The sequence below is a fragment of the Larus michahellis genome, chromosome 8 (genome assembly GCF_964199755.1).
Source record: "Larus michahellis chromosome 8, bLarMic1.1, whole genome shotgun sequence".
In the NCBI taxonomy this organism is placed as follows: Eukaryota; Metazoa; Chordata; class Aves; order Charadriiformes; family Laridae; genus Larus; species Larus michahellis.
Window position 1 is genome coordinate 18,136,996 of NC_133903.1, and position 119,630 is coordinate 18,256,625.

A 119,630-nucleotide genomic window follows, 5' to 3' on the forward strand; every position below is an offset into this window, starting at 1 on the left:
TTTCATGTCTGATATGATGACACGCTGGCAGTATTTTCCTCAGTGACGGGTATGGCTCAGAACAGAGTGGGGAAACACTGAAACAACACCCGTTTACATCCCCTTAGCCGGCAAACTGCGGCAAAACCTCTCCAATTAATTTCCTCTACCATTTAAACTCCTAGAATTTAGTAGAAAACCGAAGGGTGCCTGCTTTTACTGTTGCTCTTTGGGTGGTTATGGCTTTCCAAAGCAACTCTTTTCTCTGGTCAGTGCTCGAGCCGAAACCCGGCTGAAAGCGCCCAGAGCTAGCTCCGAGGTCAAGAGGAAGAAACGCAAAACTTCACCAGCACGGCTTGAGGAGGCGACTGGGCTGAGCACCTGAAAAAGATGAAACACAGCGAATAAAGTAGGTGCCCTTACCCCTCTTACCAAAACAGTTCTTTGATTCAAAATAGAACTGTGGAGATGAGGAACATTTTTACTGAAAATGCAGGGTCCGGCATCTGGTTAGAAAAAATAATGACCTCAGAGGCAGATACAGGAGTGGAGGACTTGCCTTTTTTAATCATGTATTTGACTGGGATATTTCTTGAAAGAGAAAATTCCCGGATTTGTAAAGTAAGGCTCTCTGAGCATTTTCGCCCTTACTCTGTCGGCCTGGGTGTACCACAGAACCCAGGCCACTTGACGTGAGTCGGGAAGCCTGGGGCTGACAGAACGTATCGTCATTGCCCCCCAGATTAGTTATTTTTCCCTTCTGGAAAACGGGGGAAATCCTAACACTCTGCATGAGGCTGATGCAGACGTAGCGGCTGTACAGGCCACGTTTACCTCCTTGTCCGAGACACGTGTGAGGCGGCCACGAGAGCACGCCAGGCCCTGACGACGGGAGAGCCCGTCCTCCCTGAGGCCAAAGCTGACCCAGACACGTCGGCGTCGCCCATACACAGCCGGGCCACAGCTCGTTATCGAAACGACACATTTTAAAAGTATTTCTTTCCATCTTTCTAATCATAAACGCCGCCCTAGCTCGCTGGGGCCCTGACGGGAACCGGCCGCGGGGCTGCGCCGCCGCCGGCCGGCAGGGGGCGCTACGGGCGGCCGCCCGCCGAGCGCCCGCCAAGATGGCGGCGTGCGGGGAGGCGGGGGCCGCGAGCCGGGGCCGCGGGCGGTGGCGGCCGGGGCCGGTGGGGCGGGCGGTGGTGGCCGCCGCGCTGGCGGTGCTGGGCTGGCTGCAGGCGGCGCGGGGCGCCGGGTGAGTGTCCGCGCGGGTGACCGGGGCGGTGACAGCCCTGCCGTCCGCGGACGGGCGGGCACCGGGTGGCGGGGGGAAGAGGGGTCCCTTCCCGGCCGGTAGCGCCGATCATCGCCTGGGGCTGTGGTCGGGCGCCGCCGGGCCCCAGTGCCCTGAGGTCGGGCGGGTGGTGCGGGGACTGGGCGGGACGGCCCCCCTTAAGGCGCGGTGGGTCACAGCGGTACCGGGGATGCCCCGGGGGCAGGGGGGACGCGGGGGCCCGGGATGCGGTGGGGCCTCCCGAACCCCGGGCCCGGCTGCTGCCCTCCCACCGCACGGGTGTCGCGATGTGCTTCAGTCGTAGAGAGAAGCAGCGATACTTTTATCAATATAAAACATTGATTTAACAAAGTCTGATGCGCGGCAGTGGTTTAACAGGACTGGATGGCACGGCACACCTGGTTCTCTGCTGCATGGCGGGCAGGGTCAGACAGAGCTGGCAGGGAGACCCTCCCCTTGAGTCGAGGTTCAGAGACCCCCTGGCTTTATAAACTCCTCAGAGAGGAGTCCGGGTGCGGCTGGATCCAGTCCTGGTCCCAGACTCGGTCAAGGGTTTACGTCTAAAGGATGATATACGCACAATCAATTATTTCTGTCACTTAGCTCAGATTTCAAAGTTTAGCATGCTGTTAGTCACTTACCGAGGATCTGTTGTGGCAAGGAATCTCTGAATCTTGAGGAGTAACTGTGAGCGGCATCCCTACTAAAGGGTAGGGATTCTGGGGGTGCAGCCACTGCCGTGCAGGAGAGCTCCAGTGGCTCATGGGCTGTGCACGACTTGTGGGGGTGAGATGATTGACCTATAGTCATATTTGTATATCGGCCACAGTACCAGCATTGCTCAAGTTAGTCCTTGGCTATTGTATTGTTATCTGTCTCCCCAGAACCACACTGAGCTGAATGGAGCCATCACGACCAGATGCAGCCCTTGTGGCTACCATGGGTGTTATTGCTTGGGCAGGGTTGTGGGAGATAGAGGTCAGGATGGGCCCTGAGGGGGGGAGCACACTGTCACAGCAGGGCAGCAGACATGCTCTGCCAGGGCAACCTTGAAGCAACTGGATCATCTCCTTGCAGGAGCCTGCCCAGTGACCCGCTGCTGCAGCCCTATTTCCCGTCCCGGCATGGCCCTCGGCACAACCACAGGCACATCAGAGACTGTCAGCCCCTCAAGTACGGCAATGTAACACATGAAGCTTGGCCCAGTGACAACAGGACAGGCAGCCCAGTGGCTACCACCAGAACGTTTGTTTCTTACATTCCCCCGGATGGCGAGGACCGCAAGGTGGTCTATGGCCACTTCACTTTTGTGAGGAACCCCCTGAGGACCTTCTCTGTGCTAGAGCCGGGCGGCACGGGAGGCTGCCAGGCTCAACGCAGAGCCACCGTGGAAGAGACTGCAAGGCTTGGGAAGTGTCTGGTGGCCCAGAACGGTGGGTACTTCAACATGGAAACCGGAGAGTGCCTTGGGAACGTTGTGAGCAATGGAAAGCTGGTGAGAAACTCTGGAGGCCTGCAAAACGCTCAGTTTGGCATCCGGAAGGATGGCACCATGGTGTTTGGGTAAGAGCTTGGGAGATGTTTGGAGAGCACCCTCTCCTCTCTGAAGAGCGGTAGGAATCACTGAGGCAGGAGGCACTGCCTTCTCTCCCAGTTAGGGTGGAAACATGCTTCGAATGCTGAAGTTAGGGATGTCCTAGCTGTACCCCACTGAGCTATCTCTCTGGGCATTGGCTTTTTTTTCCCTAGGATGAAGAAAAGCTGGGCAACCTCTAGCTGCTTAGGTCCCTGTGTCTTCTCTCCCAACATGCAGCAGGCACGCTTGGTTATAGTAGAAGGTGAAGAGGTCTCTGTCTTCCCCACAGAGGAGAGGCAGCATGAACTACATAACTGCTCTGGCTAGAGGACAGAAATCCTGCGGTTGGAAGGGACCTCTGGAGGTGCCTCATCCAACACTGTGCTCAGCGTGGGGTTAGCTGGAGCAGGTTGCTCAGGGCCACGTCCAGTTGAGTTTTGAACATCTCCAAGGATGGAGACTCCACAACCTCTCTGGATAAACCTGTTCCTGTGATTGACCACCCTTCACGGTAAAAAAAAAATAAAAAAAATTGTCTTATGTTCAGTTACTGTTCAGTAGAAAATCGAGGCATCTGCTGGATTGCCTGTGCTCTGTTGCGTTGCCCTTTCAGTAGATACCAGGATGATTAAAGTCCCCCTTAAGTGCCAGGGCCTGTGACCACGAGGCTTTTTCCAGTTTTCTGAAGAAGGTCCTATCTACCATTTCCCACCCAGGCAACCTATGGCAGACACCCACCATGGTGTCACCCACGTTGATGTGCCTGAGCTCTAACGCTGATCCATAAGCCCTCAGGAGCTTATGGTCCATGCCCAGGCAGAGCTCCAGGCGTTCCTGCTGCTCTCATGTAAAGGGTAACTGCTCCCCACTTCTTCCACCGCATTTCCTGGCTACAGACTCTTCCTAAAGATCTGTATCTATCCTTTGCAGCACTCCAGTCGCACGCACTATCTGCCACATCTGCCTAATCCCAGTGAGGTTGTAGCCCTGCAGCTGCACAGATCTCAGATACCTCCTTTTTGTGCCTACGCTGCTTGCTTGTGTTGCTGTACAACTTCCCGTAGGCACCCACTCTGTTTTTCCAGGGAGAGGGTGAGAGCTTCCCTGCAAGTCCTCTCACCACTTCCTTATTTGTGTGCTCTCCTTTTGTTTGTATTTTGTTGCTGTTTCAGGTTCTCTTGTCCAGGTCACCCTGCAACCTTCGCTTGCCAGCCTGGTCTGCCACTTCCTCACTTGCCTGTGGGTGATTATTTCCCTGCTGTGTCATCCCTGGTTTAAAGCTCTCCTCACCACATTGCCTCTTGGCACAAGTTACTTTTGCTTCCCTTGGTCGTGTGGAAGCCACCTCTGCCACGCAGTCCTCAGGGAGGGTTCTAGCCCTGTAAAACCATATTCCTGTGGTCAACATGAGTGGTGCTACTGCATATTGACCCACGGAATCCATCCACTGCCTCTCAAACCCTTTCTCCTCACCAGCAGGATTGAGGGGAGGACCACCTGGGCGGCAGGGGATAGTAGCCTGAGGGCTGGAGAAGCCTCAGCAGTCACCCCACATCCCAGATCCCAGCAGACCTCCCTAGACAGGTTAGCAGGGGGGCCTCTGTCCCCCACAGCAGGGAGCTTCCCCCATCACTCACCCACCCCCTCTGGGGCTGCTGTGGGGTTCAGGCTCCACTGGCACAGAGCTCCCAGCCCCTTACCTGCTGCCAGGGCACCGAACCCGGGTGGAGGAAGAGCTCCCTTCTGGTGCCAGAGCTCAAACTTCCAGCCTTCACCATCACAGGATTTGCCACCCCAGGGAGCAGACCCTGGGTGCTCCTTCTGGGCTTCGCAGGGTTCAGGGTTTTGTTTCTGCAGGCTGTTAGGGAAGATCTCTCCATCTCTTTCTCATCCTCCCTGCAGAGCTGCTGTAGCTCCTTGTCTTGGCAGCGCATCTCTTCAGCCAGCACACACTAGGACGCTGTTTCCTTTGGCCCCAGCTTCAGCAAGAGGCACCGGGTATCACGGCAGCCTGAGTGCAGGAGTGCTACCTTCTTCCTCCACAGCTCAGGCTGCACGGGGGTGTCTGCCATGCTGGGTGTAGTTGAGGAAGGTGCTGGAGGCTGTGTCCTGTGGTGTGTCACCACAGCTGACCACAGACACTGCCCTCTGCAGAATTTCCAGCTCTCCACTGCACAAGTCGTGGCGTCTCAGCTGCTGGGAGCTGTGGTCTCAGCCTGGCGGTTATATGGGTCTCTTCCTGGCAAGCGGGTGAAAGGGGGTGTGACGTTCCCTAATGAGCTGGAGACAAAGGCTCAAAGCACCCTTTGATGAGGAACAGCTGACTGAGGGAGTGTTAGTGCTTGCTGGAAGTAAAGGCCCCTGGTAGCTGCCCTTCCCCTGCAGCCACGGGCACCCTAAAGGTCCTAGAAGGGTTCCCAGGGGTCCTTCTGGTGGTTGCAGAAAACAGAAGCAGTTTGGAAACCACTGAATCAGTTGGCTGACAGTCTCCACCCTTCTGTTAGCCCACTCCCATGTGCACTCCGACCTCAGCAAGGGTCCCTGCAAAGCCAAACTGGCTGTACCAAGCTGGGGCTTTAGCGTGCAGCCGTTCGCAGCAGCCCTGAGAATCACGGCCTTAATTTATGTGCCGGAGGGGCTGGCGGAGTTGGTGACGTGTCCACTTCAGTAAGGAGGCTTCTGTCGGGGGGACCAGCAGCAACTGCAAGGTCACTATTGAGTCCTCAGTCTCAGCTCTGCCCCGCTGCTCTCCTGCCCTGCCAGGATTACCCGTGTTACGTGGAGTTGTGTGACACACTGCGCCAGTTGTTGTCTGCTCAGTGTCTTTGTGGCCTCCAAAACATGACGCTAGAAATAGTTTTGGTGTAAATAATATGGACTGTCAGGGCAGCGGGAAAGCAGTTTGTGCTAGACCCTGTCTCGCTGTCATAACCAGCAGGATGGCGCACCAGGGCATGGTGTTGCCCCAAACGTGCTGCCTCTGCCACCTGGACTGGCGATGGATAATTGCAGGCTTTCAAAGCTGGCCGTTGATGAGTCCGTGCTCAAGCTGTTGTCCAATTTGATCCACTTTCAGAAAAGCTGCGTTCAGTTTGTCTGTCTTTGTGTTCCCCTTCTCACAAGTAAAGGGATTTCTTTTTGCATGTTTTCAGGTATTTTCAATTACACTTTTCTCCAAAGCGTGAAGCTTTGTTTGGCTGCAATCATGGATACAAAAAACCTCAAAGCTGAGCACCCAGCTCCCACAAGCCATGACTGGAGCACGTAGAGCAATCGGTTTTAAACCAAAAACCACAAGCAGAGCTTAGAGCGAAAGCGCAGCTGCTGAGCCCTGACCTTTTGCTGCTTTGTCTTCTCCTGTCAGCTGCAAACGTCACCAAGCATCAGGTTCTGATGTTACCCAGCACCCTAATTCTTGAGAGAAGAATATCCCTTGGGAAGCACCCCTCAGTGACACACAACACCCCATCACGGAAGTGGTTGCTGAAGAGTCCATTTACTGTCTGTTCAGTGAAAGGTTTTGCTGTCTGGAAGAGCAGGGGACGCTCTTTCCCAGGCGGCGGGGAGCAGGTAGCATCCAGCAGTGCCTTCCCCTCCGTGCAGCCGTAGGCAGACTGCGTCCTGTTGCTCAAAACCCTCTCAAAAGCTGTTTGGTGTCACCATTTGCAGAATGGAAGCTGACGGACAGCGAGATGTTACAGCTGCTTCCACAGATCCCTGAGCATTTGGCAATGGCTCTGCCCTCATGTTCCGCCAGATGCTTTCTGCCCTTCTTGTCCTGGCCCAGGTCCACCGGCCACGTTGTTGGCAGGAGCTGTTTGATGCACAGTGGCCTGGGACCGTCATTAATGGTGGCTTTGTGCAGAATGACAGAGAACAGGGCCCACTCTGGCTGCTGAATCGGTGTTTTGCACTGGTTGGCCTCTACTTTTGGCTGTAGCTAGCTTTCATCCAGCCACCTTCTCCCCGCCTCCCTGCTTCTGGAGCCTGCTGGCAGCAGGAGAAGCTTTTCCACGACACTGCTGTGGCCGTGGGTAACCCCTCCCGCTCTCTCTTTCCTAGTTACCTGTCTGAGGAAGATGTCTTGGATCAAGCAAACCCTTTTGTGCAGCTTGTGAGTGGGGTAGTTTGGCTCCTAAGAGATGGAGAAGTTTACATCAGTCAGAGTCAAGTGGCTGAGTGTGGTGACATTCAAACCACAGGTAAATATTGTAAAGCCTGCGTTCAGCCTGGGTACAGGTTGTCCTTCTGATGGGGCTATTGGAAGGAGGGGGTAGCAATGAGAAGTATGTTGCCTAGTTGCGGTTTGCTACTTACTTAAGAGGTCCGAATTTCTTCTGTGCTGCTTTACCCCAAGTCCGCGGCAGGTCCAGTACAAGAAATGGGCCGCCTGCAAGATGAGGCTGCGCTCGCCTCTTCAGGGCCCTTCAAGAGAATTTCCTGAGGACTGTAAATAGCGGTGGCATGGTTGGTATTAATACTTGTCCAGAGGAACTCCAAGCAGATGCCTCTTACGGGAGCTTAAAACTAAGGGCTTGTGACTCCCCTTCTTTGTCCCTGTGCCAGTCAACAACTTAACAAGAGCGCTTCTGGGAACGTTGTTCCTGGATGGGCTTGGACGAACAAGAGGAGCCTGGGCTCCGTTCTCATTGTGTTTCAGTTTAGAGGAGCTCCTTGCTGGGAGCTGTTTTGCAGGCAGTTGGGTCTAAATGGCCAGTTCTGTCACCCAGCTGGTGCGTGAATTATTCCCTCTCCTGCGCAGGAACTTTCGACAAGTTCATCAATGTGATATCAGCCAGGACTGCGGTTGGACACGACAGCCAGGGGCAGCTGGTCTTGGTTCATGTGGACGGACAGACAGAATCCAGAGGGTAAGGCCAGGGCTCTGGCGAGGTCTTGGGGCAGTACAAGATCGGTCCCTGGGACTTGAGGGACTCTGCGGCTGCCTGTGATATGTTTTAAGGCAGAGACTTGCAGAGCTCAGGAGGTCAGTTGAAGACACTGCTGTTCGATGGCTTTGTGATGCTAATGCAGCCTCCCGGCAGCGAGTTGGCTGCCTGATGGATGAGGGGATGGGAGAGGGATGGGAGAGCTTCCCCGCTCCCGCTGAGGAGAGGGACCAAGCTTCCAGGATACCGGTTTCATTGAAATCAAATAGCACGAAGGAGCAACGAAGTGTTTGCTTTTGCAGGGTCAACCTCTGGGAAATGGCTGAGTTTCTGAAGAAGCAGGGAATCATCAATGCTATCAACCTGGATGGTGGAGGGTCTGCGACGCTGGTCTTAAATGGGACCCTGGCAAGTTACCCGTCCGAGCACTGGTAGGTGCTGGCTGCACAAGTAACCGTGCAGCTCCCAACAGCGTGCAGGGCTCAGTCCTACCCCTCTGCTCTGCAGGGCGGTCACTCGCCAGCGCTGGGGGTTCACAACGTAAAGGCAAGTGACGAGTTTTGAGGGAGAGAGCGGCTCTAAAATTTAAAGTGGTTTAGTAACTACATATTTTTTCCATCCGGGATTAAAGTTTAGCTGCTTGCAGGCATGCCGTAAAGCTGTTTGACATGACCGAGTGGCCTGATGTGGGAATCAGATATGGAAGCAGCTCTTAGACAAGGAGATTCCGAGCTGCACGTTCACGGGAGTTAGCAGAGATCTGTCAACAGCATAGTGTTGGGGAAGAGAAACGCTGACGTAGAGACCCTGCCCTGCCTCACACGAGGGTACCTAAAGAATATTTTACTTAAAATTCAGCTTTTTAGTCATTTCTGACTGTAAACATGAAGGGATTTAAAACGCAGTTTGCAGTCTGATGGCTGAAAGCCAAGCGTTGCTATAACTGCAGTGATGTCCCTTATAGCAAAGCAAATAGTGTTCAAGAAAAGGCGTGTTGAACGCCAAAGTTAGGGAGGCCAGGACTGCTTCAAGGGAGCAGCTTTCTGTGATTCCCTGTTTGAAACGACTCCAACAGGAGTTACCACTTTGTTAAAACATTGACTCAAATCTAGTTTTAGTCTGTGTTTTCCCATTATTAATGTACTCCTTGGCCACTGTGAATCAGGATGAAAATTTGTGGGTTGTATCAACCGGTTTCATGTGGGCCTGGGAGCAGCACGGTGCTTGCACGCCTTACGGGACCTGTCTTCTGTCCCCAGCTCCTTTGACAGCATGTGGCGTTGCCCTCGGAGCATCTCGACCATCATGTGCATCCACGAGCCTGCCTGCGAGCCCGCGGACTGCAGCGGCCACGGGGACTGCGTGGAAGGGGAGTGCCGCTGCGCTGGGGGCTTCTGGAGAGGCCCAGCCTGCGACATCTTGGACTGCGGCCCTTCCAACTGCAGCCTGCGCGGCGTCTGCACCGACTGTGAGTCCCTGTGGTGGGCAAAGGCTTCTAACACACGGGTGGGGGCCCATGGGTGGCTCCAGGGGAAGCACGGACCGGGGCAGTACATACGTGGAGAGTGTCGCTTACCTGCCTGCCAGGCACCGCGGCAGGGCCTCGGCGCACCACTGTGTGCAGTCCCGGCTGGTTCTCGGAGTCCTTTCCCACCCTGGTGTGACGGAGCGTAGCTCACATGAACTGGCACCAGCAGTAGCTGCTTCCTTTGCTGACTTCGGCGAGGCCTCCCAGCCCCGGGGCCCAGCCCTTTCGGGCCGGAGGTGCTGATTGTCTGGCCAGCCCATGCCCTGGCTCTGGGAGCCAGATGGTGCTGGGCGCCTCAGCCCGTCTCTTACCTGCTGGCTGTACAGAGCTGCTCCCCACCTTTCCCCCAACGTCTGAAGCAGCAGTGGAGGTGGGCAGAACACGCCGACTTTAGCAGGCAGCAGGGCTAGGCTGGGTCTTATGTCTGGAAACTTGGACCTGTAATTGGATGTCACTCATCATAGAATCCCAGAACGGTTTGGGTTGGAAGGGACCTTAAAGATCACCCACCAGGCTACCCCCTGCCCTGGGCAGGGACACCTCCCACCACACCACGTTGCTCCAAGCCCCGTCCAACCTGCCCTTGAACACCTCCAGGGATGGGGCAGCCACAGCTTCTCTGGGCAACCTGGGCCAGGGGCTCACCACCCTCACAGCCAAGAATTTCTGCCTGAGATCTCATCTCAGTCTCCCCTCTTTCAATTTAAAACCGCTCCCCCTCGTCCCATGGCTCCACTTTATACTCCGCATCTAAGTTTCCCTTTCTGCCCCCTGGGGTGGTGCTCCGGGTTTGTTTGTAAACCCGCTGACGGGAAGGGCAGTGGATTACGCTGTGTGACAAAGCAGCCGAGTTCTGTCCCCGCTCCACATTGCTCCTTCTTGGTGCTCCTGCTTCATGATTTTTACAAACGAGCGACTGCTACTCTTGTGTAAACTTGTTCTGACTCTAGGGACTGCCATAATGTAGCACACCCCCCCAGCTTCTGCTCTTCTCTGCCTGCTCAGTCCTGTTTTCCTGGGCCTGTGCTACCTCCCTGATGGACCTCGCAGCCCAGTTTGCACCAGTGAAGTGGCTGGGCAGAGCTCAGAGGGTACAGGTGTCGCTAACAGCTGACCCAGGGCTAATGTCTCAAAATCCACTCAGCAGAAGGTTCCCCCATGTTTGGCCGCTGCCGTGGGTGGGTGGTTGATTCCAACCTGCGTGTGAGTTCAGGATTTCCCTTCTGCGGGTTCCCTGGCAGAGGCAGGGGTAGTTAAGAGGGCACCCCAAGAGGCAGAGGCTCCTAATTTTAAGTTCCTGCTATTTCTAAGTCTTTCTCTGCTGTTGTTAATGCCCGTTTGTGTGTGTTTGCGCAGCTGGATGCCTGTGTGATGCCGGCTGGACTGGCAGCAACTGCAGCGAAGGTAATGCTGACTCCCACTCCCCTTCCTCGTAGCCAGCAACGGGATCGTGCGAACCACTGCCTGCAGTGGTGGCGGCTCCCCGGGAGGGAGCAGCGAAGGGAAAGGCTACACAACGCGCTGCTCTTTTTTGTCAGCCTGAGGTTAATTGCAGCCTGAGCATCTTAAGATTGGCTTGGTGCGAAGCACTCGAAGCCGTTGCTCCTTGTTCAGGGACTCAGCTTCTGTTCCCAGAGCACACCCCGTGCCAGTGACTGCTCCGTGGGGCCACGCGTGGGGTGGGATTGCTGCTTCTGTAACCAGGAGCCTGACGGGATCTCTGCTTGTCTCCTGTAGCTTGTGCTAGCGGTTTCTATGGGGACGCTTGCACCCAGAAATGCCTGTGCCAGAACGGCGGCTCGTGCGACCCCGTGCACGGAGCCTGCTCCTGCCCAGCTGGGTACTACGGCACCAGCTGCGAGCAAGGTAAGGGCTGCACTGGATAACAGCCTGGGCTGGGGAGGGGATTTTGTGTCACCTTGGAGCCACCTCTTGTAGGCAGAGCGAGCCTGAGTTCTGCCAGGCAGGCTCAGACCTGATTCACAGCTGGAGCACAACCTGCCCGCTCTTGAGGGCCTGCTGCCCAACCCAAATTGGCTAAAAAGAAATGGGAGCAGAGAAGAAAGAGCGGTTTTCTTCATCTTTAAGAAAATTGTGGATCCCTGTGTAGTCTCTGCCCCAAAGAACTGTGTTGTATGCGCATGAGCGTAGAACACGAATACTCCAACGTCCTTCACGTGAGGGTGCTGCCCCAGGCGCTGCCTGTAGCCCAGGCTTCGGGTGACCCAAGTCAGCGACTGTGAAATGCTCCAAAGGGCCGTTCTGGCTGACAGCCTTCAAACTCCGGCTGTGCCTGTGCTGGTGCCACCAGAGCTAGCGCTGGTCTCGGTTGTGGAACCCCTCTGGCTTTTCTGAAGGACCCGAGCCCCCATGTATCTGACTGAAGGGCCTGCGCTGCTGATAGGAAAGTTAATTACAGCGTGGGTGTAAACTTCGCGTGTGCACGGGTAGTGATGCTTTGTTCTCAGCCTCCCAACTCTCCGCCAGCCCCAAACCGTTTTACAAAATCTTCTCTGCGAAGTAAAGGAAATCACAGCAGTTAACTCACAGTTTGGTGCGTTCGGGCAGGAGGAGGCAGGGTGGGCAGGCAGGACGGCTTTCTCAGGCTGCAGGAAACCCGGGGCCTCGGCTGCCCAGCACAGACAGAGCCCGCTGTGTGCTGGTGCTCGAACACGAGTACTCACTTCTCTTTAGGAATCGGCTGCCGATTCCACCCCCCCTCCATCTTTGCTTCTGAGCCAAACTGCAGGGCCGTAGCTCAGGTGTGGCAGGGAGAAAAAAAAAACGCCTGGGAAGCAAGAAGGGCAGAGGCTGCTGTGCGACACCAACACCCCAGTGAGACGTAGGTGAGGCCTGAGCCTCTCCTGCAGCTCTGAGTGTGCCCACCCTTCCCGGCACTGAGCCGGTCACTGTTGAGCTGGGGGCAGGGGAGCTGCAGTGATAGACTGGGGGTGGGGTGGGGTGGGTTTCAAAGCAAGTGGAGCTTTAACAGTGACAGATTCTCTGTAATGGATTCCCCAGAGTGTCCCGTGGGCTGGTATGGGCCGAACTGCCAGGAGGAGTGCGCGTGTGAACACACGTGTCCCTGCGACCGGGAGACGGGCAGCTGCAACATCACCTACCACCGGGCAGTGCAGGAGCAGTTAAACAAAGGTACCTCTGAACACAAGGCTTGTGCTTTTAAACAAACGTTGGAAGAGCAGCTTTGGCGCATAATGTTCTGTTTGCTCGGTTACCACCTTACCCCAGCTCGCTCTTTTTCAGTGCGGTTTTACACCTTCCTCCCCACCGCTGCCTTTCTTCCCTCTATTCTTTTGTTTTCCAGCCGGGCGGTGTTTGGCTTCCCAGAATAAGGGAAAGAGCAAAGGAAAGTTCTCTCTGTCAGAGTAAGTGCGAAACACTCGTCATACACGCGCGTATACGCCCACACAGCGAGCCCCTGCCCTCCTCGCTCACCGATGGAGTTGTTCGCGCCGCCTCCTGCCTGCCAGGGCCGCGGCTCAGGGAAGGTTGGGGACCCGCTGCTTGTCCAAAGCATCTGTGGTCTGACTCGCTCACACCACCGGCAGCTCGTGAGGCGGGAAGGACGAGGACAGGCTGAGCCCCCCGGCAGCGAGAGCTCGTGCTCTGAGCCTGGCGCTCTGCAGCTTAAACAGGAGCCGCTCTTACTCTCCCACTGATGCACTGTATGAGCAAGAGAGGGACGAGGGCAGTTCTAACGCCAGAGCGCGGCTTCTGCGGTGTTGGGGAAGCTGCAGCCCCCCAGCAGGCCCCGCTGGCCGCTTGTTCACCGAGCAGAAACCTAAAAAAAAAATAATCCCTGTGCTCTACTGCCGGAGCAGCCCTTCAAAGGCTTTCACAGAGCACGGTCTCACCTGCCTGCCAGCAGAACCGCAAGCTTGTGGTGGCGGAAGGGAGTACGAACCCGGAGAAGTCGTTAGCGCGTTGGGGACGCATGAAAGCAGGTCGAGAGATGTTGCTTATGTGGATTTTTCTCGTCTGACAGAAAAACCTGGATCTCCACGACCTCTGTCTTGGTTCTGCTTCTGGTGTTCAGCGCCATGGGAAACGTGGGCCTTTTTCTCAAGGCCAGGTCAGAGAGGCACCAGGAGGGGGGTGACTACCTCTACCACCCACTGAGGGAGATGAACGGGGAAGCCAGTCACGCCTCCACCTCTGCCGCCTGCGAGATAGAAGACACTCAGGACCAGAGCCAGGCGCTTCTTCAGAGCCCCAGCTGAGGAGAGAGGAGGTATTTCACCCCGCACCTCATGCTGCCCCTCAGCACCGACCGGGGCAGGGGTTCCTCAGACCCGGAGCGTGACACTGCTGACACAGGTGCAGCAGCAAGATTCCGCAGCCCCAGAAACCCCCTCATTTCTGGCCCAGCCCGGCTGAGGACACGGCCAGCTTCCCTCCCTTCTGCCGCTCCAGCCGGAGCAAACAAGGCTGGGTGATTAGTTGCCATGAGAGGACGCAGGGCACAAGCCATGGGCCAGCTGCCACAGCCCCAGCTGGATAAGGGAATTCCACAGCAGGAAGGGAAATGGACTGGTTCCCTCCAATGCTTGAGGGGAACAGGTGAGGAACGGAAGCCAGAGGCACTTCAGAAAGGTCCTTTCTCACCTGAGCGGTGAATATTTTTAAGATGCAAGATAAATTGCCCGTAGCATAAAGCTCGGCTTAAGGATGGTGTGAGCCTATAACTGTCTGTCCTTCCCTGGTAAGCTCAAATTTTTATCATAAACCTGAAGAAAGTTGTTTGAAAGTGTTGAAACAGGTGACAGCACACAATGAAACCCCAGCCCTGCTCCTCCTGGCCACAGTGGTGGGCTCAGACTGGGACTTTTCCTCACCTAGCCTGCGCTGACTGCAGGGCCAGAGTCACTCAGTCCTGGGAGTGCATTTGTGATACAGTACAGCACTGTAAAAAGCTTTTTCAGTTTAAAAAAAAGTAATAATTAAATAAATTAATTCTTGCATTCTTTTGTACCTGGCAGAAACTGGCGTGCTGTGCCCAGCTGCGTGGGCTGCCACAGAGGTACCACAGCCTGGAGCAGGGCAGCCTGATGGTGGGACTAGGCTCGTCCTGCCCCAGCCCCGGGACATCCCGTGCAGCCGCCCCTGCCCTTCCTCCTCCTCCTCCTCGGGAGCCACTGCCGGCAGCGAGCCGGGCCGCCCTCAGTACTTCAAACAACCCAAGATCCCAAACATCTCAGCTGGAAAGCGGGCGTTTGACTAGAACACATCCTCACACAACACGTTTTAAAAACAAACAAAAACATATTTGAGTTTGCTTCCACGGGAGGGAAAATGAGCCTTTAATGTGCTGCTTTGATGCTGCAAAGGGGGGGTTAGAACCTGTCTGAGCCTGAACGTTAACATTTTTATGCACTCCGTTTTTATCTCTCCAAGTAAAGGGCGTGTAATTTTTGTGCTGCTGTTGGCATCAAATCAACCTGTAAATGGAAGATTCTATTTTTCTATTATTTACAGAACACTGAATAAAGTCTGTTACTAATAACTGCCTGAAACTCAGATTCTTGACAGCCAGTTGCAGAAGGAAGCCGCGATCCTTTCCCAGGTAATCCCAGTTGGCCATTCGAACCCTTTTATTTGAAATAAGGATGTTGCAGGGTGATGCGTTGTAGCCGCCTACTCTGGCATGAAAATAAACAACAAATGCTGGTTCTACACGGAAAAATTAAAGAACATTTTAGTTAAAAAACAGAAATAACTGAATCCAAGCCAGGCTTACCTCTAGTTCTATGGGCAAAGAGCATCACACACGCTTAAATTTTCAGCGTTTACCACAATTTGCACAGTTGGATGAAACAATCAGACACATTCTTTAAAACTGCTTTTTTTTTTTTCTTTATTTCCAAGATACAGAAATGTACAGCTCCTCCCAGAACCTCCCAGTCCCGTAACGAAGTACATCGGTTCTCACGTAAGACGTTACAAAAGCACTCTGCATCTCGCCCGTGCGCTCTTCAAGAATGGTTGGGGTTTTTTTTTTGGCTGAGAAAAATCAAGCCTTCAATAAATAAAAATGAAGACAGCCGCAAGGGAGAGAAAGTAAGACAGTGCTTGCTAAAATAAAAAGTAATGCCCATTTAACTTATACGTAACTAATAGCTTGGAAGTGGAAGTTGGTATCATTAAAAGCCAATGCGTTTCACATTCCAATTTAGCCTCCCAAAAGATAAGTAATTCAACGTAAGAATCATCACAAACGTGTTAGAAGAAGATTAAAGCTAACAGCATGCAGGAATGTTTGACAAATTTTGTCAATTTTAGTCCTTAAGACTCTTAAGAGCTCTGTTCCTTGCATTGTTTGGTTCACAGTATCAACATTTCAGGTATTAAATAAAGAAGCCTGAGCCAGTAAAATGCGTTTCGAAACGCGGGACTGGCTGTAGCGTGTCCGGCCGCAGCGACTGCATACCTGAGCTGACGGCGGGGCTCACCGCTTCCAGCGGGAGTGCTGAGTTGCAGTAAGTGTTAGGTGTTTCAGATGCCTGCGTTATGGCATTTGCAAAATCTTTTGATGAATACATCAATCGGTATTTTAAATTCTTATTAAAAGCCGGGTTTTGTCCTGGTACTGAATGGATACAAGCGACCCAGCCAGCCCTAGGGCTGAAGGGAACAAGGCTGTGTCTGCAACTGCAGCAAACACATCAGGGCAGCCACAGTGGCCGCGTCGCTCCCAATTCCCCCCGCGCAACAGCGGCTCTTCCCGCAGCACCAAGTACACGGGAAGCCGAGGAGCGTCGAGGAGACGCTGTTGGTGCTGACAGCGTGAGTACGTCAGGGTGCTGGTCTACAGCCCACCCCTGGGAGCAGCCCCTTCCTGGGCTACAGCCGCCCCCCGTCCCTCTGCAAAGCTACGCTCCTCTGTCTGCCGCAGTTAAAAAAAAAAAGCCCTTTTCAAACCTGAAAGACAGCAGAATGAGCCGTTTTGGCAAAACATTGCTGCATTGCAGCTTTGCCAAGTCTCGTCTGACATCCATCCCAGTGGTGATGTGCTCCATGTCTGCCTTTCCCAGTCCTACCGGGACAGGAGCCAGTACATGGGCAGGATGGGGCAAACCCGTAGAAATCGCTCCGAATAAAGGTTTCACACATTTAACTGTAAACGATGGCACAACATTTTGTACCCACAGCGTCCTTTCTCTTGAGATCTCATATCACGTGTTAAACATGGCAACAGCTCTTTGAGGTAGCTACTGTGTTTTGCATATGGAATCTCTGAAACGGGGGAGAGCCCCAATTTGCCGAGGGGCTGTTTGCCAAGTCCCCAGGCAGTGACTCGAGCACAGCCCAAGCTCAGCGACTCTGCCGCATGCCGGGATCCTGCTGGGGAGCAAGGCGGGGGGCCTTGCTGCGTCTCTAGCTCAGCCCCCCAGAACTGGAGTCCCAGTTTTCAAGGTTCCGGCTTCGAGATTTATGAGAGAATCCCAAACTCCTCCCAAGTCTCAACTCACGAGAGGTTTGCCGTGAAGAAAACAGCGTGGTTTATTTTCTAAAGCACACTGATAGCATTTTAGGTAGCCGGGGTGGGGGTGGGGTGGAAGGTGTTTTAAAAGGATTCTGCTTCTCTTGTATCTGCAGTTCTCATAGTTAGGTTTAAAAAGCACAGCATCAGCCACATCATCCCGGCTGCTGCCCCATTTCTCCTGTTACATTAATATTCAGGGGAAAAAAAGGGGGGGGGCGGGGGGAAATCCCTATTGGATTATTTAAATTGGTAGCGAAATAAATTGGTAGGTGGAATAACCCAGGCAAATTTGCCTTAAAATGGACCAGGGAGAGATGACGAGCTGCCTCCCAAACAGAGGGGTGCAGCAGGCTCTTGTGGGGCAGAGGAGCGGCACCCGGGAGGAACGAGGGGAAAAACGAGGGCCGTGATTTCCCCGGAGCTGGCGGCGGGGGAGGCAAAACACTCCTCTGGCCCAGCCCTTCATCTCCTCCTGGGCCGTTCAGAGACCTCCAGGGAGGCCAAGTTCCAGATGCCTCACCGACAAGAGTTAAAACACCCAACACTTTTACTGGTGGGAGGAGAACAGCTCATTTTAAAAATAAACTAAAGAAAATAAAAATGCAGTGCAGTGGAAGAGATTCTTAACCAGAGCAGACCAAGGGAAACGCAGGAAACGGGAATGTTACCACCACGGGACGTGACCAACCACGTAAGAATCGAGCCACAGGAAGCTGAAATCCCAAAACAGCATGGGGAGGATGGGGCTGGGTTTGCTCTCGATGCTTTGGGAGGCAGTTTGAAACTCTCTTGGCTAAGAGATTGAGAGATCTAAGGATCTTACATGAGGGATACACACATGCTCCAATTCCAGAACTCCTGATTTTCCAGAGCAAAGGTAGTACTTTTCCCTGCTCTATCAGACTCCAATTATGCTGAAATGCCAGAGACAGAAGTTCCATTTGTCTGTGAGAAATGGTAAATTCCACACAACAAGTGGGGAACCCCGAAATCAGAACTGTCCCAGAGCCCCGTCTAACTGCAGTTACCTGCTCTGCTCTCGCAGCGAGGGGGGCAAGGTGGCAGAGTCATTTCCTTCACTCCAATCCTTTAAAAAAACAAAACCAAAAACAAAACCCCAAGCAACTTACATAAACACCTCAAGTTCTTCACCTCCCATTGCTCCAAATACTGGGGGCTCTTTTCTCCCGTGTCAATACCTGGTGTTTCAAAACCACTAATTAAAGCAGCGGGGTTAGAAGGAACTACTTTACGTGTATGATGTTAGCCACACAGATCCCATCAACCTTAATAAAGACATGGTGAGAGGGGAAGAAAATAAATCCAAGTCTTTACCGAGAAACATGGCCGTGGACCCGTGGATTGCTGTGCTGGCAGGAGAAACCGCCCTTCCACCGCCTTTCGGCTCACCCCCGCCCCAAGCCCAGAGCCGTTCGCGCCGCTCCCGGCCGGGGAACTAGGAACTCACTCGCTTCAGACCACACTTCCCCGCATTGGGTGACGTGGCCACTCGGCTGGGATCACCCGAAGCATCGCAGGGCAGAACCCTCGTGGTCCTCTGCGAGGAGCCTTCACGCAGCACAGCTGCATCCCAAAAGCAGACATCCGTCCGCACCAAGCCCTGCACGCCTGCCAGTGGCAAATACCACCCAGCAGCAGCTGAGGGTTTGATGCCTCTTCTCACTTGGTTCCCACCTAGACACGAACACGGGTAACTTTGCTCCCCAACCTGATCAATGGGCCACCAGCGCCTTTGCTACACAGCTACTTTTGGGAATAATCATCAGGAATTATGGACACACAGAGTATTTTTGGTGCGTTGCAAAGATACGTTATCTACTTACAACTCCTGAAACTCAATATTGCTTCTTAATCCTAAGAAACATCCCTCTAGAGTCCAAAAAAAGCATTGGACTAACCTTTCCCTGCAGGAAAAGATGAGCCAGAGCCCTTACCCCAAGCGCTATCGACAATACAGCCCTTTAACGCAAGAACATCCAGCGACCACAAAGATCAGAACAAGTAGAAAGATTTCTTGGGGTTGAAGACAATCAGTTATTCCTTTCTAAAACAAAGTTCGTCCCATTAAAAAAAAGGTGACTGGATTTAATAAATAGTCATTTTTGAAATGATAAATAAGTTAAAAATTAACTTAAAATAAGCTAGTATTTGAATAAATACATCTCAGTGAGTGCTTAAATACATACATGGTTTTTTTTTTTTTTTTTAAAAAGTTTTCTCTTCAAGTTAGCTCACGTTTTAAAGAAGCAAGTTGTATAATACTGCCATAAAATGTTGTGCCTTCAGGAAATAAACATATTGCTTTTCGTAGCCCTTTATAATTTGATTCAGTTCCCCATCCACTTTGATGAGATGGGTCAGATCTGCTCCTTATTGCTTGTAAACCTGAGGAAAAAGGAAAAATAGTCTATCTTTAAGAAAGATACTGCTTACTGGAGGCAGGTTCTCCACCTGCACTTCCTAAAAAAACATTTTGATTTTTGTGTATCTCGGTGGGTTTAAAAAAAAAAAAAAACAACACATTTCCTAATAGCATCCTGTCAGATCGGAAGAGGTTTTAAGTTTGACCTGGAACTGATTTCTGAAACATCCTGTCTGTATTAAGGTATTTACAGTTTGCTTCAAGTCCCTGGCGCCTGAAATGCCCAACTTTTACCCTGGGCACCCAGCAAACTAGGCGAGTTTTGCTACACAGGAATAATCTAGTCCTACAGATCAAACAGATAAGGCAACATCAGTCTCCTCTACCACGCGTAGGAAAAGGACTGATTGGAAAGAGCCCTTTAAAAGTCGAGTAATAACACGGATTCATGCAAACTGACATTCATCCAAACCCACAACTCATGGAAAGAAAAGCTACTGAGAAGTAGGCATCTGATATAAAACTTCTAAATCTGCCATTCGAATTCTAAAGTGGTTTGTTGTTTTTTTTTTTTGTTTGGGTTTTTTTTTTTTGTTTAAAATAGCTCCCAGAAGCCTCTCTGTGTCCAAATGGCTGCTACCTGCGACCACGCGAACGACTGCCTCAAGGCTCAGCCCCTGTAGGCTCTTTGGTTTGGGGCACAGAGCAGCTCCAGGGCGGCCAGGAAGCCCCGAGCCATTTTTCCTTGCCGGCGTCGCCTCGGCCCTGCTATCTGGAAAGATGGGAGCTGCTCTGGGACTGGCTGGAAGATGTCGTGGCTCCACTCAGCTGGGAAAAGCCGCTGTTGCAAGATTCCAGGCTCGACATGGATCCCCTGGGTTGGGACAAAACAGAGAGGTGGTTTTTGGTTTTTTTTTTTTTTTTTTTTTTAAGAAGGCAGCTCTATACGGGTAACTCCATACATCTGACAGGAGATCAGCTTACACTCTGTAACGCTTGAAAAAATATTTTATTTTTTGTCCCATCATTTTTAACTTTGTCTTTGAGAATCTCAGGGTTCCTTTGTGTCGGGATGAAACATTAATTTGTCATAGACATCTTTTTTTTTCCTTAGCTACAGATAATATCTCTTGTCTTTCCAGATAATATACCTTGTCTCCTGCAGTGATTCTGGGAGCCTCTGAGGGGCTGCATTCACAGCCCCCGAGCAGCAAAGGAAACCAAAGAGCACTCCAAATGCAGCAGAGCTCTGTGAATGCAGCTGCCACCGCTGACCCAAGAGCTCCAGCAGGTCCAGCCATGGCCTTCAGCTCCTTCCGCCAAAAGCAGGCTGGGTTCACCGTAGCTACAGCTGCTAATTTAGTAATTTAGTACAGGAGAACGAAATTACTGGGTGATTTGAAAAGTACTTTTAGCATCAAAGGAGGCCAGACAAATCCTGCCGAGGTTGATGTATTCACCTATTCAGAAAGCCCTCTGCAAGTCACGACTGAGACCTTTCTCAAGTGCCAAACGAAATACGGATGAAACGTCCCAGCTGACATTTAAGTTACTCCAAAAGTAACTTCTCAAAATGTTCCCAACTAAGATAAAAAGAAACTCCTCAGTTGGAAACCTCCCCCGCTTCAGGTGGCTGTAGGCAAGAACTGAAGCACAAATGCCACTGCGGGACATACAGCCAAGGGGGTCCTTTGTGACCTACAGCACTGAAGGAGATTCTTCGCACAAAATGCCATCAAGATTGCGTCCACCTTACTCATCATCAGTGCAAAACACGCTGTGGAGCGTATCTGGATGTTTAATTCACGCACAGCCCTCTTATTTTGCTTCTCTATCGCGAGTTATACAGTAACCCTCCTCCAGCCAATCTCCTACCTGAAGTCCTTGGACGCAAGGACCTCGTAGTAGTAGATAAGCTTGCACTTGTGACTGGAAACTTGCAGAGAGGCAAGAACATCATCCACCCGGGGCAGGCTGGTGCCAGAACAGGGCAGAGGGCCGTGCATTTTCCACTGCAGAATGTAGAAGCCGGGCCAGCGGGTCACATGAGATCCCTGGAACAGAAAGCGAGTGCCATCAAGTGACTACCAGGTGTCTTAAGAAACAGATGGAACACTTGGCAAAGTCAAAAGAAACTATTGAACCGACTATTTTGGGGGGCAAACATCATTCACTTATTTTACGTTCCTGAGCCACACACCCCTGTAATGCTATTAAAAAAAATATGGTTATTTTCAATTAGTTTATCATTATGGCTTATGGAATCTCTTTCCAATGGCTCAGTCTAAATTTGGACTGCACTAGCAGCCGCTTTCACAGGCAATGCGGAGAACGACGACCACAGCAACTATTTCCAAGCAATATGTAATTTCCCATGCCATCAATTCCTTTCCTTCCCCACCACCAGACCACTCCAGAGTTTGCTTGGACTCTAAGATCCCTGTCAGGACCCAAACACCTCTGACCTGGATGCTCTCTCCTTCCCGGCAAACCAGTGGAGATTCCACCCGGCTGTAGTCCACCCCAAGGACCCATGTCTTGTCAATCAGCTGCGTGTTGTCCCCAGCGGCAGAGGTACTCGGTAACGCGGCTTCTTTATGACTTGTTTCAGGAGCTCGTTTGGAGTGAAAGAGGCTGAACACCACATCTCCCTTCAGGATGTCAAAGTCCCAGGTGATGACGGATTCCCCTTCCAAAATCTCCACAACTATCTAAGAAAGGAAGAGAACAAGCACATTATAAACAGTCAGGTCTTCCAATGGCAGCCAGCATCTTCCTCCCCACTCTGCAAACGCGCTTTTCTCTATAATCCTTCAGTTAAACTATTGGTCTTGATTCCTAAGGAGGAGATAGTTTTGACATTCAAGTGCTCCTTGTTCAGACAGTCCCTTTTCTGATGACCCCTGTCAGGACATTCCCAGTACACACCTTCTGACATCACCACCATTACTGCCCTGGCTATGCCATTGAAAATGGCAACTATACTATCAGAAGGGAAACCGAGGGAGCTTTACTTCCCCAAGAACGCGGTCCAGAAGATCAGCCTGCAGTAGAGAAAAGAGACACTGTTTCTCAAACTGCAGTTCTTTATTTCCACACTTCTAGCTCACATTGGCCTTCCCAAAAAAAGCCACGCTGCTGCTGAACCATCCGGTGCTCACGCTTTAGGAGCTCTTTGCTGTTCTAGTCAGCCTTAACAAAAGGAACACATCCCCGACACCAGTTCCGTGCCTCCTTCAGCCTTATGAAGTTCTGGTTTGTACCTCATGTGGAGCTCCTCTGAGGACACTCGCAGAATGATAGATAGTTTCTGTCCATAACCGAATGTGATCCGAGTTCTCCGACTCTTCTTCTGTTTGATAAAGTGACTTGGGAACAAGTCCACCTTCTGGGACAGTACACTGGAAGAGTCAGACAAGCAAATGTGAGGGTTCATACTCATCTAGTTGTAAAAGTATCAAGTCACCTCAACCATGAATGCTTGCCCGCTGTGAGACACGGAGGACAACACCCTCAGCTGCCACAAGATTTCACAGTGGGACTAAGTGTACTTGAACTGTGACAATTTATTTAAGATCTATTTAGAAAGCTGACTTCTAACCCCCTTCCCAGGGCAGCATCACCGCTCCAGGGTGAAGTCTCCTGTGCAGGAATTAACTGCGCTGTGCTCAGAGCAGTGGTATCCCAGCCAGAACAGAGGTTTCACAGAATCACAGAATGGCCGGGGTTGGAAGGGACCTCTGGAGACCGTCCAGTCCAACCCCCTGCCAGAGCAGGGTCACCCAGAGCAGGTGGCACAGGAACACGTCCAGGCGGGTTTGGAATGTCTCCAGAGACGGAGACTCCACCACCTCTCTGGGCAGCCTGTGCCAGGGCTCTGCCACCCTCACAGGAAAGAAGTTCCTCCTCATGGTTAGGTGGAACTTCCTATGCTCAAGTTTGTGCCCGTTACCCCTTGTCCTGTCCCCGGGCACCACTGAAAAGAGCCTGGCCCCATCCTCCTGACACCCACCCTTTCAGTATTTATAAGTGTTGATAAGGTCCCCCCTCAGCTGTCTTTTTTCCAGACTGAAGAGACCCAAATCCCTCAGCCTTTCTTCATAAGAGAGGTGTTCCAGTCCCCTCAGCATCTTGGTAGCCCTTTGCTGTCCCCTCTCCAGCAGTTCCCTGTCCTTCTTGAACCGGGGAGCCCAGAACTGGACCCAAAACTCCAGGTGTGGCCTCCCCAGGGCAGAGCAGAGGGGGAGGATGGCCTCCCTCCACCTGCTGGCCACACTCTTCTTGGTGCCCCCCAGGATGCCATTGGCCTTCTTGGCCACCAGGGCCCATTGCTGGCTCATGGGCATCCTGTTGTCCCCCAGGACTCCCAGGCCTCTTTCCACAGAGCTGCTCTCCAGCAGGTCACCCCCAACCTGTCCTGGTGCGGGGGGTTATTCCTCCCCAGGTGCAGCACCCTACACTTGCTCTTCTTGAATTTCATAAGGTTCCTCTTTGCCCAGATCTCCAACCTGTCCAGGTCTCTCTGTATGGTGGCACAGCTGTCTGCTGTGTCAGCCACCCCCCCGCAGCTTTGTGTCATCAGCAAACATGCCGAGGGTGCCCTCTGTCCCTTCATCCAGGTCATTGATGAATGCATTGAAGAGGACCGGTCCCAGTACTGACCCCTGGGGAACACCACTCATCACTGACCTCCAACTAGACTCTGTGCCCCTAATCACGGCCCTCTGAGCTCTGCCTAGATTTAACCACCTTCCAACTTGTCTAGTTTAACCACCTTTCAGAAGGGGGTGGAAGGCCAGGGTGTTGAGGGGGAGGGAATTGAGGGAGCGTGCATATTGGGGATTCCACCTGCCCAATGGGAAGGAAAACTCACCATGCAGTCTCCACCCAGGAAATCTGGGATCACGTCTTTGTCCACGTAGTCTATCAGCCCCCCTGGACCCTGGTAGTTATTCCCACTGTAAATGAGGAACTTCTGCCTTGTGTTCTCATTGATAAAGGGACTGACCTGAAATAAGAAGTGGACAGATGACATCAGCATCACTGAGTGAAGTTAGAGACAATGTTTATACCATCTTACACAGATGCTTCAGGTGCTAGACGGGAAGGCCTCACAGCAGCAGGAATGCAGACCAGCAGTAGTGCAGAGCTTCACAACTCTGAAGCACTCGCCCAAAGAAAGGGGCAACAAATGAAAAATGTACTATATTGTCGTCTCACAACATTTTCTATTCCATGTAAAATAAGTTTGCACTCACTGCACCACATATAAACCTCACAAGAAGTTTAACAAGCATGTTCTTACATTGCCAGAACAGTCAGCAGGCACCAGCCAGAACCATGTCTATCCTTCTTCTCTTCAGCGTCCTCCAGCATGAGGTTTAAAAAAAAAAAAAGTATGTCTTTTCCCATCAATATGAAAACCCACCAAGTTTGGGCTACCACTGGCTGCATGAGGACTCACAGTTTAGGTCTGACACCCTGTCCTGCCCTGGTGGACGACAGTCACTAGAATCAAGGGAGCTTCAGGCATGCTACAGCTCGCTCTACAGCAAAGCTGTGGCCCCTTCAGGAGTTCAGCCACAGCTTGCCTGGAAGCTTTTCCCTCCCTGACTCTTCAAATAAGCAGAACTTACACTAACTGGATGATTTAGCTATTTGTACACACACAAGTGCTTACGATCCTGCAGTCCAGATTTCACCCACCAGAGTCCAGAGCACAGGAAAAACCCTGGGTGCTCGCACTATCAGTAGTCTCCCCAGAGTCTCAGGGTAGTTGTCCTCTACAACCTCAATTATCCGAAGCAGGGCCTTAACCCCAGGCCGCCAGAGATGCCGCATATTTAGTCCTTCCAAGTCCACCAGACATGTCCAGGACCTAAAACAAAAATGCAGAAAAAGACCTGTCAGAACTTCATTGCGCGGTGGCTGCTCAGTTTACAATCCACAAAGTGTTTCCGTAACACCACTGCCTGTACAAGGTCTAGTGAAGCCAACAGGGGAGACCGGCAGTTCCAATAAAAAGTAGATCTCCTTACAACAAAAGGTAGATCTCAACAATAAAAAGTAGATTCAGCAGATACCTGAAAGCTCATCTGGATTCAGGCTAAAACAGACACCCAGCCCTGAAGACAAGAACATACACTGTCAGGGTGGGAGAGGGTGAAGGCAGGCAGGCCTATTGAGAAAAATAATTCAAAAACGCATTTTAAATGAAAGTGGAAACTGATAGGCAGTCTCCTGTATTTAAAAAAAAAAAAAGAAGAGAATTTAAAGAATTTGGATTAAAATCACCAAGATTAAACTCATCTGAAAAGGGACATAAAAAGATGTAAGGAAGAACAAATACTTTTCTTCATATGAAGCTGTAGAATTTATCTGCATTAAAGTCCACTCTATGTGGAACCCCAAGCCCAGAAACAGCCTGTAACAGAGACACGCTGCTGTCTGCAGTTTAACCCTAAGGACATCATCTAAAACCCTCACAGAAGCATTCTCCTCCCCATGTCAGTTCAAACTCTGTGAGGATACAAGAAAACTAACTATACTAACGTGATGGGGCGGCCAAAGATGTTGGTGTTTTCCTCGCATCTCTTCTGCCCTTCCTCGTTAATTGACAGGACCTGAAATCAAAGACAGTACGGACTAGGATTAGCCTGAGTAAGACCGAGAAACTAGGGTATAGCCCAGAGATCTTATTTCAAAAAATACAGAACCCAGAAGTATACCAGTTTGAGAACTTGCAGTATGCCAAACAGAGCAGAAAGAAGAAATATGAAATGATGAAATAGAAGAGTCTAAAAATCAAACATTATTAGCTGAGCTGCATGAAAAGGCCATGGAAACCTTACAGCTGAACTACAAGCAATCAGAAAACATCTTTCTGGCCCGTTCATACCATTACAAAAGCTTTACTTCTGTCTCTGCAGGAAGACAGAGAAACTGTGTCATGCCAAAGTCACTTAGGCATCTTTGAGTCGCCAGCCACGAAACGCAGGAATTATTTGTGCCAGGCAGGTGGATTCCTGCTGCACTACAACAAGGCTTCTAAACACCCCAAGGGAAATAGAGTTCCTCAAGTGAGAAACGAAAGCACAACTTACATGTCGCAGCAGTGATTCCTCTCCCAGAGCTTTCACCAAACCTTTTGTGTCCATCTGGCCAAGGCGAAGGATGTAGAGCGGTCGGCCATCTTCAAAACAAACAAGGGTTTAAAGAGCGAAGTACTCTAGTCTCCCAGGCTATCACTCCAGTACCTTTTATGAAAGCCACATTAAATACTGGAAAAGGATAAAAATCACATCCGAAGGCCATCCTATCAAAGAGACAGTGCTTCGCTCTAGTCTGCCTGATCCATGCAGAGAAAATAACCAAACTACAGCAAAACAGAGTGGCTATTTACAGATGTTGATCTACTTTGTTAACTTTTAAAGTGTCAATACCACTTTCTCCAAAAAACCCCATACTTACGGGGTCCTATAATGCAAACTGTGCTGTGGCATCAATGTAAGGGGCAGCTTCTAACCTTTGTCTTGGTAATGCCATCCTCCAGTGTAGTATTCGTCTAGGAGGGCTGGGGGCCTCCATGACTGCAGGATGTAATCCACCTGGTACTGCTTTCGCCAAGACAGTGACTGACAGAGCATTTCTCGAGCTTTGTCAATGTTGAAGTCACGAGCCCGCAGAAATCGAAGGATATGTTCATCTTTGGGGATCTAAAAGAAGAGAAAGTCCGAGGATCACGACTGGTATGTGACCTGTAGGTAACATAACAACATTCCACAAAGCCTGCAGAGCACGCACCAGCTTTTAATCTCTTAAAACGAAGATAACAAATGTTAAACCTACATTCCTTCTCCCTCCTTCCTTAACTAATCCAGCCGAATGCAGCAGATGGTGCTAGAAGCACAAAAGAAGTGACCAATTCACGCCCCTTGGAGAGACAGGGGCTTGATATACATCCGAGTATTGCACAGGCACAGCCGTGAGAAGCCTTTCACTGATCCAGTTGCCAGAAGCCCCAGCAAACTCTGGGCTGGCTGAAGTTTCCCCTCAGCTAGCTGTCCGCAGGGACAAACAAAATACCGAACGAAAGCAAGAGAGCTGCAGGCTTACCCCACGTAGGGCTAATTAGCAAAATATGGAAAGCATCCATAGGTAACACATGAACCAGGTTCACCACTCACAATTTGGAGGGGAATCACGACTGTACAGTTTTTGAATGATTACCCACTAGCACCAACTCCAGCTCAGTGCAGGCCCTTCCGCTTTGCTGTTGACCACGTTTCCCTGGTGGTGTTGGAACAGGAAAGCTTTTGAGTTCTTCCACAAGCTTCCCTGCCCCATCGCATCGTGCTAGCTCTTGCCAAAACAAATGAATCAACCAAAACTTGAACATACCCTCTCTCTATCACCCATCCCAACACTTGCTATCAGTAATTCTAATGCCACGGGCACAAAAGCCCTCCCAAAGCAAGCCTGTAGAATAGCTTATTCCAACTTCCTTCCAAATCTCCTATGTTCCCTTTAGTTGAAAATCAAAGAAAAACTGCCACAGCGGGAACCAACAATAACCCTGAGAGATTCTGCAGAAGTGCCAAATTTGACTCAAAGCCTGTCAGTTGCCAGAACAAGTGGATTACAGCTGCGCGAGCTGTTGATTTCTCAGTCCCTTCACCCCAGCTCCCCAAAACTGTTCGACCTCATTCGCTACACCAAGTTCCCATTAAAAATTCAAGGTCTGTCAAACAGGGATAGCCTCCTCTAGAGTATCTGTACCGTGCTTAGCACAACGCAAGCAATCTGAGCCCTGCTGTAAGACAAAAAAAAAAAAGTACACGTTCAGGAGTCAAAGCTCTTTTGTTTGTTCACTGACATGCCCGTGAAAACAGAAAGCGGGGAAGAAAGCAAAGCCGGCAGCAGTGTCAGGCTGGGAGCAATCTCGGTTTCACAAGCTGGTATGAAGCCGCAAGAGATCCTAAGAATTGATTCCACATAAAGAAAGAGTTCAGGCAGCCTAAAGCCAGGCCTAGAAGCACCTGAAGAGGAGACGGGAGATTAAATGCTGTTCAGCATATTCTAACATTTTGCAAATACTGTATTTGTACATCGTAGAAAATCCCAAATAGGATCTCAGGTGTGTTTAGAAGAATGCCACCAAGATTGTCTGCATCGTAGCAAGATTAGAGACAGCAGAACTTCCATCAGATGATTTACGTTTGCATTTCTGCTGCTCAGAGGAAGCTGTCCTTCACAAGACAACAGACAAAACACACAAACATTTACAGCAGCCCCTGGATCTCCTGCAAGGCCCGGGAGAGGGAATGGCTGTTAGAAGGTTTTGTTACTTTTCATGTTTCAAATCTGTTCTGTACAGAGCTTCGGATAAGAGGCAAAGGCAGCGCTTCTGTTTGGAACAAAGGCAGGAAGCTCTGAGGGGACTCATTCCATAGTGGAAGGAGTCTCTAATCTTTGTCCAACAAAAGCAGTAACTGCCATACGTAAGAAAATAAAATTTCAATTTCAGCCTGTTTTTCTATTTATTAGTGAAACTATATGTACCGTTCTACACAGTGCAAAGCTGTTGATTACTAGCTTTAAGAATCTGCAATTTTAACACCATTTGAAGGCGTTAACACCTTTTTTTTTTAAAGCAATGATAAATCTGAGTAGAAAGAATAATGTCTGTTTTGGAAGGAACAGGGGATGGAGAGTGAAGTAGGATGAAGAGGACAAAGATAAGAAGGGACAGTCTCCAAGAAGCAGGAGATCTACAAATATTTTTTGACAGAGGAATAAGGACATCCCTGCTCCGGATTAAAAGAACAGATTGTCACAGCAAGGTGACAGAGAAAACCCTGTCATGTAGGACAGGTTCCTGAATTTGTATTATTCTGGCGGGCAATGAAGAGAAGCAAAGAGGTGAGTAGTCAGGGGATTGCGGATGAAGTTTCAACAGCCAGCACCATCCTTCCTACTTGCTCAAGACCGGGCAGGGAACAGAGCTCACAAAGCCTACCCAAAGGGTCCAAGGCAGCTCCCAGATGACTAGAAGGGAGGAAAAAAAACCAACCCAACCCATGGAACAAAACAGGCAAACGTTTAGAATGTGCTTCTTCCACCTGAAATCGAGACCCTTGCAGATCACACATGGATAAAGCCTCACTGTCTTACTCTCAATCTAGGGCTCGTTTTCAGCTGGATACCCAATAGCTGAGATATCTCCTACCACCGAAGTTCACACCGTTTTACTGGACACGTCACTATAGACCTGAAAAGCTTCACATCCTATATTTCTGAGCATAACTATACCTGTGTCTGTTTCTTGTCAACTCCCTTTTATCCACAGGAGGTTGAATCAGAGGAGACACGGATCACAAGTGATGTTTAGTAGAGCAAGTTTTATCAGTTAAGCTGTTATTACTAGCAGGTAACCACTCACACAGTTCACACACACGTACCCGCAGTTGCCTGGTTAGTTGGGCGGCCAGCCCCAGCTGTTGACTCGGAGGCAGAGCATCACAGTGACATGACAGCAGCTTGCAGGTAGGTGTTCAGACAGTCCTTCAAGGGGTCCTTTGTTCCATCGGGTGTATCTACATTCCTGTAGCCTCTACCTGCATCTATCAGCCACCACACTCTGGGACACAGCCCAAGTTATACAACCTGTTGATGTCACCATATACCAGCGGCCTTGGACAGATTTGGTGTTCTGAATTTATCAGCTCTTGCATATTGAACTGCATTGTTAGCCTCTGGAGCTCATCAGCTGCTGGGAGACTTTCACACACCACCTCAACACATACTGTTCTTCTCTTCAGCCTGCGGTTTTCTGGTAACTGTTTCTCCATCCACATTCATAGGTACCAACAGAACCCACATGCACGCTCACACAGAAGGGGGACACTTCTTCACCAGTTCAGTAACAACAGAACCGTAGCACTAAATCTTTGTTACATTTTATTTCTATGTGGGTGATACACATCAGTTTTTCCAAGAAAAAACAGGGTTTTAAAAATCCTTAGAACTTAAACCCTTTAAAACCGGGTTTTAAAAATCCAGTTTCAACTCCTTAGATGAGATGTGCTCTCCCTCAGCTCTGAGAGATACAGCAAGGCGTGCAGAAAGTACTGGCAAAACTCCGGGCAAATAGTAGCCTCTTTTGGAAAGGCTAGTCAAAAAAAAAATAATTAAAATCTTCTGAAGCCCAAGAATGCAGAGTACCTCCTAACCCATTCTCTATGACTGACTGAGCAGTCAGCTGCTAAGCCAGGAAGCTATTACTATTGAAACCTTATCTAGTCCTGCTCCGCTTTGAAGGGAGATCACTTGCCCCAACCGTTTTTCTCCTGTTTTCCCCTCTTCCTAAGCATTCTTTACCTATCCAGCCCACCCAATTACTCTGTTGCTACCCTTGGTCCTTCCATCCCATCCAATCTCTCTCCATCAGGAAAGCTGGAGTTACATCCCTTTAGAAGCATTCAAGCTGCCCTGGGTCTTCTATTTTCTCAGCCACACACCACTTACCCTCTTGGCCTGATATAAAGACTCACCTTCCACCAGGAGGAGCCCAAGCAGCTGCTGAACACTACAGCAAAGCAGAGATACATCTAGCCCACAGCACCCATGGGGGTTTTTAGGGAAAAATGATTCTACCTACGCTAGCTGGCAAACTCCAGCTGTACTTGCCCCAGTCTAGAGCCCTCCTCTCCTCTATTTTGGAGGCTTACACAGTACAGTTTAGTGATGGCTTTTGTCAGCGTTAGGTTGATGGTTGGACTAGATGATCTGAAAGCTTCCTTCCAACTTGGTGTCCTGGTTTGAGGTAAAACAGAACCAATTTTCTGTTTTGTAATTTTACTTTTTAGCTGGGCCTCTTCTAACTGACTAAACTCTGAAATTAACGGCATATTGTTCAGAAACTGTTCACTCTCAGAGTGGTAAGACCTGATTATAGCAAGGAATGGTGTGCACAGAGGCTCTTGCTTATACTTATTATTTGCCCCATTAGAGGGTCGGAAGTGGAGAAGCGTAGAGGGGTCAAAGCTGCAGGGAGGAGCGGAGAGGACAGGTGACCCAAAACTGGCCAACGGGGTATTCTATCCCATATGCACCACACTCAGTATAAAAGCTGAGGGATCAGAAAGTTAAGTCTCTTTCTTCAGTGGCCGACATCCGAGGAGGACCCCGTCTGTTCGTCTGCCTTTGATCCCGATCCGAGCATTCTTGACTCCAGATCCGGAATTCAGCTCCTGTCCGTCACTGACTCCAGTCTGGGACTTTCCCTGTGCTTGCTGGTGATGCGATCTCATTCTGGGAGCTGGATACAGCTTTATATATATAGTATACTTCTTTAAAAAAATTTTTATTATTCTATTATTTGCTATTTCCTTATTTATTTTTATTTTCATTAAAGTAGTTTAATTCTTTTTCTAAACTCGTAAATCTCCTTATCTCTTCCTCTTCTCTCTTTGGAAAGAGGGAGGGGAGGGCCATCTGTCATTCTGATTGGCCAATCCAGCCAAAATCACGACACTCTGGCAATCCTATGATTCTATGTACCTCACGCCATCAGGTGAGAGTGTCTCTACTTCCCAAATCCTGCGTGGTTTTGGAAGAGTACATTTTGCTAAAGGAGATTAAAACAAGAACGGAATGAATTCCCCTCAAGAGAATTCATCCCTTGCCTGAACACGCTTACGCAGCCCGTCTGACGTAATGCACACAGCACACCACTGACGCGCAGCAGCTGAGAGCTCGGTGCTACCAACCACCCCTCTGCTGAGCAGCACCTGCCCAGGGACAGGGGACACGCCATGAGTGCAGCTAACCACTTCTACCACCCCATCGTGCAGCTCCTGGGAAACACAACCTGTCCAGACAGGCCAGTCTGGGCCACCAAAGCCCCACTCCATGCCTACTCTTAAGTTCACAGCCAACGCACGATGCTCGGGGACCACGGAGTGGCCTTTTCTGACATGAGCAAGCAAGGCGCCTTTGTTGCCAAGAAGGCCAACGGAATTCTGGGCTGCACAGGGAAGAGTGTGGCCAGCAGGTCAAGGGAGGTCATCCTCCCCCTCTACTCTGCCCTGGTGAGGCCACAACTGGAATACTGTGTCCAGTTCTGGGCTGCCCAGTTCAAGAGAGACAGGGAACTACTGGAGAGAGTCCAGCGGAGGGCAATAAAGATGAGTGAGGGACTGGAGCATCTCCCGTATGAGGAAAGGCTGAGAGAGCTGGGACTCTTTAGCCTGGAGAAGGCTGAGGGGAGACCTTATTAATGTTGACAAGTATCTAAAGGGTGGGTTTAAGGAGGATGGAGCCAGACTCTTTTCAGGGGTTCCCAGTAACAGGACAAGGGGTAACAGGCACAAGCTGGAACATAGGAAGTTCCTATCAAATATGAGAAAAAACTTCTTTACGGTGAGGGTGACAGAGCACTGGAACAGGCTGCCCAGGGAGGTTGTGGAGTCCCTGTCTCTGGAGACTTTCAAGACCCACCTGGATGCAGTCCTGAGTGATGTGCTCTGGGCAACCCTGCTTTAGCAGGGGAGTTGGACCAGATGATCTTTAGAGGTCCCTTCCAACTCTGAAATTCCGTGATTCCGTGACCAAACTGGGCAATGCTGGTGCAGTCTGTGACACTGCTGGATCCTACTGCGAGGTCACACAGACTGTTCTCCTTGCCTGGCCTTTTACCTTACCTTGCCAAAACAATCTGAACACACAAATTGCCCATGACCCTGAGTTTTACCAGCGGATTGAAGGCACACAAGCTACAAGAACAACTGCATTCAGGCTTGCAAAGGGGAGCACTCTGCCTCACCGACCCACCTTGCCTTTGTGCGTTTCTTGAAGCCACTGGCGAAGGCGGATCAAGCAACTCTCTTGCATTGGAGTCAGCTGCCCCAGATATCGCTCAATGTAATCAGCATCCAATTTGTCAGCTGGAGATAAAAAAAAAAAAAAAAGAATTCAGAGCAGACTTGGCATAGCCAGAAAGGAGATGTGCAGTTACCTCTTCACATCAGGTTACTTATGATTTACACTGGAGGAGTGCACAAGCTCTCGTTTTAGCCTGAGGGAAGTGAGCGATATTCTCATGGCGATTAGGCATGAGGACACAGACAGCACGGAAGGTATCAAAGCTAGATCACTCTGCCTGTCTCTTAAAACACTAATATTTCATTCAACCCTGAACTACTCCAGCAGGAGCTTTAAAAAAAAAAAAACAACGAAAAAACCAAACAAAAACCAAAAAAAGAACCACAAACAAAAAAAAAAACACCGCAGGAGCTCTGGCACTCATCTCATTAACCACTCCAAGACCTGGGCACTTAAATCCCCTGGTGTCCTAAAGATCTTATGCACAATTCCAATGACAACAGGCAGCAGACAGCTGAAAACTGAAATGTTATTCTGCTTACAGACACCAGAGGGAAAGGGAGAATAACACTACTATTTCTGACAGCACCGGAGATTTTTGGCAGGAGAAGTCCCGTGCATACCAGCAGCTCAAGGTCCCTCCAGATCAGAGACAAAGGACAAGGGGTTTGAGCCTGCCAGCATTCAGAGACAGAAGCAGACGTGCCATCTGAGGTTTGGATGTGCAGATGCCAGCAAGGAGAACGCGGTACTCAAAGGGGAGCAGCACAGGAGGCATGCAGGCACATGAGGAGGGGGACCTCTTGAGTTAGCTCTTCATCAGGCAGGATTTTTTTTTTTTTTTTTTTTTTCAGCAGATACCATGAACTACAGAATAAGGCCTGGACACCCACAGGATATGCTGTTGCCAACTGATAATACAGAAGTTATATTTGATAAGTGCTACGCCCCCACTAAATCCACAGAGCTAGCAAGCTGGGGAGCAGTCCCAGGGAAGCTAATCACTTCCTAAACATGAATATAAGCAGAAAAATAAGAGCTACTCTCCTCTTCTGCTAGATGGGATGTGCCACTCCTGGATTAACTTTAATCTCAAAGCACATGAACATTTCTTAGTCAGCTCCTCTGTGGATTTTGATCCTTTTTCCAGATGGATTCCAATACAGAGAAGCTACCAGACAAGGTCTGGCGAGACTAGAACCATTGACAGTTCCAAATTCCAAGCTTCTTCCCTCGTTACGCTCAGCAAAACAAGTGCTCTCCTACCTTCTGAGGAACAACAACTCCTATTTCTAATACCACAGGTCTAAATGAAAAGGCCCCTCCTATTTTTGTCATACGAGAATTTTATTTAGTCTAGAAGATAAAGTCCAATTCAGGCCTTTTGTGTGAGAAACGCATTAGGCAATATTCTGCAAGGTTGTCTTGGCTTGATATAGGGGCAAAAAAAATCCAAACCAATCCCCAAGAACATTAATTTTTAACCAAAAGTATTTAATTTAGCTATAGCATACTCAAGATACCCATAAGTTTCTCCAATTTAAAGTATAAAATACCTTAAAGGTCAGATCAAACCCAAGTGGTTTTTCTGAGCTCAAACAAAAACATACTGCCTGCACAGTTTTTCTTGGCTTTTCAGTGCTGGGGGAAAAAGAGTTCCATTGTTTGTGTTTTTATTGAAGAAAGAAAATAACTTTCCCTCCTCCCCACCCACAATCCAGAAGAAAAGCCTCATGCCAAAAAAATAAAAATAAACTCTTTAGTCAGTGCTACTCAAGGCATTTAGATCGCCAGCAGCTGCTGCTGCCCGGACATTGCATACCATCAGGGCTGACAGCCTCTGCTGCAGGGCAGGAGCTGCCACTTTGCTCTTTGGTCGTTGCACGAGCCCCAGACTCAAGTGGTTCGTCATAAGCATCGTGTCCAACAGCCGGGGTTCGCTCATCCTTCTGTCCACACACTGGGGGAGGCGTCCAGCGGGGGATGAAAGTGATCCCTTGGGAGATCAATTCCTTCAGGTAGTGTTCAATCACTTCCTTGCCCTGAAGGGGAAAACTTTCATTAGGAAAAAACAATCCCATCTCCCCAGAACCAGCAAGGTGCAAAAGAGTTTTCCTCAGGACAGATGACTAATGCTGTTAGAGAGAGGGGGGGACGAGGGGGGAAGGGAAATAATTGTCTGCTTCCATCTGCATGACCCTGTTGGTAAAATTTCAGTATAAAAGCACCATACAAATAGTGAATTATAACACTGGCCAGGCAAATTCCAACGCTATGGAGGCAAGTACCTTTATACCACTTTCATCCTATTCTCCTGGTCCCACACCATCAATTAGCTGCCCTGTTCCTCTGCAGCCCAGCAGAAAAGGCCACCGAAAAGGAAGCACCTCTGCCCAAGCTACTGGAGAGACAGGGTGCTGATATTTACCCAGAACTTTCTCTTCCTGCATGAGAACAGAGTCCTCAGTGTCTGAGGAGCCTGGCACCCACAGCATCCACTGCGATCCTCCTCTGGCACTGCCTGCTCCCTCCCCTGCGCAGACACATTCCAGCGAGCACATTGTTTTTGCTCATTGCACACTGGCTTTTTCTTCATTTGCTCTACTGAGGGATTTCAGAGACACCAGTAAGGACATAAAACTACAGTGGGTCTATTTTACAGAAAACAAAATAGAGGCACACTGAGATCAGGGTTTGATTTTGCTTTTACAGTACAAAGGGAAGCCCAACTTACCCGCTTGATGTTCGAAGTGTACTGCTTCATTGCAATTTTTTCCACTGTGCTTTCAAAGCCAAAAAATGACTTGATGTCGAGAGATGCAGACTGTTCAAAGCAAGTCCACTCTTCATTCTCAGGGTGAACCTAAGCCCAAAGATACACATAGGGTTGGATGGTAGCAGATAAGTCACATTACAGCAGGGCCCTTGCCCCTGGTACCAAACTGGCAGTTTAATCTCCAGAGCTACAGAGTGAGGGGACAGAAGAGGCTTCCTATGAGACACCCACATTTAAAAGTCAGATTAATTCTCCCAGAGTAATAGAAGCACATCATGACCTGGACATGAGGACATTTGTGGTTAACCTGGTATTCTTCACACACACAAGGAAATCAAGATTAAAACCCATCTCTGCCCCAGCCTAACTGAATGGTGATATTCAGAGCAGAAGTAGCACTAAAATAGTAGTGAGCCTGCCCACTTGAAACCGTCATGTCAAGATCTCCTTTCAGAAAGACAGGGATGGCCTCTCAGAACCTGCAATTAAACGCCCTACATCTGCAGCAAAAGCAGAAAAGATGACAGTTATGGTTTTTTTTCCTAGTTTTGGATAGTAAACTCAGCCACTGAATGTCTTCCCCCTGAAAATACAGGAGACACAGCAGAGCAGGGAGTTTTTCCCACTGTCGGTTTGATATCCACCTTTCCTTTTAGCCATTTCCCCTCGGTTACTCTATATATGGTAAAATCCTACATAATCTTAAACTTAACCCTCTTCTGAGAAGGCTCTGCCTTTTCTCTGTAGGTGCTGCTCTTCACAAACTGACATGAAAGAAAAAAAAATTCCAGCCCCCACACGAAGATATGAGCTCTATAAAGGACACAAATTCCCCCAGGGGAGATATTAAGTAACTGCAAGAGCAGGATTATATTTCTCCAAGTTGCTTCAGAGAACACTGCAGAAAAGGAAAGATGAGAATAAACCTGTTTCCGGCGCGCTCTGGCAGGGAAAAGGGAACTGGTAAAAATAGAGCAGGGAACCATCTTGAGGATGCAGCCAGCCAGCTCCCGCCCTGTTCCAGGAAGAGCGCTCCCCTCAAAGCCCAGCTCCTGACGTTTCCTTCCGAAGGACACGAGCCGGAGGCAACACGGCCAAAAATCAGCAAGTGCAACAATGTCTGAGCGATTCCAGAGTTGACCTGGGAGCATTTCAAACTTCCATCGTTGTGAAAGGCGCTGACAGATCTGATTTACTGTAGTTTTCAGGAAGCCCCATGTAGCCACCAAGCGATATCTGGCTCAGGAAACCCCCTCACCATCCAAAATGTTAATAGCGTTTCAACTCTTTGTCTTGCTTGAAACAGAAGCCGCTAACAATTTGCTTACTCCCAAGAAGCTGAGCTGTTGTCCAGTTGCCAAAAGGGCAGGTAAGTAACAGGATCTGGACTTTTGTTTAGGGAACAAAAAGCAGTATCTGACTGCTTCCAGAAACAGATGAAGCTATTTAATGGTGACTGAGCCCTAATAGCACAACTACTGTGAAATGGGACACTGCTGCTGAAGATATAGCCACAAAGTGAGACGTCCAAGGCCACAAATAAGGCTCAAGACCTTTCTCCAAATATTTAGAGCATGAAGATCATGATAATGTGCTAAAACTTTCACTTATTTGTGGGCAAAATTAATTGCCAGGCTGCCCTCTGGCCCTCATCTTAATAAATATTAAGGCTTTCCTTCTAAATATCCACATCTAAATACATGCCCAAGCTCCAGACGCTTTTATTAACTTGAATTTCAACCAAAAAGAAACTCACAGGAAACACCAGCAGCTCTGGAGCACCATCCGTGTTTTCAACTCTTACCCTGGGGCCTAGCACTCCAGTCAGAGAATCACCATCAACTCAAAAAAAGTTTCTCAAGCGCTACAAAAGCACTGGAAAAAAGCCCACACCCTAAGACCCAACGGCCTTTCCAGTCCAAGAGTATCTAATCATAGTACGCTACGGTCCAGTGTTCAAATTCATTCAAACAACTTCAGCCTGTATGTTAACACTTGGCTTTCAACACTTCCTCCACAGACAAGTGGAAACAAGGCACTTACCGAGTAGCTGCATGTCTCGAGGACGACAACTCGGTTGGCAAAAGTCTCATTGTGGGCTTCAATGCGGAGAGTTCGCTCTTTCCAGTTCACTGTGTTTTTCTGGATGAAGAAAACATACTCTACCCCTGCAATCTGAGGAGGACAAAGAAATGAAAAGGCGGGGGGAGAAAGAGAGTAACTTTAGGAGACCTTATTAATCTTAGCCAGCCAAAAAAAATCCAGGACTCTGCCTTCCACTTGCCTTCTTCAGCAGCCTAGGAGCATCCACATTCAGTTTGCAGCTCCGTTCAATGATATGTACAGCTCCATCGTCACTCCTGGATTCATGCAGGATTTCACTCCCTAGGAAGACTGGGATCTCTGGACACGTAGGAAAGCGCTTCTCATAGGCCTGGAAGTGAAAACAAAGCAAGTTTCAGCTTCTGGCTAGGATTAAATTGAACTCCTTCTGAGTTAATTACTTCCCTTACAGCAAGAGTCCAACAAAACAGACGTCCTTCACCTCTGAGAACAGGGGAGCCCACGCAGAGGTTGAAGTTAAAGCAAAATAGTTAAGAACAAAGCTGGCATCCACTCATGTCAGTCATCAACCTAAGCATGTCTTAATATAACTTTTCTTCCACACACAAATTAAAAAAAAAAAAAAGCTTGCTGTTAAAAAGTTCTGGGAAGCGACTCCTAAAAACTTGAACATCAGGAACCTAATCTTTAGCCAGCAAAAGCAAGCACAGCTCTGCTGATTTCTGGTAGCTAAAGACTTGACCCGGAGATAATAAAACTCAAGTCAGACATATTGCCTGTATGAAGAAGCTATTTAAAAATATTTAATACTCCTGCACCTTAAAAATGTGATGTGTAAAACAGTTCTCTAGTTGCCCCAGGCTATCAAGGGTAAGGCCACCAATTACGGCTACTCACTGTGCCTTGATTTATCCGTTTCTTAAACAATTCTGTACTGGTTCTGAAATCTTCTTTGTTTTAGTTAACCCACATCCCTCTGAAAAGCCTTTTATCCAAAGCTTCTCTATCAGCTCTAGCAAAAATTCATCTTCCCACGGTACTCGCAGCAAACAAAGTTAACTTGCATAAATGAGCAACCTGCTGTTGCTCCTCTTTCCCTAACTTCTCTATCTCTCATTACATTGCAAGAGCTTTGCAGAACAGAATGTTTTCCTCGGATTTCCGAAAAATGCCTTGCATGTTGGGAGGCTATAGTAAATATCTAATTGAAGCAACAGTAGTGCAAGCTGCACAAGAAGCCCAGGATTCAACTACAGCTGGGACAGGAGGAGAACCCGTGCTCTCTGAGAGTGCAGTGGAAAGAGAACTACACCACTTGGGTCAGAAGAATTTTTTGCTGTCATTCCACAGACGAGCCTACCCTCTATGAACTGCTGCTATCTTCCCATCTTCTGTAGAGACACAACCATTTTATAGAGCACATAAAAATATAAACACTTGTGAAAGAATTATCTACCACAAATGAAGATGTTTATGTGATAATGATCTAGATCAGCTCAGTCGGCAGCACACGCACGGTGCCACGGGCACGCACAGGGGTGGCTGCATTCTCTGCTACCACAGCGGTTCCAAGGCTGGTTGCCCCTGTACTTATTCATGTACCCTGGTGCTGTGAATAATACTTGCTCTTAAAATAACTCAGGCACTTAAGGACACATTCCATATCTCCTGCTCCTAGACCTCTGAACAAACAGAAGTTATTTCAGATTATCGTATAGCTCTAGTATCAGGAGGAAAGTGCAAGCAGACTACCAGCTGGAGTTCTGGCCTTAATAAAGTGCACAGGTCTCAAAAACATCCTCTCTGAGTTGCTGAGTAATGATCTCGCTTTGCTCCATTTCTTGGAGAACTTCCCATATCTGTGAGGCCTCCACCTGAGCTTTTTTCTCCCAATCACAAGAAAAACTAAAACGTTTTAGATAACTATAAAACTTCCCATGGCAAGTGACCGTTTCCAACAGGAGTCCCCCCACCCGGCTTCATACAAAGCAATCTTTAAGCTTTTAGAAGCTTTATTTGTTGTGACAGGAATCCACAGATGGCTGTCAGGCACTGCCGCAGGATGCTTCCAGCTATTCCCCCCGCTTTCCCCAAGGGTCACAGAGCATAAGGAGGGAGGTGTCCCTTATTACCTGCTCTCCGGTATCTGCAGTTGCCAGCGCATTCGTCTTCTCAGGCAAAGTTAAGACTTCCTACTTGTGCCTCCACCCGCCCTCTCCCAATCCTCCAGACTCCAACCTACCACCTTGTGCTCTCTTGAGGTCAAAGCCTTTATCCTCTTCTCCCTTGCTATTCTTTTCTATTCTAGCATGGACAAGGAAGACTCGGAATCATAGAATGGGTTGGGATGGAAGGGACCTTACAGATCACCTAGTTCCAACACCCCTGCCATGGGCAGGGACACCTCCCATTGGATCAGGTGTCTCCAGGCCACCCATTCTTAGTTACCACACTCTCAGCATTCAGGCAGCAAAAGCTGTGGACACCTTGTAGGCCACTGGAATACCAGAACATTTAGCAACTATTTATCAACTGTTTGTCCCATGCCACTCCTTACACGTGCCCTTATCACGCTTGCAAGCGGTGTAACCGAAAACCCTCCCCTAAGAGAAGTCTGCCCCAGTTAATCCCGTGACTTTGGAAAACAGCAGCTATCGAAGCTGCTAGATACCTTGAGTGCTAGAAGATCACATGAGGATGGTATTAGGATTGTCCATAGGCTTGACAGCAAATCACAAGTCCCCCTAAATACCCCTAAAATCCCACACCTCTGTTCCTGCAAGAAGTGCCAGGTCCTCCTTGCCCTCAGCTACGCGGCACTGTTCCCCTTGCTGCTCTGGGCAGGCAGGTAGCCCCGCGTGCTCCAGGGCTCCATCTCCAACAAGCAAGGACTAACTGTAGGAAGCAAAGGCTGAGCCAACACCATCCACTTCCCTGGGTCAGGATTAGGGCTGGCCAAGGTTTTCCTGGTTTCCCACAAATTTAAGAGGTGCAAAGCAGCTGGACTGGAAGAAAGTCCCAAGTGTGGCTGTCTCAGCTTCTTGTCCTCCACTCTTTCAGGGGTGCAGCTGTTCCAGGAATATTTGACAGAGAGTTTGCAGAGCACCAAGAGCTGTTCTTCCCCTAAGACAGCAAATGATCAAAGCACAGATACCCTCCCAAAGGCCTCACTTCAACATCCTCACCAGGAGCAGCACGAAGCTGGAAATGCCTCCTCACCACTGAGGGACCACAACAACCAGTGTGGAGCCCCACACACTACCACTGAATCCAGACACCTCTGCCTCCCATTTGAAGATAAAGCCACTGGATCTCAGCACACAGCTGTTTCTTTATGCACTCGACCCAGCTGGACATGGGCTTCCTAATAAACTGCCATTAAATCTAGTAAAACCAAGACCAGGACAACTACTAACAGTGCAGTCACTATTTCGGACAGCTAAACAGCATCTGGAGAATGAAGAAAGGTCAGGGCAGAGAGGCCCATGCCTACACACAGCCCTGGTGATATAACTAAGATGACGGGCCAAGCCCATCACCTAAAAAGGTGGAACATTTCCATATTTGAGAAAGAATCCCTTTCACACATTGATATTAAGCCCTTTGCTAATCATCTTTGCACAACAACTCTAAAAATACAGCAGCCGAAGATGCCCGAGATCATCTGAAGGGCAGCTGAAGCACCAGGCTGCAGTCACAATAAAGTTGTACTGTTAACACGCCTGACCCTTCATCACTGTGGGGACCCATCAGAAGAAAAATCCATCTTTTGAACCCAGCACCCTCTTATCAAAATCAGTATCTATACACAGCAGTACCTTTTTGCTCCAATAGAGAAACTGAGGGAAATCAAAGACAGAAATAATTTTTTTTTTCCAAAACATTGCCAGAATTAGTTGTTATTTTTCCCTCCTCTCTGATTCTGCAGAGCGCAAGGTGAACAACAGAATATCCCAGCCAAATGAAAGGCACAGAGTACTTTAATATTAGCTCGTTTTAATACTTGGGCTGTTAATCTGCCTGCATTCGCTCTTCCATCACCTCACTGCAGGAGCTCTGCGCTGACTAGCATATAGGAACTACAGTTTGTCTCTCCCTTCTCTGTCCCTCCTTCTCCAGAAGGAATTACAACAGTATTGTGCTACTGCTTTCTCTTAAGTGCATACCCACAATATTGTTTTTAAGGCAAACATTTCGATGACCTAAGTCTTGAAAAGGATCAAATACATATATATAAGAAATGAATGGCTCCATGAAGCCTCTCCCTCCCTTCTAAACCCCACTGGGATTAACATGGACAGGCAGAACCAGCGAACACTGCGTACCTCCTGCTGATCCTGCAGCCCATGCCAGTCAGCACATCACCCCGAGCCCCGGCGTGGGCTTCTTTTCTAGCATGATCAGTCTCAAGGATCGACTTCACACCAGATCAGACTGAATAAAACCCCCAAGGAGTTGTTGCACTGCAGCAGGCGCTGTCTAGGCAAGCCAGAGGACTGCATACGCCTGATTTAGCAAGCAAATTATCTCAACAACCCAGTTTACATTAGTTATTTTCTTAAAGGTTCAGATTAACATGCTCTCTTTGTACCCAAAACAACCATTTCACAAGAGCTGGTGGTTCAGGCCCACCGGTGTCCTCCCCTAAATCAAGCTGTTTTTTCGCAGATTTCTTCCAAAAGGATTGTTGCAAAAAGCCATGCAGTGTCGTAGGGTTTTTTTGTAGTGGACTGTACACATAACGTGACCAACATACAAGTGTCATTTAAGTCTTCGCAGTTATCTCCCTCAGACTGAAATTACACACTACATTTCACAAGAGAGCTGGGTGAAGACAGAGGCATTTGGGATCTGTTTGAACTCTCTGAGATATTTTGCTTGGAAATACAAAAAAATTGGGTATTGGGTGCATTTAAAGTGTAAAAATAAATAAATTAATAGATCATTTAGACACAGATGACACAGCCTGTTGGAATTAAAGCATTTAAAGAAGTAGAAATTAGATGAAAAAATCTCCAAGTGAAACAATTTATAGCTAAAATAAAGATTTAAAACATGCAAGGAAGACATAACAGGTACTCAAGGTTTCAGAAGTGTCAGATCTTCCTTTCACACTGAAGGGAAGACGAGGGAAATTTGTGCAAGGCTGCAGTGCCCGTGTTCAGGTGACTATGCTACTGGCACAGCCTGCCCCCCTGTCCCAAAGCACCTCAGCACACGTGCTGGGGTGACATGGGTGGCCAAGTAGCCACAGGGACTGCCACACAGGGGGGTCCCCAGCCCTACTGCACAAACCCAGATCAGCCCTAGCAGAAACAAGACTCTGCATCCCAGCCCAAGACCCCTCAGTGCCACAGGAGCTGACAAATGATTAATCAAACCCCACAATGATTAATCAGCAGGTGATACGGCTGACTATGAAATCAGTAGAGTGCTTTGACCAAGGTTTTGCCCTGTAGTCTCCTGGGAGATGTCTGAAAGGTTTTACCTATGCTGGCCAAAGGCCAAACAGTTTACGGGCCCACCACTGTGACAGATGAAAACACCTTGTGAGAACAGAGTCTTCAAGGACAATGCAAAGAAGCCACACTTAAGTGTCCTAAACTGTTGGTCAAATACATAATAACCAGTACAAAGAAATGCATCTGTGAGAAGAGACCGCCCTGAAGGTCAGCCAGATGCCAAACAAGAACAAGTTATACAAGCATCAAAACCGAAAAAAAAAAAAAATGACATTCTAAAGCTTCACAACCACAGAGAAAAGGGAGAAATTACCCTCCTCTAATTTCACCTGCTTAGCCCCTTCCCCTCCAGAGCACAGAGGTGCTCTCCAAGTCCTTCACCTTCCTAGTACCAAGGTGTTAGACGTATTGAGAGTGCAAGTGTGGTCCGGCTCCCCCTCCACTTTAATCTCCTGTAGACTGGCAGTAGCTGTTCCGCTGCTGTTCCCTATAGCATCCAGGGAACACAGCCGGAGGGCAGGATCTTTTATAACAGTTACTCCTGTTTCTCCTCTGCAGGTTTCAACAGCCTTTTCTAGCAAGTAACCTTGAAATCAATTACACAACAGAGGCCTTAGGAATCCAAAACAACAGGGACATCCAAGCACCAAATTACTGCATGAAAGAAAACACCTCAAAAACCAAACTCTCCTGCAGTTTCCTCCAGTCTAGTGCCTGCTGGGTCCTGAGTAGTTCCAACATTCTCCAACAAGAGGCAGCTTTTGTTAGATGATCTAGTTTCATGCCTTAATACCCTAGAGGGAATGTTATCCTTCCAGTCTTGGGGCTGCAAACCGACTCCCAGGGCAGCAGTTCTGGCTTTCTCCCCACACCAGTCAACTAAGACAGATGACTTCAAGCTTCTCACTAATACACAGCAAATTGGGAGAATCCAAACCACTTTGCCCATCAGCATGCAGACGGTTTGCAGGGTAAACACACAGAGCTTGCGTGCTAAATGCTGCTGTCCATGAAATCATGCAGAAATACACTGAGCTATTTTGGAACAGCAGTTGGCAGGAAAACATTCATCTTCTACTTGATAAGTGATGCTCTGAAGTGGCTGCACGGCCATCACGTCTTTAGGGTTTGGTTGTTTGGGGTTTTTTTTTTATACTGGTAGGGCTTCCTTAGTGACAGCATCCCAGGATCCGCTGTTTCAGATTTGAGCAAGAGCACAGGAACGGAAAAACTGTGGTCTGACTCCTGTATGATGCCAAGATGAACTTGAGAGGGATCTTCAAGAGTGTAAAAGCTCAGCTACTGGGGAAAATTGTATTGTGTAGGACACATGAAGGACCTAAACTGTTATTCACCTGATGTAGACAAACTGTTGCAGTCCATATTATACGAATACATTACAAGGACAAGACTTCATCCTTGTGCTAAGAGCTAAAACACTTCAAACTTCCATGATCAAACACAGTTTAAGTCTGCATTAATGAACGAGATTCCTCAGGGTCATGTTACAGCCATGTGCAGTTTGCCAGGATAAAGGAAGAAAATGTACACCTATGTTCAGATGAATGGGAAATGAGGAGGAGATACGATATCAAGTTTTGAGCCAGAGATGTCCAGATCATCATCCCTTTGAAAAAGAGATGATGAGAAGCAAAATAAACCCCTCACCACTTTTAAGTAGGAAAAGTGGATACATTTGGACTAGCTTTTGAGCAGCTCTAATGATACATAAATATCTCTCTCCAGATTAAGGTGTTTTCTGATTTTGTCCTTTTAGGAAAAAGTCATTTCATCTTGCAGTCCCTCCTACTACTTAGTCTAACTGCTGAAGGGAACCACAGGGTGTGCACACATATTCACCAGACACGATAATCCATTGGCTTTGTAATCATTAGAACAGATACCATGCTTCTCGCTAGTAGTGCAAAATAAAATATGCGTGGAATAACTGGGAGCAGGGAGGGATCAAATGGATATTTGGGGTACAGAAATGCTCCAAAGTCAAGGAAAAGGGAACCTCATTTTCAGGAGGTGCAGAGCATCTGCAGAGTAGCAGAAGTAGTCTTTGGGGCCTGAGAAATAACACTTTTGCTGGAACAAAGAAAAGGATTTGCCAGTGAGAAGTCCACTGGACCACAGCAGCCAGGCTGCAAACATTGACCCAGTGTTATCTCTCCCTGGCCCACAGCCACTAATTTGCCTCATTTCTTCAGATTTTGGTGAAAGAAACAATTCAGGGAGCAGCAGCTGTCTATTACAATACAGGCACAACTGAGTGACCCAGCAAACCTACTAAAACCAGGCCACGCACTGCAGCTGCACCAAGCTAACTCAGGAAACTACCAACGTGCCTGACCTCCTGTCTGAGAAGAAACAACACCCCATTCAAGCTCTTCTGCTACAGCTTTCTCCTCTGCTTACCAGAGAGAAGAACTTGGTTGTGGAGCAGTTCAGGTCACAAGAAGTATGATGCATCAGTTTTACAAATAGCCGTGAAGCGACGCCTTATCCGTAAACTATGGCTAGCTGGTCAGACACATTTGCCATAGCCCATTGCAGAAAAACCACATACACTGAAATAGGACGGCAAGGAAGCAGATATCTCAGGTGACTAACACCTTAAAGAGCAAAACACAGCAATCAAGTATCATCCCATCACACACACACTGCTCAGTGAATCACCCCAAAATCAAAAAGGCTGGCTTACAAATTAATGCCTAGTTGGAAGTGCAACCCGTCCTTGCCAGAAGCTGTTGTGAGAACTTATACAAATTGACCATAATTCAGGGTCAAACTTAGGCAGGTCACTGTGCTTAGCAGTTTAAAAAAAAAAAATCCATGCTGGTTAAGACGTAACAACTGATGATTGTTCTAAATTTTCTCACCTCTTTAAGTCCCTGCACAAGAGCTTATTATTTATCTTCTGTACTTACGCATTCAGTAGAAGAGAGAAGCGTCTTTGAGTTACTACTGGAATCTTAGATAATGGTGATACCTCCAGCTACGTTGTGTCCCCTTGTGCTATGCTGCAGTGCCATTGAACTACAGCTTACCTTACAGCTCATCCTTTCCAGCATTAGCCTGCACTGATCAGATTAAGCTGGAGACACGAATCATCCTTCAAGGAAATAAGCCTCCATGCTGCAGCTGGAGAAGGAGATTAAAGAAAACAAGGACAATCCTGTACAGACTCTTTGAATTACTGTAAATCTTCTCTCCAATCCACATGTAGTGCCAGCGCCATCCCCTCCTAAACCATTCTTGCCCAGCAAATGGAGTCTTAGCAGTGACGATGCAAAGCTATCAGAGACTAGTAGGAACCCCACAAGACACACTGAGCAGGACAGATGTGTAGATGTTGCCAGCAGTTCTCCAGAACTCTGAATAAGCAATTCTTCCATCCACTTCCAGCAGCTGTGGTCATCAAACATTTTCTACTCACTTGAGGGGAAACATCCCCCACCATAATCTCAACAGAATCATCAGCTTTTTGCTCAGCCTGACTGTTGCTCACTCTCAACCTGCTTAATACCAGGAGGAGGTGGTGGCAGGGCACAGATGAATACAGCTGTGAAGAGTCATCCCAGCTGACACAGAGATCATTACTTTCAGACTTCTGTTGCCAAATGCTTCTCATCAGTAAGATGATGGGATATTTATAGTGTATCTTGACAGCATGGTTTCAAACCATCAAGTAACACTGAAGCATCATGTCTTGAGTCAACACTAGATCCTCTATAAGTACATAAAATGTTAACCCAGTAGGTTCTGACAGTCACAACAAATTTGCCTTCAAAACATGGCAAGAAGGGACAAGGGATGTTGCCGCCTTTAAAATACCTGGCACAGACCGTGGCTGCAGACAGACCATCCACACCCAAGTATTATTTGTCTGCACTCAAGTTCTATATACAAACAATCCCACCAGAGAGAGTAGATTGTGTTTTGCAGGTGAGTATCCACTTCGTAACTACCGCTCAGATTACTATTGGGGCATTTCATGTCACTTGTGACATGGACTGAACAGAAAAGAAGAACTTTTCCCCCCTTGCACATGGATTCTCTCTCAATCTCCAGGGTACTGCCAACCAGAAATACCATTTTAGACAGTATCTGAGAACTGTGTCGTTATCTACATCACAGCAGCAACAAAGGAGCTTTTGGCCACAGGGCATGCAGGCTACACCCTGCAAAGCTCTACCCTGCGTTATCTGCGGATATCCAAGGACACTGCTATCCTGGGTAGCAGGCCGCTGCAGGAACCTCTTCTCTGGCACTCCTGCACATGCTGCACTTAGAGCTCCACTCCAGTCTCTTTGGCAACTCTGCACAGCCCTCCGATCAGCTGCACCATCACCGCTGCTTCAGAGAGATTCCAGCTGCCAGAAACCGCTCCGCTCTCCCCGCAGCAACTGCGCTTCTGCTTCCAGTGTTCAGACTTCAAAGCAGAAGCTATGAACTGGCATCAAAAATTTTAGTTAAGATTCTATTTTTCTTTAAACTCAGACTGTGATGTTACCAGAATAATGACAACAACTTGGAGCTCCAGATGGGGATATTCCAGTCTGTAGTTACAATGAATTATATAGGAACCCCCAAAAGTGTATTCTGTGGTGCATCTGTGCTGTAGGCAGTATAAGATATTGCACGGTAGCTGACCCAGACAGCCCATCTGCGCATCTTACGTAGCGAGACAGCAGCAACCCTTTGGAGACCTGGATGGGTTGTGAACACACACATTGAACTTGTCGCTTCAAACAAACCCACAGAACTAACGTGATCCTTGCTAGACACCAGTCTACTTGTATATTATACTGCTTTCACACGTCATTTTATCTGTTACCACCCCCCAGCCCCCATTTTATCTGTTACCAATGTGTACTGCAAGCTGTTTGGGCCGCCCTATGGTGCCTACCCAGGAAAAGAGGGCTCAGAGGTTCTGTTGCAAAAAGCATCACCGCATCAGTCAGTCAGTGAAATACTGAATCCTTTAAGACACCACAGCATTAGAGAGAGCATGCATGACATATCAGGATTTAAGCAGTCTCTTTACACACTCAATATGCTGAACGCAACAGGAAGAAGTCATTAAATAAAGCTACTTAAAGATCTAACATCTTTAACACAATGCATGTTGATGCTGAAAAGGCACAAATAAAAATAATTTTGAAAAGGTGTATGGAAAGCAATTCTAGCTGTCAGGACCTGGACCCCAGTATTCACTTTCTTCTGCAGCAAAACCTGACAGCTAAAATAGCAAGGAGCCACTTCCAATTAGACTGCATATAGAAAGCCTCCAACACTGTTGGCACAAAAGGATGTCAGGATGATTGCAAAATAAGTGATGCATTTTGATTTTAGTTGTACTGGATGTTTGACTCTTGCATGTAACTATGGGCCAGGTCCTCAGCTGCTGTAAACAAGCAAAACTTCAGTGACTGCACAACTGCTTTGCCAGCGTGCAAATAGCCAGTGTAGTCAAGGCTGATGTGCTGGGGGATTATTCAAGGGCAAGAGTGAGGACCCCTGCCAAATCCAGCAACTATCAGCAAGATTGCTTCAGTAGCCTCAAGCATGCAAGAAACACACCTCACGCAGGGTCCTGGATGATTGCTTTTGATGCACTATGACCCGGTGTCACAGGATTAGAGTAAAGATGATGGAGAAGAAATACTTTCTGCCGTTTACTTCATGTGAAGTAATTTCGGACTCTACATAAACCTGCCACATTTGTAGCCTGAACTAAAGTTGCCACCCAGCTTTGCACCCATACTGAGAATCATGGAATCACGGAATTTTCAGAGTTGGAAGGGACCTCTAAAGATCATCTGGTCCAACTCCCCTGCTAAAGCAGGATTGCCCAGAGCACATCACTCAGGACTGCATCCAGGTGGGTCTTGATGCAACCAGAGACAGGGACTCCACAACCTCCCTGGGCAGCCTGTTCCAGTGCTCTGTCACCCTCACCGTAAAGAAGTTTTTTCTCATATTTGATAGGAACTTCCTATGTTCCAGCTTGTGCCCGTTACCCCTCGTCCTGTTACTGGGAACCCCTGAAAAGAGTCTGGCTCCATCCTCCTTAAACCCACCCTTTAGATACTTGTCAACATTAATAAGGTCTCCCCTCAGCCTTCTCTTCTCCAGGCTAAAGAGTCCCAGCTCTCTCAGCCTTTCGAAGAAACAGAAGTATATACCACCCCAGTTCCATTCATTTCCTATTTTATCTTACCTGAAAAATAAAGAACTCCAGACCAACTAAATGCAAAGAACACTGAAGTGCCAGTAAAACCAGAAAAGAGAGTCACGGAGCTGCTTGGAAGTACGGGTGGCAGGCCAGGACCTCAGATGGCCAAGCTTTCACTTGCTGACACAAGCAGGGGAATAATGAGCTGCCACCTAACAGATCTAGTAGAGAGCCTGAGTGATGCTCGAGATAAGAAATGCCTGTATACCACACGTGCCCCCACAGGACAACCTCCCTCCACCCCAAACTCACGTTGCACATAGCAGAAGCATCCTAGACTGAAGAGTACAACTCAATCAGGGCAGCAAGAAACATATCCCATTGCTGTCCATGCATGCATTTTCAAGAGATCAGGCTCTCAGCTGCTCATATATGTGTCAACACATGCCGTGGGCAACACCAAGAAATGAGGTCAAGCAGAAAGAAGCACTGACTCATATCGTGCACATGTGGGGCTCAAGAGCAGTTTCATCCCAAGCACGGAGTACAGCCGGCACACGCAATGAGAACTGATGCTGCTGCAAGCTTCCAAATGCCTGAGCTTTGTTCCGTCTTTTGAAAGCCGTGACATATTTTTAGATAACAGTAGTAAACCTCACAAAGGCTGCAAACATAAAGCTGGTATCCTGTATGCAGTAAGCTTAAACGTCAAGTCACATATATATTTTTTTCAGATATAGATAGCCTTTTAGCTTTTAACTAAACCCAGCCTTTAACCCACTAGTGTTGTGCTTTGCAGAGCTTTCGTTTCATAGAAAAGATAGAATCTCAGATAGTAAAGGGATAAAGGTTTGATTTGGTTCCAAGTGTAAAACCTGCAAGCAGAACTTTCCCCTTTTTCAGGATCTGCGTCCTTTACCATTCCCTTGGCACGAGGCTGTGCAGAAAGACCCCTCGCTTGCAGCAGAAGCCATAAATTGCTATTAGTAGCAATAAGAGCCGGACGTGAAGCGCATAGTAAATGCATCAAGACAACAAAACAACTGATAGAAGTGCTGTCATGAAGTTGCTCATTTACACCACTATTGCAGCAACTCAAACTATACATCGAGTACAGAAGACCATGTAAGAGTCCCTGGGGGTTTATTTCAGATCTGTAGCTTCAGGAACCATCCTAAGCAAATTTAGTGTAAAGTCTCTGAAAATGGCAGATGTCAATTGCAAGTGTGAAGGGCTGAGCGCACTACTAAAATTAACAGCAACAAAAAACTCCCTACTACTTTCAAAGCTAAAGCTATCTCATCCAACCTAATTATGCATTGGCAACAAATAATATTTAATATGCAATCTCTCTTAGCTTAACTCCTGTCCAACTACGCATTTTGGACTTGCTCACCCAAGTCAAGTTCTCATCTCCATACATCAGAGAAGGCTCACAATAATTTACAAAGTTAGCTATCACTCATGAGCTATGTGGCAGAATTACCTCTCCATCTAGACTTTTTCCTCATTATAACATTTTATTAAAAAAAAAAACCTTTTAGCTTTAAAACTACAACTACTACACAAAGAAAATAAAAAGTGTGTTTAATACTTGGTGATTTTCTTGTCTGTATAAATAAAGTCAGGAGACATATGCAATCTCAAACCTGCTGATCTAATTGAAGAGAAGACAAGATCAGGCCCAGAGAGGCATAGACAACCCATGTGAGGGAACAGCTCAATTTAAAAGGAAACACACACAAAGAAGAGATAAAATGGAAAGGAAAAACATGACAAGATAACAAAGCATTAGAAACGTCAAGGTTCTTTTCAAGTAGAAGGGATAAAGATGTCAGGCAGTGGTTATAATCTGAAGAGCATGACATTTTTGATCTGTTAATGCGAGTGCAGATTAGGAACAAAGCAGATGAAAATGACTACTGTGGATTTGGACAGGTGTGGAAAGATCGTCCTTTATTTAAACCTTTTCAGAAGAGAGGACTCTTCTAACAAAAAAAAAAATAAAATTCAGAAGTCCTGAATGACCAAAAGCGACTCACTAAGCTGATTCCTTTTTGCTTCCTCAGATGCACAGGACTGGCAAAGAGAGCAAGAAGGGGAATGTGGTCCTCCTTCCAAGGACTGGAAGATGTGTCAAACCTACTGCCTGCAAATGCCAGAACGCAAGCTGCAGAAGCGTTAGTAAGCAGCCGAGTGTAAATCCATAGACAATTATCCAGAGACACACAATAACAAAGGTATTAACAGTAAAAGCACAGGCTCATCTGTCGAGCAGAGCCCCGTGCTGTCTAGAGGATGAGCTCTACACACACACACTCTGTACAAGCCCAAGGAAGATAAATTGTGTTCCTGATAGCAGGGCTCAACAAAAGGCATGGGAAACACTCTGTGCTTGAACAAGGCCAGGAAGCAACACATCGTTTGCCTCATTTGGCTACAACAACCCTGTTTCTCAGACCCTCATACCCGAACGAAGCACACACGCTGTTTTCTATAGTGGGGTCCAAACATCGGAGGTTATGGAAGAAAAATACTTTTCCTAATGAACACTACTTACCTCATGACATGGCCTGAACAGACCACAGGAAGTATGACCCTCCCCATTATACAGACAAGCAATCAAGCACAAGCGTTTCAGGCTGAAGGGTGCAGAGAGACCCACAAAATAAGGAGGTGTCTTGAGGTCACCCACATAACCTCTGCTTTCCTACCATTAACCACAGCGCGAGACCTCGGCACTCCAAAGGTTCACACAAAGCATTGGAGGGGAAAAGATGAAAGCAGCTGAATATCAGGTTCCCAGTGCTGAGGAAGCTGCTGTCAGATTTATGCTGAAGCAGATTAACAGCAATGCCACGTGCTGAGGAGCAAAACAGCTTCACTGTACGCCCACTCTCCCTGCAAAACTTCCAGCAACTGACAGCTACCACCTGACAGCTCTGTGAAATCTGCGCTGCCTCCACACAAATGGAAGGCTCCATCTGAACACATCAAATGCGGTAACAAAACCTACATCCAGCTCAGCCTGCATGGGCTGCCACTAGATCGAAACACTACTTTATAATGCCAGTCTTTGTAATAAAGCAGTTTCTGCTGTGAACACGTGAATTTCACAGGACATTAGACTGGGACTAAGGGGTCTATATTCAGCTCCCTACTCGACTGCACAGTCCTTTGGGTGACCCTGGATAAGTAACTCGATCTTCATAAGAAAGAGAACTAATAACTTTGCTAAGGTAATGGGAATTTGAGTTTGCTGAACGCCTAAAGGATGACATTTACAATCCCAGCCCTGAAATCCCAGGGAATGTTAAATTCTGTCCTGTTGAAAAACTGAAAGCAAATAAAACTAAACCACTTGAAAAATAAACCCATCAAACCCTGGCCTTTGGGCATTCTGCTAACAAGCTTACAAAGGATTTGTGTAGAGGCAGCCCTCCTATATTAGCAGCCAATCTAGTGACAGGCATCTGGTGTTAGGTTTATCCTGCTAATATAGACAACAGGAATGAGGAGAGGTATGCATAGAGCAAAGACTACCAGTATCTCCATAACAAGTACTGGTGTCTTATTCTGATACAGGATGCACTGAGAGAACAAAGAACACAGCCAGAAAAGTGTCATTACCACAAACATCAGCCCCAGACTGGTTGGGCCACTTCTACAGCATGTTACTGGCTTAGCTGTTAACAGACATGGCAAACGCGGATAAGACTGGAAAGAGGAAAGGGGGGGAGGGGCAGGAAACTGGCAGGGGGGAGAGCCCAACTGTCAAAAAGAAAGTGTTAATTTTGATAATTAGAGAGCATCAAAGTGAATGGCACCTGCTGTCAGCTGAGGAATTGCTGCTACTTTCGGGCTCCGTCATTCCTACTTAGGACCATAAAATAATCTCTCTCCTAGTTTTAACAATAGAAATAAAAGACTGGAGGCTGTTTTGGATAAAACAAATCTTCTGGGTTCCTGGGAAGTAAGCGCCAAAAGAGGCAACATTGTCAAGACGAACACAGTGTACTGCATCAGGCTCTCCCTTCCATTCATGGGAATGATTTCAGCTACCTGAAAGGGCTATAGCTTTCCCTTTTCATTCTCGATCCTAACAGACCAAAAAAACCTGGTGTCCTTGCTCAGCAGGGAAGAGAGATAATGAAGAAAGCACCAGACTAAAAGTGGTAAATGCTATGTCTCGGGGATCCCTAGTGTAGACTGAAATGCCCAACAGACTACAAACAAAGCCTTGCAAGAGTCTATAAGCAAGCATCTCGGCTAAATGCCCAAATGCTCAGTGCTGACCTTGAAATGCAAACAGCAAATCTTTCAGAAGGATATTTGACTCACACCTTGAAGAGCACTGACAAAGTCCAGAATATCACAAATTGTCTTCAAACTCTACCTAGGCAAGCCGCCATGGTCACATTAGCTTTCTGCATCACCAGCAAAAGAACTTCAATTACAGCACTCAAACCCCTTGTGGCAATCACCAAATTTGGAGAGAGATCTCCAAACATTTCAATCACAAGGTGAATAGGGAAGAACATACAGAAGAATTTTTCCAAAGACTTCTAGTTTTTAAGCAAATCAAAAAGCACAGTATAATTTAGAATCAAGTTCTAGATACATGCATCCTACAATCCTGATTGGGATCAGACCTAGAGAGATTCTAAACTGAACCGCATTTGGTGATATGGCAAAGACAGTGTCTGGCCACAAACTGACCCTGCCTACCTGAATATCACAGTTTTTTCCTTCCTTGTGAAAGAGTAATTACAGAAGGTTGGGTTTTGTTGGGTTTTTTCCTCCAATGACTAAACTGCCTTTCTTAAAATACCGAGATGTCGATTCTTACTTTTCATGGAAAATTGAAGGAGGACAAAAAGATAACAAGAGCTAAATCTCTGTTCCCGCAATGTACCCATAAAGTTGCCACAAAGGCACGCTAGCCAAAACCGCAGTCCCCCACCTCCCACTGGCCTGAAGTTGCAGCCTCAGCCTTAGCAGCTGGAGAAATAAGAGTGCTGAGTATTACTCACCGCCATGACGAGCTCAAAAGGATATTTGTAGACTCGAACTGGGGACTGGTATTTCTGCACCATTTTTACTACACACCTGTAATAGAAAGAAATCAGAAAATTTGAGATCCCTCATACCAAACACCACAATACATTCTAGCAATTTTCACAAATTGCTTACTAGAAGCCTTAACTCTTTCTCACAAACAGAGAGGAGGAGACAGGTAGAATATCTTGCCCAGCATCGCTTAGCAAGTCAGTGTCAGAGACAGAACAAAAGGCAGATCTCTGCAGTCCCAGACCAGTGCCGTGTCCAGCATGTGGTAGCGTCCTTTGCCGCTTCCCAACACCACTGCAGTAAATTCAACTCAGAGCTCCAACAAAACTCACAATAATTAAAGCACAAAACAGATGTAAAGCCAGAATCAATTGTACTCAGGAGAAGGAGCCTGTCTTAGGAGCCTTGCAAAGCTTAAATAGCGATTCTTCCCCCCATCCCCCTTTTCTGCATTACATTAGTAATCATTACGCAAAATCCCCCTTGTTGAAAGCTTCCAATGGCTTCCCATATCTTGGTGCTTTAAATGCTTTTGTGCACAAAGTAGCATTCAGTTGTTTTAACCCCCTAAAACAAAAAGGAAACAGCATGCTTAAAGCACATGCCTGATGCTAAGCTAGCAATCACATCCCACTGCCTGGATGCCCACTGCTTCCAGCTGAACTAAGGAAATAACTGCATGCAATGGAAACAATTCAGTTCTCAGCATTTCATTTCTCCTCGCCACCTCTCACTCTTCTCATCAGGATTCCTCCCGCAGACTCTTTTGCTGGGGTTTTAACCCTCAAATACGCATCAATAACCCGCATCTCAAGGAAGTGCGTAAACCATTAAAAAAAAGGTTATTAGGCTGCTTTCTGCAATTCCTTTAAGTTCCTTTATATCGCTCCCATTAATACCATCCACGAACATCAGAAACACAAAAGGCTGGACGGCTGGTTTGAGACACTATGCTGATTCCACCCCACTCAAATTCCACTGCTGAGCAGACACAGCCCTCGGCAACATGACGCAGCGTAGCACTGAACTCAACAGTCAGAGCATTAAGACAACTTATTCCTGACATTTTAAGCCCAAAACCCGAGGTGAAACATGAATTAAAAGGCAAATGGCAATCAATTCTCCCTCAGAAAGACTGCTGCAAAATGCCACTACAGAGTAAAATCTAAGCAAGGGTGAGGGGGGAAAAAATTTTAAAAGTTTGAGTACCTGAGAACGGGGAATGTTTGTAGAAGGGTCTCACAATCGGACAGTTACTCTGCAGAGGATCCCGTTACCCAAGGAGCAACATTCAGGACTTGCTGGGTCCCTAGGAGTCTTACTGGTACTAAAAGCCAGTCCAGGCAGAACAAGTAAACGCAGAGAAAATGCATCAGCAGAGCATCCAACTCAAACTGAAGCAAGCAGAGCAGGGGCAAGCAAACACCCAGGAAGCTGGGGCTGCTATCACGTATCAGATACCCGAGCCAAGAGGCACAGGGCACCTTGTAACGCAACGCTGTAATATGATTATGCAAGCGCGATACCTAGGCCGTGCGGGAACCTTCCGAGTAAGTGCAAATATAGCAAGAGAAGCCTCGTCAAACATATTTAGCTGTGATCTTGCTCCCAGTTCTGACCTTGCCTGCTAAACCGGGAATTCCTGCACTTCTGTAGGAGGGGGTCAGGGACCTCCACAGGAGGAAGTCTCAGGACAGACCAGTCAGTCCAGGATCACCCACAGCCCAGAAATGAAGTCAACAGCGACAGAAGAACAGGGTGGCACAAGCGGTAGTTCAACAGCCTTAACCATGCTGCTCGGACAGATCTGTTGCTCCCGAGAGGCTGCAATATCTGATTGCCACGGGTTTACTGCCCCGTGCTTCTCTAGTTGAGGGAAGTTTGAGAAAAAGAGCCAGTGACTATTACACCCATGGGAAGCTGTGGAAGAAAGACAGCTGATAACTCACACCTGCCCTAAAAACCTTTTATACCTTGGGGAAGGTGCAGCGGCAGACCTTCTACGCCTTCTCCTCAAAACAGTGCTGCGAGACAGTCATTCTGCTTCTCAAAGCAAGAGGGACTCCAGCTATCACTCCTGGGAGAAAAAAATAAAAGAATCAGAAAAGGCAGCGAAAAGTAGCTTATGCAGTGCACACAGATACAGATGGATAATTAGCACCAATAATGATTTTCAGGTGTTAGTTAATATGGCCCACCTGCCCAGCGCTAAAGACATGCATCCTCATAGGGCTTTAGAACCAAAGTGACAGACATGTTTTTAAAGTCGTCTCATGTATTCCACTCAAATTATAAACAGGTTATGTTCAACCACCTTGTAAAGAAAACCAGAAAGAAACTCCACAACTACAGGATACATCTGCTCCTTAAAAATCCATCACACCACTTCAGCCTCTACAGTGGCCCAGGCTACTTTGTATTTGCATCTGGCTAAAAGCACATATTAGGAACTACAGCTCAGCTGAAGAGCAGTGACTCACTCAACCGCAGCTTGATCACTTAGAAACCCAGACGTGCAGCTAGGGGCAGACCTGTAGCCATTCACTGGGCAACACCACGGAAGAGCATGATTTCAGCTGGCCGAGCCCAGCGCAGTTTGTAAAAACTCATGAGAGGCTGGAGCTGTCAACAACACATTGAAGGAACATATCTAGCTAATAATCACTTTAAGCATTCTGATTAGATACTAAAAGTGTTTCAATTATTGCACACCTGAACACAGAAAACAGCGGCAGCTACCACAACTCACAGAGCATCCTGTGACAGGCTGACAGCAGTGCCAACAGCACGGAGACTCAGCAGCCCGCAGCTCCCTGCAGAGTCCAGCTGGCCTGCGTACCCCCTTTTGCTACAACCTACACAGAAAGTCACAGATGAACCAAACCCTAGAAGGCAGAGAGTTAATTATAAGCTTGAGATACACCAGCTGGCATTGTACCAGGGGAAGGAGGGCATGGAAGGGGACATGGAATGGAAGGATATCAGCCCCTGATGGCACATGCATTTCCTTGCCGTAACTTTGGTAGCATTTGAGAGAAAGGCTAGTTCTTAACAAGAAGTGGTGTATGCACAGCACGCAAAGCTACCGTTACATTTTAGCAAGCTTGAAGGGTGTGAGGGCTCCCATGAGCAATACACATCACTACGCACACAGCTAAGGGAAGAGAGGCAGTGAGATTAACTACGGGTTTCTACTTTATTTAGAATCATCCACTACATACCTGAGGGATTTTCCATATGCTTAACTTTTGTTTTGTTATTTGTAGGAGAGGTTTACTTAACAGAATACAGCCAGATGGCTGGAAATCAGAAACTGAGTTTCTGTATTAAATGTACATAAAGCCCCAAATCAAAGCCCCCAGCCTCTGCTTCTCATCCAGGCTAGTATGAACTCATTCAGCTCTTGCCACATTAGAGCTGCCTGTTGGATGGTGAAACTCGGCAGCCAGCGACTTTATTAACTTCTCCCACCTGTGGTGGCTTCTTGTCAGCTGGAAGAGAACCACCAAGCAGTTTTTTTTGTTTTGTTTCTGAAGAAGAACTGCTGAAAATAGCAGAATTCCAGACTTCCTCAAATGCTATTACAACATGTGAAAGCCAGCTGCGGCACCCAGCTAAGTTGATATTTCCAGAGAGAAAAAGGGGGACTCTGCAGGACTGTAGCCTTTCCTCCCCCCTTCTAGAGTAAGGTGGGGGGAAAGGTGTGTGACATTTCCTCTGCCTGAAATGCCTTTCACTTAGGTAGATGTTGACACAGTAGCTGATGCTTTACACGTATAATAATAAGATGGTACCAAGCTGTAGGATATTTATTAGAGCTCTTTCACATAAGAACTTGAGAACAAGTCTTTTGTAGCTTGATATAAGGAAGCCTCAAGGCAGAAGGGTGCCAGCATAAGCCTTTACTATCTTTTAGAAGAAGACATCTTCTCAGGCAGGACTTCATCTTGCCCCCTGAGAAACACCTTTGGTGCAGGGGTGAAGCAGCATGAGGGCTGCAAGCCAGCACGCTGCTGTGGAGCCCGGCCACCGCTCTGTGCACCTTGCGGAGATGCCTGGGGTCCTGTCCTGTTGCAGATTACAAAGACAAGCAACACAAACATCCAAACAACAACATTCACACGTTCTTTACAACACAATAAGGAACAGTCTCTTTGGCAGAGAGGGGAAGAAGAAAAAGGAACAGCGTGCAGCATTCTGCTTTCAAAGCCTTGTAAAGCTAGCAGTTCCTTCCATGTAGGTATCAAAATAAGTTTCATGCCTAATACTTCTATACCTTGATCTCATAAGTTAATTTTCTCAAAGAAAGAACCATCACTGACCTTTTACGCACAGCCACATACTAAATCCCTGGTATTTGCCAACCTGCAGCAGTAGATAAGCTTTCTTGAAGGAAAGCCCCTCATTCCTCGCCTTGCTACTCCATAGGGAGTATACTCCCTATACCACACACATACACTACATATACTCCCTATACTACACACACCATTTTATCCATCAACACTACTATCAATAATTCAATACTCAAGTTTAATTAACAAATGGAGACATGCTTCAGCTTAACACATAAAACACGAGTAGGTCCAATCACCAGGACCCTCGATGGCGCAACCAGCACAAAACTGCTTCATTGAAGTTCACAGTGTTGTTCTCCCTGAACACAGGCACGTTGGACGGACACACTCATTAGCCCAATTAGACAAGCAGTACCACCAGCAAAATCCCCTTCTCACTGCCCACAAGGCGATTTTAGTACTCGGAGGAGTTAAACCAAGTGACCCAGACAACAGCACACGCTTCGTTTAACCCTGCCCCAAAGCCAGTGGGGTTTTATATAGAAGCTGACCCAAATACATCAATACATTTAGTAGCAGCTCACCAGGGTCAGCCTTAGACTTTACAAAGACTTCAGGGTCAGTTTTTTCGGTTGTTTTTTTTAACTTTAAGACCCCAAGCGAGCTCAGCAGATGGTGGGGAGTGAAAACGGCCCCAAGACTGATGCTCACACACAGAACAGGGTCCCACCCGCTGCTCCCTCCACAGCAACCCCACCCTGAAGCGGCCCACCTGGGCGACAGGAGATCCAACTTCTTCCAAGTAGGGCACAAACCGGCAAACTTTAAAACCGTTATTTTTTAAGTAAACCTGAAGGGATCCTCAGCCAGCCAGCTCGCCTCCCCTCGGGTCCTCACCTGCTCCCTCCCTAATCCCCGCAGGATTATGACTAAAATTCCTCTCTCCGCTCCCCCTAGCTGTGCAGATAACGGGTGCCGGCACCCCCCCCCATACACACACCGGCCCCGCCACACAGCCGGGCGCGGCGGCCGCCCCTCAGCCCCCCGCGTCCGCTCCCTCCCTCCCACGGCCGCCCCGGGGGACCCCCAGAGAAAGGAAGGGGAGGGGGGTGTCCCAGAGCGGCGATCGCCGCCTCCCTCCTGCCCCCCCCCGTCGCCGCCCCCCCGTCTCCTCACCGCGGCCACGGCGGGGCACGGCCGGGCCCATACCGAGCGCGGCGGCTCCAGATCCGCCGCTGCCGCCGGCTCCACGCGCCGCTTCAACCGCCCCGCGCGCCGGTCCCGCCCCGCCGCTGGCCCCACCCCGCCCGGCGCCGCAGAGCGCTGTCCATTGTGCTGCGGGGCGCGGGAGGCAGGGGGGGACGGGAAGGGACGGGACACACACGGCGGGGAGGCGGCCCCGCCCCCGCGCACGTGCACCGCCCGCCGCCATGGCGCCGCGCGGCGTTGAGGCGCGGGCGGGGGCGTGGTGGCCTCGGGAAAGCGGGACGGGGCACTCCGGGGGGGCGGGGGTTCAGCGCAGGGTTTACCCCGGGATTTACCACAGAATTTACCCCAGATTTAGGCCGGGGGTTTACCCCAGGTTTTATCCCAGGTTTTACCACAGGGGTTACCACAGAATTTACCCCAGGTTTTATCCCAGGTTTTACCACAGGGTTTACCACAGAATTTACCCCAGGATTTGGGCCGGGGGTTTACCCCAGGTTTTACCCCAGAATTTACTCCAGGATTTATCCCAGGTTTTACCACAGGGATTATCCTGGGATTTACCACAGGATTTATCCCAGGTTTTACCACAGGGTTTACCCCAGAATTTACCCTAGGATTTACCACAGGATTTATCCCAGGTTTTACCACAGTGATGTTGAAACCTCCATGGCTGCAACGCATAAAATGCGCCGTTAATACCAGAGAGCTCACGTAGAAGAGGTTTAGCTGCAAAGTAAAATTACTGAACAGAAAATTGGTTCTGTTGTACCTCACACTAGGACCAGGAGGCAGAGCCACAGCTCCCAAACAAGACCCAACCCGGCTCGTCACGGCATGGGTCAGGCCTTCATGAACCAAGACGCCTACTTGCCTCAGTCCTTAAACCCTTACCACTGTGCCGTGTGGAAGTTTGATTTATTGTGTGACTTATTGCGCAGCTCACACTTGGAGCAAGCATTCCCATAGCTGAATTCTCCCCACGAGGTAAGAGGCGATCATCCAGCTAAGAGGGGTTGAGGGGAACGCTGGGGTACATCCTTGTCTCTCGTCCTTTTTTTCTCCCATTGTCTTTGAAACTCTACGTTGGTTCATGAACGCTGGGGAGAGTGCGCTTGCCCTGTGCTTTGGGGCGTGTGAGAGTGGACCCTGTTTGTCAAACCACGAGGCTGGAGGGGACAGTTGTCACCACCTGGTAGGGTCCTTGAGGACATGGAGGACAAGACGCCGCAGCCGCTGTGGGGTGGCAGAGAGAGCTGCCAAGCAGGCGCCTGGTCCTGGGGCAGGAGGAGCGTGTGGCACCAAGAAGTGATGGTGGAGGAGAGGGATGCAGGAGATGCCTAGAAATGTTTCACACTTTCAAAACCTTCTTTCGAGGTCTCCCTCGGGACTAGCTGCCACTTTGCATGATGCTATTGAAAAATGTCACGCTTACATTTACTGCTTTGTCTTTTCCTGCTTCCTTATCACTTCTAGCTGTAGAGCGTCCCCTTATCTGGGCAGGCATTTCAGGAAGCTGCGGTCCTATTTCCGATCAGCAATATTTCCTGAAATGTTCTGCTATTACAGACCAACGAGACCAGCCTGTCACTGCTCTGCAAACAACAAACCCACAGAGCCGTCAAATATCAAAGCTGTCCCATCCTTTCCTCTGCTGGGCAGTCCTTAATATATGTTTTTCAACGTATATTTTCTCCTGCTGCCAAAAGGTCACCTTGATGTTTTCCAGTGTCGGTAGGCTACCTTTTCCCCTGATACAGAGCCAGCCCTCCCCTGGCATTTCCAAGGGCCATGAAGTCTCTTGCCCTCCTTCCACTTACAAGGCCTGAGTGCTTGCCTCAAGGGCTGGCATTCCACCCTCAGTGCTTCTCGTGGGAGCTGCTCAGAAAGAAGTTCTCACTCCAGGAATGCCTGCCAGTCTCTGCAGTTAGAAAGAAGAACGTCTGCCAGGAAGGACGTCTGGTCTGGAGATACCGTTCAGCCTCCACTTCCCCCATTACTGAGGGCTTTTCACTGCAAACTCTCTCTTCCTCTCAACTTTCGTGCCTCAGCTGTGGGCGTAAATTTGAAAAACTCAACAGAAATTCAAGTGAGCTTGTGCATCACGTGCAGAAAAAAAAACCTTGTAGGGATTGTTGATGGTACTCTTATTGCTATTTCCCTTATTATGAAAGCAGCTGACCTCTGAAGAAACTGCAAAGGAGGTTTGTGGAAACACTGTAGTCACCAGCACCAGAAAATTCTCTGGTCTGTCTTGGAGGTGCTGGGGTAGACTCAACCCTGTGCAGGAGAAAGATCACGGTGCAGGAGAAGGAAGCATCACACAGCCAGCTGAGTCCGCTCTGCATCATCACACTGACGTGCTCTCCAGCCCTCTTTCACACATGTTCAACAACCCTTAGAAAATCAGCATTGTTTAAACATTAAAGAGCCTCTTTAAAAATTCAGCAGCAAAGTTCACCTGCTTTTTTGAGCCATATTTAAAGCGGCGTGGAAGTGTATTTCCACTCTCTAGAACTGGGCTTCAGTCCAGCCCGTGTCACTGAGTGGAGTGGGGGAAAGAGGAGTCTCTGCAGCCTCCAGTGCTGGAACAGACAAGCCAGTCTCCTCCCCAGCAGCGTTCAGGCCTAGCTTTCACCTCTGCTACCGCTACATTTCTGTAGAGAAACCTTTTAGCACTTAATCCAGCTCCGTTTCATGAAAGCTAAACAAAAGTTGGGTCTGTTGGTTTTGAGAGTCAGCAAAAGTTAAAATATTGAGGCCTTTTTCACAGAAAATGCAGACCAGCGGTACATCATACCACACCATTCGCCAGACCCTTTCTGCCCAAAGGCTACATACGGCCCCATCTCTGATGGGTCCCGAGGACTTTGCCTTCCCCATCCCGCTCAGAGAAGCTGATACTGTCAGTCCCATTTTTTTCTGGTGCAAAACCGAGATGAAACGTGCTGGCCAAGGTCACGCAGTGAGATGGCAGAGATCACTGGCAGAGACGAAACTGGAGATCTAATGAGCTCTGGTCCAGCACATTTACAGCAGATTCCGTTACCTTACCCATCGGACTGCAGATAAACACTGTGCTAATGGCTCTCTGCTACATTCACCTTTCAAGATAATGCCTAGGCAGCTACCTGCCCAACCTTCCCTTTCTCTGCAGCTGTTTAAAAATAGAGTCATATCTTGGTTTGTTTTATTTCCTTAGGGAAAGAGGTGTCCCAGCCTCTGATCCACCAACAGTTAAGAACTGAATTTCTGCTTTGCATAAGAAAAATACAAAATAAAACCATCGCATCAGTGATATTTAACACCCAAATCTCCCAGGTCAGCAGCTGACCACAGTGATGCAACGCAATGCATTGAACGTGGTCTATTATGCCCATTTGCGCGGACTGTTTTAATTTTCCCCAGTGGCTCATAAAATGCTTGCCATTTTCCATCTTATACCAGCCGGGACTCATTTTTATCAGAAATACTCCTCCACCTCCTCCTTGTTTCTTATACAGCCCGTTGTGACAGCAGCATATCTCCACAACCTTACAAGCAAGCTACAATATTGCAAATTAAGACAGCTTTTTGCACAAGTGCTAGACAGGCCCTGCATAAATAAAATGCATCCTGTTCAAATGATATGTTCTGTGACTTCTCTTTCCGTGCTGTTTGTTCCTTTATGCATTTCCCTTTTTGCCTCTTGATAGGTCTGTGAGGAGACGTCACCCCGTGACTTGCTGAGTTCTGCCGAATTCCACTTGCCTGGGAGTAAAGCACGGCACAGGTTTGTTATTCTGGGTCACTGAAATCCTCATCTCCTCCAGCACAACTCTCATCATATCCTAGCTTTCAACATTGCTCTGGAAAGGTAGCACTTGGTAACAATGCTATTAATAGGGAACAGAAAGTTTTCGGTGCTTGAAACAAAGGCAAAAGGAACACGATAAATTCAAAGAAAATAATGGAAACCAGTTAAATTAAATATGACTCCTTTGGAAAGCACACAATGCCTGATCCTTGCTCAATGCAAGGATCTCCAGTGGCTGCTAGGAACCTGGAGGATTTCTTTTCCAAAAAGGTTGCCAGTAAACTGAGAGCACAGAACTGTGGGCTTTTTAAAAGGTTAATACCTTCACAGCGCTTTTGCTAGCAGACGGCTCAGGATACACAAAATACAGCAGCCCTGGGCCAGCATCTCATTGTTTCCACACTTTGACATGTGTTAGCATCAAAGGTTTGTGCTTGTCTCATCCAAGCCCTCACCCACTGTCATACTTCTATATATTGAGTGTATTCTCTTTCAGACCACGTAACCAATCCCTGCTGGGATGGGACTGGGCTGTGCCCTTCCAGCACTCAGGGAGGGGGAGGTCAATACTCCTATTCTGAGAAAATTCCATGATTCTCGGTGTTGGTAGCAAAACTCCTTGTTGACTTCCACAAGTTTAAAGTTTGGCCTAAGTAGTTCTGTTTTCACCATAACTTGTCCCTTTTCTGCGAGGTGTCTCAGGTGCCGTTGGGTATATGTGAAGGTGCTGTTGGGTATATGTGATGACACGGTAGAGCTGAAGACCTGCTACTTCCCAAAATCTTGTTTCTACTGGTCTCTGGCAAGTGTGGCGAGCAGTGGCTGGAGCCATCTCCCGAGGGTGCAACCTTCGGCCAAACACTTTGGAAGACACACGGCTAGGAGCAGGTTGGTATCTGCCACACTAACCCCAGGGGAACGGGAGAGGTTTTTCCAGAGACAGGGTAGACCAAACTGGTGAGACTGGATTTAGCTCTGTGCACCTCTTACCTGTCTTCTTGCAGCTTTGTCCTGTCTGTAGAACCCACAAGATGAGGACAAAGCCATAGGGCTAAACCCACAAGTAACACCAGTATTTACTGTCATTCCATGGAAACAGAGAGCACTGGGGAACAAGCTATTAACCACAGAGTATCCCAATATTAATATTTTTTGAAAGTATCTCCTTCCTGGGAGTATTCCTTGTGGGTGGTCCAAAGAATAATGTTTCCTTTTAAAAGAAGTCCTTTAATTTATTTTAAAAGTCATCCCTGATTTATTTTAATGCATGCCTTATTCTGAGGCGTGCATTGAAAAGATTTAATTTACCCCGAGCTATGAAATGAAGTTTAACCAAAATTTCAGACTGGTTATTTATGTGAAGTTCCACCACACAGTTCCTGTTTTCGCAGTGCAGTGATATCTTTGAGTACAGTAGAGGGTGAGGGGTCATGATTTTTCCTAAGCCTTTATTTTAGGCTATAAAGGATCCACATGCTTTGAGCCCCCACAAAGGCGATTTGAAGTAACTGTAACAATTCTGTGTAAAAGCCAGAACGCACCCCATTTTCCTGCAACTTCTCAATGCATCTTGCTACTAGCTGCCAAAATAAGAGGGAGGAAAAACCAGACCCAGGCAGGCAGGGTATTTGTCTCAGAGACGCTGAGCTCAGCAACCGCGATCATAACCCAGAAAGCAAATGCCTTGTGAGCAGTGATTCCATTTTATTTTCCAGACCTTGTGTTCATCTCGGATCTCTACCCCCTTCACTGCTAACCACACACACTCTTGCATCATGCGTATCTAATTTCCAAGTGACACTGCGGGGCTTTATTGAAATATGTTCACTATGTCCTCTCTCGCGTTCCAGGGAGTGCTCGGTGTCCAGCAATACATCCTCACCGGTAGCATACGGCTGGCCCTTTCTCCAAGAGACAGTGCTTTCCATTTCAAGCATTGCAGCTGGGATAAGCTATTCAAAAAGAATAAAAAGAGAAGTACCTATCCCAAGACAGCTAGGATGCTACGGAGTAGGCTGCTTTGATTACAGTCGCTAAATGTACTTTGGTTTTTCATATGGAATACCAGAAGGAATCTGTTGGAGACCCCTGAGTCTCTTGGGTAAGTTCATGCTCCTCCTACTACCCAGAAATACAAGCTCTAAAAGGCTGCCAGTGAAATCCAGGCCCTTGTAGCCTCTTGAGAAGATTTTTCCTATAAAGCTGCAAAACTGTGAGCAAATAGCCTACTCAGAGGTAGACGCGCAGGGGAGGTCGCTGAAAAAGTCTTGGGTAGTTAGGAAGAATTAGTCTCATGGTAGAAAGCTCGTTTCTTAGTCTGGTTTGCCTGGAAGCTGAAGCACCCATGGCGTGTCCTTCCCGTCGCCCAGCGCAGCAGAAGCTGCATTATGGACAGTCCCAGTTTGGAGCACGAGCAAGCCATGAGGGATTTATGTTGGCTTCTTAGGCAGTTCGTTGGTTGGACTTGGTGGCTGGGGTTGTTCACTCTTGCTCTGGCTTGGAGGAGGGGGCCACGTGGTCTTCTGATGAAGATGGCTGAAAACAAGAGATATGTTTTACGTAGTTTGGGAGAAGGACATGGGTGGTAACATGAAGACAACAGTGGTTATTTACAAAAGAAAAAAGGAGGCCATGGCTCTTGCATGGCTAGTGGATTGTACCATCCATCTGTTTTTTCTGAAAATGCTTTTCATAACCTTGAAGTCATGGTTTGCAAATCTCTACTTTGTACCCAACTAAAAAACTGTGCTGGCAGATCTACAGGTTGAGTTAAGGTGATCAGCTAAGACAGTGGTCGTAGACTTTTAAGTCTCAAAGTGCCCTTTCAGCAGATATCTTTAGGACAAGGCTCTGTCAAATATAAGCCATTTAAGAGGTTTTAGGGAAATTCTTAAGATACTGAAGATCCAAAGCCATGATGTCCTGCTCTCCTTGGCTGGGACTTCACACCATTTTGATATCACAACATAAAAGATTAACACATTAGTGATGCTTTTTCCCTTACTCAGAGCTCACAGTGGTCTATAAAAATGCCAGCTAGACAAGCCATAGAACTGTAAATTCCCAGCTGGCCTGAGGGAAAATGAGCATTTTAGAAATCAAGAGAGATCCAGGAATTCACACCGTGCTTCACTGTGCGGGGCGGGAAGTCTCTTGCTGTCTAGGAAGGGACGTATTTCTCTGACATGGCCATCTGGAGACCTCTACTAGGTTTTCTGGTTAAAAGTCGTCAAGAAAAAATTTTGATTAAAAATACCCCAACAAAACAAACAGGAATTTTTAGTATGTGTATTGTCAAAATTACAGACCACGGCAGTTTTGACACCTACTCCTTGTAATTTGGGATTCCTTCAGCAGGCAGGCACTGGTCCCTGTCACACGGTAAAGCTGCAAATGTAAGCACACAACCAAGCATAAGTGGAAGGTTAGAAAACATGCCCAATGCAAGTAGCACTGCTACATTATGATAATGCACATTTAAATGATGCAGGAGCTCTGAAAATGCTGACAAGCTCATATATCAGATGTGCTCCTTAAAGGCTGCAATTATTTCCCTTGTGTCTTGGGCTTTGAGACAAAGACAATGCTGGACCATGGCCACGTTTGGTTGGTGAATAGCGTCAAAGAGCAAAGGCTGGGCACCTATTTGGGGCTGTATGCTCACCTAATCGTGACATGGAGGAGATCTGAAACTCTCCTTTTGCATGGAAAGAGACAAGCTTGGTCAAATATCTGCTACCAACAAATGTTTATGGCTCATGGACTAAGAGAGTCCCAGGCTGGGAAAGTTCATTCAGACTCCCATGGAGCTAGGTGTCTCTTCTCTGATTTTCTCCCATCCACAGACGTGTGAGTGGAAGGAAGACTAGGCTGATTTGTACCCCGAGGAAACAAGGAGATTACTGTTCGCCTCTGCTCAGCATTGCTGTCGTCATACCTGGATGGCGTAAGGAAGGTTTGGATCCCTGGTTCAAAGCTATTAAGAAACTGGATGGGGTCCAGCAAAGGCAGCCCTAGGGCTCATAACCCGCAAGGAGAGGCTGGGGAAGGCTGAGGGAGCTGGGCTTGTTTAGCCTGGCAAAGAGGAGGCTGAGAGGCAATCTTGCAGCACCCACTCCTACTTCAAGGGCAATTACAAAGATGTTGGAGCCAAGCTGTTCTTGGCAGTGGCAGACAATATAACTGGGGGCAGTGGCCACAGATTGCACCTGGGGGAGTTCAGACTAGATGCTGGGAAAATCTTTTTTCACAGAGCATAATGCAGCTCAGGAGCACATTATCCAGAGAGGCTGCGGATTTCTGTCCTTGGAGGCTGAAAGCACAGCTGGCTAAACCCACTGCGGGTCTCATCTGGCGTGATGGTCCCACCTGGAGCAGAAGATTTGACTCCGCATCTCCAGCAGTCCCTTTCAGGCAGCATTTCTACAATTCTGTGAAAACATCCTCCTGCCTGTTGGGTTTTCTTTCCCCTGGATAAATGCCTTTCCTCTGGCCCTGGGCACGAGTCACACCCTTTGATTCCTTACACTGCGAGTCTGCATTTCAGATTCAGAGATGGTTCACATGGATACACGGAGGGCAATTACATCTCAGTTAGCATGAGGGAATCAGGTACATGTATGGGAGGCTTAACAGGTATGGCAAAAAATACATAAGGTGGTGGAAACCGTAAATAACACTAACAGACATCCTTGAGACTTGTTTGGATTCAGGTTTCTCCAGTTAATTTAGTTCTTACCGTCCTTGTTGGAGAGGATTGGCGCTAACAGTTCTTTAGCTTCTGATAGCAAAAGGTCAACAAGATCTGAAGATGGAAGAGATGTATCTGAGACTGCGTCTGTTTTATCCTCTTCTGTTTCACTGTTGACTCTTATAAATATGGAAAGTGCCATCAATACTTCTATCATAGAATGGTCATTGAAAATCCTGGCCAGCCTCTCATGAAGGGTGTTCTATATAAATTATGGGTATTCAGGGGAAATTGCATCTCGGTCACTCAGCAGCCCAGGAGACTCGCTTTTAGACACACTTACATCATTGTGTTATAGACAGATAGCAATGCATTTCTTAGAATTTCTCAAAAATAGTTTTTCCTTCGTTATATGAAAGTAACCATCTTGGAAACTTAAAAATTGTTTTCAATCATTCTTGAAAACCATCTTTTTTAAAGGGGATAATCATTATCAATGGGACAATGATTTTATCAATTAAAACACACATGACATTTTTTTTCCAAGTGATAGAAGACAGGTTCAGGTTGAAGGGGAGTCCAGAAGCCTGAACTCCATTTCTGCAACCATTCATGCAGTTGAGAGTCATGCTAGCTCTTTGCTTACACTTTACCAGTTTCTGTAACTGCTAATAAAGAAAGGACACAGTCCTAAAGTCAAAAACTGACGTACATTGGGAAAAACAGGTGGGTCAAAACTCTGCTTCTTTGAAACAACCTGCTTAGGCTCTCTGCTAACAAGAGCAACTTAACCAGAGGACTGTTTCACCTCCCCACCTCCCCAAAAAAGCCTGGATGGAGGCCAACCCCCTCGAGTACAAATCCACCAGCAGCCTCCAGATCGTCTTTCCACAAAGGTCTCCCTTCCAAAGCGACAGGATGTTTAGAAACTCTGGGTAAGTAAGTTATGTGTGAATCACCTTCCCCTGAGAAAGGTTAGAAAAGGACGTTTCACGTTCCTGTTCAAGATTCCCAGAAGCCATCTCCTACCTTTTCTCATCTGGAAAATGACTGGGTGCACTCAGGACCTTGTGGACGTTCTGCCATGCAGTCAAAAAAAAAAAAAAAAGAAAAAAAAGAAAAAAAAAAAGGGTTTAAACTTGTAGGAATGAATAATTCCTGTGAACAAACCCCATGGGTTTTTCCTGCTGATCAGATTTAATATGACAGTAATCAGCTTCTGCTTATTCATTGCCCTTGAAGCGAATATCTCAAGGCCTTTTGCAACTCAAGCAACATTCACAGCCTATGCAAATATACAAACACATCTAAATTATGCCTTTTAATACCAACATTAAACTATATGAAATGCAACATAAAAATACTCTTCCAAAGAGCAATTTTGCAGGCTACGTTTCAGCGGCGAGCCTTGATCGTCGCTACTAGCAGTCCCTGGTCTCTGGATTGTACCTGCACGCGTAAGCTCTCATTACCACACACGCTTAGTGAATTCTCAAGCACTACTGAGGGATGTATAAAAAAAGGAAGATATTTTGCTCCAGTGGTCAAAATCCTGTGATGTTTGACCCTGGGGCCAAGTCAAATCCATTTTCAAAGTCCAACCCCAAACCGCACAGGCAGCAGCACGTAGTGCTGCAGGTCAAGAGGCATTTTAATTCTTCCTTCTCTGAAGCAGAGGACACGGCATCGACGCTTCCTTTCGCTTCACTGTTTCCTACTGATTTCAAGAGCTCTTGGGATGGGCTACTAGTAGCTGTAGCAGGTATATTGAACACTAGTAATCCCATGCTGATCAGTTTACTAATTATACAAGCTTGTATACTTGTAGTGAAGTGTATAGCTTGATACTAGTAGTGAAGTAGAAGAACAGTCAATTAAAAGACTAAAGCAATTATGCGTCTGATTTTGCAGGAAATCTTGGTGGGGGGAAAAAGCCCTGGAAGAGCAAAACCGCTCTTCGAGTTCACATTTTTTGTGCAGAGAAGCAACCGCCAGTTATACAAAGGGAAGGTTAAAAGACACGATTTCGACAGCGGAGTTCCTGGAGCAGCCTCAACCAGCGGGGACCGGTGACTCGGGAACAGCAGAGCCACCAGGCAAAACCTGCCCCACGGTGTTTACATAGCAGACAGGTATGTGAGTATATATGAGTTCATTCCCTAGTTTCGTAACCAACAGACAGTGCCTTTTTAGGATGAGATAGAATAATAAAAAAATAAATCTCTTGCTTATGGAGCAGGAAGTTATTTGGACTTGCAAAATCACCCTTAAGGGAAGAGGCCACAGTGATGCCACCACCAGCAGCGGGAGCGGTTCAGCACTTCACCTGCACAAACAGGAGCAGTTTCCTATTGCAGATCTCCAGGCGCTTCCGTGAGACTTCTGATTTTCGTAGCTGGCCGTCAGCCAGGGACAACTGTCTTTTCAGTTCCAGGATGTCCTCCTGAGACGGGAACAGGGCAAAAAGAGAAAGGTGATGATGACTCGCCAACTTTGGTTTTTGGAAACACCAACTTATAACATTGGCTACAAACAGAAAACCACCGTCCTTTTGGAATGGACAGTGGAAATTATACAGAGACCTGGCCTTGTGGTCATGTACAACAAATGATGTATGTGCTACGTTCATTGTCTCCTTTATAAACAGAAGGAGGGGAACCAACAGAAAAAGAGTCAGGAGGGTTGTGGTTTTTTTCCCAGGCTGAGGGCTTGCATTACCTCTATGTCAGAGACGTGTTTTGCTTTCTTCCCCGCCAACTGCATCTTCAGTTCTGCAATTTCAGCTTCCAGCAAGTGGATCACTTCCTCGTAGTCCTGCTCTGCGCTGTGAGCCTGTCTCTGCACGACCTCCGCCATCTGCAGCTTGCTGTGCAGCGTCCGGTTCTCAGAGAGGAAGCCCAGGGCTTTCTGGAAACAGCGAGAAGTTCTGGTCAATCCCCCTCAGCCACCAACCACCAAAACCACCCCAAGGCCCCCAGCAATCTTTGCTCTAACCTGGTTCAGTCTCTGAAGCTCATCTTCCATTGACTTCTTGCTGTTCTCCACCTCTTTCAGGAGAGACTAGGGAAAATATTGTCACTGGATTAGAAACAAAAAACAATACAACATTCTCTAGAAGATACCCAGGTCTTGTAGCCCCTACCCACAGGAATAATACTTTACAGAAGCAGTTGTGCACACTCTCCCCCACCACAGTGCTTTTTGGGCTGCGACCTGCATGCCTGCAGTAATCCACCTGGACACTGCCATGGTGCTAACAGCCACGCTCGAGATCTGCAGTACGGTCAGGATGGGAGGAGAGGCGATGCTCCTGTTATTCATAGACTTGACTTATGTGTGAGACCGTTTTTGTATTTTTAACTATATTTAGGCACTGCTAAAAAGGGACTGCATACTTTCATCACAAATAAGTTTTCATTTGAGGTTGAGAGTGAGGAGGAGGCAATTGTGGAGAGCAGAGGGTGAGAGTTGCCTTTATAACAAGGAATCATAGAATGGTTTACGTTGGAAGGGACCTTAAAGAACATCCAGTGCCACCCCCTGCCCTGGGCAGGGACACCTCCCACCACACCACGTTGCTCCAAGCCCCCTCCAACCTGCCCTTGAACACCTCCAGGGATGGGGCAGCCACAGCTTCTCTAGGCAACCTGGGCCAGGGGCTCACCCACCCACACAGCAAAGAATTTCTTCTCGATATCTCATCTCAATCTCCCCTCTTTCAGTTTAGAGCCATTACCCCTTGTCTTATCACAACAGATCCTACTACAAAGTTTGTCCCCATCTTTCTTATAAGCCCCCTTTAAGTACTGAAAGGCTGCTATAAGGTCTCCCCGGAGCCTTCTCTTCTCCAGGCTGAACCCCCCCAGCTCTCTCAGCCTGTCCTCACAGCAGAGGGGCTCCAGCCCTCCCAGCATCTCCGGGGCCTCCTCTGGCCCCGCTCCAACAGCTCCGTGTCCTTCTGCTGTTGGTGCCCCAGAGCTGGAGGCAGCACTGCAGGGGGGTCTCCCAGAGCAGAGCAGAGGGGCAGAATCCCCCCCCTCACCCTGCTGCCCACGCTGCTGGGGATGCAGCCCAGGCTGCGGGGGGGTTCTGGGCTGCCAGCGCACATCGCCAGCTCGTGTTGAGCTTCTCATCCACCAGCACCCCCAAGTCCTTCTCCTCAGGGCTGCCTTCCATCCATTAATTGGAACACGCAGAATCCAAACTGTTGACTTCTTCAGAGGGACTGGCTACACCATTACCCTCGCCTATGACTACAGTGAGCTACAGCAGAAGGCACCAGCCAAGAAATCTGCCCAGACAAGATGCTCCACCTTTAGCCGTCGGACTTCTTGCCGCAGAACCACCATTTCCAGCTGCAGCTGCTCCAGCTCCTCATTGCCATTACAGCTGAGAGAGTCGAAGGTCTGCAAGGCAGAGGGACAGACAGCATCACGCACCGCTCATGCTTTACCAAAAGCATGGGGCTATAACGGCAGGGATATTATTTTCCAAAACCAGAATAACGATGAATCAAAATCACTTTGAAAAGGAGTCTGCATTTTTATGCGACAGATCAAAAGGCACGTTAAATAATTCAACTGCAGGTTTTTTTTATTTCCATCCCACAGGATTGGGATCTGTGGGATCTCTGCTCCCTGACATAGCTGGCATAGCTGTGCTACAGTGATTTTTCATTTTTGAAGCAGGTAAAATTAGTTTGAATATATTAATTATGGTCAATTTTCCTTCTGCATCACTGTCAGGCCACTTCCTTCTTATCATCCCATAGATACTGTTATTTCCTTATTGAAAATGAGAAGTCTGAGGTCTTTTATATAATTTCCTATAATCGAAATGATTAATGCATAGTTCTGACTTTTCTTTATAATTGTAGAACAACCAGAAAATGGTAATTGAGCTTTTCCCATCTCAGAATTTCACAGATTTCACGTAGAAAATCCATGGATTCAATGTAAAAGAGCATTGGACTGACCGGCGAGTGAAAAGCCGACGTATCCAGCAAACTGGCCACTTCGTGCTGCGTGAAGAGCATGGAGCTGGAATCCAGACCAGCCTCCTGCAGCTCCTCCTGCATCACATCCCTGAGCGCTTGGAGAAGATCTGTGAGAAAGAATTAGTTTTTACCGGGCTAAAAGAGGAAACTGCCGTGCATAAGGAGAAAGTGCCACCGACTTTGGCGACATCCACTGACTGCCAAGCAGAGCGGGTTTAGAAATGCCAGACAGCCTTCTCTAACACTCCTGGGTTTTTCAGCAATCCCATCAAGCTTAAATAAGTCATTGACAACCTTTCCCAGACTCTAGTTTCTTATCCAATTGAAAAAAATTAAACTTTTAGAAAACAAAAAAACCCGAGATATTTTCACAGCAGAGTTTTCCCAGTTGTGGTTCTCAGAGTTTTAAAATTTTAAGCCAAACCCACATTTCTCTGACAAAAGGCACCTGCCTGTCTGCTGGCATTTCTCATGTGGCTGATTTAAACAAGGAACAACTCAATGACATCAGCACTTAGAAAAGGAGTTAAATTAACAAACCTGAAAAATCCAGGTTTGTTTTGCTTTCGGATATTGGGGAAAGCACAGTGTGAGGGGCCACGTGGGACAGACAGGAGCCGGTGCAGGGGAGGGGAGGCAGCACCGGGTCCCACCCCCCCAGTCCTCACCTGGGGCTGCAGCAGGAACTGGAGCCTTTACCACAAGAACAGCATCTTTGGTGCCAGCACATTCGCCAAATACCCCTAATCATCCTTATTTCTGTTGCCACAAACTACAAAGCCGGTCACCCTTAGGAGAGGCGCATGGTTCTGTATCCCATCGCTCACTCTGCACAAAAACATCCCTCCAAGAGGTGTCGTGCTTTGCAAGCCTGTTCTGTCTGGTGGGGACATTGCTGCTGGTGGGGACATTGCCGATGGCTTTGAATTTGGGGGAAAAAAATCTCTGGAGAGCAGACCCTGTGGGCCAGATATACCCTGTCAGGTCGCAGAAAGCAGAGCAGGCTTTTATTTTCTGTGTGTCCTCTGGCCAGCTCTTTCTTGGCAAGCTGGGGGTGAAGGAAAGTTAGCCCTCGCAGCAACTTTCTTGTATTTTCATTTTACGTATGCTTCTACCATACATAATTGTATTTGTGACTTTTCTTAGCTGTTTTGAGGCTACATCAATACCCAGGCAGATGTCTTACCTGCCACCTTTCAGTAGATGCCTCCCTCCTTTCCTAGCCTTCAGCAAAGCTATGCAAAAATGAAAGAGCCTATCATGTGCAGAGATGCCTGCTCACCTCCGTAGGCCACCGTCCCCTGCGAGTCTGTGGTCAAGCTTTGCCGTAACTGCCTCTTCTTCTCATCAGTCACATCCAGACCAAGATACTGCAGAACCTTGAGCAGAAACAATGAGCCTTTAAAAAGAAAAATACTGGAAAAGCAACTCTTTGAAGTAGGTGCTGGGAAGACAGTTGGTGCTGGGTTTCTCCTGGAAGGGGCTCTCCAGGCAGCATCTCCCACAGGAGCAGGCTTGGGCTGGATTTCTAGTCTTTCCTTTCCTACACGCGTACAGAAATGCCTGTTCCTGAAGTCAGGGACATGTTCACATCCTGCCGAGAACATTTTATACAGACTGCAAACAGATTTGCAGCTATGACAAACTGTCAGGAGCTTTATGAAAAGCCGGTGTAGCTGAAGCAAGGCCCAGCTGCCAAGAGCTCAGCATCTCCTCTTTCTTTTACTGCCCAGGAATTGTGTTTGGAACCGAGATGTTAAAAGCTGTTCACGGAGTATTTCCCATGGCAACAGGAGACATTCAAACATTTTGCTTCTTCATTGCACCTTTTGCTCTCTCATTATGCCTGGTGCCCTGTCTTCTACTGATATTTATCAATTCAACCCCAGGGCACCACGCAAAAGCAGATAAACCTGTGCAAACCCCACTCTGCTGCTGGCGGCAGCAAGTAAGAGCTTTTAAAAGACAAAGTCAAACTCAGCAGACTCTGGGAAAGAGCCTGAGTTAACCACTTGCCTGTCCCAGGCTGCACCCGTGGCTCCTGCTCATGCATCTACAGCACCTCCCGCATGGTCCTCTGGAAAAAGAGCTGGAGATGAGTCCTTGCTCACATTTCCATCACCTGCAAGCACCCATGGGACCTTGTCCGCTCTCTTGTCCTGCCTAGGAGGCCCGTTTGGGTCCCACCTCCTGCTCCTCTGCCCACCACCCCTGCGCAAGGCGGTGCTTCAGGCTCCTGGGCTTTGGGGTGCTGATGGTGGCACCTGGTGTGGGCCACCCCAAAACCTTATCAGGTTGTGCCGGTTGGTCTGCATGTCCTGCCCCTGGCACCATGGCAGCCACCTGCTCATAATGCTGGTTTTTAAAAGGGGAAACCAAGCGTCCCTGCTCCTCCCACCAAAGAGGAGCTGCTTTTATAGCCATGACGAGCAGAGGTCGCTGCGAAAAAGCAATCCTAAATCCCGCTTTAGGAGAATTATGCAGGCTTAGAAGAAAAGTTCCTGCTTGCGTGCTGCCCTCCTGGGAGGCGAGAGCAGCCAAAGGGCGAGCGCTGGATCTGCCGTCGGGTGGCAGCAGATGCTCATTGCATCAGGTTTTCCTTGGAGTCCCCTGGCCCTGCAGAAGCGGCTGCCTTCCCACGCTCTTCTCCCCAAATCCAACAGTACCCAAGAGTGTAAAATACACGCCAAAACCATGTATGGCCCCTCAAGGGCACTCTGCCCTTCACCGGGGTCTCGGTGAGCAAATGGGCAGCTCCACTCCCTGCCCTTTGATGGTGCCCATGGAATATAGTTTCCATAAAATGATGAAAAGTGCAGCAGTTCTGGCTGGATCCTCAGTGACGTATCTCAAATTTCAGCCTTCCCTCACCCACACCAGGCTGCCCCAGGTCACCCCAGCAGCGACAGCAGCACCAGAAGGTTTGGAGGGCAACTGCCTGCACCTACAGCCCTGAGTCAAAGGCATTACGTCCGAGGGAGACATAACTGCCAGGAGGAGACTTCTGGAGCTCCCTGAAGCATTGAGAACTAGCCAAGATGAGCCAAGGTGTGTTTCAATGCCCCTTCGGACACAATTGGGATGTTTCACTACATCTCCTCTCCCTTTTTAACTTCAGAGGCTGGACCCAACCTCCATCAAACTCGAATGAAGAGTTGAGACCCATTTTTTATTCCAGACTCCTGGTAATAAATAAAGTTTGGTGGCTGTCTCTTGTGCCTCTGTCTCAAAAATCAGATTAATTCATTGTAGCAGGTGAGCAGTGTGAGGCTAATCAGGAAAGCGATGTTCTGAGCACCGCGGCTGGCTCTGCACTCCACATCCCCTGTGCTATTGCTGTTCCCAGCACAGCCCAGTCAGCCTCCTGGAGAGGTGAAGGGGAGTTAGGCTGGCTGTTCGGCAGAGGATGGTGTCTGTGTCGATCAGAGCATTTATTCTCTGCAAATGCTTAATTCTGTGCGAACAGGAAAGCTGATTCTCTTAGACTATATCTATTCAGGTGTGCATTTTTTAGTCTCTCCAAAAAACAAGTGACACAGTGACCAGCGTGCTAGTACCTGGCCCAAGTACTCTATGCCCAAGTGCAGGAATCAGAGCTGAAAGGTCTTCACCAGTTTTTTCACAGAAAAGCAGTACAAGGAGACCATTCACGTAAGCTTATTTTGTTTGCCAATAATGTGGCAGCTGAAAGAAAGAAGATATCACGCCAGCGGAATATTTTCTGCATAGTGCACCTTGGGAGAGGATCGAGAGGAGACCGGCTCTGGGGAGAGGGACCCGTTCCACTTACCAGTTCCAGTTTCCCATCCTTGAGCCGGACATGGGGATCCAGCGCTACTTTTGGTTTGGTGCCTGAAGCTGCTTTGTGATTAGACGCCGAAGCAGGTGCTGAAAAGCCAAAAGTAAATGTTAATGGAAGAGCACTTGGGTAGGGGAAAGAGGTGCCCGCAAAGCAAAATTCAGAACTCTCGTTGCATGAAATGCCAAAAATCAAACACCTGGATTTACTAAATCCAGTTCTGGAAGTCTGAACTAGGCCACCATTGAAAAGATTGGATACTGGGGCAAACCCTTACTGAAACTGGGCTTCTGCGTGACTTAAAATGGGATGTTTCATCCAAGGACCTAGGGCTGCAAAAACAGCACTTTGGAAATTTCCAATCACAAATTTTTGTGGAGTCTTGGGGTCTGTAGTTATGGTGATCTGTGAAAAAAATAAAAGTCTGCCTGGGTCTTGTCTTCTCTAATTAAGCAAAACAATGCACCGTTGGCTTTCACAACACCCCCGGAAAAAGGAATCAACGGATTAAAAACGATGTGGAAAAACACTGGTGCAAGGCTTTTTCCCCCCCCAAGGCTGCAAAACCTTGAACCCTTTTCCCTCAGTTGGGCAGGCAGGTTTTCTGGGTGGAAGGAACCCCATGCATTGCGAGGCGGACACAGAGGGAGACAGAAGCAGAAACGGCAGCTGCTTTGCTGGTGCAAAGCTGTCATGGGATCAGAAGAACCAGCTGCTGACAGCTGGCTCCTCATTACAGACACTGCCTTCGCAGCTGAAACAGGACGGAGTGGAGCACGAGCCCTGCTGCCATGTCCTGCCCCTTGTGCCTCTCCAACCTGGAGGGAACCCCACCTTTTCCATTACAATTAACCCTTGTCCATAAGAATCATGGAATCATGGAATGGCTTGGGTTGGAAGGGACCTTAAAGACCACCCAGTGCCACCCCTTCCCCTGGGCAGGGACACCTCCCACCACACCAGGTTGCTCCAAGCCCCCTCCAACCTGGCCTTGAACGCCTCCAGGGATGGGGCAGCCACAGCTTCTCTGGGCAACCTGGGCCAGGGGCTCACCACCCTCAACAGCAAAGAATTTCTTCCCAATATCTCACCTAAATCTCCCCTCTTCCAGTTTTAAGCCATTCCCCCTCATCCCATGGCTCTCCCTCCCTGATCCGGAGTCCCTCCCCAGCTTTCCTGGAGCCCCTTTAGGGACTGGAAGGGGCTGGAAGGTCTCCCTGGAGCCTTCTCTTCTTCAGGCTGAACCCCCCCAGCTCTCTCAGCCTGTCATGAAACCGTGACATTCCCTGGGCAAAAGGCTGCAGAAGGTGTTACCCACTCAGGAGCTCCCCTGCCAGACCCCAGAGAGGTGCCGGGCTGCTGCCTGCCTGCCCAGCTGCCTGCCCCTGCCCACTCTCAAGCCATCAGTCCGGCTCAGTGACAAAGTTCTCCCTCGCACCAGTGGCACAGGGTTTGCCCCAGGAGTAATTTCTTTTGGCAGCCTGGGATCTGATTAACATCCCGGGAAGCTCCGTCTTGCCGAGTAACACCTCCTCCTGAACCTCTCCAGCACTTCTCTCTGCATCCTCCTCAACTGTCGGGGCAGAGACCAGGCGCAAGGAGAAGGCAGCGAGAAGCAGCGGAGGTGCTGCACAAGCATAATCCTCCTAATCCACGCATTCATCCGCTCTGCTAACACCAGCAGCTGGGGAGCAGCAAGAGGCAATAAATGGGTTTGCTGGATCGGCCACCAACACTTTACTCTCCAAGTTCAAGGGCAGAGCTGTTACCCTTTGACGCATGGCTAATCAGGATTAGCTCCCCGTGGCTTTGCTGTCGGCTCCGGACACGGAGATATCCGGGGCATCCATCAGGCACCCGCAGAGAGGCAGTCACCAGCCCAGGCTCCAAGTCTGGCCGCTGCTCTTTCAAAGTCAAAGTCAGTTGTCTGTTTTCATGGATAACAACACTGACACAAAACCCTCCTCAGCATTTCACACAGAGAAACCCCACGTGTAATGAGATCCCCTGGCTAAGTCAGGAAGTGATTAGGTCATTGCTATTTGCCGGATTGCCAACGCGACCCAGGGCTTTGCTCCCCATCACCAGGAGCTCTGGCTGTCACTGGTGGACACCTAAGAGCCTACCTGAAATCAAGGCTGCAGGAACTGTGGCCAGCAGATCGAGAGAGGTGATTGTCCCCCTCTGCTCTGCTCTGATGAGACCCCACCTGGAGAACTGTGTCCAGCTCTGGAGCCCTCAGCACAAGAAGGACATGGACCTGTTGGAGCGGGGCCAGAGGAGGCCACGAGGATGATCAAAGGGCTGGAGCCCCTCTGCTGTGAGGACAGGCTGAGAGAGCTGGGGTTGTTCAGCCTGGAGAAGAGAAGGCTCCGGGGAGACCTTCGAGCCCCTTCCAGTCCCTAAAGGGGGCCTACAGGAAAGCTGGGGAGGGGCTGTTGGCAAGGGCATGTAGTGATAGGATGAGGGGCAATGGTTTTAAACTAGAGCAGGGCAGGTTCAGATGAGACATTAGGAAGAAATTATTTACAACGAGGGTGGTGAGACACTGGAACAGGTTGCCCAGAGAGGTGGTGGAGGCCCCATCCCTGGAGACATTCAAGGCCAGCTTGATGAGCCTCTGAGCGACCTGATCTCGTTAAAGATGTCCCTGCTGACTGCAGGGGGGTTGGACTGGATGGCCTTTAGAGGTCCCTTCCAACCCAACACATTCTATGATTCTATGATGCTGGGGGCAGGGAGGACAGCCCAAGGGCTGTCCCTGTCCCAGGGTCTCTGCAGAGCATGGAAGGTGAAGGCTGAAGCCTGCTGAGCTTCCCAAGGTGAGACAGAGCATCCCTGGGAGCAGAGCGCTGGCGCATACCCAGCCCAGCACTGTTTGCTTTCTGTCTCTCCCACTAATCTCAGGTATAGACTAAACACAATTTACCCTGCAATGCTCACTCTCAGCTTTCCAGATGGAAATTACAGCACAGGGATTCAGAAGCCGGGCCAGCGCCTCGGCAGTGCATGGGGAAGGAAAGGACGTCTGACTTGTGGCCGCGAGAATGACGGGCTTGCTAGGGACTCGCTAGGGAAAGCCCAGCTTTTCCTCTGGGCAGAAGTAACCTTCATATCATAGGGATCTTGCTGGAGGTCATCTCCCTGGATGCTGGATCATGGGAGTTATTCAGGATTCCTGCGATTCTTAAGGGACCTGTGAAGCTGCAGGGTGATTTGAGTACACCCCCTGTTGCTGCCATCCCATTGGATGAACAGAGTAGGTCTCTCCCCCAAAATTAATAGCTCAGTATGGGACTCAGAGCATGGAGAGAAAACACAGCGTGGAAAAGTAAGCCAAAAGTGAAGCTTGGCTTATACAGACACCCTTAATGTCTGTATAATGCCCACGGTTGCCATGTACATTACAACTACCATTAATTGACTTTCTTATACCGTGTCTCCAAGGACCACCCATCCCTATCAGAAGGGAACGTTGCTTGCAATGGCACCTGCTGGATGCAAGTCTGACAGGTTCTTTGCGTGTGGCAAAGACACTGCTGCAAGTGAAACACAGGCTGAGAGTGGAAGAAGTCGCCTCCTGTGAATACTTTAGTCCTCCGAACGCCTTAGTGAAGAATTTTGCTACTATGGACAAACATGGACATAATTACTACCAGTTGAGTAAGCCAAGCTGCTACCTTCTCTCTCTCCTAGTGGGCTGAGTCTCGTTATCATACCGTGAGATTCCACTACAGCAATATAAACACTGATCAAGATGAATTTCACCTTCCTCAGCACCGAGGAGCCAAGGCTGTGCTTGTCACCCACACAAAGAAAACAGTTTAGCAGGTCTCTTACCTGAGATGGTAAGCTCTGGTGGGCAAATGTCCGGTGACAAAGAAGGCACAGGAAAATTATTTTCATGTCTATTCTAGAAAAAGAAGACAAAACAGCACAGATAATCGCTAAGCAGCATCTGCTAGTGTAAATAAAGAGCAGAAGAGAGAGGAGTTCAAGAGAGAGCAACCCATCTGGCCCATAAAGAGCAAAGGCACCACATCCATCTCCTGTGCAGATGGGCCAAAAGAGACTCCAGGGGTTTCTCTGGCAGCACTTGGCACAGGCACGTGCCAGAGCCATATCAAAATCTCTGGGCACACACAGAAAAATGAGTTTGTCATTACCATAATTGAGAGCTGGGGATGAATTTAGCCTTGTACAGTTTCTCCATAGAGGTTCACCCTAAAGCACTGCATCCAGCCCAGCAGTGAGGTCCTGATCCTGCAGCCAGTTGTGTTACTTACCCCAAACACATGATTATCACAACAAGCATGACGGGAAGCTGAGACCAGCGCCCAGGTCTTTCTTAAGTGCCCGGTCACAGATGAAAGCACAAGTAGGAGGGAGAAATAGAGTCACAGGGTAGATATGCTGAGCACCACCGAGACAGTGATTCCACAGCGGGGAGCTTAGATGCAGAGGACCGATGCTGAGGACATGTGGGCAGGTAGAAAGCCTGAGCATGCTTTCCCTAACGTGGAAGCCCAGACCTCATTAAAGGTTCCATCTTTTAGCAGCAAAGTGAGGAAAGGAGCAATTTAATTCCAGCCAGCAGTGTAATTTCACATAGGTGCACAACGTGACACAAGAACACCTTCTGCTGGATGGTGAAAGATCTAACTATACTACTCAGCTCTATGTATATGGGCTGAGGCTGACTTTTATAAGCCCGTCTCCAGCCTGGTACACCCAAAGGCAACCTGTATGTGGCATTCTTGCAAGTCCACACCTCCACAGGGTCTGGAAAGAAAGATCTTTTGTGAATGATGCTTGTATGGAAGGAACCTCCAGCCAGCCTTTTCTAAAAGAAGTTTTCATGGAAGAGGGCAGAAGATACCCCCGGCATTGCACCAGCCTAGGAGAGGAGTGACAAACGCACAGAATCCAGCCATGGGCCAAAATTCTCATGAGGGTGGTGTGGTTAAAGTCTGTCTCACCATGTGCAGCTCGAGCGCTCGTCTCTGCAAACACAACATGGAGTTGGCTTCACAGGAAGAAGGAGCCTGGCTTATCATTAGGTTGGTGAAGAACAGAAACGGACTGCTTAGGAACGCTGTGGGTTCATCCTCATCAGAGGTCTTTAAGAACAAAGAGTTGTTCCTGCCTTTGGGTAGGAGACTAGATCAAACTGACTCCTGAGATCCCTTCCAGCCCTATGACTGGTACTGAATGAGATGCAGGTTGCTATCCGCAGAAGGGGTTTGTTTTTTTTTTTAAACCTGAGACTTCTGAAACAGGTCTGAATGTAGTCCCTGGAGATGAAGTTCCTCTCATTACCTCCACAGATCCTTCGCTGTCTCAAACCCAAGGCAGAAGAAACAATATTTCAGATTTAAAATACCTGGCTATAAAGCAGGGCTACATACATCATCATTACAGACTTTCCATCTTCCAGAAGGACTACCCATGGAGTCCCTGAAGAAGAGTTTTCTGATCAAAGAAAGATCACAGGGCTGATGTCTGTGCTCTTAGATATGAACTTCAACCTACCTCTGGGGACCTCACATGCACCTTCAGTCTGCAGGAACTCAGACCGTTTCCCACAGCCTTCGGAGGTGGCGATGGGATGTTGTTATGAACTGACAGTCCAGGATGTAACCGTCCCCTTCCAGGAATAAAGGCCACTTCTGTGTTTTCCTCATGTCTTCAACAAACAACAAATACAGAACATTTTATTAACAAATAATAAAAAAAAAAGCACAACTTAAATTTGCAGAACTTCCATGACCGTGGTTCTTTCTCTGGGATAATGTCCCTTAAGCCCATGTAGCCTGCACCAGTGCAGCTGGATCTCCACCAGCTGGGTTGCTTGTTTGACCTTCAGTTCTGTTGCAGAACTCTGCTGGGCGGTGATAGGGGATGTTCTTGAAGGACCAGAACATTGGGAAGGTCTGCATTACACTTCAGGATGATCCACATGCACTCAAGACAACCTTATATGGTCACCTCTCAAGACCATCTTGAAGCATCATTTAAGACTAATAATCCTTATGCTTCTTGAAGCCAAACATTGGTACGACACGAAGGGTTTTTTGCCTAAAACTCAGCGGCACCGTGATGGTGACGGGAAATATGTTACATGCCTACCTGAATTTGGCTTTTGCAATTATTTTTCTGGCCTCTTCATGTGTGCTGCCCACCAAAGAATCTTTATTGATAGCAATTAGTTGGTCACCAGGTCGGAGCCGACCATCCTAAACAAAGAATGAGAAAGTCAGGGCATTGGGAAGGAATGTCCCTCTGCCCAAAGCCTTCTCCTGCAACACAAATCCTCATTAGTTCATGCAGTGCATTATTCATCTGTTCTTAGAAAAGCTGCTCTGCTTCAGAACAGCTACAGCTTCTAGGAGAGGTCCCCATTGCAAAGTCACTGAGGGTCTCCACACTGACTTACCTTGTAACAGTCACCATCTGGCAAAAGCTCTTGAACATAAATCATGGGGCCATCAGGCCTGTTAGATCCACCACTGATTGTCAGCCCTAAGCCGGAGGATTTTGCTATAGAAATGCTCTGGATTCCTGATTCAGTGGAGTAGCTGCAAGGGAGAGATGTTAGCAGGTGACTCAAGGTGATCTGGTTTATTTTCCCACGTTGCTGAACAAACTCTGCCTGGCTTTCCTTCCGTGCATGATCCTTCTAACTTCTCCCAACCTTTCCTGCCTCTGCATCTTTTCTTCCACCCAACCTTGGAAAGAAGAGGTGAGGACTCCAGTTTCTCAGCAGGCATTGTTCAGCATTGTTCAGATGACCGGTTTATATAATCCCAAATGCTGGGGCATGCTCATTTGCATTTAGAAAATAAAAAGAAAAGAAACTAAAGGTTTAACCAGAATATATTTGGCACTCTTGGTTTTTGTAGCCAAAAGCATACAAAGGATCGACGCGGTTATTGTTCGAATCCAGCAACTCTGGCCTAAATCACCAGACAGCAATTTGCAGATTGGTCAACTATTAAGCAGCCGTTAGCAAACATCCAAGTGAAGCTCAGGATACACAGCTGACTGCGTCTTAACCAAGGTTTGGACTCAAAACCTTGCAAGATGCCCTAAGAAATGAGCCCTTAAGCACCTTGATAGCAATACCCACCACACTGTGATTTGCTTCTGTGGCAGCGGTAGAGATGACTCGCCCAGTCACGGATGTACTGCAAATGGAGCCGTAACAAGGTTAGACCTTGTTAGAGGTCTACCCTCAACGAGCTGCCTGCTAGACAGGACCCAACAGGCCACCAAGACCAGGCCATGGCCGGTGGCTCCATGCAGGGAGGGAGAGACAGCAATTGCCGTAAGTGCTTGTGGGAGAAGAGATTTCGCTGGGCAGCATTGCGACAGGGAGGTTTTCGGGGAAGGATTTGGTGGGATGAAAGGGTCAGCAAGCCTTTTCCTCCTAGTGGGCTGGGCGCAGCTGGCTTTTCGCCTTTTCAGTTTATTTCCACAGCAGCCGCTTGCCAAATGGTCTGCAGTTTCTGGTCCTCCTTGTGTTATCTGATAACTTAAGACGCAATGACAGCGGTGCATCCTGTGCCTCACAGTGTCACCAGTGCATAACCGATGCCGTCGCAGCGATGCCATCCCCGGTGCTCAGACACCCTAGCGACAGAGCAGCGTGTGGCCAGCACCCCTCCAAACTGGCAGCAGACTCCCAGGAGGGCCAGCTGGCTACATGGTGGGGGAAGAGGGACTGCATTCATGCAGCATCTGTCTTAATCTTCTGAAAAAAAGATTGCTCTAAGGAATATTTTAGGAAAACTTGTTCAGAAAAGGTAGCATTAAAACCCTCTGTTCGAATCAAAATAACAGACACTCTCTGTGGCGAGACTGAATCGCATCTGGGTCCTGTTGCTCAATGGGGCGGCAGGACCTCAGATGACACAGCAACAAGAGGTCACAGCCTGGGGACAACCTGCGGTGAGAGGAAAGGATGGGTGAGGGATGGCAGCCGTGTGCATGAAAAGACCCTGCTGCCCAAATTACATCTCTGCAGCCGACCACCAAGGCTCTGCACAGTCCGGGATTTCAAATGAACTCTGCTCTCCCAGGAGGAGACCACTGGAGCCTGGCACCAGCATGGAGACAAGCAGAACATGGCACAACATAGCAGCGCTGAGCAAGGTGGCCACCAAACCAGGTTCCCTCTAGCCTATATCGCAGCCTGGAGCGGGTTAACAGCAGAGCAAGGATGTCCAAATCAGCTGCCAAGTAGATGAGCTGGCCTCTCCTCTGTAAGGGTCTCTCACTCCGTGCAAGCAGCTTAAACCTCTGGTGCCAAATATTTGTCCTCTGCAAATCCCTAATAAAGAGCTGGTATTTAGCAAGAGGATTTACTTGTTCTGCAGTGAGGTCTGATTCTCTTTACCAGTGACTTGGCTTGTTTACGCTGGCAAAGAGAGGGAAGCTGCAAGCCCTGGGGACGAATGGTCCCAATTCCACGACTGTTAACACCCTTCGAACTGTCCCTCTTGAGAAGGGCAACCCCGAGCACCCTGGAGATGAGACTCTGCAGAAAAACAAGCTCTGCCTGTCCAAACCTCTGACCCTGCGAAATATGAAAGGGACAGATGACCACATGAAAACACATGCTCCAGGAGATGCTCTGGAGTCAAAAGGATGCGGTGTCTGTAGGCAACCGCTGTTGACACCAAAGCAAAGGGCGTCGGGAGTGTTTGTGTTGAGAGGGCAGTGCTTGTGCTCTCATTGCACGATGTCAACGTGCCAGAAGCAGGGCAATGGAAAACATGCTCCTGAAACACCTTCTGAAAGCACCACTGGCCTCACAGAAACACTCCACTTGTGACGTGGTTTATAAAGGTGATGTGGAGGGTCCTCTCAGCCGGCTGTAAGCCACAGCTTCTCCCCGGGTTTCAAAGGGGAGGAAGAGGAGCAGTTGCATGGTTAACCATTGACTGCCTCAATGGGGAAGCTTTTCAGCTCTTAGGCACCAGTCAAGCTGTCCCCAGGACAAGGACTTCTAGAAGACACCATGGTCTCCTAGTCCTTGTGGTGATACAATGGTATAGAAGATAAAGGATGAACAAGGCAGTTCTTCACACATTGGAAGTATTTACTGGATCTACCCCTAAGACAGCGTTAGACATTCAGTGATATCTTCATGACTGACCAAGGGACAGGTTTTGGGGGCCGGCCCCACGCGACCCGTACGTACTGTGTGTGAGAGGGGTGCGCCGGGTTCCCGATGCAGGGGCTGTGGGAGTTGGCGGGGCTCAGCAGCAGCGGGCTCTGAGAGCGCGAGGAGGAGCCCGAGGATGTACTTTCCAGGTATCGACCTGAACAGCAAAGTCAGAGTCAGTCCAGGGAACGCAAATACTCCAGCATCACCCTCTTCCCTTGCTCTGACACTAAGAGCTGACACTGTTTTCCTAGCTTTTTGGGGAAAACCACATGGGAGTTAAAGACATGGAGAGGAAACATTTAGCCTGCTTGGCACAATTCCAGCGTGGGACTGTCACCCCTCTGCCAGTGCTACGTACCTCTGCCATAGGGGAAGGGTTGACAGCCTTCTGGTGGGATGCCAAGCCAGAGAGACACCTTTCATAGAATCACAGAATACCAGGTTGGAAGGGACCTCAAGGATCATCTGGTCCAACCTTTCTCAGCAACCTTTCTTTCCCCATGCACACATGATTTGATGTGCTGGCACCTGGCTTAGGTTGACCTTGTTGCATCTCACTAAACGTTTCCCACTTGCAAATGAGAAACAATGATTGTTGAATGAACGACTGCTGAAATGCTTTGAAATCCACAGATTTCAAAAGATTTCAAGAGGCTAGCTTGCTGCCTCGCTTCATGCTTGCTCTGCGCAGGCAGGACTGGCCGTGCCTGCTGCTCTGCACCTGGGGACGCACTGAGTGCTTGCAATAAGGACGAGCAAGACTTCTCTTCCTTCAAACCTCCACCCAAACACCTACAACAATGCAAATCACAACTCCTTCAAAATAACATGGGGATAAAGAAAACTTTCTCAGCAGAGAGAGGGCCGTTTTGTTCCGCCCCCCCGGCAAAGCACACTGAGCTACTCACTGCCGCCGTGCAGGATGGGCGAGCTCCGCGCTGAGCCCGTATTGCTCTGGGAGCCGAACTTCTCCATCAGCTCAGAGAACTCTCTCCTGCAAAGAAAAAACCCAGTGTAGGCTGCTGCTGCTCAAAACTATTCCCCACCTGATTATATGACAATAGTGTCCCCGGTGGCAGTGTCTTACTACCAAATCTATAGGGCTGATTCCTTCCAGCAATGGGGAGCAGACAGAGCTTTCTCATGCATAAGGCTATAACCCCCATGGTCTCAAGAGGTTGTGCAAGGCTTAAGGTGGATAATCAATCCCATGGCAGTGCAGTTTTCCTGCGATGGGATGGGGTTTCGGTGTGCTCCTTCCCTGCCCTGGAAAGTGTTCAAGGTGAACATAGGCAAGAGAAGCTGGGAAGGGCTGTATGGATAGGCACTGGTGCTGGGAGAGCGTGAGAGAGCGTGAATGAACACAGGAGCCCTGCCGTGCACCCTGCCTTGCACCCCTGCCCTGACCCCGCCGCTTGGACCCCCCCGGGAATCAGCTGGAATAATTTCACCCCCAACTATAAGGCTCAGAAGTTTTGCTATCACGCCATGCAAATTAAACAGACCGTCAGAAGGAGCTGTAACTATGCAAACATAAATCAAAAATGTTTGGCCTATTTGTGACTCCTTCCAGAAGAGTTAAATGGAGATTATTCTCTGTTTTTTCCTCTTACTTTCCTAGGCAGAAAGCAGATCCTACTAGGTCTTGCTGGGGTAAAGATGGGAGATGGCTTCTGGAGCACACACAAAAGAAAGCAGCCCACTCTCTGAATCTATCCACGGTGATGTCCTCCATGAACATCACAGGATAAATTCTTGGAGCACAAGACCTTAACAAAGACCTGCACACATAAAGCCTGCTGGGGCGACATAGACTTCTGTACTCTTCCCAGCAGCTCATGGCTGAAGATGCTGAACCAGCAGGCACATGCTAAATTTACAGGTATCAAGACCACAAGGGCTTGTCAGTTCAAGAACAAGGAGGAATGGCAGCCCACAAACGTTTAGCGTGATCCCTCTGTCTTGAGGTAAAACCCCCTGCTTCCTCTATTACCTCTCTGCAAAACCACCTCACCCATGACATCCCCTGGAAAGCTGGCTCAGTGCCCACGTGCCTTCATTAACGCTTTCCTTCCAGGCTGAGTTTGACCACCATCTAACTACCCAAGTGTGTCGAGTCCTTGATGAGCCCTACCTACCTATACACAACAGGTGAATTGCTTCATGATCTTCCTTTTCCCAAGCGTGACATCTTGAGCTCTTAAACCATTAAGAACCACCATTAACCATGTTTACCAGCTCCTGCACCATTTCTGTAACCCTGCTTTGAGCTGCCGGGAGCCTCTCACATCGTTTGGGCTGAGGAGGCACGGAAAAGGCGTGCCACGTTCAAGCATCAGCCTCCTGTGCCCATCCCTGCCACGTTGTCTCTTTGGCCAACGTGTCTCCCAGGAGCGTGCTGTCCCTTCTGCAACCGTGCAGTCTTCTGGCTTCATAACCCAACACTTCTGGCTCAATCCAACCTTTTGGCAGAGAGAAGAGCCTCAAGGATGACTAATTTCTTACAGGTGTCATTAAAGAAGCAGCCAAGCCATGGGGAGAGACCCTGAAAGCGTCGTTTCTGTGGCCACAGTAACAACATGAGATGTCCACTTTGAAGGCATGAAGGAATCCCCGTGGGAAGGTGCCTTCTTGCTGCTATAGCCACAGGAAAAGCCTGGCTATGAGTGGCTAGCTCTCACACTTGACAGTCAGACAAGCTCAAGTCATAAATCTGTAGGAAACCAGCCACAGCAAAGCTTCCTCAGTGAGGAGACTCCTCTTACACACCAGCAGACGTTGTGTCATCTGCGTACTTTACCGGGACAGATGTTGTATATTATTGGCTAGATTAGAGTCAACAATATTAAATGATGAATGAATCATCAGCTCCTTAGGTTCCTGCTGGAAATGCTCTCAGTCATTTACATCTTCCCATTAACAACCAGCTCATTAACTAACTTCAAAGACCTGTGCCTGCCTTATCTAATATTGTCATCAAATGTATGCCTTATTCATTCCATTTCATGCTAATTTTAAATCCGTGTCACACAATACTTAGTAGAATGCCTTGGAGAATCCCAATACTTGCACCGACACCATCGTCTTTATCAGCTAAACCCCTGACTTTAAAAAAGACAACTGCTTTGTGCAAAAATCCCACCTTCCACAAAACTGCTCTAACAAGCAGTTTCCTAGCGTTAGGCGCTGAAATGGGTGTGAAAGCATTGAGAACGCCGAAGGACGATTTAGACCCTGTAGCAGTGGGACAGCGGTTTGCTGTTCTGTGGTTCCCTGGGTTAAGCCTCGGGTGGATCTTACCTTAGCAGAATTTTTGCAACTTTCCAGTAAAGCCTCTGTATTTCTCTAGATGATTCAGACTCTCATTTTGCCGGTAACTCCTGGGTGATGGCCTTACCGCTCCATGACCCATTGCAATGGCAGGTCTAACGTGCTGGAAGCTAACGTGTTATTTCCAGTGGTTACCAAGCCATCAGCAGCTGGGGTTTTGTTTTGGGCTGGGTGTTTCTGTGGTCATCTATTGTCACATTTTCCTCAGATAATAATCCATCAGAGCACAGAACAGGTTATGAACTTAAAACAATGGCTAGAAAACTCTTAGTCAATGCAAATGCAACGAGTCTGGCAGCTCTTGTGCTCTTTAAACCCTGCTGAACAATGCAAACCCAATCACCCGTCCGTGCTTTCAAACGCTGTTATAAGCAAGGGCACCTCTGACTGGTGCATTCTTTGTTGTTGTTTATTTCAATGTCGTTAAGTTCCCCCACAAAGGAGTATTTATCATGACGTGCTCGACAGCCCAGCCAGCGAGCTCCCAGCCCAGGGTTGCTCTGCGAGCCCGGGGCCAGCCCAGCCGTTCGCCGTAGGGATGACGTGACTAAATGCTACGTCACGGGCGACTGTCCCAGTGCCTGCTTTCTTGGGCAACACTGCCAGCCCCGGTTCCACCAAAGGTCATAAACACATGACTAACTGGAAGCACACACTTATCCCAGCAGCGCGCAGTGCACTTTCGGGTGTCAGCCTCCCGAGAATTAATTTTGTGCTCAGCGCTGTATTTGAAGGAATTTGCGAGCAGGCAGACGATGCCCAAACATTACTGATTAATGAACAAGTACGCCAAAGGAATGCCAGCAGATCTTGCTTTGCGCTTTCAGACACCAAGAGACTTCAGAAGATGTCTTTAATATTTAAAATTTGACCCTGACTAAAACATTTTGAACTGCCGGATGCCTGCAGGACTAAAATGCCCAGCTTTACTTAAAAAAAAAATTAAAATAATGAAGTCATGGGGTTGTATTAGGTGGAAAGTTCATTTTAACAATCCCTTCTCCGGCTCTTTTTCATTAAGATACAGACATTTGAGATCCGGAGGATCCCTGTAACAGGGCTCGGACCCGCACAGCCAGCCCCACGGCATGGGGTGGGATGACAGGGTTTGCCAGCAGCAGCCAGCTGTAGGCCGACTTTGCTGCAGATTAAGCAGTGGGGGGTCAATCTTCCTGCAGAATATTGTTGTTTTATCTCATAATACCTTTTCGCCCTGCCCTTTTGTTCTTGGGAGAACAAAGGGTGAATCCTACATCAAAGGTTACGTGAAAGCACAGCGTCTGGAAACCGCAGCTGGGGGAGAAAGAGGAGCCTGTGACACCAGATAAATCAATAGCTTGTCTCAAAAAACACCCCAAAGCCTGCGGGTCAGGGGGAACCGTGAATCCGAAGCACTGCCAAAACACCACAAAAGCAGATTTTCTCGCGCCCGGCTTGCCACAGCTCCAGCATTTCACGCTGCTGCTGGGCTTGGCTTTTCCATAAATGATGGGAAAAGCAGGACGCGCGCAGGTGGATGGGCTTCTCTGCAAAAGGATGCGCATTTTATCCCCAGTGACCCTGGGATGCCCCAGGCTTTGCAGGACCCCACCCCACCGCTGCCTTCCGGTGTAGCACCGAGTGAGCCATGGGCTGAGCCGCTGCACGCGGGGCTCGCAGGGAAAAGAAAGGGGATTACCTTCCGTTCCCAGCTGGCCGGGCATGAACTCCAGCTGATGCCTGGGTATTGTATGAAATTGGTTAACATGGAATTGGTTAGGCATTTGCAGAAAAGCAGGCTGCTTTCCTTACTGCTCCGCGGGCAAGCCCTGTTAATACCATACCCCATTTTCACCCAGCTGACTGCGCACACCGTGCAGGGCTGCCACGTATTCAAGCATTTTACCCTGCGAGTACCAGGAGGTGCAGCGCAAAGAGGCTTTCTCACAGTGACAAACCTGAAAGACCAGGATGATATCTGCGCCACGCAGAGAAACAAGGAACTATTGTAACTTTCAGGCTGAGAATGAATAAACAATAATTATGCGTATGCAATAAAATTATCCTCATTAGCTAAAGATGAGCACAGATGAAAATCAGACCCAACCGCCATCCAAACCCAGCGTGTCCAGCTCTAAATCTGAATTTTCTGCTCTAAGCTCTAGCATTACTGCCACTCTCTGCAGCATGTCTGATGCGACAGGCTGAAAACATGCATCTTATACACGCCAGGGCCGAGTTCCATAAAGAGCACAGGTAATTTGGGCCTATAATTAACTCCAGGGACAAATAATAGCGTTTATGAGTCAAATTCACCCGAGGGCAACCACAACAAAATGCTACTCAGCTGAGTCATTGGGAAAATTGGCAGGCGGGTTGGATCGTCTTCCAAACCCCGAGCCATTACGCTTCCTCCTCCGGCGTTCCTTGCGCGCTCCGGGTTTCTGAAGGCACCCTGCATGCGAGTATCTGCAAATACACCGAATCACCCTCCTCCCCGTGCCTTCCTTCAGCTTTCACGTCTTGTGAAACGCTTTGCTGGGCAGCGGGGAGGCGCGGGGCTGCCCTCGACTCAGGGCGCAGCGTCTCCGTGGGTACCAGCTCCAGAGCTGACAGTTGCCGGGGAAGCCAGGGAGCTGGTTTCAACCCAGACAAGAGGGCTGTCTGCTCGCCCGCGCGCAAGGATTGACTTAAGAGATAATGGGACATCAATCAAATAAAGACAAAACTAAGGAAAGGGAAGAGAAAAAAAAAAAGAAAAAAAAAAAAGGAGGAAGGAAGAAAAAAAAGGAAGCAGAAAAATCCTTCCCCCGTTTCCACAGCTCTTAATCCTGGAGATATGTATTCGCGTATTAAACAGTTTGCGAGATGATTATGTAAGTGAAATCTCTGCAAATCTTTTAAAAAATAAAACATAAATAAACTGATTACTTTCCCACTCTCCTGATGGCTAACCTTTTGCAGATTTAACAGCTAGCCGGTGGCAAACAGAGGCCAAATAAATAAGTCTCGTTGCCCTTCCAGTCCCCCTGGGTCGGTTCTCCAGCGGCTCCTTCGCAGGGCGACCGGGACTGCCGACAGATGCATGAAGGAGCTGGAGCCGCCGACAAAGCCGTGCGTGCGTACATTTCAAGAAACATCTGCTGCAATTTAAGATATTAGGAGATGCCTGAACAGCTTGGAACAGATCAGCATGGGTGAAAGCAGAAAACCTGCTCTGGGGGCTCTGGCTGAGAAATAAAGCATTTCCCCGAGCAAACCTGGGCGCAGGGAGCCGCTCAGCCTCCTGCATCCATCCGTCCTGCTGGGGACCAGCCCCAGCAACAGCAACCTGGAGAGGGGACATCACGAGACGCCCACTGCCACCCCTGAGGCAAGCGCAGGGACTGCTGCAGCACAGAAGCGCATCCTGCCCATCCTTACTCGGGCCAAAAGAGGGTCAGACTCCCGAGTCCAGCTCTGGTGACCAGCTCGCTTCACCCACGCCTTCCCCAGCAGTTAATATAATAATTTGAGACATTATTTTCACTGGAAGAGCGTGGGTAAAAAGCCGTCCGTCATTAATAGCAAATAATTCCTCCACCAGAATATTATTGGGTCAAAATTAGTCTCACCCCTGTCATTACGGCACTCTCACTGTTCTTCTAAGGCAGTGACACTCCATAGCTGCTGATGGATAAGGAACAAAACCATCATCTCCGACGCTAACGGAATGTCGGTACGTTGAGCAAACGGCTCTGTGATCTCCAGCCACCCACGCGCAGTGCAATGCCACCAGCCTGCCTGCCCACGACCGCGCTCTGCCTAAAGCCACTCGCATTTCGGTGGTTCCTGGTGCGCCTCAAGTTTCCAGACCTGTGTTTCTATTTGACAAGGAGAGGATGCTCCAGTACGTTGTGCCAGGTCTCCCAGGAGATGCGAGCAAAGACCTCGCTAATCCCATAGCTTGGTTTCCACAACCCTGCCCTCTCTCGTGACACCATCACTGTCCCACACAGGCTAAATCCAGCCAAGACAAAACAGAACCCACTCCTTCTCATTGTGAATCCTCCAAGCACCTCTAGAGAAAGCAAAGTTTTCCCCGGAGTGGCAAGGGGAGAGGTTTCAGGGAAAAACTGCTCATCCTCCCTGGGAAGGAGGAATCCTCTAGTGAAGGAAGACCTTAACTCAACGTGTCTAACTGGAAAGGAAATGGAAGACCCTGCTGTCCCTCTGTGTCTTCATCCAAATCTCTGTGCAGGGCGAGATAAGCCACAGGCAGCTCAGCACCATGCAGCAGAGCTGAAGGAGCTCGTGCCACTCTACAACCAAGGCTGGAGCTGCTGTGGTCCTTGCTGGGAAAACACCTGTGTAAACCTGCTGGATGCTGGGACACCCCACAGATCCAGCACAGGCTGGGCTGGAGCCAGGTCTGCAGCTGGGAGCCACCAGCTTTGCTTCCCTTCCCGTTACAGTTCCGGAGCGTTCCCACCGGTGTAGTTATCAAAGACCCTTGGCCACCTCCATCTTCACTGTGGTCTTTGAGCCCTGTTAGCTTAAAGGCAGTCCAGCTATAGTGGCAACCAGTGCCACGATCCCCCTTCCCAGCATGAGATGACAGCCCTTACCTGGCGTCGTCATCGCGGGCTATAAGAAGGCGCATGTGGCTGGTGGCTGACGCTGTCCTCAGGATGTCCACGGCCCTGTGAGACAAGGACCATAAAATGTCAACGCCGGCTCGCAGCGGTGTTCCACCTAGCTTGTCTGGCCCCATGCCAAAGCTCGTGGCACACTGGGCAGAGACCCATGGCCTGGGCAAACCCTGTCAGCAGCCAAGTGACCTTTTTCGGGTGGACATCTGTGGAACACCCCCGTTCCCTGCCCTGGCAGTGGGGCCAGGGGGCAGCCAAGTCACAGCCTGATTTTCCCACTTCTGCAATAAATTAGAAGCCAACCCAGAAGATTTGTGTGGCCATGAGCAAATACCTCCAAGCACATCTCCTCCCTTGGGAGGTTTCCATCTCAGGGACGGCCACTTTCTGGTTCAAAATACATGTGTCCCTGTGGGAGTCAGGGCAGTGGGCGGGGGACCAGACACAGCCTCCCTGCAGCTGCAGAGATGTCCTTGGGGACCTCCTTCATCAAACCCAGCCACTCGAGGGGTTTGGGAGAGGAAGAAGCTCCTTGAAGCATCCATCTAGTCTAAGCACATCATAGAATCACAGAATGGTCTGGGTTGGAAGGGACCTTAAAGATCATCTCATTCGATCCCCCTGCCCTGGACAGGGACACCTCCCACCACACCACGTTGCTCCAAGCCCCCTCCAACCTGCCCTTGAACACCTCCAGGGATGGGGCAGCCACAGCTTCTCTGGGCAACCTGGGACAGGGGCTCACCACCCTCACAGCAAACAATTTCTTCCTCAGATCTCATCTCAGTCTCCCCTCTTGCAGTGTAAAACCATTCCCCCTCGTCCCATGGCTGCCCTCCCTGATCCAGAGTCCCTCCCCAGCTTTCCTGGAGCCCCTTTAGGGACTGGAAGGGGCTCCAAGGTCTCCCCGGAGCCTTCTCTTCTCCAGGCTGAACCCCCCCAGCTCTCTCAACCTGTCCTCACAGCAGAGGGGCTCCAGCCCTCAGGTCACCTTCATGTCAGAAGTGCAAGGCAGCAGTGGACTAGCACCACTTTTAATGGGAAAGAGGTGCCCCAAAAGCGCTGTGCTCCTCTGTGTCAGTTAATCATTTTCTTGGCAGGGAGCTGGGGGGCTGGATTGCAGCTCTGGAGGGAATTCCCTGCGTGGAGCAGCACTGTTGGGTTTAGGCACTGGGAGCTGCAGGGCTTGCTGGGAAGCTGTAGCAGATGGAGTGGGAGTGCCAGGAGCTGCTAAGAAAACCAGCATTTTGGGGCAACGTCTGACTATCTCACAACTACAGCTTGGGCTCACTGGTCTGTTTTTATATGGCAACATTTCGTTTGATAATTTCCAAGCTGGGTCTGGGGAACAGCGCTGGCTGCGTCAGAGCGCAGACAAAGCGATGCCCTGGCATCGTCTGTGCAACCTGCAGCCTAAACCGCTTCACAGAATTATACAAAAACAACAGGAATGCAAAATTTCTGTTTGGATATGGTACCTCTCGCTTGTAACCCCAATTAAGGAATCTCCATTGACCTCCAGGATCTGGTCTCCTGGCTGCAGGCGCCCTAGAAAAGAAAACTAATGGATAGAAACTGCAGAAAATACAGCTTGAAGGGACTGGGAGAGGTTGGGCAGTTCCTCCCTTTGCCCAGAGACAGGATGAAATATGCATAGGTCGTTCCGGAGATGCTCATCCAACCTGTTTTTCAAGACGTCCAGAGATGAAGTTTCTGCAACCTCCCTGAACAACCCGTGCCAATGTCGTAGCACTTCCTCTGCTGTTGGAAGTTACGAAAGTAAAACACCAAAAAATGCAATAAAGCTTTTACTTAATTCAGTTTGAGGGCAGGTAGAAAACCACAAGTGGCACCTCCACCTGTTCTGGGTTTATTTTTTTTCATTAGATGGAAAAATGGTGTTGTAACATTTGGGAAAAAAAAAAAAGAACATATTTCTAGCTTAAGTTATAAAAGGTAAACTCTGCAGAGCCCTGCCCAATACCTCCTTGTTTGAAGATGCTCAGAATGAAATCAGTGGCCTAGAGCAGAGATGAATTTGCAAAAGAATCTCCGGTCATTTTGGGGCTACAGGCAGTCATCGTCACGTGGGAAAGGACAGGCAGCAAAGTGAAGTTCTATGTGTGGCAGGGATGGATCCTGCCTTAAAGACATGAAGCAATGGTACGTTTGCCGAAAGCCAAGGCAAGGCTGCCGTCAGATATTACAATAATTGCCACAGTAAAAAAATACCCCCATCGCTGGAAAATCTGGGAGGAAGGACCTCAAATGTCTGATAAGGCAACATATAAAATAAATACATAGTCTTTTGGCTTGTCTCAGACTTTGTGGTACTCAGCACCATGTTTAACTCACCATCTGCATAAGCAACACCCCCTGGAAGGATCCTCTTGACATAAACTCCATATTCTTCTCCGGTGAGTTCCTTGATGCCACCGATTACCTTAATACCTGGAGGAAGAGACGTGCCCATCACACAAAGAAGCACAGTTTCCATGGGCTGTCTCGGAGGGATGCAGCCTCTGGCACAGCTCCCAGGTGCACCACCACCACCTGAAACCCCTTTTAAAAATCATTTCTGGAAAGCCCCGTGTATGCCCTGCACTACACAAGCATCAGCAGAAGCAACAGGATGCGACTGCAGACACAAGACAAATCATGGAATGGTTTAGGTTGGAAGGGACCTTAAAGCCCACCCAGTGCCACCCCCTGCCCTGGGCAGGGACACCTCCCACCACACCAGGTTGCTCCAAGCCCCGTCCAACCTGCCCTTGAACACCTCCAGGGATGGGGCAGCCACAGCTTCTCTGGGCAACCTGGGACAGGGGCTCACCACCCTCACAGCAAACAATTTCTTCCTCAGATCTCATCTCAGTCTCCCCTCTTGCAGTGTAAAACCATTCCCCCTCATCCCATGGCTCCCCTCCCTGCTCCAGAGTCCCTCCCCAGCTTTCCTGGAGCCCCTTTAGGGACTGGAAGGGGCTCCGAGGTCTCCCTGGAGCCTTCTCTTCTCCAGGCTGAACCCCCCCAGCTCTCTCAGCCTGTCCTCACAGCAAAGGGGCTCCAGCCCTCCCAGCATCTCCGGGGCCTCCTCTGGCCCCGCTCCAACAGCTCCGTGTCCTTCTGCTGTTGGTGCCCCAGAGCTGGAGGCAGCACTGCAGGCGGGGTCAAAGGCTTAAGGCATCTGATAGCACCCACTCGGAGCAACAGCAGTGGAGATAAAGCTTCCAAGAAAGGCACAGGCAAGGAGGGATCACCTTCCCCAACCCAAGTTCATCACTTGCAGTCGAATCAGTCACTGATGGGTGACTGTGCTTGTGTGTGTGGTAAGACTTGTCATAGGAAATATTACTGGGGATAAGCGTTGCCCTCAGGAGACCCCCTTTGAGATGCAACATCTGGACAAGCCCCAGGTTCAATGTAGTGGTGAGAAGATCCCCCATGCCAGGCTCCAGCAGCATCTCCACCGCAGCCTTTGGAGCTGCCAGCCATGGCAGAGCAGCTGCTTTTTATCAGTGCTTGAAGCCGGGAGGAGCAGCCTGCAGGTTTGAACCCAGAGGCAGGACCCAGGGTGCAGAGATGACCTTTGGTGCAGCTCTGAAACCCCCTCATAGCAGTGCCTTGGCAAAGGGCTCTCACGCTGCATGGACACCTCTCCAGCCACGGGACATGTCCCTGCTGGCATGCGTAAGCTGGCTGGCAGGAAAAGGCCCAAGAGACTTATTTGTCCAGGGCTCATTAAGTCCTTCGTCAAATATCCAGGCTGTGGACAGAAGGATTAAAAAGCCTGGCTTTAATTAACAAATCTCCCCCGAGAGCCGCCGGTCCGGCATTTTGCTACTCCAGACAGGAGGGCACGCTGAGGACAGGCGGCAACGCAGAGAGGAACATGGCCAGTGTGAAGCCAGCTTCGTCTTCTGGCTGCTGTCCTGGGGTGACGAGCTGCTCCAAGCATTGGTGGGATCCTGGGAGGCATGAAATGGCTCCCTCCAGGGCCGCAGAGCGCAGATTCCTCCCCAAAACACAAGTCCCCTTTCTGAAACGAGCAGGAGGGAAGAGGAGTGGACCTTGGATTGGGATTACTTGGGACAACGACTCTATTTCCATCTCTAGTTCCCTTCCCTGTATAACCCAAGCTCTGCGCTAAGGACCCTCGCAGGGGAAGACCTTGTCTCTCAAGTCACCTCACATGAAAATTGTGATGAAAAACCAATTTATCACAATTTTTCACTTCATTCCCCTATGCGCCAATTGCTGCTTCTCCCAAGCACAAAGCCCCAGCCCTATCCAAGTGCCAGAGTTTATTCCCTGGGCTCGATGCACTAAACCATACATCCCCCAGGTGTCTGGGAGGAGCTGCTTAACCCATGGCAGTGGGAACTCATGGGAAAACACCAATGATGTTCTCCATTGCATTTTTGAAGAAATTCAATAAAATCAGAAATATTGCACATAAGAGATATCTCCAAGCGGTGTGAGCTTCTCCAAGGCACGGGGACAGGTCAGGCGGCTCCGGACCAAAGCGGGGAAGAGATGCTGCAGCCCTAAAGCCTGAGAGAAGATAAAATCTGCTCATCACTGAGGATGCTGGAAAGCTTCTTGGCTCCTGATTGGGCTGGGGGTGGCTGCTGGTGGGCTTTGCCACCAGCTGGCAGAGAGACCCTGGAGAGCAGGCTCACACCTGGGGTGGGTTTGGGAAACCCCTTGTGTGGCAGAGGTGGGGGGGGGGCTGCAGAAGGAAAGCACCATTGGTTCCCCTGGACGAGGAGGACACTGGAAGTCTGGCTTGAGCCAAGGTGCTGACCCAAGGAGCCATCCTGCATCTTTCTTTATGCCGATACATGATGTAATTGGGAATGATAAAACGCATTAGACAAATCACGTACAAATCTGCATCTCAGAAGAGGCGCAGCTGCAGCATCACCCAGCAGTGCGATGGGACCTGTTTGTGACGGGCTCCTCCACCGAGGTATCAAACCAATAATGACTCATTTCCCTTTTGTGTCCGCAAATCAATTGTAATAATGGCTTAATATAGCTGAAGTATCTACAAATCCTCCTTTATCCCCAACAATGTCAGGAGAAAATCCGATCTTGTTATTAAAATCAGCGATTACTCACAGTATTGGTCCCAGACACGCTCAAACTTTGACGGGGGAGGGAGGAAAAACACCCTGACTTTTAACTCCCTTGTTGGCAAACCAGCCGGGTGCTGCCAGGCTCTGCCCTCCCACCCATCACCTTGCCGTGGAGGCACTGGGATGCTGGTCCTGGTCCCCCAAGAGATGCACCGGGGAGCCCCCACCCAGGCAAGGAGGAAGAGGAGGAGGAGGAGGAAGGGTTCGCCCCTGCCAGGGCTCGGACCAAGCCATGGGACAGCCCGGGACTGGTTGCAACGAACTCAAGTCATCAAAGATTGTGGTGGTGGCATTCCTGGGAGTCTTCATATTTTATAAACTCTTACATCAATCGAATTTATATTTGGGACCCAGTGTAGGTAAATAACGGATCTTTAATTATCACAGCATCAAAGTCCCAGTATAATGCTTATTAAGTCATACTTAGGGCCAGATAATCTAGCCTATTTTGGATCCCTCTGTTTAATCTTTCCTTTCTGGCAAAGATCCTGGACCTGATGCCCGTGCCCCCAGTATTTTCTCTTTTGCGGAATAAACATTTAGGGGGAAGCTCCAGGTGGGCATGCAGGTTAGACTGACCAAGACGATGTTTTCCTTAGATTCTTAGCGATTCTATAAATTTATTCCAAACCCTCGAGCTTCTCTGGTGCACCTAATCCCACTCCCACTAATGCCAATGTTGTGGTTCTCAACTTCTCAGGCTATAATCTTACCTGCTCCCGGCTCCCTATACTATGGGTCAAGGGGTGTCCTGGCTAATCTGGTTGTTTAGCCCAACTCTAATCATCTCTGGCGTATCCTGACCCCACTGGCCGCCGTGCCATGCTCACAGCAGTCCGCACAGAGAGAGGTTGCCCGCTGTGTGCCTAAGCTAGCAATGTTCAATTACATTTCCCTTAATCCCTCTGCTGATCTTGCAGCCCCGGCCAGCTTTTTCTGTCTAGAGGAAGGGACAGATTGGAGGTAAATCACTCCCTGCCCTGTCCTAAGAAGATGAAGGTCAAGATAATGGGATCTCGGTGTTTCTGAGAAATCATAGAACCATAGGGTTGGAAGGGACCTCTGGAGATCGTCCAGTCCAACCCCCTGCCAGAGCAGGGTCACCCAGAGCAGGTGGCACAGGAACGCATCCAGGTGGGTTTGGAATGTCTCCAGAGACGGAGACTCCACCACTTCTCTGGGCAGCCTGTGCCAGGACTCTGCCACCCTCACAGGAAAGAAGTTCCTCCTCATGGTTAGGTGGAACTTCCTATGCTCAAGTTTGTGCCCGTTACCTCTTGTCCTGTCCCCAGGCACCACTGAAAAGAGCCTGGCCCCATCCTCCTGACACCCTTTCAGTATTTATAAGTGTTGATAAGGTCCCCCCTCAGCTGTCTTTTTTCCAGACTGAAGAGACCCAAATCCCTCAGCCTTTCTTCATAAGAGAGATGTTCCAGTCCCCTAATCATCTTGGTAGCCCTTTGCTGTCCCCTCTCCAGCAGTTCCCTGTCCTTCTTGAACCGGGGAGCCCGGAACTGGACCCAGAACTCCAGGTGCAGCCTCCCCAGGGCAGAGTAGAGGGGGAGGATGGCCTCCCTCCACCTGCTGGCCACGCTCTTCTTGGTGCCCCCCAGGATGCCATTGGCCTTCTTGGCCACCAGGGCCCATTGCTGGCTCATGGGCATCCTGTTGTCCCCCAGGACTCCCAGGCCTCTTTCCACAGAGCTGCTCTCCAGCAGGTCACCCCCAACCTGTCCTGGTGCAGGGGGTTATTCCTCCCCAGGTGCAGCACCCTACACTTGCTCTTCTTGAATTTCATAAGGTTCCTCTTTGCCCAGATCTCCAACCTGTCCAGGTCTCTCTGTATGGTGGCACAGCCTTCTGCTGTGTCAACCAGCCCCCCGCAGCTTTGTGTCATCAGCAAACTTGCTGAGGGTGCACTCTGTTCCTTTGTCCATGTCATTGATGAATACATTGAAGAGGACTGGACCCAGTACTGACCCCTGGGGAACACCACTCATCACTGACCTCCAACTAGACTCTGTGCCCCTAATCACCACCCTCTGAGCTCTGTCTTTCAACCAGTTATCTATCCACCTTACTGTCCATTCATCAAGCCCACTCTTCCTAAGTTTCCCTATGAGGATGCTGTGGGAGACCATGTCGAATGCCCTGCTTAAGTCAAGGTAGACCACATCTACCGCCCTCCCCTCATCTATCCATCCAGTCGTGCCATCATAGAAGGCTATCAGATTAGTCAAACATGATTTCCCCTTGGTGAATCCATGTTGAGTACTTCAGATAGCTTTCTTTTCCTCCACATGCCTTGAGATGACGCCCAGAATGAGCTGTTCCATCATCTTTCCAGGGATGGAGGTGAAGCTGACTGGCCTGTAGTTCCCCGGCTCCTCCTTCTTGCCCTTTTTGAAGACTGGAGTGAATGCTTCTTAATCAGCACTTCCCTTTGATGGCTATTCTTTAATTCAAAGCTCAGGTTTTAGGAGCCGCCAGGTAACCCCTTTGAACTTCTGCTGAGGTTCACATGTTGGTTTCCACCTAAAGCCACAGAGCAACAGACCTGGGGCCAAACGCTGACCTGCCACACCGGCACCGAGTGGGCTGATGCTGCTCTAGGGAAACTCTGCTGGAATAACACCTGCATCCGAACATAAGAAACTCATGGAGACACACTTTTTCCGCTAAAAAACATATTCTGAGCAGTTACACCGATGGCAGACGCAGGGCTCCTGCAAGGGCCACTTGGTCCTCGGCAGAGAGGGCTGATTTCTGAAGGACGAGCACTTGTCTTTGGTGTTTCAAGCTTCATGAGGGAGGATGAAGAAAGCTTATGATGGCATTAGGAAATCCACGCCGTTATCCCTTCCTGCAGCACATCGCAAGACCCTGCAGAATCTGGCCACAGGCCAGGGGAAAGGAGGAGTTCTGGGACCCATCAAAGTGGCTCGCAGTGGGCTGCAACATCTGTGCACCTCTCCCAGAGCTCAGGCTTTTCCGGCTCCTTTAACGAGCTAATCTAACCCAACAGCTAAAATCCCATCAACTCAACCAAATCCACCTCTGGAGATTAAAATATCATATTCACCAAGGAAAGACATTTCTCCGAGCTCCCATGAACCTCATGAAGAGAAGACCAGGGGAAGAGTCAGCAAAGCCATTCCTCCCCAGCGGAAAGCCCCGTTACCCAAGAGCTGGAAACACCCAATAAATGAATCTAGAATTCATTTCAGGTCTCAGGAAACCTGAACTTGTTTCTCTAGTGGGTTTGATTTCTCAGGAGGGGTGTCCCCAGATGGTCACCCTTGGCCCTTACCATCTGCGGGATGATGGGCTGCACTCACAATTCAAAATTATGGAGGAGACTGCGTGGTGGACCCTGAGAAATCCTGATGCAGGATTGCAATTTTTTATAAAGTCCATGAAAGAGCACCAGTATTTTTGCTGCAGGATACACAGAGGTCAGATGAGATGCTCTGTTGGATCCTTTTGGGCTGAGTTTTATGAACCTGTGGCTATTTCTCACGTTCTGATGGCTATGACCATCTCGTTTCCCTTTTCTTCTGTGCTTTGATGTTGGGAGCACCGTGGCAGGACGCCTGACTCGCTGGGTGCTCATACTCTTACCCGTGGGACAAAGTTCCCCAAAACAACTCGCACAGCCCGGTCCCCAGGAGACCTGCAACGCCCCGCATCACCCCTCAGGGTGGCTTCCCAGGAAGCGCTTGGGATGTTATTTCTTTTTTATTATTATAATTTTTTTTTCTTAGCTTTAATTCATTAAGAAAATTCCAAAAAGCCTCTTTTCCACCCCTCCCCATCCTGCTCGGGGCAGGGGCTCTGGCCCTGCGCTGCCGCACAGCTCTCAGCACTGCGGCTGCTTAGCATCCACAGGGAATTAGTCAGGATTTTGACCTTATTTTAACTTCCCAGCTGCAAAAGGTGCCATCAGACGCTCAACACAGGCAGGCACAAGAACCAGTGTTTCTGTGAGATATCAGACTTCACACAGGGAGGCGGATAACGACAGAGGTGCTGGTGACGGGGGGGATGCTCGAGCTGCCCCAGCCCACCCCAATGTCCCTTGCAGGGCCTTCAGTACTCACCCAGACCGTTTGCGCAGTCGTAGAAATCAAAGCAATGCGCAGTTCGATCCATCCCATACGGTCCCATGAGTGTCCTGGGAGAGAGAAGAGAAGCATCTTTCTTTCATGGTCTAAAAATAAAGAGATGCATAGGTGCCCAACCAACATGCACGCAAGCGCATCCTTCCCACCACCCCACAAAACGATGTAGACACGCAGGTTGAGGGACATGGCCCCGCATATGAAACCCGCCCTGGCAAAAAATCACCCCCCCGCCCGCCCCCGGTTTATATGGATAAATGAGAGAATATGTGCAGGGCTGGACATCATCCTCCCCACCCAGCAAATCTGATGGACCTGTCTGTGATTCATTACCCGAGATTAACGGGGCCAGACAGCTGTCCAGCTCCCGGGAAATGAGATCAGAGCTCGGACCAATGTTCCGGGAATAAACCAGTTTCACAAATACAGACAGCCTGAAATGAAGACAGCCGGGTGCGATCTGCTCCCAAGGTTTTGTAACGCAGGCGCTCTCCATCCCTCTGGCAGGGGGTCTGGAAAAGGGGGAGGCAAGACCTTCCGAGCCACCTTCAAGTCCTGGCCTCGCCAGGTCAAGGGTGGGAGCTTCCCATCTCAAGCCAAAGAGGGTGGAAGAGCATCATACACCCGAGTTTCCCCCGTGCCAAGTAACTCCCGCCCCACATTTTCCCCCTAAACACCCTCTGGCATGGTGGGTGTCCCAGATACATGAAACTGAAAGCGCCAAGCTCCACTCTGCCCTAGCTGGGGACCAAAGCTGGTGCCTCTCCTCCTTGGGTGGCCCGTGGTGGTCACCCCCGTGAGCACGGTGTGGGATGAGGACGGGTGGACCTTGATCTGAGAAACACAGAGCCAGGTGGGAAACCAGGGGTGGGGGGGCGCTCCCAAAACACTCCGCTTCCCAGGATTTATGTCACAAGAGAAAAGGAGTTTTTGAATCAATATCGGATCCCAAATCTGGACGCAGCCGAAGAGGGACAACACCACGGGACACGATGGGCTCCTCCGAGTCCAGCGGGAAGCAGGACAGGAATAAATGTTGGGGACTTCTCTTTTCAGGCATCCAAAATACCTCCCAAAATACCAAGCTGTTCTGCAAAGCCAGTAACACCCACCTACAAGATTCAGACTGGAAGCTTTTTCTCCTCATTAAAAATACTCCCCCTTGATATTCTTGCAATGTTTCACGTATTCAAGTGGCAGGACAAACAACTGGCCACCCCTGGCTGTCAGAAAACAGAACTTGAAGGCGTCCCAGGAAGCCAGAGCAGCCCTGGGCCCAGACTGGTTCAATTTACCAGCCAGGATTTTCAGAGTATTTTGAGTAAATTGCCGAGGCAACTCCACCACCAGTAAACAGAAATAGCTCAAACCGGGCTGAAACACGACATAAGGACAGAGGTTTTGGTAAAGCAGATGCCTTCTTGATACGATCAACTTTTATCCCCTATCAGACGCACGAATGGTGGAGCAGAAACAAGCTTTGCAAACGCCGGAGACGCAAGAAACCCAACAACAGGCGCTAGTTATGATGCCCTCCGGCTCTTTCTGCTGCATCTGAGGCATCCCGGCCTCTGAGCCCTCGTCCTGGAGAAGCCACAGCAGATCACCATTGGCTCTCTAGATGGAGGTGGCCACTGGGACCCCCAGGGCTGCCCCGTGCCCCCTCCCCAATTCCTGCCCCAGGGGTTACCTGCTGATGATGATGGCTCCCTTGTAAAGGATAGAGACGGCAGGCATCTTGCTGGTGGTGGCAGCCCAGACCTGCCGGGCGCCTGCCGCTCCGATTTGGCAGGAATCCGTTAAAATGATGAAGAAGGGGGAAAAAAAAAAAAAAAAAAAAAAAAAAAAAAAGAAAAAAAAAGGGGGAGGTCGGAGGGGGTCACGTGGTCTCCCCGTATGCATGTTAATTCCACCCAACATTAACACAGATCAGCTAAAAACATCTCCAACTTTAGATTAAAGCTTACGCAAGCCAAAGCCAACACAGCCCATCGCAAGCGCCTTCCCGAAGGAGCCGGGCAGGAGCTCCGCCAGCCCCCCCAGCATGGCTGTCGCGCTCATCATTAACACAACGAGGTAATTATTTGGATGCATCCTATTGTGCGCCTTTGGGAGCAGCCCCTCCAGGGTTGGAGGGCAGCAGTCAGCGCGAGACGTGTACTCACCGTCCCTAAAGGCTTGAAATCTGTAGCAAAGCTTTGGAAATAATACCAGACTGTAGCACTTACGGGCTTAGGGGCTTTTTTTGTTTGTTTGATTTTTCTCTTCTTTTTTTATTTTTTTTCCCTTTTTTCTTTTAGCATCTTTTCCAGCCCACAGCACTTCCTTCTTAACACAAAGCAAGTTCAGCTGTTCCACTGTCTGTTGGGAGGTCAGAAGTATGAATTAAACAGCATCTTCCACCCCCATCCTGCTGCCTATCACCCACCTGAAGAAGCAGCGCAACCCCCGTTTTGCGGGATGTGGGGATGGAGGGATGAAACGAGATTATCCGAGGTGTTGGCCAGTGAGCAGGGAAGGAGCTGGAACAAGCCACCTCGGGGCTTAGCAGGAGCAGGGCTGCAATATTGGGGAACACAGAGTGAAATGAAGAGAAAATCCCAGGAAACACGTTTCCCTGGAGCTGCAGGCAGTGGGAGGACACAGATCCTGCATCCCTACCAGCTCCGGGGGACAGCTGAGGTTACAGGTAAGCCCTTGGCCTTGACTCCATCAACAGCGTCTTTCTCGTGCTGTTCCTGCAGCATCTCCCCTGGCCAGAGCCCGTTAGTGGTACCAAACCTCGTTAGCTGAACGTCAGTGTACATCAGTCCAGCTCAGCGGGGGGGGGGGGGGGGAGGGGGGCAGACGCAGACACGTTCGCTTGGGACCACAAACTCTGCCAAATATTTGCTTGAACCTGGTGCTGTTGGATATCACTTTTCCCATGTGCAAACAACTAGTTTTATTAGCAACAGCTTCCCAAACGGCCGCGTGAAGCCTTGCTGGGCAAGTCCGAGGGGCTTTAAAATAATGACGATACGAAAAGTTTTCCTGCATTTTAATTGCTTTTTTTAAAGCGACTTCCATTTGGGGGCGTCCAAATGAGATCGTAAAAACCCAAGCAAACTAGACCTTTAGGTAGCCAAAACTCTCCTAAAAATGAATTCACCTAGCTGCAAGATCAAAATTTGGATAAGTGATGCCAACTACACAACAAACATATATGCACCCAGTGGCGCATTACACACGCCCCACCAAAGCAAGGCATGCCCAGCACCTTGTCCACGTCCAAATGGGGCCAAGCACGAGGGGCTGTACATGGGGCCATTTCCCAACCTGATGGGCAGCTGCAGCCTCCTCTGCACCGAGTGCCTCCCAAAGCTACTCATCCTTGCAGCGACCCAATGGCGGGGAGATGCTCTTTCCCTGCCATCCCACAGACGATGTCCAGGGCATGGAGAGCCAAGCATCACCCTCCATTAAGGCAGGAGGGTCCAAACGCCCAGTGATCTCCAGCTCTGGACTAAGTGACATGGTCAAGGCCAGCCAGGGAGTTTTGTGGCAGAGTAGACACACAGATTCAACTCCCCTGGGTTGCAGTGACCCTCCATCCATGCCTGTTCTCTGGCGATGGAGAGCTGGTCCATGCCAGGGCACAGCTCCTTGAGGGGCAGGAACACATCGGCACCGTGCCCACCTCGAGGTGGCTTTTTTCGGCAGCTCACCTGTAAATGGATGCCCTGGCAGCCCTCACCCACCAGCCTCCTGCCGGTTACACTAACGATCATACTCCAAGTCCTCTAATAAGCATCCCAGCCACAGTAAGAGAGAATTTCCATCCCACCACCAAAATACAATGTACAACCTTCTGAGGTCCTTTGAGACTCTGCTAATAAATGAATTCACAGAATTACCCCTTTGAGTCATGGCCCAGAGCCTTGGCTGGAATAAATCAGCGCCACTGAAGGAAAGGGATAGCACAAGCACAGGAGGCAATGTCAACAGGAAAAGGTGACCTCTCTGACCAGCTTCAAGGAGACCGCTGGAGCTGGGCCAGCCCGACCCAAAGCATGCAGGCAAGTGGGAGAATTTCCCTGCCCAGCAACTCAGTAATTCATCCACCCTGGTTTCTGCATCTTGGGGAAAAAATTCATAGAACCATAGAATGTTTGGGTTGGAAGGGACCTTAAAGATCATCCAGTGCCAACCCCCTGCCCTGGGCAGGGACACCTCCCACCACACCAGGTTGCTCCAAGCCCCCTCCAACCTGCCCTTGAACACCTCCAGGGATGGGGCAGCCACAGCTTCTCTGGGCAACCTGGGACAGGGGCTCACCACCCTCACAGACAAGGATTTCTTCCATATATCTCATCTCAGTCTCCCCTCTTGCAGTGTAAAACCATTCCCCCTCGTCCCATGGCTGCCCTCCCTAGCTTTCCTGGAGCCCCTTTAGGGACTGGAAGGGGCTTCAAGGTCTCCCTGGAGCCTTCTGTTCTCCAGGCTGAACCCCCCCAGCTCTCTCAGCCTGTCCTCACAGCAGAGGGGCTCCAGCCCTCCCAACATCTCCGGGGCCTCCTCTGGCCCCGCTCCAACAGCTCCGTGTCCTTCTGCTGTTGGTGCCCCAGAGCTGGAGGCAGCACTGCAGGGGGGTCTCCCCAGGGTGGAGCAGAGGGGCAGAATCCCCCCCTTGCCCTGCTACCCACGCTGCTGGGGATGCAGAGATTTCCACACTCAATATTAAGCAGATATGTGGTTTTTGGGGGGCTTGGGTGCTCAGGACCTTCGAAACCAAATCCTTCAGCTGCCCAACCATGGTCCCACCAACTGCTGTCAGCTGCACCCAGAGCCACGCTCACCCTTCCCATGTGCCGATGCTTCAGACCAGCTGGGTGGGATGTTGCAATAAACCACACAATTGTCTGCGAGGTGGTGAAGTAAATGAAAATCAAGCCAAAGAGGCCCTCAGGGAAGAGGAGCAGGGCTCAGTTTATCTCCAAACCCTCAGATCCTCGACTCCATCCTCCAGAACAGACTGACCCTGGCAAAAGCATCAGATGCTGATGCCCATTAACATCTGTCTTATTTAGAAAAAGTTTCAGCAAAATAACTTCAGAAGTTTTTGAAACTCCGGCTCGCATCCAGGAAGGATTTACAAGCTCCACGTAACCAGCCCAAGGGTCCCAGTCCTGCTGCCTATAACCTGTGCTGAAGGCAAATATCCCACTGGCAAAGGGGATACGCCATACACTCAAGCTCTTTACCAAGCTGGTACCTTGCTGAGCAACTCAGAGCAAATCCAGCTGGAAAGCTCAGGCTTCTTACCCCAGGGAATCACCAACAAGACTTTACACTTTTAAATAAATGGGTGAATGGAAGGAGCACAAATTAAGTACAAACTGACACGAAGGGGCTGGACAGCGTATAAAAATGCGTGTAACTTGCATGTCCATGCTATAGTTGACTACTGGAAAAATGAGGTTTTTTGAAACTGATTTTTTTGCTATGCAAAAAGTTATTTTTGCTTGAAAAAAAAATATTTTTAACATAAAAAGTTGAGTGAAAATGTATCAGGGGTGGGCAAAGCTATGAGTGGAATCAAAATAAGCCTTAGAGCAGGACCATAAGGCAGAAGAAAACATGCTGACAGCAAAATGTAGCACGAAGGTGCGTTTCCAATAATTTTTCTAAGAGATCATGAAGGGGAAAGTGGGGGAGAGAGAAACTGGGAGTGCTGAGAGGGACAGAAAGGGAGTGGGTTACGTACTGGTGACTGCATCTGCTGCAGCCCTGCTCTTCCCCCATCCCACCGCTGCCGGCTGAGCTGCTGCTCGCTGCCGAGGAGCGAGGAGGCAAAGCAGGCTGTTACTGGGGCTGGCTGTGCCCTACACACCATCCTGACTCCTCCTCCAGGGCATCGCACCTTCTCCAAGCCATCAAACTTTGGCCACTGCCAAGAGGAAGTAGGTGGAGAAAATGTTGGTAATATATTTGTCTGGGTTTGAGAGAGAAGAGAGGGGAAGAGGATGCGTGCAACAAGCACAACCAACAGCAAAGCTATTTTTTTCCTCATCATTCAAGTCTCCTTTTGCCATTCCTACGCAGACTACAAGCAAACAGTGCTGGGAACAGCTCGCCCGCAATAGGTGGAGCTCACAGCTTTAATGTCATTGGGAGCGTTGGCTCCACATGGTCAACACGGGGACAGAGAGATGTCCAGCAGAAAATGCCAAATTGCTTGGGAAGACATTGCTCAAGGCTCATCTCTTGCGAAACACACTTTCAGTTGAAACTGCGGGGTTCAACAACTGCTCTCCCCAGCCAAACAGTTCTTTGCAGCCTGCCTGCTCAGGTGGAGTCATCTCCAGGTCATGTTAAGGCCATGAAAGCAAAGAAATAGAGCCATCGGTCTCCTCAATTATTCCAGCTCCAACATTGAGGCTGAAACCCAGGAACAAATCTTTTCATGCAGCTTGGCCTTCAGCACTGACTAGTGGCAAAGAGATCTGGATGGCTTGTGCAGCCCAAGTCACAGCCCATGGAGCTCCTTTGTCAGGTGGACAAGCCACCTTGTCTGAAACTAGCACTAAAGAAATTAAAGGAGATGTCTATCTGCTGGTGGGACAGCCAAGAAGACCACTCCACCACATCCCCAACTGAACAGGACCCGCATATATCGCTGTGCCAGAGCAGGGCTGTTTGTCCCTGGACACACGGCACCTCTGGACTTCCAGGCTTAGAAGTGATCAGCTCCAGGACTTTCAGGGTGTCAGTCTTCTAACTTCCTGAAGTTAGACCTTCATGAAGGTATTCAGACTCCATGTGGAGGATGCTCTCTCCTGCTTCTCTCCCCCCTGAGTTTTCCCAGCAGCACATTTTCAATTTCCTAATTACATGATCCTCCCTGCCTCCAGCCAAGCAACATGCTGTCTGTGGGGAGAGCTGCCTCCAGGGTTCCTCCCTTCGCTACCCAGGGCAGGAGATTTCAGCTTTCTTGCTTTTGAAAGCACCATTAGGATCAGAGATATAAAAGTAATGGTTTTGGTAAGGATGCAAAAAAAATTAATGAGAGTTTCTTTTCTATCCAAGAGAAAATCATGAGCAGATGGAATTCTCTATGTTTTATCCACCTCTCCTCTATGTGTTGGTCAAAGGACCTTCTGGGCAAGCATCCTTTAGCCTGTCTGTGGTTAAAAGGCTCTTCTATGTTTCTTCCTTGGTCTGTCTTCTGCCTCCTTCCTTCCCTGCTTCTTGGGAAACACCAATGTGAGCATCAAAGTAGGTCAACGGCAGCCACCGAATCACACTTGCCACTGGGGGAGTCACACGTTGGTTGTCCCCACAAGCCAGGGCTGGCTCCTGGCAGGCAGGCACTCACTGGGGTCGGTGCTGACTGCAGGATAGGGAATTCTGAGATTTATGATGTTTGGACTAGATGACCTGAAAGGTCCCTTCCAACCTAGGCAATTCTATGATGAAAAAGAGAAGACCCAACCACAGGGGCAGTCTCAGTGGTGAGCATGGGAAGAGAAGCAACGAGGTGCATCCCTGGCAGAAACATAGAGCAAAATGCGAAAGTCAAGGGAAAGGGCCAGGTACAAGGACATGGTGGTCTCAGCCCTGCCAGCGAGCCAGGGGGGCTTTGCCCCACACCAGCCCCACAGCTGGGGCAGCTGGGCTTGGCTGCCCTTGGTGCAGACACAGCCAAGACCCCATGGGGATGCCCAGCCTGGCCAGGTCCTGCATCCCCGACCGAATCAAGTGATTCCACCAGCATCAAACCACCCCACACAGGCAGCAGCTCCAGGCAGGATCCTGAGCTTGGCAAAGCAGCAGCACAAGGATGCCAGAGCCGGGGATGTGCCTGCAGCAGCATCACCAGCCCACAGGGAGCCTCTGTGCGGGGCTTAGCGGAGGAACAGGGTCCAAGCAGATTTGCGTGGGTGGGAATTAGAGGTGGAAAGACATCCTTCAGCAGCAGTGAGCTCTGTCTGAGGGATCTTGGCTCCAGAAAGCGACTGTAAGAAGTTTGGAGGATGCAGCCTCAGCAGGGCAGTGTTGTGGTCTCTGCCCGCATCCCACCGACGCCGGGAGCAGAGGGCTGCCCGGGCACTTGCTTAATAGCGACCCAACATTTGTTTCATGACACAACCAAATTAGCGTAGGCTGAAGAGGCATTTACATCTGATTAGAAAACAAAAAATACAGTTGTGTCGCTTTCAGGATCAGATACAAAGTGCTGATAATAAATCAGACAAAATAGATCAGCTACCGTGGAGCTGGGAAGCACCTGCACACCATCCACAGTTGTGGTGTAGCCTACATCATTTTCATAAATACTACCCATGGAGTCGCTTCAGATGATCTCATGAGATCAGGGACGTTCACAGACAAGTCTAAACAGAAGAGGAGACAAAACCACGCTGCAGAAGTCACTGGCGAGAAGACAGGCGGGTACTGTGGGGAGCACCCAGGGACCAGCAGCTCCATGTACCCGCCATGGTGCCCTCTGCCCCATCCCTGGGCATGAGCAGCTCCCCGGCCACCTGCCTGCAGGCACAGGGGTGGTAGCAGATGAAGCCAAGCCCGGAGTCCTGCCTCTTCCCAGTGATACCACTCATGGAGAAAACCCATCCCTACAAGCCCCAGCTGCCACACATTGACGTCTCTGTGGCCTACAGGCACCTTCCTCCTCCCGATGGCCATGCAGACCCCAGTGCTCCATCATGTCCTTCCTCTGGGGCCAAGGGGGGCATCCCAGGGGACCAGAGGGGTTGCGCAGGGCCAGCTTCTGCTTCCCACCACCGCCTGTGCGGCTGCATACCCATCCTCTCCTCCCCAAGACAGATGGGCAGCCCTGCTCATTGTCACACGTCTCAGCTCCACAGTGTCCCTTCCTTGCTCAGTCCTCCAGGCTAGGAGTGTCCTTCCTCCGAGGAAAGCCAGAGGCTGTAGCACCCCTACCCCATCCTAACAACTCCCTCGCCAGCCCAGCTTCACTCCCTGAAGCCAAGCACGGGTCTTCTCCAGCTGCAGAGGTCAGAAGGTGGCTCCTGGGAACCATTTCATCCTCCCCCCTCCTCGTGGTAGTGGGTCACCCCTTGCTCCTGCCTGAACCAAAGCCTGCTTATTAGTCTAAAGACGCAAAGGTGAGGGGTTTTTAAAGCCAAGGCAGTTTTCCAATGCTTACTCCCTCCCGCTGTTGAAGGAAGATGTCTCTACCCTGGGCTGGATGCATCTCCTCACCCTTGAGGGAGGAAGGCTCCTTCTCAAGGGGCATCTGCCCCATGAACCTGCACCACCAGAACAAGACCAAAGGCAGGGGGAGATGCCATCTCTTACTGCTGGCCAGGCTTTTCTGGTCTTCAACCCCTTTTATCACCCTCCTCAAGCTTCACCCCCATTTCCCAATATCCTTCTCAGCCAGTGGATTTCTTCAGCATGACAGATTCATCCCAATGAACTTTTGCTGTCTAAAGCCAGGTCTCTGCTGCCCATCACCTACACCCTGGCGGGGTCAGGGGTTTCCAGGAGGGAGCTGGGCCCTCCTGAAGAGTATGCATCAAGTCATCCAGCTGAGGTGGAGCGTTTTCTGGAGGTGCTTCTTGCCCAGTGAGAAGCAGCTCAGCACGTGGGCACCTGCCTGGCAGAGCCAGTCTCAGAGACCCCCAGGGCTTGGAGAGGGGTTACGAGTGTTTTCCCAGGGACAGACCCCTCCATTGATGTGCAGCTCTTCCTGTGCTGCTCTGAAAGGCTTTGCTTGAGGAAAAGGCAAAAGGGCCTCTTCAATTAGCCTGTCCTGCAGTAATTAGGAAGAGAGGCTGTTTCAGGTGGAAGCCGGGTCAGGCTTGGTCTGCCAGAGGTTTTTGGGAAAGGCGTTTATGCCAGAGCCCCATACCCAGCAGACATAAGTGTCCCCCAACATCTGCTCCAGCCTGGAGCTCATATGTACCCACTTGAGAAGGGGATTAATGCAATTTAAATACAATCATATGGGAAAGCTCAAACGAGCTCTCTATTTTCGCCCCAGCAGGACTGAGGCGTGGTGGCATCTCGCACACAGGGAAGCCTTCATCCCTCCTCCTCCTCACCCTCCCACGAGGTGGGCAATCTGCTGCTCTGCTTGGGGACTCGCACCCTTGGGGCCCTGGTTTGGTCATCAGCTCCTGTAAAGGGTTAATGGGATTAAAAACCTCCCTGCCTTTCTAAATCCCCTGGGCCCTGGGATTGGGCTGGTTATGAACTTATTAACGGGGGACAGTCGCTGGTGGGGGCTGCGGACTCTCCTCTGCCGGCAGGGCCACCGCTCTGTCCTCCCCACACTAATTGGGGAAAAATGTGAGAATGACGGCAGGAAACTCACCCAAGTGAATCCATAAGAAAGAAGGTGGGGGAGAAAGGAGGGGGGAAAATGGCTGCCTGCAGAAAGGCGGAAAACCAACCTATTTTTGGGAAAGATTTCACCGTGTGCCACTGAGCCGGGAGCACAGTGGAGGCTGGGGAAGAGCTTTGGCCCATCCTCGAGCTGCAAACATCCCCGTGCTCAAACCCAGAGCCCAGCACAAGCCGTAATCACGGCAGCGATAACGATAATGCAAAGAGGAGGGGGGGGAAGAGCCCCACCGAGGCCACGCTGGCATCGCTGCTGGGAGAAACCGGTGCCGAGGGACAAGCCACGCATCCCGTCAACCACCACCTAGTGCCCCGATGATGCCGGGCAAGGCCCCGCTGGCATTTCATGTTTATTTATTAAACTCCTATTTCAAACTCGAAAATTAATCTTTTAATCAGCGGCAGAGCGGGGCCAGACTTATCGGAGCACCAGGGAGGTGTTATCTCCCTGCCATCTGCTCGCTGCCCTCCGCTGCGTTTCGGTGGAGCCCCCAGACAGCCCAACGTCGGCCGGCACATCTGGTGCCCATCGCATGCGGGGGCCGGTCCCCCGGCACAAAGCCACCCACCCCTTGGCTGGACCTCTCCTTCCGCACAAAGCAGGATAAGCTAGGGGAGGTTTTGACCCTAAACCCGGACATATGAACAGATTTTTGCCGTAGAAAATGAGTTTTGAGCATTTTCGTCTTGCAAATGCAGGGAAGCGGGGCTTAGCAGCTCCGTGGAGACAGGGATGCGCGGGGGAGTACACCAGTGAAGCTGCTGATGCTGCCGGGCAGGTGTATGGGGCTGCCTCGACTTCCCCTGCCCCCCATACACACACCACGGCCCCATAACATCAGCATCCATTGGTGGCACCAGCCTGGCAGCGCTCCCCAAAATCCACCCGGCCAGGTCCAGCCTGTCCTGCACTACCTCCTTCTGACCGGCGACAGATTCTGCCTTTTCTGCACCCAAAAAGCAGCATGGAAGCATCGGCGCAGTGCCCCAAACCAGTCTCACAAGCGAAAGGTAGCTGTCGCCCTGGGGTGCTGCCTCCCCCCACCCCCGCCAGCCTGCCCGCACCCCCATGGGGTGCTGCCACCCCGCAGCCCCCCCAGCCCTCACTCCAATGACCTACTTCAGCAGGAGAGGGATCACGCCCCAGCAGTGTCCATGGTCCCCAGTGACCGCAGGCTGCTCCGGGCTCTCGGTCCCCAGGGGGGTTGCCCAGGCTCAGCCAGCCCAAGCAAACCTCTGCCAAACCTCAGGGTGGCCCTGATAGCCTGCCGGGTCCCCCCCCGGCTCTGGATACGGCCCACTGACCCCCAGTTAATCGGCTAAAGCCGCATACTCTGAACCCTGGCCCCAGCCACCGCCGCGCTGCCGCCGTCTCTCCCTGCCCTACATAGACATCTGCAGCCACCCAGCGCCACCTTCACCTCCTGTCCCCTCCGCCGTGCCCGCCGCCTTCCCCGCACACACACGGGGGTCCCAACTCCACACCCACCTGCACCCCAGCACGGGGTGGATACGATCACTTTGGGAAGGCTGGCTTGCCGGATGGGAGAGCCAGAGCTGGAACAACAGCAAGAACACCCACAGAGTGCTTGCAGAGGCTGTAGGTGCTTCCGCAGCTGCTGCCTGCAGAATAAATCCCCTTCCCCACACCAGGCTGATACCGGCCTCACCTGTGTGCTGCCCCTCCCGGGGAAGCGCAGGTGCTGTGGGACCCCCGCGAGTCCCTGCCCTCCAGAGAGGGGCCACCAAAAAAAGCCGCGGGGTGACTGAACGCATCCTCCCTAACGCCGTTCCCGAAGACGGGGTCTGAGAGGCCGAGCCGTGCCCTGTTCCCGGGGTGGCAGAATCCTGCCCTGCTTACCAGTAAATGAGAGAAAGCCCATCAAAGCGCTCCAGGTGCCGGCCAAGGGGCTGGAGGTAGGACATCATCTGGGGCCACCCGTCCCCATTGAGCCCTTAGGGCCACCGCCGCTGGCTCCTGCTGCCCAGAGCCATGGGCTCAGGGTGCCAGTGGCCAGCAGGACTCCCCGGCACAGCTCCTGCAGCAGCCGGCCACATCTAATCCCAGGCGGGCGAGCATGTGATCGCCCCTCTCCCAGCTTCCCCCAGCTAAACCCCGCTGATGTCTCCAGTTCTGTGGCGCCGGCTGGGCACGGAGGATGCTGGGGTATGGCTAATCCCAGCCCGCAGGTCCGAGTCCCCCCTTGGGGTCAGAGCCACTCAGGACACGGCACAGGGAGCACCTCCGTGGCACCCGCCAAGGCGTCCCATCGCCGGTGTGCGGCCATCAGCAGGGCACGCGTCCTGCTCTCCCTGCCCACCACAGCCCCCGGTTCAATAAAATGAGAGTTTATTTCAGCCGTATAACCCCTCCACCCCCCCTACCAGTGAGGTCCCCGCTCGCCTTGCTCTTGCAGTGGCTGTTAATGATGGTTAGAATCGTTAATGAAGGTTATAATCGATGGTTAACCTGCCCCAATGAATTATTTAAAGCCAATTGTGGTCATTGCTGACCTGCCCCAAGCCTGCTCCCCTCCTCCCCAGCCGCTGCCTAGGGGCCGCAGCATTTCTATTTATCTATATAATTTGGGGCATAATACTTGCATGCTTTTTCTCCCCTCTCTTTAAGGTCATCTGGTCATACTCCAGGTTCTGAACGGTCCCTTGGACTATCAGGAAAACCCTGGGAGTGATCACCAGCAGGCAGAGGGAAACTGTTTGAAGCAGGGGGGGCTCATCCATGTAAACTATCCCGAAGCGGTGAGGCCACGGCTGGTCCCATGGCGCTTCCCTGTATCCAGCTGTGGGTGGGACGGACAGACAGCAGGACGGGCTGATTCAATCCGTCCCTGATTCAGGGTGATGGAAAAGACACAAATGAGTATCCACCTGCTGCACAATATGTATTTTATGTCTCCCTGTCCCCATCAGGCACAGGCCCAAGGGATCAGCTTTGGGTGGACGGGGATTAGATGAGTCCTAAGGATGATGAAACGCATCCTTCTGTCCCTGTCCCCCATGGCCCGGGAAAGCCACCAGGCCCCCCAGGGGCCAGGTCCTGTGCCCACCGCTCCCCCTGCTCCACGTAACGCTGCAGCACATGGGGACTAACTGGAGGAAACACCAAAAAGGTTGGGATGGTGACAATCCATCTGTCTGGCCGAGGTGTCCCGCAGGGCACGGCAGGTCCCTGGGGACTCGGTGGTAGCCGGTGGCATCTCCAGCCAGGGCACGAGCACCCATGGGGAGACAAATTGGGACACCTCAGTCCTTGGGGGTCAATGCAGCCGCCCCAGCCCATGCTGCCCACAGTGTGACGAAGAGGAGGGACGAAGGTGGCAGGCAGAGGCGGGACGGGCGGGCGCGGGGCCCCGCGGCACCCGACAGCCGCCTAGGAGGATGCGCCCATGCCCGGGGTGACAGCCCGCAGGCACTGCTCGCCGGGTGGTAACGAAGCTGGCTGGGAGAAGGGGGTGAGTTAAGGCTGATCCCGCTCAGCGTCCTCTCCCAGTGACTGCCCAGGCTGGTGCCAAGATCCTTGTCAGCTGCCACCTCCCAGCCCGGTGACAGGTCCCCTGAGCAGGCACAGCCATCCACCCAGGACAGCTGCCACTGCTGGGGCATCATCCCTAAGCCCCTTTAGGGGTGCAGCTCTGCTTTACACCACCAGCCAGCCCTCTGCAGCACACCCCTGGCCAGGACCCTTGTCATAGGGGCACCCCAGGGTGCGTTTGGGGTGCAGGACCTTCCCCAGCCCGGCAAAGCCTCCTGCTGAGGGGTGCCGGCACCCCGCGCCGGTGCGGGGAGAGCTGCCCGCTCCCAGGGCTGTCGCAACCTGGGCGGTGCCGGGCGGGAGCCCCACGACCGGTTTCTGCTGCCGGGAGAGGACGGGCAGCAGGGTTTGCCGAAACCGCGGGGAGCGGCGGGCGCAGGGGTGCCGGGGTGCCGCGGCCGGCTCGGGGCTGGGCCGGCCTCTCCCAGTCTCACCAGTTGGGATTGTCAAAGGCGGTGTCATCCCGCTCCGGGGCAGGACAGTGCCCAGGGGCGTGGGGATGGCGAGGCCACCCCGATCCCGCCCTGGTGCCAGCGGTGCAGCTCTGCCGGGGTGGCCGGTGCCCTGGAGCATCATTTCCGTCTCCCTCCTTGCAGCTGCCCGGAGCCTGCAGGGATGCCCCATGGATGCCCCCACCCCCGGGGGGTCACAGTGTCCCCTGAGCCGGGCTCGGGGGGTGAATCACGGAGACATGCCGGGGAGGGACGCGCTGCCTTGCCCTTTCCTCGGAAAGTTTCCGTGCTGGCGGAAGCGGAGCATTATCTCCCTCGCCCATCAGAGGCAGCTGCCCGTGGGTGCGCTCCATCTGCATATTTATACAGATGCAAACATTACACCCCGGAAATTCCCAACTTTTACATCACTGGCCAAAGCCTCCTGTGGAGCCTTGACCTTGTTCTCCCTCTCAATGGGTTCCTGGGAGCCTGCGCTGGGGCTGACCCTGCCTTGGGACATCCCGGCCAGGACCTCAGCTGCAGGTGAAGGTCCCCTGTGGCAGCGGGATCCCCTTTGGCATCGGGACCTCTGCAGTGGTTTGGGGCTCCGGGGGCTCATGGCTCACCTCCGAGCCCCCATGAGACCAGTACTCCTGCACCAGTGTCCGAGGCTGCAGCATCGTGCCACACAGGAGACAGAAGGGACACCTGGGTGTCCCCCCTAGGGAGCTGGGACCCCCCTCACCTCTCCACCCCTTTGTGAGACAGGAGAATAAGGCCCAGGAGCAGCTGCCACCGCCCTGGGTGCAGCGAGCACATCGCAATCTTAAAATCCTGAAGCCACCAGCCCCATCATACGCTGCTCAGTGCCTTTCTGAAAGCCGTGGCTGGGGACACAGATAGGGACCCGCCGAGGAGGGGCCGTCCCCCTCTGTCCATCCCCTTCCCCGCAGTTTGGTGCCAATACCCGCCATCCCTCTGCGATGCCCTCTCTGTGTGCCACCTCTTGGTGCCCCCAGCCTGGCACGGGTGGCAGTGGCACCCCAAAGCCACTGCACCAGCGTGCCCGGCTGCGCTGCTGGGGACCAGGCGGCTCCTCTGCTCTGTACCACGCCGGGAGGATGAGGAAGAGCTGCAACTTAATTTATTCCGTGCTGCATTTTGATGCCGAATGAGTCAGAGCACCGGCCTCGCTCAGCCTTTGTTTTGCTTGGCTGCTAGCGCCAGCCTTTGCTTGGTGTTTGTTCAATATTTAACTCCCTTGACGGCACTTGGGCTCATACCAGCAAGTGCAGCAGAAAAAAAAAGCCACTTCCCTGCCAGGACGGGAACTTTCCCAGCCTTTGGCTCTACTCGGGAGCAATGCACTTGTTTTATTTTATTTATTTCCTCGCAGCTTGATGAAGCCCTGAACTTGGTCCTTCGAGCCACCGCATCCCACAAGACCCGTTTAAAGCTACGGGGGCTGGCAGGGGCTGCGGGATGGGGCCGGAGCACCCGGGCTGGCTGCTGATTTTGGAGCA

General features: G+C 49.8%; 3 protein-coding genes across 9 annotated transcripts; 1 reads left to right on the forward strand and 2 right to left on the reverse strand.

Moving 5' to 3' along the window:
• The first annotated feature begins 1,093 nt into the window (after nucleotides 1–1,093).
• On the forward strand, nucleotides 1,094–15,406 carry NAGPA (N-acetylglucosamine-1-phosphodiester alpha-N-acetylglucosaminidase). The gene is made up of 13 exons (XM_074598943.1): nucleotides 1,094–1,237; nucleotides 2,354–2,839; nucleotides 6,915–7,054; nucleotides 7,615–7,723; nucleotides 8,044–8,172; nucleotides 9,001–9,209; nucleotides 10,626–10,673; nucleotides 11,007–11,135; nucleotides 12,291–12,422; nucleotides 12,595–12,655; nucleotides 13,276–13,521; nucleotides 14,270–14,853; nucleotides 15,156–15,406. Exons 1-11 carry the CDS (start codon nucleotides 1,107–1,109, stop codon nucleotides 13,508–13,510), a joined length of 1,809 nt encoding a protein of 602 aa, XP_074455044.1. The 5' UTR covers nucleotides 1,094–1,106; the 3' UTR covers nucleotides 13,511–13,521; nucleotides 14,270–14,853; nucleotides 15,156–15,406.
• Nucleotides 15,407–19,001: 3,595 nt separating this feature from the next.
• Nucleotides 19,002–60,169, reverse strand: SEC14L5 (SEC14 like lipid binding 5). Of its 7 annotated transcripts, none has more exons than XM_074598938.1 (19): nucleotides 60,068–60,169; nucleotides 56,570–56,673; nucleotides 56,216–56,462; nucleotides 55,806–55,923; nucleotides 54,560–54,635; nucleotides 38,101–38,250; nucleotides 37,860–37,991; nucleotides 35,775–35,903; nucleotides 34,863–35,082; nucleotides 32,990–33,102; nucleotides 26,682–26,871; nucleotides 26,260–26,348; nucleotides 25,709–25,779; nucleotides 24,863–25,034; nucleotides 24,030–24,164; nucleotides 22,420–22,557; nucleotides 21,622–21,867; nucleotides 21,032–21,210; nucleotides 19,002–20,030 (listed from the first exon to the last, which is right to left on the reverse strand). In XM_074598938.1, exons 5-19 carry the CDS (start codon nucleotides 54,620–54,622, stop codon nucleotides 19,925–19,927), a joined length of 2,133 nt encoding a protein of 710 aa, XP_074455039.1. In that variant the 5' UTR covers nucleotides 54,623–54,635; nucleotides 55,806–55,923; nucleotides 56,216–56,462; nucleotides 56,570–56,673; nucleotides 60,068–60,169; the 3' UTR covers nucleotides 19,002–19,924. The 7 variants fall into 7 exon arrangements, with proteins under 7 accessions (XP_074455039.1, XP_074455041.1, XP_074455038.1 ...); XM_074598940.1 differs by lacking the exon at nucleotides 56,216–56,462 and adding an exon at nucleotides 57,346–57,451 and having other exon boundaries at nucleotides 60,068–60,159; XM_074598937.1 differs by lacking the exon at nucleotides 56,216–56,462.
• A 5,470-nt stretch (nucleotides 60,170–65,639) lies between these two features.
• LOC141747434 (syntaxin-binding protein 4-like) lies at nucleotides 65,640–115,719 on the reverse strand. Its single transcript, XM_074597644.1, has 22 exons — nucleotides 115,610–115,719; nucleotides 103,729–103,802; nucleotides 96,846–96,941; nucleotides 95,969–96,038; nucleotides 94,467–94,541; nucleotides 87,459–87,544; nucleotides 86,584–86,704; nucleotides 83,815–83,956; nucleotides 83,508–83,614; nucleotides 82,911–83,064; nucleotides 81,219–81,291; nucleotides 77,370–77,467; nucleotides 74,862–74,958; nucleotides 73,559–73,686; nucleotides 72,897–72,989; nucleotides 71,578–71,643; nucleotides 71,302–71,490; nucleotides 70,910–71,026; nucleotides 69,613–69,662; nucleotides 68,632–68,762; nucleotides 67,223–67,280; nucleotides 65,640–66,428 (listed from the first exon to the last, which is right to left on the reverse strand). The coding sequence occupies exons 2-22, from the start codon at nucleotides 103,793–103,795 to the stop codon at nucleotides 66,323–66,325; spliced, it is 2,124 nt and encodes a 707-aa protein (XP_074453745.1). The 5' UTR covers nucleotides 103,796–103,802; nucleotides 115,610–115,719; the 3' UTR covers nucleotides 65,640–66,322.
• Between the last annotated feature and the right edge of the window lie 3,911 nt (nucleotides 115,720–119,630).

What these genes read in the sequence shown, in the direction of transcription:
- NAGPA (XM_074598943.1), top strand. Translation starts at nt 1,107, where the DNA reads ATGGCGGCGTGCGGGGAGGCGGGGGCCGCGAGCCGGGGCCGCGGGCGG. An exon ending in GATGGCACCATGGTGTTTGG is followed by an intron (nt 2,840 to 6,914) that starts GTAAGAGCTTGG and finishes TCTCTTTCCTAG; the next exon opens with TTACCTGTCTGAGGAAGATG. An exon ending in GCAGGAGCAGTTAAACAAAG is followed by an intron (nt 12,423 to 12,594) that starts GTACCTCTGAAC and finishes TTTGTTTTCCAG; the next exon opens with CCGGGCGGTGTTTGGCTTCC.
- SEC14L5 (XM_074598936.1), bottom strand. Translation starts at nt 54,622, where the DNA reads ATGGTGCAGAAATACCAGTCCCCAGTTCGAGTCTACAAATATCCTTTT. An exon ending in CTTTTGAGCTCGTCATGGCG is followed by an intron (nt 38,251 to 54,559) that starts GTGAGTAATACT and finishes TTTCACTTCCAG; the next exon opens with GCCTATGAGAAGCGCTTTCC. An exon ending in TCAGAGGAGCTCCACATGAG is followed by an intron (nt 21,868 to 22,419) that starts GTACAAACCAGA and finishes TTCCTTTCTTAG; the next exon opens with ATAGTTGTGGAGATTTTGGA.
- LOC141747434 (XM_074597644.1), bottom strand. Translation starts at nt 103,795, where the DNA reads ATGGGACCGTATGGGATGGATCGAACTGCGCATTGCTTTGATTTCTAC. An exon ending in AGGATGGGAAACTGGAACTG is followed by an intron (nt 74,959 to 77,369) that starts GTAAGTGGAACG and finishes TTTCTGCTCAAG; the next exon opens with GTTCTGCAGTATCTTGGTCT. An exon ending in AACTGCTCCTGTTTGTGCAG is followed by an intron (nt 69,663 to 70,909) that starts GTGAAGTGCTGA and finishes ACTGCATGGCAG; the next exon opens with AACGTCCACAAGGTCCTGAG.